At 37.2% G+C, this 144179-nt stretch overlaps 9 protein-coding genes across 21 annotated transcripts; 5 read left to right on the top strand and 4 right to left on the bottom strand.

Annotated features, from left to right (window-relative positions):
• The first annotated feature begins 33410 nt into the window (after positions 1-33410).
• Positions 33411-34860, top strand: LOC129235524 (SAP domain-containing ribonucleoprotein). The gene is made up of 2 exons (XM_054869411.1): positions 33411-33544; positions 33607-34860. Exons 1-2 carry the CDS (start codon positions 33515-33517, stop codon positions 34645-34647), a joined length of 1071 nt encoding a protein of 356 aa, XP_054725386.1. The 5' UTR covers positions 33411-33514; the 3' UTR covers positions 34648-34860.
• A 1014-nt stretch (positions 34861-35874) lies between these two features.
• On the bottom strand, positions 35875-40642 carry LOC129246864 (myelin expression factor 2). 2 transcript variants are annotated; one of them, XM_054885566.1, is made up of 7 exons: positions 40481-40642; positions 39775-40337; positions 38516-38654; positions 37143-37539; positions 36544-36989; positions 36341-36476; positions 35875-36269 (listed from the first exon to the last, which is right to left on the bottom strand). In XM_054885566.1, exons 2-7 carry the CDS (start codon positions 40329-40331, stop codon positions 36214-36216), a joined length of 1731 nt encoding a protein of 576 aa, XP_054741541.1. In that variant the 5' UTR covers positions 40332-40337; positions 40481-40642; the 3' UTR covers positions 35875-36213. The 2 variants fall into 2 exon arrangements, with proteins under 2 accessions (XP_054741541.1, XP_054741530.1); XM_054885555.1 differs by having other exon boundaries at positions 36544-37539; positions 40481-40641.
• A 2118-nt stretch (positions 40643-42760) lies between these two features.
• On the top strand, positions 42761-43928 carry LOC129253007 (39S ribosomal protein L47, mitochondrial). The gene is made up of 5 exons (XM_054891219.1): positions 42761-42933; positions 42991-43291; positions 43347-43483; positions 43540-43680; positions 43738-43928. The coding sequence occupies exons 1-5, from the start codon at positions 42836-42838 to the stop codon at positions 43886-43888; spliced, it is 828 nt and encodes a 275-aa protein (XP_054747194.1). The 5' UTR covers positions 42761-42835; the 3' UTR covers positions 43889-43928.
• On the bottom strand, positions 43920-45802 carry LOC129253006 (uncharacterized). The gene is made up of 3 exons (XM_054891218.1): positions 45670-45802; positions 45445-45606; positions 43920-45385 (listed from the first exon to the last, which is right to left on the bottom strand). Exons 1-3 carry the CDS (start codon positions 45697-45699, stop codon positions 43970-43972), a joined length of 1608 nt encoding a protein of 535 aa, XP_054747193.1. The 5' UTR covers positions 45700-45802; the 3' UTR covers positions 43920-43969.
• A 1756-nt stretch (positions 45803-47558) lies between these two features.
• LOC129247017 (ras-like protein 1) lies at positions 47559-53627 on the top strand. 2 transcript variants are annotated; one of them, XM_054885853.1, is made up of 5 exons: positions 47559-47708; positions 48342-48774; positions 48944-49084; positions 49143-49258; positions 51154-53627. In XM_054885853.1, the coding sequence occupies exons 2-5, from the start codon at positions 48636-48638 to the stop codon at positions 51328-51330; spliced, it is 573 nt and encodes a 190-aa protein (XP_054741828.1). In that variant the 5' UTR covers positions 47559-47708; positions 48342-48635; the 3' UTR covers positions 51331-53627. The 2 variants fall into 2 exon arrangements, with proteins under 2 accessions (XP_054741828.1, XP_054741837.1); XM_054885862.1 differs by lacking the exon at positions 47559-47708 and adding an exon at positions 47855-48033.
• A 2066-nt stretch (positions 53628-55693) lies between these two features.
• On the top strand, positions 55694-95060 carry LOC129246238 (F-BAR domain only protein 2). Of its 11 annotated transcripts, XR_008582453.1 has the most exons (17): positions 55694-55827; positions 76071-76327; positions 76404-76970; positions 77043-77141; positions 77216-77312; positions 77402-78202; positions 84981-85244; positions 89020-89125; positions 89193-89557; positions 89632-89804; positions 89887-90044; positions 90109-90474; positions 90543-90716; positions 90885-91220; positions 91293-91522; positions 93336-93518; positions 93602-95060. XR_008582453.1 is itself a non-coding variant. In XM_054884947.1 (16 exons), exons 2-16 carry the CDS (start codon positions 76298-76300, stop codon positions 93431-93433), a joined length of 3636 nt encoding a protein of 1211 aa, XP_054740922.1. In that variant the 5' UTR covers positions 55694-55827; positions 76071-76297; the 3' UTR covers positions 93434-95060. The 11 variants fall into 11 exon arrangements, 10 of the variants coding, with proteins under 10 accessions (XP_054740922.1, XP_054740865.1, XP_054740944.1 ...); XM_054884947.1 differs by having other exon boundaries at positions 77402-77974; positions 93336-95060; XM_054884890.1 differs by having other exon boundaries at positions 93336-95060.
• On the top strand, positions 56275-68896 carry LOC129243730 (lysine-specific demethylase 3A-A). The gene is made up of 2 exons (XM_054881018.1): positions 56275-56458; positions 64645-68896. Exon 2 carries the CDS (start codon positions 64651-64653, stop codon positions 68746-68748), a length of 4098 nt encoding a protein of 1365 aa, XP_054736993.1. The 5' UTR covers positions 56275-56458; positions 64645-64650; the 3' UTR covers positions 68749-68896.
• A 3311-nt stretch (positions 95061-98371) lies between the features above and the next one.
• LOC129246230 (uncharacterized) lies at positions 98372-100171 on the bottom strand. The gene has a single exon (XM_054884880.1). It carries the CDS (start codon positions 100025-100027, stop codon positions 98828-98830), a length of 1200 nt encoding a protein of 399 aa, XP_054740855.1. The 5' UTR covers positions 100028-100171; the 3' UTR covers positions 98372-98827.
• A 2769-nt stretch (positions 100172-102940) lies between these two features.
• On the bottom strand, positions 102941-105344 carry LOC129246225 (vacuolar protein sorting-associated protein 33B). Its single transcript, XM_054884868.1, has 2 exons — positions 104669-105344; positions 102941-104597 (listed from the first exon to the last, which is right to left on the bottom strand). The coding sequence occupies exons 1-2, from the start codon at positions 105152-105154 to the stop codon at positions 103089-103091; spliced, it is 1995 nt and encodes a 664-aa protein (XP_054740843.1). The 5' UTR covers positions 105155-105344; the 3' UTR covers positions 102941-103088.
• Positions 105345-144179: the final 38835 nt, after the last annotated feature.

Genomic DNA, 144179 nt, shown 5'->3' with positions numbered 1-144179 from the left:
TACCAAGGCACAAGGGAATAGAAATGGGAAATGAGAGAGTTGAAAGCTTGCTAAGGCAGGTACCCTCTTGCCTAGAATGAGTACGGCGAACATATATCCTCACAAATAGTTTTAAGCCATTTGCGCAAAAATTTTACGTAAAAATAATGGATTTCGTTTTCCCCAAACGAATATAATAAAAAGCGTCCTAAGAGGCATGAGGGGTAGACCGATTGAATCAAAACGGCCCTATGGCTATACTATGTTCATACGCGCATCCATCTGTTCTTATACTATACATACCTACATATACATACTTACATTCATTTGCTTGTAAGTGTTTAATTGTTAAATTCCATTTTTTATGGTTGTTATTCAAAGGCAAATTAGAAAGTTGAAAACTTCTGCAATAACAAGTTCCACAAGAATGCCAGTGTTCTTCACTAACGAATTTCGACTGACTTCGACAGCTTCTCTTCCGCAACAGCTTTTCATTGATCGGAAGATGCAATTGTGCATACATATGTATGTATGTATGCAAATATATACGCATACATATGCATGTGTGGAGGTAGCATTGCTCTAGGATATACATACATACATACGTACATGCATACTGACAATTCTTTAGCTATTCAGGAAACATTCGATTTTTTAGTACTGTTCCATTTTTTGAATTTTTTTTTTGCTGAGCATGCAATTTAAACCTCGCGGTAAAATGGATGCCAGTGCATTTGAGACAAACATTTCCGTATTACATTTATTATGTGTATTGTTGTAGGTGAAACATTACGAGTGAGAGCAAGTTGACATGAAACACTCAATTAAGATGCTACACAATTAATGAAGCCGCCACACATGAGCTTGGGAATTAAGTGCACACAGAAACGTTCACACAAATGAGCTGATTTCTCGAATATGTTGGGAATTTTTATATAAATATATATATATACATATATACGTACATGTGCATATGTAAGTTGGTGCAAATGTATGTATGTAGAAATATTTGCATGTAGTTATTTACATTTTTAGGTCTGCACATGGGCAAAGGCAATTTTGTGTGTGAGTTTGTGCAAGTACCTTATGTATGTATATGTGTATGTAGATTAGCGCTCATTTATAACCGCATAGGTGTCCCATTAAGAGCACTTATTTTGAACTTAGCCTCATTTGGTGACTGATGTAGCGTCTTCCAAGCTGAGATCTACGTTATAGGCAAAGCAGCAAAAACGATAAGACCAATGGGTTTACCTTCAGCAAACGTAGTCGCGATCAGCGATCAAGACTCTGACCTCAACGCGCATCAATTCAAGATGTGTTAAAGAATGCAGGAGTTCGCAGTCGCTTATCCAACAACACCACCCCACTCTTTGTTGGGTTCCCGGGCACTCTGGAGCGGTAGGAATTGAAAGGACGGATAAGTGTGCTTGGAAAGGCTCTGAGTTTGACTTTCAGCGAGTGGTAGCCGACATAAGCATTCCTCTAATGAACTATACACTGCGATTGACTTGAGAATATAAAGCGGTCTCTGACTACTAACTGCCGGGTCTCCAAAGCGCTCTGGCCTAAACTGAATCTTAAAAGAACAAAATTTCTGCTTGGATTCAACAGATCAACTATCAACGCCCTCACAGGTGTTATAACGGGTCCACTGCACCATTGAAACTCTCGCCAGTAGAATGGGTGTACCCCACAATGACTTCTACAGGAGCTGTGGAGATAAAGAAGAAAGAAATTGAGTCGGTACAACACCTCCTTTGTGAATGTGCGGCCAAATATCTTAGCGATTATTTTTTTGAAGACCGGAGAAATTGGCAAAATGTCTCACTGGAGGGACTAATTAGCTTGCTACAAAGATTCAAGTGATTTAAGGGGGGGGGGGGGGGGGGGGGGGGTAGGGTCACAAAATCGAAATTTTTTTTCTTCACTCATCTTATAGTAAATCATTTCAAGAATGTTGTGTCAAAATTTTAAGTGGATCGGAGCAGAACTCTCAAAGTTATAGCCTTTGTAGGCACTCTACCTCGAATGCGGAGCATCGATAATTTCTCAGAGTCATTTTTTCAAACGCGTTTTTCCCGAAACGACTTCTTAAAAGTCGGTGCCAATCACAACTCCGAAACTATTCAACCGATTCTTTTCAAATTTGGCACACGTTTTCTAAATCAAAAATACCTCCCCCCTACACTGTTTATTTTTATTTTTTTTTTAAGGTTGTTTTTCACTTACAAATATGGCGAAATTTTTCGCCAAAAATGCTCGTTTTACGTTTTTTTGCCACCAAAACTACAAAAATGAAAAAAAAAAATTTTATTAATGTAGGGGGGAGCATTACGTCATACTTTAACTGAAAAATTCGACTTTTTTAGTTTCAGATGATTCTACGACGAATGCCGATTGGCACCGCAGAGCACCTCTCGAAAAACATATCTCCAAAAAAACTCTGTCATGGGCTTATTTGTCAATATTTTATTATTAATATTTTTTAAAAACTTATTGAAAAGATGTACAATAACATGCAACTGATTTTATTAAAGTATCTTAAGCCATATTTCTGTAAAAAATTCAAAAAAAAAGTGTTTTTTTTTAGCGCTAAACCCTACCCCCCCCCTTAAGCAACTTACTTATGCAAGACAAGCAACCTGGCTAACCTAACCTAATCTAGACTCATTTAGTTTTGTGTCAGCCGAGCAGCGTAGTTGTTTGACAGTTGACATGTTTGGATGTTGAGATTTAATAAGAGATAATTACTTGGGAGCGGCCTCGGTAGTCTAGCGTAAGTGCACTAGCCTGCCATCCCAGAGGTTGTGGGTTCGAATCCCACGTAAAACACGGTCCTCGCACTTTTCCAAATTTACCTACTTTCCCTGGTTCAAATAAACAAAAAACTCATTCCTCAGTTCCTTTCCATCCTTACTCCCGCACAATAGTCAACGCATTATTTGCATTGTGGCTGCTAAAACAAGCAAAAACAAAGAAAAACACACACTTACACATTGCATCAGTGGCGCGAGCAAGAGGAAACGGGCAGCCGCGGTAATAGCGCAGACACACCAAATTTAGCGAAGTCCTCAACCATCTGTGTGATCCTTCTGACAGAAAAATTTGACACACAGATGGCGCTCCAAGCAGTAAGAAGGCGTTGCTCCTAAGCAACGGCAGGCCCTATGCTCCCGAGAGGAGAGAACAAGTAGAAAAAAAAACTTGGATGCACAAAATATAGAAATTCTGAAAATCCACAACCGAAATTGGAAAGGTTTTGCGGGAACGTTTCGAAAATATCTTTATTTCGCGACGTAGCGATTTGCATTGTCCACTAAAATCATACGATTTGACGCACCTGCATTTCTTTCTTTTTCTTTTGAGGTATTTTTATATGGAACTGCATAGTTGAAGAACAACTCCTGAACTAAATGTAAGATTCGGGAAGCTCCTGATAAAATTAAGGCAACGCAATGCAAAAATGTTGTCGAATATTTCGGCAAACACGCCAACGAATGTCATCACTTATTGCACGACCATTTATGGAATAATTCGTGCCATTTACAATTCTCATAACTAAATTATTTTCTATAACGAAGACATCAGAGCCTTTCAAATAAACGCAAATTTTTCTTGTCAAATCTAAATTTTTTCTTCCAGAAATTCCTTTAAGTAAATACGAGGGTTGCATTTTATATTTCCGGTCTTGTGTACTTCTAGTATTGTCTGGCGACATCTGGCGTTGTCCTTGGAAAGTTTGACATATTTTTCCATAAGCGCTTTCAGAACGTTTTGATGTGTGCGCCATATTAGTGTTGTTTACAATGACTTTAAAAATTCATCTCTGCAAAAAAATTCAACTAACCCAAGAACATTTTCATGCATTTATTTTCCACAGTTCTTAAGCAACGTAAAAAAACTGGAATAATGAATTTTCTCGTGGTCGCTGTTCACTCACTGACGAATTCCGGGAAGTTCATCAAAAAATCAGTTGTTGTACCAGAAAATATTGATGCTGTGCGCGAAATAATTGAGCAAGAATCTCATATCACCCAGCGTGAGATTGAGGCATCCTCTGGGCATTGGTATGAGGAGCATTAAAAACTTAAAAAGTTCCACGATTGGATCGAATGCAAAACTGTATTGATCATCATGGAGAATATTTTGAAAAACAACACAACCGTTTTCAAACCATTAATGTTCATTTCTTCATTGTTAGGCCAGAAATAGACAAAACTGCTCCTGCACGTATCGCAATCAGACTGAGAGGATCAGTCTGAAGGCTTCACCTCACTTACGGGCACACAAGCATCCTTAGAAACTTTGGACTCATCCTCTTGAAGACTCATCAATGTAGCCCCTCGCTTAGTCCAAGCATGTTCAGCTCGACTCACATTCCATCAAGGGAAGAGTGGGCGGGGTGCAGTATTTGGAGACAGGACTTGGTGAACCTATTCACGGATGGCTTGAAATTAGATGGAAGGGCTTGTAGGGGAGGGCTTCTGTGAGAAGTAAATCAGACTCAAATTCAGGTTACTGGACCACTGTTCCAAGCAGATATAGCCGTAATCAAAGAATCAGCTGATTGGCTGCTAACTTGTGTAATAACTGTAACGGTGAATATCTAAATAGCTACTCCGACAGTCAAGCGGCAATCAGGACCCAAGGCTCGATGATGCCGCACTCGAAACTGGCCAGAGAATGCTTGACTTCATTTTCGATCGCATTCGAGTTCCTTGAAGTGAAGCTCATCTGGGTACCTGGACATAGCGACATTGCAGGGAACTGCGAGGCGGGTGAGCTGACTAGACAAGGAACCTGTGAAGTGGTTTCCCCGTGAAAGGGATCCCCCTGACTACCTGCTACCTGCTCCTGGAGAGGTGAGCTTCGCGTCAACTCAGCGAGCCCGGATCGAGTACACAAACTTGTAGGTTAGGTTAGGTTATGGTGGTAGTCGGTCTGCACGACCAACTCACCTAGACCCTACAGGTGCGTTGTGATACCACTGTGCTACATGGGAACCTCATTTATCTTCCTTCGTGGAACCATTTCCTGGCTCTTATGAAGCGTAGTATTGATGCCAACCTCACGCCAGACAGTTCTGTAAGAGAATTTAAAAAGTATTTACCTAGACAACCTGCTCTGATTTTAGCTAGGGCTGGACAATTGCAAAGGAAGTGCTCAACTGTTTCTTCCTCTTCCTCATCTCTGCAAAAATTCATGGGAGAAAACTCCTAGTCTCGAGGAATGCCTGCCAAATAGCCAGTGACCGGTTAAGCAAGCCACGACCTTCGAGATATTGTCTCTTGAGAGACTAAGCAATTCCTTTGTTCTTTTCTTGTTTATTTGCGGCCATAGTAGCCTAGCTGTTAGACACGTATCTTCATTTCTCCATGACCTATTGGCCTCTTGGATAAAGTGGTTTTTTATTATTAGTTTACTCGTGGCCATGGGTATTCCAATGGTACTTTTATCACTCAGCAGTTGGAGAGCGGTACCCTTTCTGGCTAGCTCATCTGCTTTACAGTTTCCCTCAATATCTCTATGTCCCGGAACCCAAATAAGGCTGACCTTGAATACGTCACTAATATCATTTAGAGCTGCCCGGCATTCCTGTGCAATCTTCGATCTTAGTAAAGCCGCATTCATTGATTTGATGGCCGCCTGGCTATCCGAGAATAGTTCCAGTCCTAATTCCTTCGAGAAAACTCCGTAGCCAACCTTATCGTCTAGCTTGGAGCCATCTGTATAAAAGTTTAATTCCCCCCTTCTCCATGGCCTTGTAAGATCTTGTAAGATCGCGAAATATTTCTGGTCACGTGTGGAGCGGAGGTGCTCGAGGAATCGTCCGAGGTTAACTAAATCTTAGCTCACGAATTTCCTGGGAGTCCGCGAGATATACATGTTGTGAGACTCGAAATTACGTCGAGCCCTTTTTGCGTCAGCAGTTTGAATGTGGAAACATCTCAGCGCATTTTCCTTAACTGCCCTGCTTTCGCGGGGCTAAAACTTAGGCATCTTGGCTCTAATTTCTTCGCTACACCTGCTGATATAGCAGGTCATAATATAATATTAAAAACCTGATGAACTTCATCAGCAGCCTGAAACGGTTTACACAACTGTAACTGAGTTATCGTTCGGTCGCCATCCACAAATACTCAAAAAATGCCAAGGCATAAAATTATAATAGTTACTATTTCGCAAAAATATGTTCATAGCACAAGCTGAAGCTTTTACATAAGTAGGAAGATTTTTAAATTGCCATTCTTTGTTTTTTTCTATATTTTTTTGTTTTGTTTTATGGTATTCGCAATTTTGGAAGATACTTTAAAATTTCTATACGAAAGAAGCTGTAAATTTGTTACATAAATATGTACGAAAATACATACATATGCCCATGTGCAAATGCGTTTTACACTTTATTCTACATTCCTCATCCATTCGTTCTTTACTTAAATTAAATTTAAGCTTAAATAATTTTCGCATCGCTGGTTTTATTAACGGTCTCGACATTGACTTGCTTACTGTGTTTGACACGCGCCACTTCGCACGAGTTAGAAATGGGCGCTTCCACGCAAATATTTTCGGAACCTGTTTGCCTCTTCAATCCATCGCCACAGCACATTCCGCAATTCAGCTCTTTTTTAGCAGCAAAGGCGCCTACTTTTATTATATTATTTATTTTTAACATATTTATATAAAGGGTGGTTAAATTTTAAGGGCCGTTGTTGAAAGTGAACCACACCTAAAAGTCAAGTTTTTTTCTGCATTTCATTTGCCATTTTTCAATTTCAGACTAACTCAATTTGAACCATTGAAAGATACACAATCAAGTAATGCGTTAAAGTTATTCAACCTTATTATGAAAACGGGCGTTCAAATCAAAAGGCATATCGCGCACTTCGTGAAGAAAATCATCTTCAGTGATGAGGCACATTTACACCTCATTGCACATTTTCACCTCATTGCACATTTCACCACCTGGATTCGTCAATAAGCAGAATTGCCGCATTTAGGCGAATGATAATCCAAGAGTGATTGCCGAAAAACCAAAGCACCCACAAAGAGTGACTGATTGGTGCGGTTTATGGGCTGGCGGCATCATTGGGCCGTATTTTTTCCAAAATGAAGCCGGTCAGGCGGTTACTGTGAATAGTGGTCGCTATCGTGAGATGATAACGATCTTTTTATGGCCCGAATTGGAAGATATGGATGTTGGCGATATGTGGTTTCAACAGGACGGTGCCACTTGTCACACAGCTAACGAAACAATGGCTCTTTTGCGCGAAAAATTTGATGGCCGAATAATCCCACGTCGCGGCGATGTCAATTGGCCGCCAAGATCATGTGATTTGACACCGTTGGACTTCTTTCTTTGGGGTTATTTGAAAGAAAAGTGTACGTCGATAAGCCAGCAACAATTCAAGAGCGAAAAGATGAGATAATTCGGCACATTAACGGCATAGAACCTCAATTATGCCTCAGCGTCATCGAAAACTTGGACCATAGTATAGAGGTGTGCCGGCGAGGCCGCGGCGACCATTTGGCCGATATTTTGTCCCATACGGAATTGAACCATACCAATATTATCATAATAAAGAGAAATGACAATAATTTTCTAAGAAAATTGTATTTTATTTAAAATCTACACCGGCCCTTAAAACTTAACCACCCTTTATTTCACTATTTAAACTAGTTTGCGGAAAACGAAATCCATCATTTTTTACATTATATTTTTGTGTAAAATTTTTTCGCAAATGGCTTAAAATTGTTTAAGGGGGATTTTTAGATCTTGAGCGATGCTACGACTACTAACATGCCGGTCAACTTCGATTAGTAGTAGCAGTAGTATTTATTGCAAATAAAATAAAATTAATCGGGTGGCGCAAAATTAACCATTCAACTTTTTACTAAAAAAAAAAATTATTTTGAATGCGGAAATCTTTATTTTGACCCTTACGTGCTCCATTGCTTGTCTGTTTGTATGCTGCAGTTGTCTAGCTCACAAGTGTCAAATATGATTGCCGTAGGACGATATTTGCAAATATTATAAATCTTTCCATAATTGATTAATTTTGCGCCACCTGTTACAAAATTTGAAATTTACTTATTGTAATAGTAAGAAAAAAAATTATATTTGCAATAATTTAACGACAAAGGCATGAGCCGTCTGTCGAATTATTTTTCGTGGAAAACAATTATTCGGTTTACGGTTTTTAAAACCAGTTAAACTCTTTTAGTAAGTAATCTCTGTATCTAGAGGCATATTTAATGAAACGCAAAAGTTTATCCCAAAGAGAATCTCAATCAGTTGTGAATCATTTAAGGTAAATTTTCCGAAAAAGACTTCTCTATATTCTCTTAATATTGGGCAGCGCGCCAGGAAATGTGCTATGTTTTCAAGCTTGCCTAAATTACACATTGAGCAAGTTTTATTTTCTGTGTCAAATCTGTTATTATTTAAAATTACCATGTCACTTTTAGCTCTCATTATCCACATGCTTGATTCTTCTTCTTCTTAATTGGCGCGATAACCGCTTACGCGATTTTGGCCGAGATTAACAAAGCGCGCCAGTTGTTTCTTTCTCGTGCTAACCGGCGCCAATTGGACACACCAAGTGAAGCCAAGTCCTTCTCCACCTGATCTTTCCAACGCAGAGGAGGCCTTCCTCTTCCTCTACTACCACCAGCTGGTACCGCATCGAATACTTTCAAAGCCGGAGCGTTTGTATCCATTCGGACGACATGACTCAGCCAACGAAGCCGCTGGATCTTTATTCGCTGCGCTATGTCTATGTCGTAAAGCTCATACAGCTCATCATTCCATCGTCTACGATATTCGCCGTTGCCAACGTGCAAAGGTCCAAAAAACTTACGCAGAATCTTTCTCTCGAACACTCTAAGCGTCGCTTCATCGGATGTTGTCATTGTCCAAGCTTCTGCGCCTTACGTTAGGACGGGCATTATGAGAGTCTTGTAGAGTGTTAGTTTTGTTCGACGAGAGAGGACTTTACTGCTCAATTCCAAAGTAGTCCAAAGTAGCACTTGTTGGCAAGAGAGATTCTACGTTGGATTTCAAGGCTGACATTGTTATCGGTGTTAATGCTGGTTCCTAAATACACGAAGTCTTTTACAACCTCAAAATTATAACTGTCAACAGTGACGTGGGTGCCGATACGCGAGTGCGCCGACTGTTTGTTTGAAGAGAGGAGGTGCTTCGTTTTGTCCTCGTTCACCACCAAACCCATTCGCTTTGCCTCTTTATCCAGTTTGGAGAAGGCAGAACTAACAGCGCGGTTGTTAAGGCCGATGATGTCAATATCATCGGCATACGCCAACAATTGTACGCTGTTATAAAAAATTGTGCCTGAGCGATTAAGTTCTGCGGCTCGTACGATGCTCTCCAACATCAGGTTAAAGAAGTCACACGACAGCGAGTCACCCTGTCTGAAACCTCGTTTGGTATCAAACGGCTCGGAGAGGTCCTTCCCAATTCTGACGGCGCTGCTGGTGTTGAGCAACGTCATCTTACATAGCCGTATTAGTTTTGCGGGGATACCAAATTCAGACATAGCGGCATACAGGTAACTCCGTTCCGTACTGTCGAATGCAGCTTTGAAGCCGACGAAAAGATGGTGTATGTCGATTCTCCTTTCATGGGTCTTTTTCAAGATTTGGCGTATTGAATATTTGATCGATGGTAGACTTTCCAGGTCTGAAGCCACACTGATAAGGTCCAATCAGTTGGTTGACGGTGGGCTTCAGCCTTTCACACAATACGCTCGCTAGAACCTTATAGGCGATATTTAGAAGACTAATCCCGCGGTAATTGGCACAAATTGCAGGATCGCCCTTCTTATGGATTGGGCAGAGCACACTTAAATTCCATGCTTGATTCTATATCTTATTTTTTTATAAACCAGACCTGTTAACCAAACTAATTCCTTATAAATAGTACTTAAGGCTTATTTTATGTACATAAGTACACATTCACCCTTGCCTGGCTGTGGTTTGTTAAAAGCAATTTTGCATCTTCTAACCAGCTTTCTAATTGTTGTTTCTTGACTTCGTTTCTACTAAAAAAGTTCTTAGTAAGGGGGTATTCTAGTGTAGAAATTCGAAAAAATCGCTTTTTTTATATTCTCAAAGCCTAACCTTTCAAGAATATGTTCTTAAAAGGATTGGTTAAAATTTTAATTATTTCCAGAGATATAGCTATTTTAGTGTCACGACTTCTAAACTGGCTCGGCTGGAACGCCACAGGGCGTAATTGCGCCCAAAACTTTAAACGCGTTTTTCTCTATATATTTCAAAATATTTACCTTGATTTCTCAGGTTCTACTTAAGGGGTAACACCACTGTAGAAATTCAAAAAATTGATTTTTTTTTTTATAAGCTTAAAAAATTCTTTGAACCTTTTAAAATACAGAACAAAAAGTTTTATACGTTACCGAAGTCTATTTCATAAATATTTTAAGCGTTTAACCAAGCGTTAGTGACTGCTACCTAACGACTTCTCCAAATTTCCAAACTTTAAACGCGTTTTTCTCAAAACACGTTTTCTGAAATTGGCACGCAGCATAACTCAAACAATTTTAAATATTTTTAATCAGGTTTTTCACTACGTCTGTATAATAACCTTCTTAAGAGAAGAGCGTAGGGGATTTTCGATAGATTAATTTAAACGATTGTTATAATTATTTAAGTGCCGTTTTTTTAGTCCAAAATAGAGTTTTTCCTTCAAATGCTTGCTAATTCCACAAAAATAAATATTTTTTAAATCCCCTACGTGTTTCTCTAGCTATTCTTATCTAGATTAAGAAAAAAATGTTTCTTTGTTCCAGATTAAAATTTGCACCCTCTGTGCTGCGTGCCGCGGAGCTCCTTCAAGAGAAACCACATTACAAAAATGTCTCCAATGCCGCCATTTTGTAAACTTTTTCGATCAAACTTTGTAGTTTTGTATTTTAGTATATAAGTAATAACTTCCCAAATCAGAGTGATTGTTTCCCCTTTCCTTCTATACAAAAAAATTCTTTAAAAATCGTGTTTATTTTACGCGTGTACAGTGGTGTTACCCCTTAACCGATTTACTTGAAATTTGGTTTGAGTCTTCTCAGTATACATATATATCTAACGTACTTACTATTATTATAAACAAAATAAATTTTTTACTTTTTTTAATATAAAAAATTCCGAAAAGTAACAAAAAGTATTATAGTAAATAAATTTATAATTTTTTTGGACAGCCGTAATTTGGCCAAAAAAAAATTTGTATCGACTTTTTTATAGTGAGTGCGATAGCAGCATTCATCACGATTAATAGTCTTTTGTATTTTTTTGTTTCAGATTAGAACGCTTGCAATCGTGGTAGGTGAGGCGCGCCATTTTTTGTTAAAACCCCACTTCAACAACTTATAACTTTTTGAGTTTTTCGTTTTTTGAGATTTTTAATTTTTTTATGTATTTTTAAAACATTAAGAAATATCCTATTAAAAAATGGATACTAAAAATATTTTTTTATTTTTTAATCATAGCACCCGAAAAAACACCTCAAATTCATGCCTCTGCACTAGAATACCCTCTTAAATCTATAATCCAGAAGACTTCTTTCTTTATAACAATTTTGGACAGATAATGTGGCAGCCTATTTTCTGAGTACATAAACAAAATTCTGTGCATATACTTAAGGAACAGTTCTAAAGTGAACAAATAATTTTTTTGCTGGCGGCTTCCAAAAAAAAGTATGTATGTAGGCAAAATACTTTTGCAATATATCAACTTCTTCAAACCACCCAAAACCCCACACCTGTGCTGCGTATGATTGTATTGAACGACAAAGTGCAAGAAAAAGTTTCCATTTAGCTTCAATGGAAATTTCTTTCCTTTTTAAAAGACAAGTCCACGAAACATTAATAACAAATATTTGCTACAGCTGTTCTGTTTTCAACATGTTTTTGTTAAATTCATCTGAGGTGTTATTTCAACTCCCAAGTAAGTACATCGAGACACAGTCTGTATATTTTCCTTGCTGTAATGCCACTTCTCCTTAACTTCGATTATTTCTGTGATTTTATCGACATTTACGACATAACCGATCAAAAATCCCTTAACAAAATCGACGAAACCAAAATTGCACCTAATTAGCTGTTACAGTATCGGCACCATAAACACCATTCATAATTTCAGCGGTCTGGCTTGCGTTTTCGGCTTTATCAAAGAAAAACTGTAAAATGCAACGAATTTTCTCTTTGTTGGCTGCCATTCCTAACACCCTGTATTTTAAATATGTGAATATCGATATCCACAAGTGTATGGGTGTGATTGATATTTGATTCACTTTCCATTAAAATCGTCGTCTGTCGTTAAATTAAAAAATATCACTTTCAACAGTTTTGTACAGGATTAGTTGAGGATTCAAAAGTGAAGTCGATCTTAAGATTAGAAGGAGTAGCATTCTTGCCGATAGTACCGAGATTATGTCCAAGTATAATATAATACTATATAATATACATTTACATATGTACATAGTATGAATATGCATAAATACATACACGAAATTATATTTTTTGTTTTCTTTTCTTTTTTCTTCATTATTGTAAAGTGGTACATCGTTAGAGCAAGTTTCATTGCCACCAGTTACATATACGTATGTATGTATATATGTATGTATGATATGTATGGATGGATGTGGTTAGAGTGTTCGGCGTAGGCCATTTTATTTTCATTGTTGTTGTTATTGCAATTCACCAACAAACTCGTTGGTTGGTATGTGCGTACACAGTGCTTCTAGTTTCTATTTTTATTCCTCTTGGGTGTTTTTGTGGCTATTCTTTGCTTCCCACTTCTCTAGCATATTTTTTCTTTTATTATTTCCTTGTTTCCTATTGCTGTATGCTTGATCACTTCTCCTACTTCTGCGCGCCGCTGTGGTTTACACTTGTCTCATCATATTCAATTTGTTATTGTATTGTTATTACTCTTGCCACTGCTATTTTGTGATAGTGTCTTATAATATTTTCTCCTATTTCTATAATTTATCTATTTGTTGGAGCCATTTTGCTGTGTGGCTTTTATGATTGTTGTGCTTATTGTCACTCTTAGTAGGTTTTACTGGCCTATTCCGCACTTGCCTACATCACTGGGCTGCTAATTAAGGTCGTCGCGGCACACTAAGAAAGAGGCTAAGCAGATTGGCCTGCTTGTAGCGTAGACGTTGTTGCTGGCGCTGAGAGTATGACATTTAATGTACCCCTTGTGTCCGTTAATTAAAGGTAAATCTCCGCATCTGGGCATTAATATATGTATATATGTATGTGTGTATATATGCATACTTGCGTAAATGGTTAGATTTCAATGCATATAGATTAAGCTTTCTTGCAATAACTGTCTTCGAATCTTAATTTTTTGTTTATTCTTACTTTTTTGTTGTTAAAAACGACCTTAAAATGGATGTAAATGGAAGTAAATGGATGTTCATACATTCACATAGAAGGCGGAGTTAATACACTTGAATTATTGACGATGCTCGGGCGCAATATTTGACTTATCGGAATTATCAGTTTTTGCGAAATATTAAAGAATTTGGTAAATTCGTATTATGAAACATATTTTACTATTTGTGGACATCTAGCCGATATATAGGGTGTTAAAAATAGAATGTATGATAAAATAAAAATTAAGGAATTAATAGTATGGTATCGCCACCCACGTCTCTGTTAACAGTTATGACAAGACTGCTATTAAGATACTTGGTTTATTCAGGAACCAGAATTAATATCGATAATAATGTCAACTTTGAAATCCTACGGAGAACCGCTCTTGCCAACAAGTAAAGTCCTCTCTTGACGAATAAAACTACCAATTTATAAGTCTCTCCTCATGTCCGTCCGTTGTATGGCGCAGAAGATTGGGCAATGACAACATTCGGTGAGGCATCCCTTGGAGTGGTTGAGAGAAAGATTCTACAGAAGATTTTTGGACCTTTTTATTTTGGTCACAGCGAGTATATAATTGGCGCGTACACCCTTTTTGGGTGTTTAGCCGAGCTCCTCTTCCTATTTGTGGTCTGCTTCTTGATGTTGTTCCACAAACGGAGGAACCTTCAGTTTCAAGCCGACTCCGAGCGGCAGATATTTTTATGAGTAGCTTTTTCATGGCAGAAATACACTCGAAGGTTTGCCATTGCCTGCCGGGGGGGCGACCGCTATTAGAAAAACCTTTTTCTTAATTTTGGTGTTTCACCGAGATTCGAACCTACATTCTCTCTGTGAGTTCCGAATGGTAGTCACGCACGAACCCATTTGGCTACGGCGGCCGTATAGATATAGCGCAGCAAATAAAGATCTAGCGGTTTCGTTGGCCGGGTCATGTCATTCGAATGGAGAGAAACGTTCCGGCTCTGAATGAATTTGATGTGGTACCAGCTGGTAGTGGCAGAGGATGAGGGGCTTCTTTGCATTGAAAAGATCAGGCGGATAAAGACTTGGTTTCACTTGCTATTTATTATAAGATGGTAGATAATTTCATGGTCCATTTAATCAATACAATTTGTAAGGACCGATGACAATGCAATAATTTGATAAAAGTTTTCCATTATCCTTATTGGGATTGCCAGGATTAATATTTTCTTTTTTTATCTGTAGGCAAAAAGTAAGGTGAATTTGAATCTTTGAATCTTTTTTAACACACTTTTATTAGGACGGGTTGTATGTATGTATGTATGTATGTATGTATGTATGTATGTATGTAGGTATGTATGTATGTATGTATGTAACGGAATCTTTGAGCTTAATTTTCACTGGCTTCTAAACATCTGATCGACTTGAAATTTTGCACACCTATCAAGGACCGATGACAATGCAATATTTTGATAAAAATTTTCCATTATCCTTATTGGGATTGCCAGGATTAATATTTTCTTTTTTTACCTGTGGGCAAAAAGTAAGGTGAATTTGGTTGTAAAATGAAAAATCGTCATTTATTCTTGTAAATCAATTTCATCCCCTTCAAAATAATGCCCTTTCGATGAAATACACTTATGCCAACGAGTTTTCCAATCCCCGAAACATGCCAAATAGTCCATTTCCGGTAGTGGTCTCTTGAGTTTTGGGAATAGCCAGAAGTCACATGGAGCCAAATCAGGCGAATACGGTGGTTGCGGAACGATATGCGTGGAATTTTTGGCGAAATAGTCACGAAGAACGAGTGCAGTGTGAGACATGTGAGATAAATTTTCCATTATCCTTATTAGGATTGCCAGGATTAATATTTTATTTTTTTAACACACTTTTATTAGCTCGGGTTGTATGTATGAATGACTGTAACGGAATCTTTGAGCTTAATTTTCACTGGCTTCTAAAAATCTGATCGACTCGGAACACACAACATAGATGACTAGATGGGAAACTCTTTTTCTCGTGAGAGCGCTGAAAAATGTGCATTTTTTATAACATTTGCCAATCTTGCCATACCGGTAGAAACATGAATTGGGTATTTTTTTAAACAAAAATTGGGAATTTTTAGTTTCCACACCACTATTGAGGTTAGTATTTAGTGTGCGGTTGTGTAATAGTATATTACTCGTAAACACCTACATATACTAAAAATAAAAAATACAATAGTTAAAAAAAAACTAAAAAACACGCTTTTTTGCTAATCGAACTAAAAAGTAGAAAATAAAAATAGTTTAAAAAAACTAAAAAACACGCTTTTATTGCTAATGGAACTAAAAAGTAGAAAATAAATTTTAATGACAAAGGGACCTATAATGAAGTAATAGCAAATCGAAGGATCAGTCATAGTCAACTACCTCAGAACAGAATTATAACAAAAATTAAGATACAAATAGAGTAATTCAAATTAGAGTTAAAAGCGTGGGATGCATTTTGCTTCACTTTCATAACCCTCTGTACATGGGTAGTTGCCAATAGAATGATTGTAATATTTACTATATCAAGCATCCCACGCTTTTAACTCTAATTTGAATTACTCTATTTGTATCTCAATTTTTGTTATAATTCTGTTCTGAGGTAGTTGACTATGACTGATCCTTCGATTTGCTATTACTTCATTATAGGTCCCTTTGTCATTAAAATTTATTTTCTACTTTTTAGTTCCATTAGCAATAAAAGCGTGTTTTTTAGTTTTTTTAAACTATTTTTTTTTCTTTAATTCTACACTCACTTATTGAAAATACATCCAAGTTTGAGCGAGTTTTATTAAGTTGCTGTCGAGATGCACGCTCTTACTCAAAAGTGGGTGTGACACCACCCATTTGTCAAAGATTTACTCCCGTCGTTGTGCAAAAGTGCGCTTGGTTTTAAGAAATACTGCTGACATAAACACTGAAAGAGCATTCATTCCTACACTCCCACTCATTCAGGACAAATTGTTTAAAACCGCCCTCGCATTGCGTAAAAATTTACCAAGTTGCATTTTGCATTCATGGTTTTCCAGAAGATTCAGACCAAACAAACGAGAAAAAATGTTTTATTGACCCACAACATACAATTACTTAATTACGCTGTTTTATATAGAAGTAGTAAAACTGAATAATACACAATAAATGATTGCAATTCACTCAAATTAGCATTTATGTATTTTTGGGAATGATTCTGTTGCATTCACATTCGCCACTGAGTTCTTTTCTTCTATTCAATAACACACTAAAGACATTTAATTGAAATTTTTCAATTCTTTTGAAAAGTGGCTTTTACGCAGTATTTGCAATCAAACAATCGTGTTTCTGAAATTAATTATGGGTGAATTAAATCTCCGTTGATTGAATCTTTTTCCAGCTCTGGTGTGCATGCATGTGCATATTTAAGAAGAAGAAAAAATGGTTTAACGGAAACTTGAAGAAAATCGATATAGACCTGGACGTAGGGGTAAATATGTACAGTGGTCACACAATTTATTCGTACACTCACAGTTTATAAACAGATATACCTGATAATTAGCACGATTTATACAAAAGAACAAAATTTGGATATATTCGTACAAAATAACATATTTATTCAATATTTAGTGAACAAAAATGTTCAATTTCATTTCTGGAATTATAGAAATTAAGACAATAACGAAATAAGGCAGAATTTCAACAAGGCAAAAATATTATTCGTACATCTATACTAATATTATAAAGAGGAAAACTTTGTTTGTTTGTTTGGTTGTAAAATTCTTTCACCATTCGAAAGCTACATTATCCACGAGTAACATAGATTATATTTTATTTAAAAAAAAATAGGGTTCCGTAAGATATTTGGATTTTTCGGACACAAACTGAAAAACATCTTATATTATATATAAAATAAAGTCAACTTTTTGTGTGTGTTCGCTAACCGGCCGTGTCTTTGCACCGAATTAAACCAAACTTACGCACATTGTTAAGTAAGTATTGAAAATGGGTTTCGTAAAGTTTGGTTGTAATTCGGAGCACTGGCAATGGGTACAGCGTTCTTTTGAACCAGCCATAATGTCGCTTACTTTTTTAACGCTTGGGGCGGCACTGAACTGTCAAATTGACAGTGTGAGTTACAATGTGTCAATATTTCTTTCTGATTTGGATGCCATAAGGAAAAAACGTAAGCGCAACATGTAAAAATTGTTTGTGAATTTTTTTGGAGTGGATTTTGGAACAGTGAATAACTTCTTACGAAATTTGAGAATTTAATGTGAAATCCGAATGAAATTATGTGTGAATGAAATTTTTTTCGTTTTTTTTTTGAAAAATATAAATGGATAATGGTTAAAAAAGCTCCAATGCTTAATAAAACATATAAATTGAAACGAAAAATTCATGGGTGATCAGGAAAAAAGACAATTGTTTCTTAGTTATTCATATGCGTTGATTTGAAATTTAAAAACAATCTTCTTTTTTCCTGATTTTCACTTTATATTTTATAATAGGTCTATGGATAAGTTCGTGCGGTTTTACAACAGATGGCGTAACTTGATTATTATTCCATCGATCCACATTTCCAAACATTCATTGGAGAGCTACTGTCGTAAGGCACAAACGTCAGTATAAGTTTTTTATTTGAAGCGTAAACAACAATATTTTTACCACACTTGAAAATGTCGAATTTCGTGCCAAATAATGTGTTTTTGCGGGGAATTCTTTAATATGAAGAAAAAAGCAGCCGAAAGTCATCGTATCTTGGTGGAAGTTTATGGTGAGCATGCTCTAGCTGAGCGAACGTGCCAGAAGTGGTTTGCACGCTTTAAAAGTGGTGATTTTGGCCGCGCCGCCAAAGTTCATGGATACCGAATTGGAGGAATTGCTCGATCAAGATCCGGCTCAAACGCAAGAAGAGGTTGCAAAAACTTTGGGAGTTGATCAATCAACCATTTCCAAACGTTTAAAAGCCATGGGAATGATCCGAAATTCAAATTTCGAAAAAAAACCGCACGAACTTATTCATAGACATTTACTCAAAAACAAAAAATATTGTTTATGCCAAAGCGCTTAAATAAAGAATAAAGAAATAAATAATATGAAAATCATATATTTTCTGTTCTAAACCATATCTATTCTATTTTAGTGTACCCAGCGAAGGGGGCCGGGTTTGCTAGTACTCATATAAAGAAGATATTATTAAAAAAATAGTAGAAAAAACGAGTATTTAGTACTTTGTTGAGCCGCCTTTAGCTTTAATAACTGCTTCCAAACGTCGATGCATACTTTTTATCAATACCTTGGTTTCATTATCAGCCATTTTCTTCCACTCAACACTTAAAGCTGTCTTTCACAGGCGTCATATGATGTTATTTTGTGCTTTCTGATTCTCCTTTCTAAGAGCTCCCAGACATGCTCAATTGAGTTCAGATCCGGTGATTGAGGTGGAGTTTTAAGCTGTTTACTGTGGTAAATAAGTCATTCTTGCACGAGATAAGATGAGAGTTTTGGGTCATTGTCTGATAGAAACAAGAACCCTTTAGCATCCATTCCAAATTTAACGACACTATCATGCAAGTTATTCTTCAAAATATTTAAATAGAGATGTTAGTTCATTTTATCATCAATAAAAACCATTTTTCCTTCTCCAAATGCAACTATGCACCCCCAAACCACTGCATTTCTTCCTCCATGCCTAACGGTGGGAATACGATTTTTTCATTCAATTCTGTATTTTCTTTTCGCCAAACTTTTGGAGGGTCATCTGATCCGAAAACATTCAATTTCGACTTATCGTTAAATATGACGTTTTTCTAAAAACAATATGCCTCATTTATGTGCCGTTTGGCGAACTCCAATCTCTTCTTTCTGTTAATATCTGAAATGTAGAGCTTGCGGCGTGCCACTCTACTACATCAGCGTTGTACAGACAATTACCGACTGTTTATGGGCTTACTTTTATATGCAAAGACTCTAGAATATTTCGGCATAGTATCGTGAAGGATGTTTTTGGATTTTGCGCGACTGATGCGCCTTCCGGCTTGATGGTGATTAGCTTCCAATTTACCAGTATTAACGTAATTAGCAATAACACTTTACACCGTAGAATGCGATTTGCCAATTTCTTTGCAATTCATTAGGAATGTAACATTCTTACAATGACCCAAAAGTAATATTTTGTCACAGCAAATATCATATTTCGTGCAAAGCTAAAGTTTTTTACTTACTACGCAGGGTGTACGAATAAATTGTGTGACCACTGTATGTTTGTCGTAGAGAATGCAGTACGCACGAGTGGCGAAAGCAGCCCTGTGTACTGAAAGCAGATTTGCTAAATGATGGCCTTTCGAACAAAGCAAAAAATGTGATTCCGATGTGACGCAAAATGTAAAAAGGCAAGCCAAAAAAAATCGAAACTGCAAAAATACTTTAGACTCAGGGTGAACTTTTTCTCTTGTAAGGTGGTACGGTTTATACGTATATGTATGTATGTACGTACAAAATTTTTGACGTGATAACGTCTTATAATTCGATTTAGCCGGCTGCACGCACGAAAAAATGTGTCGTTACCTTGCTCATTAGTGTTACCTTGCTCATTTGTCGTTACCTTGCTCATTTGTCGTTACCTTGCTCATTGCATTGAATGAACTGCAAGCGAAAGCGCGGAACGAACAAAGCACACGAACGGCAACGTTCGACATCTTGCTCTCTCCTACTTAAGTGAGCGTATATATGTATGTATATGCGCATATGTACATACATATATAAATTCACGTATTTGTATTTGCATATGCCTTCTTATTGATTATTATTAATTTGATTTACTTGAAGAATTTAAAATAAAACCAAGTTTGTTAATAATACCTGTTGTTTTAATGTTATTATTATTTTTTGACGTGATAACGTCTAATAATTCTATGTAGCCGGCTGCACGCACCAAAAAATGCGTCGTTACCTTGCTTCAACAGCATGTTATGTTATGTTATGTTATGTTATGTTATGTTATGTTAATGTTACCTCATTCTCTATATCCATACAAAATATCTATCAAACAAATAAAATTAAAATTTTCTTTTGAAAAATGCAACCATTCAATCAGTATTTTCTTATGACGTTATCACGTTAAACTATCGTCAGTAAACCGACTTTACAGACAACCTCTTTTTATTTTTTATCAATCTGTCTAACAGCATCTTGGTGCATTAAATCTCGGGTGTTTATTATATGACGGAAATGCAAAAGACCGCCATTGACAAAACAAAATCAATTTCAAAAATCAACGCGTTTTTTGTGTCACTTGAAATCTGCGCTTTATTGTACCAAAATTCAATAGACTATACAACTGCAAACTCAATTTTTTTTTTAAGTTTGAAATTTTGTTGCAAATGAAAATTTGTTGAACTTTTTTTTTTAACTTCCAGGAAAATTAACTACGACTATATTTAAAAAACAAAAAATTAAAATGAAATGTGAAACAAATAAATTACACAGGCCGACAAAATTTAACCAACATTCAGACCCAGAAACCAGACTATATATTTCCGAAGGTTTATGATGCGCTGAATCCAAATCTGGCCTCAGAATTGCTCTATCAGCTCTGGTTTTCGAGATATCCAAAAAACCCCATTTTTGCCCATATTTGAGGTTATGTAGCCTTGCAGATGTTTTCTTTCACCAAAATTAAAGGATGGCATCTTTAAATACAATCCTTCTTTTTTCAAATGGCGTTTTGTTTGCTCAAATATCATTTTTTTTCGCAGAGATATCGCATTTTGAAATTTTCATGTTTTTTTTTGCACTTTTAGGTTAGGATATCTCGAAAACCAGGGCTGATAGAGCAATTCTGAGGCCAGATTTGGATTCAGCGCATCATAAACCTTCGGAAATATATAGTCTGGTTTCTGGGTCTGAATGTTGGTTAAATTTTGTCGGCCTAGTTCCATTAAACACGAAAGATACGATTATCGTAAAAACTCAAACTAATAAATTAATTTTAGTTATCAATCCGAATTTTGCATGGACAGAGAAGCAGATATTAGTTTAAATTATTTCGGATACTTTTCCTTGTAGACTAGTGTTATCAAAACTGATCAGTAAGTCCTTTTATTTAACGCAGTATACGAGTCCGATCAACATAGAATCCGTGGTTTTAGCCATGATTCTGCGCCAGCCTACTACAGCAGAATACGTGACGATTGGCCTGGCTAGAGCTATGTGTATCCAGAATACCATAACAGATCTCAGACACATATATCCCCTGAATATCAGGAAAGATTCTAATTGTGGAGTCACTTATGTCCAGACCCACTTTGATCTTTGTTTATGATTAGCAGGACTTAACGTTTTGGTATGCATGTTGTAGATTTTTCTCATGTTTAAGCTCGTCCGCCGCAATTTCGAGATTTAATAACGCTTTTTCAAAAGTTTTGCAAGAAAGAAATTTGATTTATAAATATAAATTATTTTCCAGATGCAAAGTATATAATTCGTACAAATTTTCATTATTGTAACTTAAAAATGTCTTAAGTTCATATCTTCGCTGAAAAATAATATTTTATCAGGATTTTCACCAACGTCGTTCTCCTAGAATTTTGTCTGACCCAGAAAATAACGTTCACTATGTAGTTGCAGAGCTACCGAATGAGTAGCCGAATGAGTTGTGCGTGACTACCATTCGGGACTGCGTAGGCTCAAATATCCGTGTATGAAATAGCAAAATTATAGAAAAAGTTTTTTCTAAAACGGTCGCCCCTCGACTTGCAATGGCCTTCGAGTGTATTACTGCCATAAAAAAAGTTTTCTTAAAAACCATTTACCGTTCGGAGGCGGAATACAACTGTAGGTCTCTCCATTTTGTGAAATAACATCAAGTCGTGCCCTACAAATAGGAGGCGGAGCGCGACTAAACAACTAACGGAAGTGTACACGCCAAATATTTATTTATTTTAGAGCAGAGCTAACTGGTATGTTTAAAATTTTCCGTGGAAAGCTCCCTGGCAAATCGTTGATTTTCTACGAAAAATCTTAAATTTTCCCCAAAAAAATACTCATAATGCTGCAGATTCATTTATGGGGTTCAGAATTTTCAAAGACATGGATTTTTTTGGCATTTTCTTGAAGTATATTATCTTAAAAATATTGTGTGAAAATTTGAAGTGAATCCGACAAATACTTTCCGAGGTAATCAACAATTAACAAAGGGCGCTCGGGCGCTCTGGAGCGGAGCGAAGGATTTTTTTCAAAAATTTCGATTTTTTTTTAAACAATTAATTGTCGATTGTTTTCTCGAAAATCTTAAAAAAAATTCCTGAGGCAGCCATATTGTTAATTTTGAAAAAAAAAGCTTCGATCAAACACAAGATTATCTAAGGGTTTTCCAATAACAGGTGTTATCTATCGCTATCAGGAGATGATTAATGATTTTTTATGGCTGGAATTGGATGGTATTGATCAATACAACGTTTATTTTCAACAAGACGATTGATCTTTTACGGGAAAAGTTTCCGGACCGTGGTATCTCTCGAAGAGGTGATCACAATTGGCCACCGAGATCATGTGATTTAACACCTTGTGACTTTTTTCTTTGGGGCCACGTGAAAGAGAAGGTCTACGCCAACAGCCCAGGGTCGATTCAAAGGGGCACAGGGCAGCCACTTTGCAATTCGGTTATGGAAAATTTCATGAAAAGGATATTGTCCTGTAAACGTGCTTGTGGTAGTCACTTGCCTGATGTTATTTTTCACTATTAAGGGGGGGGGGTAGGGTTTAGCGCTAAAAAAAAAACACTTTTTTTTTGAATTTTTTACAGAAATATGGCTTAAGATACTTTAATAAAATCAGTTGCATGTTATTGTACATCTTTTCAATAAGTTTTTAAAAAATATTAATAATAAAATATTGACAAATAAGCCCATGACAGAGTTTTTTTGGAGATATGTTTTTCGAGAGGTGCTCTGCGGTGCCAATCGGCATTCGTCGTAGAATCATCTGAAACTAAAAAAGTCGAATTTTTCAGTTAAAGTATGACGTAATGCTCCCCCCTACATTAATAAATTTTTTTTTTCATTTTTGTAGTTTTGGTGGCAAAAAAACGTAAAACGAGCATTTTTGGCGAAAAATTTTGCCATATTTGTAAGTGAAAAACAACCTTAAAAAAAAAAAATAAAAAAAACAGTGTAGGGGGGAGGTATTTTTGATTTAGAAAACGTGTGCCAAATTTGAAAAGAATCGGTTGAATAGTTTCGGAGTTGTGATTGGCACCGACTTTTAAGAAGTCGTTTCGGGAAAAACGCGTTTGAAAAAATGACTCTGAGAAATTATCGATGCTCCGCATTCGAGGTAGAGTGCCTACAAAGGCTATAACTTTGAGAGTTCTGCTCCGATCCACTTAAAATTTTGACACAACATTCTTGAAATGATTTACTATAAGATGAGTGAAGAAAAAAAATTTCGATTTTGTGACCCTACCCCCCCCTTAACGGCATACCTTCCTCTTTATAATGAAATAAACATCCGATCATTTATATTAAAAAATAGCATTTTTCTTTGAATATCAAAATAACTCCTCTGTTTGGAAAACCCTCTATTAATGCTATGTTTTATTTTTGTAAAATAAAGCAATTGACTAGCAAAAAAAATTATTAAAAACTATAATTTTTTCGGCCCTCTGACTACCTCTAATTCCTTATATCTTTGAATGCACTGAAAGTTGCTTGATTATTTGCCCACATCACAGATAGCTTTTTTCATTATTCGGTGCAACGAACTTGTAGCGTGGATTTACAGTGTTTTTTTTTTTTGTTCAAGTAATTCTTGATTTCAAAATTTCTTTAACTCATAATTACTTACTGAAATCAAGACATTTTTATTTTCTTTAAAGTAATGCCGTAAAATTTACGATTTGGCAGACTGTTCCGCGTTGAATATGAAGCGAATCGAAATTCGCCAAAGTGCAGTGGGATGAATAGGACAACAATTTTATTTTGCCGCTGGGAATGCAAATTTATATGAAATGCTGAGCACTTAGGGTTTTGAACATTTAAAGCCGCCTTTTTTCTATGTAAATGAAATACATTTTTTGGATGAAAAATAGTTGATTTCATATGTAACTTAATATGGTCTATGGATAAGTTCGTGCGGTTTTACAACAGATGGCGTAACTTGATTATTATTCCATCGATCCACATTTCCAAACATTCATTGGAGAGCTACTGTCGTAAGGCACAAACGTCAGTATAAGTTTTTTATTTGAAGCGTAAACAACAATATTTTTACCACACTTGAAAATGTCGAATTTCGTGCCAAATAATGTGTTTTTGCGGGGAATTCTTTAATATGAAGAAAAAAGCAGCCGAAAGTCATCGTATCTTGGTGGAAGTTTATGGTGAGCATGCTCTAGCTGAGCGAACGTGCCAGAAGTGGTTTGCACGCTTTAAAAGTGGTGATTTTGGCTTGGAAGACGAAGAACGCGAGGGTGCGCCGCCAAAGTTCATGGATACCGAATTGGAGGAATTGCTCGATCAAGATCCGGCTCAAACGCAAGAAAAGGTTGCAAAAACTTTGGGAGTTGATCAATCAACCATTTCCAAACGTTTAAAAGCCATGGGAATGATCCGAAATTCAAATTTCGAAAAAAAACCGCACGAACTTATTTTTACGCGGCATCCTTACTTATTTTACTACCAAAACACACCTGCCGCAACGTAAAAATGGTACGAAATTATCTTTATGTACTTTTAAATTGACCTATTCATCTACAGGGTCCGGCACTCGAAGTGTAACCAACTTCAGGCCGCTCGCACAGCTGATGTACGGGCATCAGCTGCCTGTTAATTGGCTAAGTGACAGTCCAGAGCATTGATTACAAGCGCGCGAAAGCATTTTGTCGAGAGTAAACGAGAAAAGCGAAAATCAGTTATGGATTGCAAACAGAATAGTGTGATTGCATTATATTTGGCTGGAAAATCACAACCAGCGATTATTCGTGAGCTCGAGCACCTTAAAGTAAATAAAATTTTTATTTAGCGCACCATTATGGTCATCAAAAGACTGCAACGTCACGTGAAATGGTTCAAAAAGTGAAGAAGCGACGAGAGCGAAATCCCCGCCGAGGTGCCAATCAAATGGCGAAAGAATTGAAAATATCTGACCGTAGCATCCGCCGCATACTGAACAATGATCTCAAAGTCAAGCCTCACAAGATCCAAAAGGCGCATGAACTCACACCAAAGCAACAACAAGTCAGACTTGAGAGAGCGAAGGAGTTGCTTCGTTTAGCCGAAAGCGGTCAATTTCCGAAGATTGTGTTTTCTGACGAGAAGATTTTTCAAATTGAGTAATTCGTAAACTCCCAAAACGATAGGGCTTATTTGACCGACCGTTCATACGAGAATTTGAGTTATCGATTGGTCACCAGGAGGCAGCATCCGCCACAGGTAATAGTTTGGGTCGCTGTAACCGCAGATGGGCGCTCTCCAATCGTTTTCATCGAGCCTGGCGTCAAGGTAAATGTGCAATTTTATCGGAAAAGTATTCTGCAGGCTGCTTTGAAACCGTGGGCAGATAAACATTTCCATGGACAGACCATGGACGTTTCAACAGGACACGGCACCGTCTCACAAACCTCGAGTGAACCAAGAATGGTTAAAAAATAACGTTCGGAACTTCATAACATCCACACAATGACTCTCAAATTCACCAGACGCGAATCCGATAGATTATTCTTCTTGAGCCACTTTGGAGAGCAAGGTACGAACTAAAAGATTCACCATTCTCGAGGCGCTGAAAAAAGCCATTGCCCGCGAGTGGGCCAAAATACCTGCAAGTCACAATAGAGGAGTTTGCGATTCGTTTCTGGAGGCCATAGTCAAGGCATAGGCAAGGCAAAAGGTGGTCATATCGAGTAAAAGTAAATTGATTCTTAATTTTGTATTACTTTCACACATTTCTTACTTTTAATTGAATAAAAGTAATTTTCCCAACTAAATTTATGTCCTATTTAATTGGTTACACATCGAGTGGCGGACCCTGTATTTTCCTTTGCTCCGCTTCATTCTTTTTGCAGTGTTGCATCGTCCACAAACGGTACTCAATGAGTTACACATTTTTCTCTAAATCTAAGTTTGGCTACTACTCAGCCTTTTCGCCATTGCGGCAAAAATTCGCAGATTCCAGCATTGCGTGTATGGTAGTAATTGTGTTCATTGTATGCACACATGTACAAACATTAATTGGATTTTGGTGGTACGATTTCATTAGCGCATGAGACGATTGCCACTAAAGCCCTCGCCTCACAACCAGGCAACCAGCCAAACAACCACTAGCCAGCCAGCATGTAACGACTGCTCTGGTGTGGTTTAGTTAGGCCAGCAAACACCTGTTCTTAATCGCTCCTTGATGGAGCTGCATATGAACAAACATACATAACTGCTGCTGATGATCGCCGTGGCCTGTTCAACAAAGCATTTTAATCTTGTTTCATTCCAAAGGCAATTGTGGATCGCTGATTATGGCCGGTTGTTGCATGCAATACGATTATTTGATTGCAGTTGATTACTGACATCGCCACCGCCGCCACCGCCTTTCCTAAAACTACTTTTAATCTAAGTTAGTACGTACGAGTATTATTAGTCATTGTTTGCTCTGCACTCGCTTGTCAACCCACCTATCCACATTTCTCAAGCATAAATCAATTATGAAGAAATGGCTCGGAGAATGTAAAGTTAATTCTAATTAATGTGAGCACACTTATACATATATACTCGCATATACATATGTACGTGCATATGCGTGTATATTAGCATTAGAAATTAGTTGAAATGTAGTAGACACCGCTAACTGTAGTTTACCACAATTTCTTAATCATCTCAAATGAGCAACGGCTTCATCGCCGGCAAAGCTGTAAATACATATATACGAGAATGTATGCGTGTATCATATTTAAATCGCAGAGATCTTTTCTTTCAGCGCCACCATTCGCTTTTTTAGCTTTTTTCGCGTATTCAATTCATGTTCGATGCCGATCTTATTCGATGCCTATATACAGATGTACTCAGATATTGCGTATACTCGTATGCAGATAAAACCTACGATTACAGATATGCGCATATTTACACTTATATATGTATGTATATACTCTGCCTTAAAGAAAAGTTAGGATTTTCTCATCTTTTTCTCAAAACAAAAATGTTGCAAAACTACAAAATCCACGCTGTGAATGACTTTGGTGTTAGCGCTATTGCGCTTTGGTTAACTTAGTTGTTGCTGCAGGTTTCTGTTGCACTATGTCAAGAAATCAATTTCGTTCCGTTCTCACATATATTAAGTTTCATTAATGCGTTTCTTCTGCTTTTTTTTGTTTTTTTTTTTTTTGTTTAATTTGTTTTTCCTACACTTTGATTTAAATTTGTTTGCTGCATACTCTGACTCAGTGAAAGTCTCACAGTACTCGTATACACTTATCACTTCACTTCATATTTTCATGTCATATTTTCCCTATGGATGTACTAAACGAAACATACATATACAAACATATGTATTTAAGAACATATTATCTACGGTGTATGCATGTGTGTGCATGTGAGTTTATCCGCTTTTCCAATTGCGCTTGCGGGCGCGTTAAGATGTTCCTTTGCCGTTTGAGTACGTGCGCTTACACTCGAAGGTTGGTTGCGACTGCGCTCACCCAATTTCCGTTGCGGCCACCTTGGTATTTGGCCACAAAGCAGTCTGTCGTTTCTCACCAAACCTGGCTTAAAAGAAGCCAGTGTTGTTTCTTTATTTTTAAGCCAAGAAGCTATGGCTAAATGTCAACAAACGTAAAAATATTCTTTTAAAAAATTTTGCATGAGGAAATAGGCTCTCAAAGACATTCATTTTTATAAGAGAAAAAAAATTTATTGATCATACTTAATTAATTTATTTGCTTTTTATTATTATTTATAAATTATCTAATGCCAATGAGTGCTGGGAGAAACTCGTGTTTTACATTAAATATACCTATAAATATAGAGAATTACTCATTATAGAATTGAAATTGTGAAGAATGGCAAGATTCTACCTAACTGTGATACACCAACAGACGGCGTAAGCCAATGTCGAACATTTATTGTATACATAGGTATACCCAACTCTCCTTTTACACGATTTTGAAATAACACGGTTCACTAATCAATTGTTTTACACGAAATTTTCGTTCTTGCACGAATCTCAAAATAAAAATTTTTTTTGACGTGATAACGTCTTATAATTCGATTTAGCCGGCTGCACGCACGAAAAAATGTGTCGTTACCTTGCTCATTTGTCGTTACCTTGCTCATTTGTTGTTACCTTGCTCATTTGTCGTTACTTTGCTCATTGTCGTTACCTTGCATGAACTGCAAGCGAAAGCGCGGAACGAACGACAAAGCAAACAAAGCAAACGAACGGCAACGTTCGACATCTTGCTCTCTCCTACTTAAGTGAGCGTATATATGTATGTATATGCGCATATGTAAAGGGTGTTTTTTTAGAGGTTAGATTTTCAAGTTGGCACTACTTTTTTCGTAGATGGTCTTTTTGACAGCTGTCACTTGATTTATGCTCAGTTTGGTTTGCCATTTCATAATGAATAGACTTACACCTGGACAACGCTTGCAAATCGTGCAAATTTATTACGAAAATAATGGTTCGGTTCGCGCGACGCATCGAAGAAAATTTTGTTCAGCGATGAAGCTCACTTTTGGTTGAATGGATATGTCAATAAGCAAAATTGTCGCATTTGGAGTGAACATAATCCACAAGCCATTGCTGAGACGCCGTTACATCCTCAAAAAGTCACTGTTTGGTGTGCTCTATGGGCAGAGGGAATCATTGGTCCATATTTCTTTAAAAATGAAGCCGGCCATAATGTTACAGTCAATGGAGAGCGCTATAGAGAAATGATTAATGACTTTTTCGTGCCTGAATTGGACGATGTTGATGTGGACGACCTTTGGTTCCAACAAGACGGCGCTACATGCCATACAGCCAACGCAACAATCGATTTATTGAAGGAAACTTTTGGTGAGCGCATTATCTCGCGCCGTGGACCTGTGGCGTGGCCTCCAAGATCGTGCGATATAACACCGCTGGACTATTTCTTGTGGGGCTATGTGAAGTCGCTTGTCTACGCAGATAAGCCCGAGACGATTGACGTCTTGGAAGAGAATATTTGGCGCGTTATTGCTGACATACGGCCCCAATTGCTGCAAAAAGTGGTCGAAAATTGGGCCTCTCGGCTGGAATTTATTCGAGCCAGCCGCGGCGGCCACTTGCCCGAAATCATTTTTAAAACATAATGGCAAACCCTTATCTGTATAATAAAGCTAAATTCTTGGCCATAACATTAAATTATATACGTTTTATTTCATCTTGAAAACCTAACCTCTAAACAAAACACCCTTTACATATATAAATTCACGTATTTGTATTTGCATATGCCTTCTTATTGATTATTATTAATTTGATTTACTTGAAGAATTTAAAATAAAACCAAGTTTGTTAATGATACCTGTTGTTTTAATGTTATTATTATTAATTTTTTTATTTTATATGAAGAAAAAAATGTGTGGTAATATTTACCATATACCTTATAAGATATGTTGTATACTAATATATGTATATAAACATGCATATACATATATAATTTCGCGCAATTTTCAAAAAGAACAAATCTATATGTAAAGATGCATACAAATCATATGGACATATCAAATATACGAATCTATTCCGTACGCAAGCAAATGTAAGCTAATGTGCTTGAACTGCAAGCGAGAGCGCGGAACGAACGACAAAGAGCACAATCGGCCCCCGCGTTCGGCAACGTTCGACATCTTGCTCTCTCCTACTTAAGTGAGCATATATATGTATGTATATGCGCATTTGTATATAAATTCACATACTTGTATTTGCATATGCCTTCTTCCTGTGTGCATGGTAATGAACCATTTCTCTGTTGAGAATAGGACGATGAGAGAAAAAGTAGGAAAAGAAAGGGAGTGTTTCGAGTGTAAAGTGTCTTGAAAAAGGCAAATCGATGATGGTGCCTCTTAGTGTTGTTGACTTATTAACGCCTGATGCACAATCGAAATTGAAGATATCTTTCATGAATTTGATAAATGTTTCGTCATTTTCCACCTTTGTGTAAATGTAACTTGACCTATTCCATTGCAATTCCATTTACCTCCTCCTCTATATCCATACAAAATATCTATCAAACAAATAAAATTAAAATTTTGTTTTGAAAATTACAACCATTCCATCAATATTTTCTTATGACGTTGTCACGTTAAACTATCGTCAGTAAAACGACTTTACAGACAACCTCTTTTGACGTGATAACGTCTTATAATTCGATTTAACAGGCTGCACGCACGAAAAAATGTGTCGTTACCTTGCACATTAGTGTTACCTTGCTCTTTAGTGTTACCTTGCTCTTTAGTGTTACCTTGCTCATATGTAGTTACCTTGCTCATTGCATTGAATGAACTGCAAGCGAAAGCGCGGAAGGAACGACAAAGCAAACAAAGCAAACGAACGGCAACGTTCGACATCTTGCTCTCCCCTACTTAAGTGAGCGTATATATGTATGTATATGCGCATATGTACATATATAAATTCACGTATTTGTATTGGCATATGCCTTCTTATTGATTATTATTAATTTGATTTACTTGAAGAATTTAAAATAAAACCAAGTTTGTTAATAATACCTGTTGTTTTAATGTTATTATTATTATTTTTTTATTATATATGAAGGAAAAAATGTATGGTAATATTTACCATATCTATACTAATATTATAAAGAGGAAAACTTTGTTTGTTTGGTTGTAATGAATAGGCTCAAAAACTACTGGACCGATTTTAAAAATTCTTTCACCATTCGAAAGCTACATCACGAGTAACATGGATTATATTTTATTTTGGAAATAGGGCTCGAGATATAGGTCAAAACGTGGACCCGGGTAACCTTCGGATGTGTATGTACAATATGGGTATCAAATGAAAGCTGTTGGTGAATGTTTTAGTTCAGAGTATTTCCATCCGCTCCGTGACTAGGATCTCGAGATATAGGTCAAAACGTGGACCCGGGTAACCTTCGGATGTGTATGTACAATATGGGTATCAAATGGAAGCTGTTGGTGAATGCTTTAGTTCAGAGAATTTCCATCCGCTCCGTGACTAGGATCTCGAGATATAGGTCAAAACGTGGACCCGGGTAACCTTCGGATGTGTATGTACAATATGGGTATCAAATGGAAGCTGTTGATAAGTGCTTTAATACGGGGTAATTTGTTATGTTATGTTATGTTATGTTATGTTATGTTATGTTATGTTATGTTATGTTAAAGTATATTATGTTATGTTAATGTTAACTCATTCTCTATATCCATACAAAATATCTACCACACAAATAAAATTAAAATTTTCTTTTGAAAAATGCAACCATTCAATCAGTATTTTCTTAAGACGTTATCACGTTAAACTATCGTCAGTAAACCGACTTCACAGACAACCTCTTTTTACCCAAATAACGTCTCTATTACTCCTCTGGTTTCGATCACTGGATTATTAAATAAAAGTCTCAACACAACTTGTTTGAATTATTTTCAGCACTTCATCGTCTACTTCTACACGCTGAATAATTGTTACGTTTTTACCCAAATAACGTTTCTCAATAATTCCTCTGCTTGCTCTCGATGGTTACTTGCCAACAACTAAGTCTAACTGACCGCCTTGCTTGCTTGCCAACAACCATGTGTTTCTACCTGCGCCACTGTGTATTTCTGGCTGTATCTGACCGTGTGTATCCTTTGATTGCAGTCGCGTGTTTGTAGTCCGGCTGCCAGACAAACGGGGATGTACCTCGGCTAAAACAAAAAAAAAATAGTACCTGATTTGGGTCGATTTCCCCAAGGGCGAACTTAACCCTGTGTAACCTTTTTCTTTGTTTGTTTATGTATTCTTTGAAGGACTATCCATTATCCTTTCTAAATTACTACGATACTAAGTAACAAAAACTTTAACTTGAGAGAGGCGAAATATACACGAATATTGCCCGGAATGAAATTAAAAGAATTAAAACCGAACTCGTCCGATGTAACAATTAAAGTGCTTATTTTTATTATTTTCTATCCTTATACTAGTACTTGAAACAAGGATTAGAAAAATAGCGACAACGAAAGAACAGTAACTGGAAAGTTAGAGTGAATATCGGTAAGTAAATAGAAATATAGTCAGCGAACGAAAGTAAATAGCAAAAGGTAACTAAAAGGAGAAATATATATGTATATATATCGGCAGGCAATGGCAAACCTCCGAGGGTATTTCTGCCATGAAAAAACTCCTCCATAAAAAATATCTGCCGTTCGAAGTCTGTTTGAAACATCATTATGGAACAACATCAAGACGCACGCCACAAATAAGAGGAGGAGCTCGACCAAACACCCAGAAAGGGTGTACGCATCATATATATACATACATATATAGCAGAAATACATTCGGAGGTTTCCCATTGCCTGCCAAGGGGCCGCTATTAGAAAAAAACGTTTTTTTTTTGGTGCTTCACCGAGACTCGAACCTACGTTCTCTCTGAATTCCGAATGGTAGTCACGCACCAAGCCATTCGGCTACGGCGGCCACCGTATTTTATATACATATATATATATATATATAATATATACATATATATATATAACTTAATATTACGCTTAAGTATAATTTACATATTTATTTATTTAATTTTAAGTTTTTAAAGGTGCTAATATAATTTTTATTAGTTACTTAATGTATTATACAATTTTTTAAATTCAATTTTAAGTTAATTTTGTATTATTGACAAACGTTACAACACGACCGTTCAACTCAGTGTACAACGTGTTGGTACAACAGTTAGAGCGTGTGTACTCTACATAACAATATGTTAAGAAATATATAAGCATACAACTTAACTCATGTGTTCATTTTTATTCCTCACACAACGGCAACTTACGCTGCTGCGCTTGCACTGAACGTACTTAAAGAGGAAACTGTCAAATCGATGATACTTATATGTATTTGTGAGATTGAAGGAAAAACAAATAGGAGGCTATAGTCGCGGATTTATATTTATAAAAATTAATAATACACAGAACCATGCCTGAGTCGGACGTCACGAAAATGAAGGCAAGTTCAGTAAACATATATTTAAGCAATGTATTTTTTAATATGGATTTTATTTTTACCAGGTAGCCGATTTGAAACGTGAGCTGAAGCTGCGTGGCCTCGCTATTACGGGCAACAAAACGGAACTTCAAGACCGCCTACAGACAGCGCTACTTGATGGTGACATTTCATTGGAAGATTCAGCTATAACGAATGAAGATGCACTTCTTGATGAAGATGCTGTATTGACCGATGAAGAGGAGTCGCCGATCGCTGCAGATGAAAACGAGCTGCTTAAAAGCCCAACCAGTACTCCAACAGCTTCCGAGCTAGCTTCGCCTTTAAACGAAAAGAAGCCAAGCACTGAGACCGCAAATACGCCAATTAATCCTAAAAAAATCATATTGAAGCGCAAAGCAAGTGACGGCGATAACACTACGACAGGTCCGGAAGGTATTGCTGTCTCAACCACATCAAAGGAGAATACAGAACCATCGAAGGAAAAAGTGTTGAAAATGAGTGAACGTAATCCAATTACAGTAACTGACCTCAATTCTACAGAACCACCTAATGCCAAAACAAACAATGGTACGAACGCCAAAGAAGCAGCGCATGGCAAAAAGGTTGTAGAGTTGAGTCAAATGGAGCGTTTAGAACTACGTGCCAAAAAATTCGGTCTGGGCACAAACTCCAGCGCAGCACCAGATAAAGTAGTAACTAAACTGACAGGAAATACACAAGTAAGTAGTGGCACTGGAGGACCCGTTGTAAATGATGCCAAACAAATTGAGATGCTTAAGAAACGAGCGGAACGCTTTGGTTGTGTGGTATCTTCAAAAATGGCTCAAATCGATGCGGCCGAAAAGTTGCAGAAACGAAAAGAACGTTTTGGAGCGGGGAGTGCAGCTACCGCTGGTGCTGTCGCTGGATCCGCAAAAACAAATGACGTATGGGCAGAGAAGGCGCGAGCTCGTTTAGAACGTTTTAAAAACACGACATCGGCAGGTGGCAAGAAAGTTGCTCTGGAGGCGACCAGCGAAAGTATGGAAGGAGCCGACGGAAAAAAAGAACCCGCACCAATAGTCACACCACCAACTCCACAAACTACAGCTGTCGGCAATTAAGATCAACCATCAATGAACTATAATAATTCATAGCAACACCGACAAAGTACTACCGTACACTATCCAGTTCAACAGCCGAACTCGCATGAAATATGCGAGTTATATTTTGTATCCATAAACACTAAATTGCAATCGGCAAATGTAAGCATAACACTTTATATTCAAGTGAAAATGTAATCTTGTTTGAAATAAAAATGTATTGTTTCAAAAACATGCCTTTCTTATTAACCATTCAATAATACTTTGAATAAATCAATAAATGAAATCACAAAATTTTTTAATACTGCCTGAGTACACGGATGTAGATTATCAGATCCAAGATCGTTCCCCCGACAGTCGGTAACTACAGCAGTACTCCCCGAAAATGTTTGGGGAATATTTTCGCTGCTACAACAACATCAGATCCAAGATATATCAGACCAAGAGCATTCATTTCAGCAGCTTGCCCACATTTGTTTCCGCTGCTTGGGCAAAATTATAAGCAGGGAAATATAATTTCGGCCATGTATTCAAACTATTTATTCCAAAAGTTAAGAAATCTACATTTGAAGAAGCATTTATTGTTGTTGGCGTGCCAATATGAAACATGGTCTGGCGAACACTGGTGAAGCGCAATTCGTCGATTGGTTGCATATAAATCCACAACTTCCCGTAACGTAAAACCGATTGTCGAGGGAGTGAAATATTCCATTTCATTCAACGACTCTATAAGCCCCGTTCAAAATTTTTCCCCGAATATACATATAATTTTGCTCACATAATTAACCCTCCATTGGACACCTTTCTTAAAACATGGGCACTCGGGTCCGGCCTTTTTTCGTCAGGTTCGAGGATCCTTTTTAAAAGGTTATATCCACAAATCGATAGAAAATTAAATTTTAGGAAGCTACCTGAAAGCTCAAGTCGTTAGCAACAATGAAAGCTTGCTAAATTCATGTCCAAAGTCTGGCCGGATCCAGGTGCTCTACGGAGGGTTAATCACTTTGTCTATTTACACTCTTCCCAATATTTTTATGCTAATTTAAGCGATTTAGATAAGCAGTAGCTACCTACAATAAACCTCCTCACGAGTCGGTTCTACGTGACCGGAACCGACCCTCATTTATATCCGGCCAAGGACTGCCACTCTAGCAACATCCCCCGTATATATATGGGGAATGTTTATGTCGCCACAACAACGACAACAACCTGTAATTATATGATTTTACAAAGAAAGAAAGAAAAACATACCCATTATTTTCTACTTTTATTCAGAGTCATAAAGCATATAATTTTAATCATGGTTTTCAGTTTAAACGACAATGGAAATACATTTTCAATCATCAGGAAGTAAAATTTCTCAATCTCTATTACCATGTTTTGTCGTTCCTACAATATTTTCAGAAAGGTTTTCTTATTTTATAAAAAAAATATAAATAATACAAGTACACCCACAAACGTCTATTAACGTCATCAAAAAAGTATCAGGGATTGTTGCGATGTTAGTGATTTATAATAATGAAATCTACGGGCTAGAATTCGTCTTATCTTCCTATGATGCTTTAAAGGGAATAACATTCCCCCAGCTTAGAAATATGTAACTTTAATCGTTCTACCATCCATGCGAGAACCATCCATCAATGCTGAAATGGAAAGAGAGAATACCATTTATAAATTTTCCTCATTGAAATGTAATTTATATGCGCATATTTACCAATAGCCAGCTCAGCGTCTCGCTCCTTGAAAAATCGTACGACACCCAAGTCGTTTCCTCGAATCTCAGCAAATTTTACTTCACCGACGTCGCGGAATTTGTCGCGCAAAGTCTGCCAAGTGCAGCTTAGTGGGATCTAAAATTATAAATTCTTACTATGTATCTCAATATATCTTAAATGGATATGAAATCAAGCATCTTACATTCTTAATAATAATGGTATCTGACTTGCGTGGATTATTTCCTACGTTGCCTGCATTACCACCGCCGCTGCCTCCGCCAACATACATGTCCATGCTACCACCACCACCACTGTAGTCGTTGCCATCCATAGCGCCTCCACCACCACCACTGTTACCACTACCGGTGTTGTATGCGTTGAAGCCACCACCTCCACCAGTGTTACCGCCACTACCCGAATTAAAACCCGAAGATCCAAATCCTGAAGGGTAGTTATTGCCGCCAGTGCTGTAGTTGTTGGACAATGCTGCATTGGCTGACGACATGGAATCATCATTCCCGCCTGATGACTGTCCCAAATTCAAGCCAAGATTGCTCAGTGACGTGGTAAGCAATGGATTGGAAAGTGCAGCACCGAGACCGCCAACTACATTAGACAAAGCCGCCAAATTCGTTGAAGACAGATTACCTAAATTGAGTCCGGCTGAATTATTGCTCAGTGACTTTGCTGCAGCCTGCACAACTGGTGCAACCGGTGATGGCTGCACGGGTTGATTGTTGAACATTCCGCTATTACCACCACCGCCGGCCCCACCACCGCTCAAATTAGCCACCATATTACCCAGAATATTAGAGCCTCCACCACCTTGCGAGGACATCGGCGCTTGTGTCGGTTGATTCTGCTGTTGTTGAATAATGCTCGGCAAGTTCCGCGCAACATCCTTTAATGGTTCACCATTCGGACCGAGCCCAATACCAACACCGCCCAAACCTTCGGGTAATTTTAATCCTTCACCCTTGTCTGGAATGCGATCCAAGCGCACTGTCATGCGACGATCGAAGAGCATTTGCCGGTCCAGCATGGATATGGCCTGTACTGCTTCTACCGGATGGTCGTACTCTACAACTGCGAAGCCGCGACTATTGCCCTCTTTGTCAACAGATAAATCCACGCTCTGTACTTTTCCAGCCAATTTGAAAACTTGTTTAAGTTTCTTGGTATCGACTTTATAATCCAGCTGTTGAAATGTTTTTTAGAAGTCAATTAGTTAGTAATCATGTAAATAGAAATAAAATTTAAAAACATTTGCTATAACGACGCAGTGAAAAGCCAGTGAGACGCATGGGTTGAGTGCCAACATTAGGAGACCCCAAAAGAGTTTTCGGATATCATAATAAAGAACTTGGTCAAGTTTTTTGGGCAACTTCTGTAATTTATCGCCGAGTGAATTTCAACATAAATTTTCTGCAAATTATATTAAAAAATCAATCGGTAGTGAATTACAGAACTTGCCCCATTCTTAGACATCCGCAAAAATTGTAACCCACAAAATATGCTAGGCGATGTTGCGATTCCGATTTCAAAATTATAACAAGAAGTAAATACAACGTCTTAATTAGAACTGTGCAAGTTGAAAATAGTTACCATTTTGCGTCATAAGCTACAATACAATTAATTAGTAGACGTGTTTCTTATAAAGAAAAAAATAACTGATACTTGTATACGAAGATTGAACTACACTATTTGCCAGAAATGGAACGACGACGCCGCTGTAAGTGATAGATCAAGGACAAAACATTCAAGCAAGATAAAAGATGATCCGACAAACCGTTGGAAAGAAATAGAGGCATTCAAACAAACGAAAAATGTTCTTTAAGATTGGTCAACTTACCACCTGATTGGTGAATGGCACAGTAGTTAGGAAGATTTTATTAAAAGAGTTGTCCTTTTGGGAAATAAACACAAGAAACTTGTTCAACAAGATTGGCATTGCCATAACTTACAACGGTATAAAACTGATCAAACCAGAAATTACAAAGATAATTTTCGGATGCGCTCGTACGGCTCAGAAGGTAACATCACACGCATTTGCTATTTCTTGGCACAACTTCGTGGAAAAACGCTGCAATGATTTATTCACGTCTACTGAACTTTTTACAAATCCCTGCTCATTTTTTTGTTATTCTTTATTTACTTAAAAATTGTATACTCACATTAGCAACAAAGACCTTATTATGCAAAGGTCCACTTATGCCCAGACTCTCCAAAAACGAAGCAGAAAGACCATACAAATTGTAATTCGATGAATTATTAAAATCATTGGACATCATGTTAAAATTATTACGTCCAGATCTAGAAAAAGAACACGTTATCGGAAAAAGTCAACGGTAAACACATCATCCAGTGACACAAAGACGAAGATCAGCAGATAAAAAAAACTAAAACAACTGCCGCGCCGTCGTGTTTTTTGGTAGCGTGCGAATAGAGGGTTACAATGTAAATATCATAGATATACTCTTGTGTGACGCCCATGCTATAAAAATTTTATGAATGAATGAAGAAATTCTATTTCGACATAAGAATCGTCCTGTGAAGGCTAAATAAGAACTGATCAAAAAAGTTGTACCTACCATAAGACATGCATTGAGAGCCATCAATTATTCCTGTATAACTTATAATCATATATCGATTTCAAAATCTGAATAAAATACATACTACACCCTACAAATCAAAACTATGCCTTACACAAAATCTCCATTTCATAAATTTGCACAAAACAAAACACAAATCTCAATACGTAAATATAAGAAAAATTACCATACATTTTCTGGGCATCTTCTGTATGAAAACCCTTTACAAAATTCAACTTGTGATATCTCTGGAAAAATTAATTCTGCTACTAAGCTAGATTTTTGTAGTCAAAGATTTCATTCTAGCACTAAGAATATAAAAGGCGGTCTCATTTAGTGGAACTTTTTTAATTGAGCTCAAAAACTTCAGAACATTTCCAGGACATTTTGAGATTTATATGATGACTCCATATTGCATAGAAAAAAAGCCTACAAAAATATTACTAGCACCACATATAACCGCCGCACCATAGCAAATTCATCGCAGTAAATCTTCTAAGCACTCATTAGTTTTCCGAAGCATGCAATTTTAGATAAATAACTAATTTCTTTATAATTTTGATATTTCGAATGGAATATACTGTAACTCGACCTAATACCATAGAAGCGCTATTAAAATTGCCATTATATTCACCTATGATCAATAAACTGTATAAAATACAAATAAACCGCGTTGAAAATGTTATCGAAACCATCCCTAATACAACGAAATTCCTATTTAACGAGTCTAGCAACAAATATTCGAAAGAAAATGTCCATTTCCCAATATTGTACCTATTTCCACACTCTCTTCATGGTGGAATGTATAAAAATGTATCATATTTATATTTTTAATTATATACCTGTCATCATCTCGGCGAGAAAATCCTCTATCCCGGTCACCCATGTCCCCACCGACCATACCGCCGCCACCACCACCTCCACGTACAGATCCACCTCCATCTCGCACAATACGACCATACTGATCGCGCTGCTCACCATGATCTTCTTTCACCACAAGTTCACGTCCATTTATCTCGTAGCGATTCATCTTTTCCAAAGCTTTCTCTACATTATCTGGATCTTTAAATTCAACAATACCACATCCACGAGCCTTGCCATTTTCATCGTGGAATAATTCAACGTATTCTACAGATCCAACAATACGCCGGAATAAGTCCTTCAGATCTTGCCAACGATAGTCGTAGGGTATATTGGAAATATAAACTCGGCAATTGCGGCGCTCACGACTACGATCACGGTTAGCGTTTCCACCAGAGTTGCTACTGCCACCAGCGCCTCCGCTTCCACCACCACTGGCATCGGCGTCGGAAAACCTTGACGCACGTGCTCCACGTCCACGACGATCGCGTTCTTTCTCGCGGCTATCGTTAGAATTCTCATTGCCTTCGCTTTTCATCTTGACCTATTTTCGGTGATAAAAATATCAAAGATTAAATATGTAACGTCTTATTCAATGAGATATAACGATGCCGGTATCGATTTTTGCAAAAATAAAATGGCGGGCATTATTCACCTTTAAATTAAAACATAGGGCATTTCACTTACCAAAATATCAAATTTACGTGATCACTTTTTTTGCAGACACTTATTTTTATTTTCACCAATATATATAATTATTTTTATCTACAAATCTTATAACTTCTCGCCAGAAAACTTTTTTATTAAATGCTTACAAAGCCCAACGCCGACAGATACAGAAATAATAAAAATGGCGGACTATTGAATGCCACCCGAAGAGATTTAGTGTTGATAATCGGCCAAAACTTACCGTGAATAGCATCATGTCTGTATTGTTCACGCTATGATACTCATAAGTCTGTTTCACATGATTCAACTTTTTATTTCAAGGCTGCTTATATGAAAATGGGCGAAATTTATCATTAGTAACCATTTGTACATACTAAATTTGGCTAAACACCGACATTTGTAACAAGAAACAGACAGGAAGTTCTTTATGTGACAATAACAGACTGGCATCCTCCGAGCACTCCCTTTCAGACCACAGGATCACCTAGTTTGAGTTAGGAACAGAAGTCACTACCACATCTTGTTGAAATAAGATGTCATACAGAGCAGGAAGATACGGACACTACGCTGTATCACTTATCTACGGAGGTCCATAATGTATTTGACTGCGACGAAACAATACTCTGTGCCATCTTTGACATCGAGAGAGCTATCGACAATGCTTCTCACTCAGGAGTATATCGGCTTTCAGAAAAAAGAAACGTGCAAATGGATAAAGTTCCTGCTACAAATAAGGAAAGCCAACCTCAACGGTGGGCAGTACCATTTAACTTCAAACAAGTAAAGGGTGCCTGACAGGACCAACTGCGGAACTTAGTTAGACGGGATTGCTAATGGAATGGTCGGCGAAGTTAATTATACTGGCCTTGGAAAAGACCTGCTGGCGCAAAGAAACTAAAGCTCTCATGGTATGAAAACCTTTAGTAGGAAAATCCTGGAGATGGATCTAAATCACGATAAAAGGACAACGATAACATATGGGATTGATGCGCATCTGTTCTACAGCTGCAATGAAGATGATGCTCGAGCTGGCAACGCTCGTTCAAGTTGTATTCCCTATTCTTTAACTTTTTTTTGTCAAAAATTTTCAGATTTAGAGGCCAGTTAGCCAAATATTGGACTTGACTTAGTTTTCATAAAAACTTTTATTCTGTTAACCAGAACACCAGCGTTATTTTTCATTGTCCATGATTACAATGTTTTGTATGTATATAGTATATTCGGAGGAATATTATTCAAAATAAGTGAAAAAATTATAGGGCAATATGATTCTATCGCGGCTCTCAATTTACATAAAATGCATAACCTAAAAATCTAAAGCCTAAGGTAAGTGGAGTTTAGGCTAACCAGAAACACGAGCCGGAAAATTATGTCTAAGTTTTACTAACAGGATTTTTACGGTAGCACCATAGCACGAACTACTTTCTGGGTATAATATTATATTATGTTCCTCGACTGTACAGATTTTGTATCGGGTACATCCGGAGGCATCCCGCCACCGCCCTGATTGCAGTATTTTAGCAGGTGTGTAGCTTGAGTCACTACGTCTCCCTAGATTCAGATCAGATGGGTGCTACATAATTTAGAACCGGTCGACCAATTGCCTTAAATGTCGTAAGCAACGTAACGTTTCTTTGTCCTTATCCCAAGTGCTACTGGCTAGCGACGATAGAACTTTGTTGCGGTTTTTGATCTTAGTGGCGATAGCGGTTTTATGCGCATTATCGAAGGTTACCTCCAAAAACTTGGGATTATTTACTATCAATATTGATGTATCATTTGTTTCGACTTCCAGTAATAGTTTGACCTCGTCCAGGTTGTCAATATGGTCGACGTGAATTTAGTGAGAAAGAGTCCTTGCGAGAAAAAAGTCATTGAAGACACTATCGGAGAGGAGAAAGAGCTTTAGCTGCCTCGTGATTACTTTCGGAACTATTTATCGAGTGTCGACCCTAACATGCTCAACATACGCCTAGCATGTGGAGATACCACGAACGACGCTCAACACCTATTCACATCTCCTCTTAATCCCACTGTAGAACAGAGCAGCAGGTTTCCATCGATACCATTAGATGAGACAGACAACGACGACCAAAGACTTCACTCCGCTTAACTGTGAACTGTACGACAACATTTCGTTCACATATAAAAAAAGTTTACGGAGTTTTCGAATACGCATACAACTTTAACAAATTCGGTGTGCGCTACCCCTTATTACCTTTTTTATTTTTTAGAGGTGAAGCGAAGTTAACAGCACTATCTTTCGAAATGAATGCAAAGTATTATTGTGAATTAATTGGTTCTTAACTAGAGTCACAGCTGATTGCTGTTCTTGTTGTTGTAAGTCCCTTTATAATCTTTGTAAAAATAAGGATGTCCTCCCTTATAAAAATATTAAATGTAGTGAGAAATGCGAAAACCATTTTGAATTGTGTCGCAACCAAATCCATATCTAGTTCAGGCTTAAGCCGGTAAGAAAATGTGGGACATTTTTTTTAGAGATTTACTTTTACATAACCTGTACGCAGAATACAATGCACACAACAAAACGAGCATAATGCCATTATGGGTGCGATGGTGGCGCGGTCATTCCATTCAACAAGCCCTTGCCGAAATTTAATGGAATTCTTCGATGACCCCAAAAATTGGCCAGAAAATGAAGTAAAAGTCGGACGCGCATGGAAATTGGAAGAGCTGCGTATTAAGTCCAACAAAGAGCTACATCAATTGTGGTACGTCCTGCTCAAAGAGCGAAACATGTTACTTACCATGGAACATGAATGCAATGACAAAATGGAATTATTTCCCAGTCCGGAACGTTTGGACAAGGTGAGGTGTGTCTTATTTAAATGATGTGAAACCTAAAAATTTGTTTTTCTAATAGGTAAAGATATCGATGGCAAATCTAGAAACTGTCGTACGTGAAAGAAATAAGGCCTATCATCTACTGGAAACTGGCGAAACCGGTGAACGACCAACTCGTATGGTATACAGTGCTCTTGGTATAAGGCATTTGTACAGGTACAATCCTTAAAATCCGACTTTAAGAAAGCAATCTAAATCAGTGAATATTTCAGATCCTGTGAGCATGTATTACCACCTTATATGAACGTCAAATGGATAAAATCCCGAAATATTGGCTTTGGTGGACGAGCAGTGCGCAAATTCCTGTTACTGTACCGCGAAAAGCTCTACAATATGAAACGCAAGGCTAAGAAGTATGTTTTAAAAAGTACTATTTGTTATATTTATTCTAAAAATTAATTTCTTATTAGTCGATCTCGCAATGAAGTTATGATGATGTTACGACGCAATCCCAACATAGATGTACATGCGTTACGACGCAAATATCCAGATGTGGACGTTAACAAGATACTAAAGGATGATAAAACACGTGGACACTTTGTGCCAAAAATCGGCGCCTGAAAAGTTTTCAACGGATAAATAAAAGTTCAAAAATATGTAACTTTTTTTTTATTTTCTATAAAACAAAAACTAATGTAGGGCCTAATCACCGTCTTCGAAAGTGATTTTTTTACCCTGAAATGCGGTGATGGAACATTTCTGCTTCTTTTTTGCTTCCCAAGAAGGATGAACTGCATCGGTTGTATTCGATTTTCCAACAGTTTTCGTTGGTGCAACTATTTTTGTCGTTTCTTCAGGCTTGCTTCTTTTTTCGTCTTCGTCAAAAATTATTTTCTTTCCCTTGAAATCCGTAATGGCCGTTTTAAATTTTTGTTTAGCCGCCCAGGAAGGATGCAAGTCTTTATCATCACTGTTAGATTTTATCTTTTTTGCCGTTAACTGCTTTTTATATTGACTTTCTTTACCAACGGAGTCATTATTATTATTTTGGTAGGTTACTTCAATGTCATTATTAGCTCCATCCTCGAATTTTATTTTCTTCCCTTGGAAACTTCCTATCACTGCTTTAAATTTCTTTTTTGCTTCCCAAGAAGGATGAAAACCTTCTAAATGATTTTCTTTCACGCTTCTGTGAACATTCTTTGCCTGAATTGGTTTATAATCCGCTTTAAAATGAGTGGAATTTTCACGTTTATTGTAATTATTTCTAGGCCTCTTTTGTGCATTTCCATCGGCTTTACTTTTTTCGTTGTTTTCATTTGCTTGCAAATCCAAAACATTTCCATTTCTGATAACAACCGCAGAAGACCTATAATTTTCACCAGAGTTTGTAATAAAGAATGGATCGACTACGTGTGTTATGTCTTCTTTTGTTTTCTCCGGAGAATTACGGCTTTCTAAATTAATATTAAAATCTGAAGCTGCTATTCCAACAGAATCGTCATATTTTGATATCGCTTCATTTTCAGCGTTACTAAATGTATTTCTCTCTGCCTGGTGCAAAACAGTTTGTGTGTTTTTTGAAACATTACCGCTTTTTGAGCTGGGACTAGAACCCCTCACTACTGTGCGGTTCACCTTAGAAATGCTCGTTTTGTCCTTTATTTGTGTTTTTGATTTTTTGCTAGATTCGTCTTCGATGGACTCAATCTTCCAATAGCCTAGTGTAGAAATGTTAGCCCCCTCATCGGACAGATCTTTCCCCTTATTTTTATCTTCAATTATTTGTGTACCACTTTGATTCTGCAACCATTCCGTGCGTTTACGCGCTAAAATTTTTTGGGCTTTTAAATCTTGTCGACTTTTGCGTTTCTGTTCTGTCCGTAGAATTTTGATCCGTCGTCTACTAGTTTGCATTAGCTCTTTTTTCCATGCTTGGTTTCCATCATCGAGTCCTAATTTCTCCCGAAAAATGCTTACAAGCTCGTGTATGATCTTATTGACAGCAAGCATTGCAAAAGCCATCTCATCTGGTGAACATAGTCCATTCGTTAAAATTGCAGAAGGAGATTTCTCTAATACCAGTACATGTTTCATCAAATCGACGCACTTCAATTTCTATTGGGAGATTTGAAACTTTGTTTATTTAATTTAACCGATGTTTTCTCTTTACCTACCTTCAATTCCTCGAAACTTAACGTCGCCTTGCGGTAGCGTTCCTTATTTTTGACATGGTCTGGCTTTTTATCCAATAAATATTTAAGTTTCTTTATTTTTTGTACCAATTTCTGGATAGTCTGAGTCTTTGCACGTTGTATTTTTCTCTTGTTGCTGATCACCTGTAGATATAATTATAATAATTAGAAAACTTACTTTATTCCATTGACTGTAAGATCATTTACTAGGTTATTGAATTCCAATTTATTAAACATCTTTTGGTTTTCTAAAACATTCCCTCAGAACAAGTAATCTTTGGCAGTTGTTTCTATTATCGACTTTCGCACGCTGTTGCGATTTGAGATTTGTTATTTGTTGCTATTTTGTATGGCCGTGTTCATTGCAAAGTTCAGCGGTAGATGGCGTTCTGACCATAATGAACTAGTAGTGCTACCAGAGATTTGTTTTAAATAATTTTTATGGAAGGTGCTTGGCGAACTTCCCATTTTTGTTTAAGTCCCCGAAAAATCGCGTATTGTTCTCTTACCATTGTGATACTGTCAGGCATGTGCTACTGTCGTACATTTAAAACTCCGATTTGACGGTAACTAGTCTGCATTATGTGTTTGGACTCAGAAATCTAAGGGAGATACTTTAAGTATGGTTTGCGAATGTGCAGGTTTCACGGCTTTTGCTGAAACCAGTGACCGACGTACGTAATCCCTTACCGCAGCCCCTAACGAGCACAAAACTGAGCAAAACTCATCCCGTAGAGAACAACTGCGTTCTTTGTATGTTTGTGTTTGGTTGTATCTACACAATGTTGCCACTGCTATTTTTGCTTACACACTTTTTCACACATCCGCGTTATCAGTTACAATTTTTCATTGTTTAATAAACCAAAGCCAAAAACCAACAAATGCAAATAGTTCATTTATCTATAATTAACATTATTCAACAGTGTTTTTAAGTTATTTTAATAAGATTTATAGTTTTTCTAAGTTTATTTTGTAAATGATTTCGAAATGTACTGCTTGGCAACACTGCGTGGTGAGAGAGTAATCAGCTGACAGTGTTCTACGGCAATTTTCAAAAATCCTGAAATGAATTCATCTTATGCATCATATTTGATACTCGTGACCTAAACAGGCTGCTCTATCGAAACGGCCCAGATTTATATCCGGCCATTGACAAAATGAATTCAATCACTCAAAATCATTTTTAAAAAGTAAAGAAATTATTCAAAAACAAAATTGTAGACACATATAAAGTGTTTTTATAAATGAAGGAAATAAACATTTCGATTTGCGAAGTTAACGAAAATTCTGTAACAATCTTGGAAGTCGTGGATTATTACGAAAGCGCTCAAAATGTTGTTCGAATTAATCAATTTTTCGAAGATAACAGAGTTGCTTTCAGCATTTATATTTTTTGTGGTTGTGGTTATTTTTACATTTTGTGCAGAACGATTTATTTATTTATGAATGAGTGTTTCTCTTTTCATATGCAGATATTAATTTGGTTTAATGATATGAAATTTGCCTAATTTATTTTTATCAATTGACTTTTATCAAATTAACTACTATACATTGTTTTGGATTGAAAATATTTTATTATTGTTTTTAATTTTATTGAGCAAAGAGCAAATGAAATATGTAATAATCAATTATGTGAACAAAGAGATACAATAAAATTATACATAACATAAAATATAAGCGTACATTTTATTTCCTCTTTAACCTTATTATTTTTTATCTCTTGTTGTTAAATTATGGTAAAAATTTAACAAAAAATAATGAAACGGGCCAGGACTGAAGCTAGAGAAAGTTGATTTAATAGTGAAGAATTTAATAGAGACAGAGTCCTAATTTCACAACAATACAGGTAAAATCCTTATACACACTAGCTTTATACCTGCGTGTTTGAAGGATGACACACGAGGATTTTCAGATTACTTGAAGCATATCATTTTTAACTTCAATCGAATTCCTATTTCATTTGATTAGAAGTCTGTACTATTCAAATATCTATTACAGTAATTCTACAATACAATTTCCTGACATGAATGCACCTATTATCTTATTCGTGTGGTTTAGTGCACAGTTAATGCAGCCCTGTAAAGGCAAAATGGCGACGAAGTTGTGTTAAAAGCTAAAACGAAAAAAACGGGGCGGAAAGTGTCTTGTTGATTTTTTGAAAACGAATATCTTGCTGTGAAATTGTGGAAAAACATAAACAAATTAGTTTTATAACTTAGTGCGGCTGGTGCAGTAAGGGAACGATAGTGAGTTTACATTCTATTACGAAATATTAGCTAATATAAGGACAAATGATGTGAATAAAAAGTCGAAAGAAGAACAAGAACAGATAGAAAGATTAACAATAGAAACATGATTTTTTGCGATTTATAGCAAAAAAAAAATCTAAAGGTGCGGGTAGTATTAGTGCAGCAAATGGTGATGAAGATTACGCGTCAAAGTGCAGAAGTTTTAAAGTTGCTGCAACTACTGTTTTCCCGACCGATAAAAAAAACTCTAGTACATACTTTACAAAACCCCACATCAGAAATCGGCGCGCCTTAGATGAGAAATAGTTGAGTGGGATAACGGGTGCGTTTCATCTTCGTATATACTTTTCGCTGCACTGACATATCTTATGGGCGTATGTGCAGTTGATGGAAGTGCAATACACTATATTGTATGTAGCACTGTTTTTATTTCATATAAATTTGGGACTTAATTGACTCAACATGAGTCACTCGTAGCGCCGAACAATTCAATAAGAAGACAACAACAAACAAGCGGCTACCACCCAATCGTAGTATTAGCCTTGTTGTACCTTATTTTATTTATTTTAAAAGAACTCTTTTTATACTTATTCCTTACAAACTTTTTCAATTAATTTATTTTTCTTTTAGCTTTTGCTGCTAAGGAAAACAAGAAACGACGAAGTTCAGAAAGAGCACTGGCTGCTGGATTCCAAAGCACAAATATTGTAAAGCATTTAAGGGGGAACAAATTAATAAAGCAACGAAAATCGACAAAGGCAAGTACTGCCAGTTACTTGCAAGAATCAGCAAGGTAGTAAACGGAATTCCCCGTACACACTTAAATAAACATTAAGCCGCCCTAAGTAAATAAGTAAATAAGACAGCAATACAAAGCACAAGGATCACTGATTTATTAGGAGCAGAAAATATACACAAAGTATAATGACAGAGTACAAATTGGTTGTCGTGGGTGCCGGAGGTGTTGGTAAATCTGCACTCACTATCCAATTAATACAAAATCATTTCGTAGACGAATACGACCCTACGATCGAAGATTCCTACAGGAAGCAAGTAGTTATCGGTGAGTAAGCAAATACAATTTTGTTGTTATCATTTCGAAACTACACATAATCTAAAGAACGTTTGTGAACAATGAAGAATAAAATCCTGAAACTGTATTAAGTTGATGTCAAACTATTATGCTATACATTTTGTTAAAGCCAACCAAACAAACCATTTTTACTTTGCAGATGGCGAAACGTGTCTATTGGATATTTTGGACACAGCTGGCCAAGAAGAATACTCGGCTATGCGTGACCAATATATGCGTACTGGTGAGGGCTTCCTGCTCGTATTTGCCGTGAACAGTGCAAAATCCTTTGAAGATATTGGTGAGTTTTAAACATTCCAAAAATCTGCGAATTATTGTTTTTATTTGTTTTATGAAAGGCACATACCGAGAGCAAATAAAGCGAGTGAAAGACGCCGAGGAGGTACCAATGGTGCTGGTGGGCAACAAGTGTGATCTGCAAGCCTGGGCGGTGAATATGGGCCAAGCTAGAGAGGTAAGTGTACAATTGAATAAGGAGTCCGCAAATGATTTGAGATTTATTTTTCAAAAGTACCAACAGAAAAAATTTCGTGAACTTACACCTTATCTATCCCTTCTTCTTTCGGGTAAATAAATTGCAATCTATCGTTTGTATATACATACATATATGTATGCATGTAAGCAACTAAAAAAAAATGTTAATGTTTGTTCGTTTACACCTCTATACCGTTCAACCGATTGCGTTGAAATTTTGGTGTATTGTTGGCAGCTATGCCAGGGATGGCTTACAAGTCTAAACAAAGACGAACTCATATTAGGTGTAGAAGTAGTATAGATCAAACAAATTCAATAATCTGTTCTAGTAACACTACTTTGTTTTGCATAAAATGAAAAAAGAACGTCCAAAAGCAGCAAGCGTGCTTCGTTGACATACCGATGAATATATGCATGTATGTACCAATGGAAAGCGGTCTATCGTTCCTTCAGCAACGCGCATACATTCTTGCATGCATACGAGTGCCTCCCTACACACCTACTGTTTCTACACACATGCACTCATTTTTCGTTTATGCTTTGTGTTCCTTTTTGCCGCTACAGAAAAAAAGTTTGGGTATATTCTTTTCTCGCAATAATTTTGCATTTATTCCACCCTGCGCTAGAGCTGTCAAATTTGCGTTTTGGTTTCTCCAACTGTTGTACTCTGACCAGGCGAATGTGTTTTTTTGTTTACTTGTGAACACAAGTTCGTTAAAATATTTGTATGAAAGATTTAATTAAAAAAAATGGATATACATCGTTATATTTCTTTATATTCAATGTAAATGTGTATATTATATTATTTAAAAAATATAATTTGTGTAAGCGAATTCAAATTAGCTCCATCCAAAAAGCGAATTAAAAAAAAAGAGGTTGTCTGTAAAGTCGGTTTACTGACGATAGTTTAACGTGATAACGTCATAAGGAAATACTGATTGAATGGTTGCATTTTTCAAAAGAAAATTTTAATTTTATTTGTTTGATAGATATTTTGTATGGATATAGAGAATGAGTTAACATTAACATAACATAATATACTTTAACATAACATAACATAACATAACATAACATATCATAGCATAACATAACATGCTGTTCAAGCAAGGTAACGACGCATGAGCAAGATAACGACGCATTTTTTGGTGCGTGCAGCCGGCTACATAGAATTATAAGACCTTATCACGTCAAAAAATAATAATAACATTAAAACAACAGTTATTATTAACAAACTTGGTTTTATTTTAAATTCTTCAAGTAAATCAAATTAATAATAATCAATAAGAAGGCATATGCAAATACAAATACGTGAATTTATATATGTATGTACATATGCGCATATACATACATATATACGCTCACTTAAGTAGGAGAGAGCAAGATGTCGAACGTTGCCGTTCGTTTGCTTTGTTTGCTTTGTCGTTCGTTCCGCGCTTTCGCTTGCAGTTCATTCAAGGTAACGGCAATGAGCAAGGTAACGACAAATGAGCAAGGTAACGACACATTTTTTCGTGCGTGCAGCCTGTTAAATCGAATTATAAGACGTTATCATGTAAAAATCAAATGAAAATAAGATGATGGGCAAGTAATGTACGAGATGTGTTCAAAGAGTGGTTTCGATCTTATTTATGTTAGGGATGTATTTCGAAAAGTATTCTAAAAAGCAAAAAGTGGTTCTCTACAAATTTTTTTTCTAATTTACAAGAAAATTTCCTGTAAGAGTTTTGTGGAACCCCATATAAAAGCTGAATCCATTGTCTCATAGGCATGGAGTAGTGTGACGAAATTGGTTATTTGGTCAAAAGTTCACTGATACATACATGTGCAAATATATATTGTACAAACTGCATTTTATCTAAACACTTTCTTTTTCAGGTTGCTAAACAATACGGCATTCCATTTGTTGAGACTTCTGCCAAGACAAGAATGGGTGTAGATGACGCATTTTATACATTGGTGCGTGAGATTCGCAAAGACAAGGAGCATAGAGGGAAAAAGGGTCGCAAACATCACAAGCTGCCCCATCATAAATTTAAATGCGACTTACTTTAAATGATCCTGTAGGAACGCAAAAAGAGATTGAATAACCTACACATTCGGACAACCGGACTATTACAACAAACCAAACGGCACAACGAAAAAAAAAACCATACAGACATTCAATCAGTGAGATAGCCTGTGATGAGGAGGCTGTAATAGGAAGCCAATAAATAAAAACAGTGGTTATTCCGAGAACTGGAAATTAATCAACACATAAAGTACATATTTTTTCAACTATAAACCAGCATAACACATAATATACGTACACGCATAAAAAACGCAAACTTTACGTACACAGACGAACTATTATGCGCACAGAAACATAAAAAGGAAAACATAGAAACTGTGTATAAAAGTGAAAGAAAGTTTAACAAATTCAAGTATAATCAATTAAAGAAAGAAACCTTTGCCAGGCATAAAACAAGTAAAATGGGAAACATTTACTAATTTTGATAAAAAAGAAATCAATTTATTGATCATAACACGTACGATTTTATTAAGAAATTGTGTTAAGTGCTGTCCGGCTAAAGGAAATGAATGCAAAAAGAAAGTTATAAGATATCGAAAGTAAAAAAGAAAAAATATTAAGTATTTATGTGTACTATCTTTTCACTATGGTACTGCGCACGTTGCTTTTTAATACGTTTTCATTTACTCATTTAAAATTGTCACCAATGGCTTAAAAATAATTTTTAATTTTACCTAGTATGATCAATTGTTTATTCTATTTACTATTTTTATTGCGGACTATTTGTGATTTCTATATGTTGTGTGCACGTATAGATTGCTATAGGATATTAAAAAAATGGTAATTACGCCTATAACTATGCAATGTCATGTACTAAATATTGTGCCGCTTTATGTATTGAGTAATTGTATATTTTTTAAGAATTTTTTCGGTAATGTGGACGAAACTTTGTCGCTGCAGTGATATTTGCCTCAAACGATTAATCAAAACAAAACAAAAAAACCTCCCATCATTTAGTATCTGATTATAGTTATAAAACTTAAAATCATGGTCGTGCAAGTTATCGCGTTTCAATTGTATTTAATATAGTAAATCAATTTTTTATATGAAAAATGTCACTTGCCCCACATTCAATATTTTTTATGTGTCGTTTGTGTATACGTGCCTGCTTTTTATCTATTGTTCGTTGACACATAGATAAAACATATGGTTAATTATGAAATAAATTCGTTTAAGTACATATATTATAAAGTAAATAACTAAAACAAAATAAAAGGGTATGAAGATAAGTGGACCAACTGTAACGCACAAAAGGCAAACACTATGTAACTTTGTTCTCAACATATTTTGTGTTTGAAATTGAATTTTAAAGGCGGTTTTCTACTTTTTGGTGCTGAAGTGAAAATTAGTGTGCATTTTTTATAATCATAAAAAATTACTCATATTTACTTTTAATCAATATTTTCATGGGAACATGAATTTTTATCAATGAATAAGTAATTACGGCAGAAGAGGGTGTAAAGTTGCCATAAGCGATTACCCACTCAATGTGTGTTCTAAACTTTTTATATAGTTGCAGTTTCCATGTCTAAGAAGTAATGTATTTGAGTTTCACTGCATATTATATTTTTTATAATTTATTCATATGTAGGCGCACATGTGCTTATGTACATTTTTCCATATATATCAAATTATCCACATAAGTTAAAAAAATTAAACGGTTGGTTTTGCCATGTGCATGAAAACAGTTCAATTAAATAATTTAATAGTATAAACATTTTTCCGAATTTTGTCAGTCAAAGAAACAATAGTCGATAAATCATACTTTATTTGATTAATTTAAATGTTGTATTATAAAAGGAGCTAAAATCGCCGATTCTTATGAGATTGTAACTACGTAGCTCTTTAAAAAAAATGAAGAATGCGAACTTCGCTAATTCTATAACTCTAAGCTAAATTAATAAAGCGATTTGATTTTGCCAGCAATGAGTATTCAATTAGAATTCTTTAGCGCATATTCATATTGGAAAAAGTCGGTTTTAAAAATAGTTTCGTGCCTTGACAGATTCGTTCTATGGAAATCAGTCATAAAGCGTATTTATATTCACCGTCTATTTGCTTTGACTATTCATATTGTGTATTTAGTTCCAATAAATCCATTTTGTTGGACATCAGAGAGTAATGTTTGGTTCATTTAACCAAATACATACATACATATTTGGCTTAATATTATTATCATTTCTAATATACGTATTTGTTTACAAATCGCAAGTCTGAAACTAATCCAGATATGTATTTCACTTCGAGTATAATAAATGTAATGTTGAAGTAAAACAAAACTTCATATAATATCTGTTTTAAGGAACAAAAAAATGTGCTAAATTTTCTGTATCGTTGTGCATTGTATCTTTGCAAAAAAAAATTTTTTTTTTAATATTACATTTAAATAAATTTGAATTATTCTGTGAAAATGCGCGCCGGATGTAAGTTAACTTTTTTGTCAAGAAGTTTTTGGATTGCTTTTTATTTTTTGAGTATTGGGGATACAAAAAACTTTTGTAATCGATATTATTTAATTATTATTATTAAAATTAATCCATAAATATGGTATGCAAAAATAAAAAAACAATTGATTTCAAAATATGTTTCGATATATGATAACAAGAAATGTAAATTAAAGGATAATTATAAATAAATAAAATAACACATACAGTATAAGATGCTGTTTTTCATATTTGAGATAAGTTAAGTAGATTTGGCCGCCGTAGCCGAATGGATTGGTGCGTGATTACCATTCGGAGTTCACAGAGAGAACGTTGGTTCGAATCTCGGTGAATCACCAAAATTAAGAAAAACATTTTTCTAATAGCGGTCGCCCCTCGGCAGGCAATGGCAAACCTCTGAGTGTATTTCTGCCATGAAAAAGCTCCTCATAAAAATATCTGCCGTTCGGAGTCGGCTTGAAACTGTAGGTCCCTCCATTTGTGGAACAACATCAAGACGCACACCACAAATAGGAGGAGGAGCTCGGCCAAACACCCAAAAAAGTGTGTAAGCGCCAATTATATATAAAGGGTTTTTCAATTGGCGTGGGTCGATTTTGGCGCCCTGTGGCAGCCATTTTGTTTTGGTGACATCTGTCAAATCTTTTGTTTATTATTCAATTGTTTATGCCAAATCATCATGGCAAGTTACACGATTGAACAGCACGTTCAAATGATAAAACTTTATTATCAAAATGAGTGTTCATTAACGCAGATAAAACTTTATTATCAAAATGAGTGTTCATTAACGCAAACGTTGGGCGCATTGCGCCCATTTTTCGGTAGATGTGGTGGCCCTTCCAATTTCTTATGGCCCATATTGAACCATATGGACCTAGACGACATGTGGTTCCAGCAGGACGGCGCTACGTGCCACACAGCAAACGCCATTTTATTCCATTTCAACATCTACCCGCTCTTATTGAAAAACCCTATATACATAAGTAGATTTGGTGTTAACTATATCTTTTATTACAAATTTATGAAAAATAAAATACTTGATATTACGATTTTCTACCGCCGCGACCGCCGTAGACGAATGGTTGGTGCCTGATTACCATTCGAGAGCGCGTAGCTTCGAATCTCCGTGCATGAAATAGCAAAATGATAGAACAAGTTTTTTCTAATAGCGATCGCCCTGGCTCGGCAATGGCAAACCTCCGAGTGGATTTCTGCCATGAAAAAAGCTCCTCGTAAAAACCATTTGCCATAGCTGAAAGCTGTAACAACAATACAAATAGGAGGAAGAGCTGGGCCAAAAACCTAACTAAAGGGTACGCGTCAATTATTTATTTTTTATTTTCCACGAGATGCTAAAATTAAAATCTTTGCAAGCTCAATCGGTTAAAAGATCTATGCCCACGTTTGGGATGATAGAAGAGAATCTGCTATAATTTTAGAGAATAAACTTGGAATCACAAGTACATGGATTTTAATAACCATTGAATCAAATTCAACCATAAATACACGTACATATTTCATTCGATCTGATATGAGGTCAGCAACATTCCCTACAGGAAGTATTTTTATTATTCCTAGGACCATTGGCCTTCGCAATCAGCCGGAGCTATGCCTGAAATTTGAGGAGTGTTTCTTGCTGATACAGCAGCCACAACATCACGTTTTTGGAAATTAATGAAATTGGATTCTCCTTTCCCACACAAAAACATTTTGAAAAGGGAAACAACACACGACATATTAACGGATTCAAAAGTGAGTAAAGTTTATTTCCAACAGTTCAAAAATAAAATGGCACAAAGCCCTCTATTCGTATTAATTGGCCACCATTGCATAAACATTGTGGAGTGATGGCAACTCTGTGCACGTATATGAAAACGATGAAAACGGCAAGGAACGAAAGAAGATTAAAAGCGATAAGCGGAATGAATACTAGTGCTTAATTTAAACGCCTTTGAAATGTGGTAAAATCGTTTTAAAATTTACAAAAGGAGCTTGTAAAGTCAAAAGAACTTGTTTACTATTAGCGGATAATAAAATGTAAGTAAAAGGCATTCGGTAAAAGGCATAGTTATTGAGTTTAGTCAAGCACATCTGCTGACACTCGCACCGTTCTTATTTTTTCTGTGGTAATGACAAATGTATTCACATCCGAAAGTCACAAGTAAAATGTTTGTATTCAATGAGTGCAAAGTGTAATTTAAACAAATTTGTATTGATTGGAAACTATAATATTGCTAAGAGAAAGAGAAATAATTGAAAGAAGGCACGCAAATTGAAAAAACATGAAAAGAAGCCTTTAACCAGAGTTGCCTCGTGCTCCAATAAGTTTTAAATTTTATCTTCTGCCTTTGGAAGAATTGTATGGGTATTGTGTGCATTTCAGATAAATTTTATTAGCTTCGATTTTTAAGTTCTCGTAATTCAAGAACATTTATTTGATTTAGTACATTAAATCTCGTTTAAAATAAATTTTTAATAAAATTTGCTAACGAAGTAATTTGAAAATTTTGATTTTGTCCCTTAATGACCGATTTTCTACATTCATTTCGGACGTATCGTTTTTCCCTCGGTTATTCAATGTTATCGTATAAAGTGTTTTTTTCCATTCAGCGCTACAGCACAAAAATGTGTGTACGCTCAATGATGCAGTTTGCTGTTGAAAACCGTAGTACGTGTTTGTGCCACAAAAAGTAATCAAAAATTAAGCAAAAGGGTGGGGAAGAAATTGATTAAATTCAAAGGCCACGGGTTTTGCAAAAGTGACAATTTGTGAATTCTTGAAGGTATTTGCTTAATGTATGCTGGTTTTCAAATTAGTGCTTCTGTAGCTGAATTGCAAATCACTTTCTTCCTTCGTAAAATAGCGTAAGTGTGATGGGAAAAGTGCCTAAGCGAAACCACAAAATTACATAAAAAAGGACAGCAAATCCAAAGCTTTAAAACGCCTGGGAGTTTTATTTCAGTTTGTGTGTGTATAAGTGTTTGTCTAATGGGGTGAGCCGGGAAAACTTGGAAATAAGTAAATAAATTTATTTATATGCTAGTGCTTTAAAACGAACAGTTTAATAGCATGGCAACGGTAACCAATTACAGCAATAACATTTGGTCATTGAAAGGTACTTGTAATTTTTAAACCCCTTACTCAGTTAATTTCTGGAACAAAGTTATTTTGCTGATTGAACCGATTTACATATTTAAACTTTCTTCTTAACTTAATTTATAAACCACCAGTAATAGTAAATAGTTGTACGCTCTCTCTAATTAAATTTTGTAGGTATATTCATACATATATGTACGAGGTATTACGTTCCTGTAATAATAAAATAACATAAATAAATGATACTAAAAGAAATATGTAATAAATATTTATAAATAATACTTAGAGGACTAAAAACACGAGTTGTATTATAAAACCACTTGTTAGAACTTTAACATGCTTGCGTTGTAGATTCAATTATATGTATTTTCATATCTATGCTTATATGTATATATGTATATATGTGTATACATATATGTATGTACGAAATTGTAATTTGAGGGCGTTCACATTGGTCGCATATTTGTCATACTCTTTTTTTTGTAGCTTTTACATACATACATACATACATACATACATACTACATACTCGTACTTATGTAGGTAAGTTGAAGTAGTGCTGATTAGCATAGATCAACGGCAAGGCACTCTCGGCTTATTTGGATATGCAAGTTTTTCGTCTTATAATCTGTTTCTTTCTTTTTGGGGGAAAAAAAACACACAACAAAAAATCAAGTTAGTTAACAGCTCGCTTTCTCAATCGGTATTCTTTGGGCAATATTACTTAATTCTGCCAAAATAGGATGTTCTTCTAAAACGCGTATTAGAGCTGTCAAGTGTGTAGTCTGTCATCTACAAGATTTGTGAGAGTATTTTTGGTTGTGACGTAACAATTCTGCAAACAAAAGAGAGAAGGGCGTAGTACAATTATTTCGCCCAGTAATGCCTTTCCTCAGCAATCATTTTATTTGAGTACGCTACAGTAAAGAATTGCCTGTAAGCAATAAATTAAAATGCCTAATTATTATGTCAGAAACTCAGCTGATTCTTTCAAATTAACTGTGAGCGGGATAGCGTTTGGCGGATGTCATAATGAAAATAGCTCAGAAATTCTAAGATTGTGTTGGTGATATACGAAAAAAATTAACTCAGCCATTACTCCTGTTACTTCGTCCTACCGTCTGAACAACGACTGATTGGACGACTGTGTGAATACGTGCGAAATGAGCGGCCATACTTCTCCTGCTGAATCCCTGGTGATATGCAGCAGAAGCTACTCTCACAATTTTGCTTCGGAGGTCCAAACTTTGTAAACTATTATCCCTGGCGGATGTCAGGGATGTCATGCTACATATCAAGAAAGATAGGCTACAATATTTGGCCATCGGAAGTAAAATTGTTATAGTAACCTTGGCTGCCACGTTACGGGTACTCGGCAACTACACACACTCGTCGAATCATTCGTTGTGCAGATCACGGTGTGTACAATGGAGAGATGTGACCGTTAATCGGCTCTCAGCGATTTTGAAGAAGTCAGTTGATTGGCTGACATAACCGGGATTGTGTTGGTGAAAAAAAAAATCAACATAGTCATGTTACTTCGTTGTCGTTATATACAATAATTAAATATGTACATATATTCTAAAAATGCACTGAGTTGAAAGCTTTACGACAATATCATTTATATTCTATCATGGCATGGGATTACGGGAATTTTTCCCACTTTTTTTATTTATTTTTCTTATTCTTATATTTCTTGTTTTTTTGTGATTTTCTTGTTTACATGCAAATCTTTTTTAAAATAGCTTCATGCAATAATATTTAATATGTAACAAATGTATGTATATAATTTTATTTTTTAATTTACTTTCGCTGCGGCATTCTGGTTATCGCATACTGGTAATAGCTTTCGCAATATACCCAAGCGGGAAACGCGAATCGTCAAAAATCAAAACAAAACAATCAAAGAACGCCAAATAAAAACAACGTACACACATACAAGAATTTCACATACGAGTGTATACCTTATAATAGCTGCTAATTGTCATTTTCCCCACATTCAGCTGTTATTGACAGCAGTTATTTACTAAATACAATCAATTTTGGTTTGCGAAATTGTGGGTAGCGAACAACTAATTGTACGTCTCTTTCTCGCTCCGACCACAAGAACCAACGCCTTACGGAGTGGCTCAACACTTTGACTTTACACTTAGCTCAATCAGACTAATGTATTTAACATACAATAAGGTCATTTGGCATTTGAACTTTTTCAATTTGTATCAATTTGTCATGGGGTGTACTCGAAAATAAAATTATCAGCAGCTCGATTAAAATGTTGACCGTTGTTGCTGCTGATGACATGTTGCGAAGTAGGGAGAACAGACTTTAGCTTAGTAGATATGTACATATTTGGATGTGTAGGACGCTAACTGAACGAACATAAGGGTTTCTTCCATCAAAGGTAATTGTAATGCAAATAGGAAGCCACCATTTAATCGCCATTGCTGGAAGACTGGACATCCGATTGAAATTTTGCGCAGCACAATCGTATTTTTGGACTAGAATTTTTTTGAATTGGATGCCATTGCTGGTTTGTTTTGTTCATTTGCGTTGACGTCAGATGAAGGTCATTACGAATAGTTAGCTTTTTCGTCAAATACTGTTGTTTGCTGAAGAGGAATCACACCATTAACAACAGCACTTTTTTCTACAGAATTTAGATGTTGCAAATTTACGTTGCTAATAATGAAAACTTAATTAAGCACTTTTAATAAGTTTGTAAAGTTGCGCTCATATTAATAGCAGCACTTTCCACAGAAAGGAAGACGTAATAAATTTAAAAAATCCTGGTTTGATTCAGATTTATTTTTTAACTGACTTAATGTTGACTAAATCTATACTATAAAGGTGAATCTCTGTACGTTGTCCGCGCATCACTACGAAACGAAAACACCAAATGACGTAAACATTTTTATACATTCATATTTTCACCCAATGAAGGTTATAGGCATGTTTTTATGATGGAACTCCCTTCCCACAGCTCCCAGGCCGCGCTTCCACTCTCATTCGTCACTAATAATCGAATATTTGCTTAAATTTAATCTAAAAAGTCTTAGTTTTTCCTATTTCCCACTATTTATAGCACACTCTAGACTTCATCATCCGCATAAGCTGTTCAACTATGACCCAAATGCAAAGTTCAAAAACGGTTTGAGATAGAAAATTAATAAAAATTATTTTGCTTGATATTTTTCTGATTGGTTGTTTTGAATTTATTCAACGAGGCATAGCAATGGATGCCGGGTATTGTAATATTATGGTTATTAATAAAAAATTATTTTCTATGAAATTATTGTTTGTAATTCTTTTATATAATACATATCCTAAATCCCTCAAAACTACTCCTACGCGAGCGGGGCCGCGGATTAAAGCTAGTAATTTATATTATTATATTCATAAAATAGGTGTGTGATATGTTGGCTAGTTTTGGCTATTTATACTACTTTTGTTTATTTAGTGTATTATTTTTTATAAAAGTTTAATTCATTGTATAACAAAAACCATATAATTGTTTCATCAAACTTTGTGTAAAAGTTATAAAAAATTTGGAAATTTTGATTAAAACTTCAAACTTTTTTATCAGGATAATTTTTGGTATAAAGTTTTACTCTAGTCCATCCTATTTTGTACAACAAAGTCCGCAAGTTGCAAGTGGGTGCAAATTACCGTTGATTTTTGAAAATTTTTATTATTCACGCATTTTCTTAGGATATGTATACAAAACACAATTTTTCACACAATCTTCCACATTTTTTTTATATACATTAAACGTTTAGCTTTTAAATTAAAATTAAAAGAATATATTAAATTTCATTTCTTTCACAAAAAGGTATATTTTAAGATTTATATTTATTGGAGGTTTGCACCTCGAACTCAGTGTCTTTTGTGCCATCTACTCATTACAGTACCTCATCCAGACCCAGTTTCCTTATGAGCTGGGTTGGACTGAGCGTATGTGTCTTTCTTCTGGTTGCAAATTATCGAGATGTCTCAAATATCCCTGCGCTATAGCTCTGCTGAGAAGTTGCGTTCGCAGGCTGCAAAGGTCTGTGAGAATGCCCGTGAGCATTCTCAGTTTATCCTTGGTGGGAGTTTTGAGCTCCTCGACGCAAACCCTTCATTTCGAAGGTAAATAAGAAAAAGAGGCTAGGCTTTTCTAAACAGCATTTCAATAAGCCCAACGCTTTTTGGAACACCACCATATTTAGTGATGAATCAAAATTCATTTTATTTAGGTCAGATGGAGCACAAAAGATTTGGCAAAAGCCAAATAAAGAGCTTCAAGAGAACAACCTGCTCAAAACAGTTAAACACGGTGGAGTAAATGTGATGGTTTGGGGGTGTTTCGCGGCATCTGGTGTCGGAAAGCTCGTGTTCATACATGAGACAATGGATAAGCATAAGAAAATTTAAGTCAAAGTGTCGAAAAACTGGACCTTAAAGGGACAATTTGGCAATTTCAACCAGATAATGACCCAAAATATTCGTCTTATCTTGTGGAGGAGTACCATTGCAAACAGCTTAAAACACCCCCCCAATCGCTGGACTTAAATCCTATTGAGCATGTGTGGCATCTTCTGGAACGGGAGATACGAGCTCACCACATAACGTCAAAGGATTCTCTAAAAGAGGCAATAATTGCTGAATGGAATAAAATAGCACCTTCCGAAACTTCAAATCTGATAAATAGTATGAACAGACGTTTGCACGCCGTTATTCAGTCTAAAGGAGGACCCACAAAGTATTAACGCGTTACAGCTGCAATTGAGCAAGCTGATTACGCTACCTGTGCCAATACTGTTTTGATGTGAATTTGTGCCTTATTTTACCTTTCAAGGTTGAGCTTGTAAACCTAAGCCGAAACTAATTTTTTTTTGTTGAGATACGTAATAAATAAATACATTTAGAACATACAGTTTTCTATTTTTTTATACTTTCATAAGAAGAAAAGTTTTAGTACTGAGAACTTTGATTTTTCAAGTGTGCCAATACTTTTTTGACTCACGGTACATATGATGCCTCAAAAAAAGTATCACTGTCGCAATTATTCTAGTTCGAACACACTCACTGTTGTTTTTTGTTTCTAAATAATTTAGCACACTTAGCGATACACTAATATCGCTAAAATCTTTAGTTTTTTGTGTTAAAAAAGTTTCACGTAGCGAGGTTTCAGTGTAGTTCGCAACTTACACCACAATCTCATGCTATTTCAGGCGAATGCTTTTCCTAAACCTTTCTGTCTACTTCTTCTTGTTTTATGATGCTCATTTGTTTGTATAAAATTATCGTTTACGTAATAAAGCAGAATCCAAATAAGCCCTATCTGTAGCCAAAAGAAAGAATGAGTTTTTATCTTTATATTCAGTAACTGCCGCTATGTTGATTGTGTCTTCTTATGTATAGACACAAACTTTTACTATTTGTACAAGATATGGGTGCGGTAGGTGCGGTAAAAAATATGCGACACTGACCCCAATCGAAATATTTTTTTTTTTTCGTTTTCTAATCCGTCTATAAATATCGTTACGGCTAACAGTTTGTTCTGGGTTTAAAACGTCAATATAATTGAAAAGTGTTTTTTTATTGCTTATGAGAATAAGTTTCCGTCCTTTCTTAGCCAAAGTTACGAATTACTTAAACAATGAAACAATATATGATATTATGTGAAGTATGTGCCATTGGAAGCTACAACTTTACTCCATCTTTCATGCAGCATACGGATTCCTCTGACGAAAAATTCGAGTTCTTTTGATTTGATCCATTCATTGAGCCATTTTGCGATGCTTTCTTTCGTAAGAAGTGAACCACTCTCCAATAAGGGCTGACTGCATTGATCGGAACAGATGGTAATGCGAAGGTGCAATGTCTGGGGAATACGGCGGGTGCGGCGAGATTTCCTAATTCAGACCCTCTAAATATGTCTGGACCGATTTAGCAACGTGTGGCCTGACGCTGTATGCGGCAAAATCAGTTTGTCATGTCTACCGTCTCATTCCGGCCGCTTTTCTTAAAGAGCTCGATTCAAACTTATTAGCTGCAGTCGGTAACGATCGCCAGTGATGGTTTAAGATGATTTAAGGATTTCATAATAGATGACACCCTTCTGATCCCACCAGATGCACAACATAACCTTTGAAGCATGAATATTTTTTTTTCACTGTCGATGGACCTGGTTCACCTGGTAGGCTCCCAACATTTTCGACGCATAGGGTTATCATAAGATATCCATTTTTCATCGCCAGTGACTGTGCGATGCAGAAAACCTTTTCTTTTCTCTCGTTCAAGAAGCATCTCCCACGCCACCAAACGTCTCTCAGTATCCCTCTCCTTCAATTGATGTAGCACCCAGTTACTTGCTTTCTGGACCATTCCAAATTGCCACTTTGGAAGCGTCAAAACTACTCTTTACAAGTTGATTACCGTAATACCAAGCGTGATTACCGTAAATATTGATCAATATACGACACGTTTCAGCTGCTCTTTTCCTTAAAAGTTAATAGTGAAGCATGACTTCCCGCAAATGCGGTTTTTTTTCGGGACGAACGTAGACATTTGTGATGTCAGATAAAAAAGGATATTTACACCTCAAACGAATGTCAATTACTACGATCGAGACTTCACATATACACCTTCAAATCACCAGTATATTATTAGAGCGAACACAAAAATAGTATCAACAGCGCCACTTCTTTTACGAGGGCGGAAACTTATTCCCATACCTAACAATAATGGTTATCCCTCTAGAGTGTATTTCTGCCTTGAAAATTTTACTTATAAAAATTATCTGTCGGTCTGAGACGGCATAAAATCGCATTAGTATCAAAAATATCTCTAACGCTACAATTTAGCTGATTGAAATTTGGCAAATATTTTCCCCGAATCAATTTTTTTATCTTTGGCCTTATACGTCGGTGCCAAGTCTCGTTCAAAAGTTGATCGCTTCGATCGAAGTTGCAGCGATGCATTTCTTTTCGCATACATTTTTTACGTTTATTTTCATTTATTTGCGTTATGGTTTTCATAGATTTAGACACCTGTTGATTTTAGAATAATTTTAAAGTAAATACGGTAAGTGCAGGTAATGTGGTGGTAGTGAGTGGGCAAAGCCCGTTTATGTCCAGAAATTGAAACTTAAAATCGTTTAATACTTTTAGCAATCACTTTTTATGTATAAACATATATTTTGCTTTATGACTATGTAGATTCTTTTGTTGTGCCCTTCTATATTCGCAAAAACCATCTTGGTCAAAGCCGATAAGAATCCGCAGTAGATTTTTTACCGTCTGGTATGAGAGAGTCCATCCTTTACATCCAATATACATTTTTCAACATTTCTTGCCGTTTCGTTGTCAAAGATAAGATTCCTATATACGAAAAACTGACTTGCAAGATTTCGCAATAAATTACAGTTAGTAGGTAATATTTAAAGATACGGTTTAACTGCCAGCCACATTACCTTTCATGCGTTTCGTATTTCAAATTGGCACAATATTTATGTTACAAAAAATATTAATTTACACTTTAGCATAAGAATAAGAAAGAAATATAGTTGTGAAAACTGCGTTAAAAACAATTTACAAAGATGGCACCGATTACTGAGTACTCACTTCCGCCCAAGCATTACCCGCATACGACCGCATTTGATACATAGCGATATGTGCACGTTTGAGCAGTGGAGATTAACATGGCTATTTTCTCTTCATTTTTCTTTATCTTTTTTCGCTTCCTCACTGGCCGAACCACAAACCATGTACGTAGAAAAAAATGTCTGAAGAAAATGACAAAGATGTGGAAGCAGAGGTTACTTGCCGCAGTTTGGCTGAGGAGCTGCTGCGTGAAATGCCTGATATGAAAGACGAGATCGAACAGGAATTAAAAGATGCATTGTCGAAAAGTAATGATAACATCGAAGAAAATAAAGAGGAAGACGATGCGAAAGCACTAGCAGCCAAAGAAAGTCCTGACACTGATTCAGCAATACAAGAAGAACCATCTAAAATGTCAGAAAATGTGGATGCTGTAGAAGAAAGTAAAAACCCAGCTGATGTAGAACTGGACTTAAAAAATTCGTGTCCGAGCATATTTATTGACATGCCTGGCGATGTGAAAGCAATGGAATCGACAGATATGCTGGAGGTTAAGGAAGTAAAAATTAGCTCAACAGAGTGTGAGAACGAGGAGAAGGAGAAAAAGGTGGAGAAGCAGGAGGTTAATGAAACATGCACTGAGCAAATTAAAATAGAAACTACAATTTGTGAGAACAAAAGTTCCGAAGATGTTAAGCTGAATACAGACGACTGCCCGATCGCTGCTAAGAAGCCAAAGTTGGAAATTCCCACCGAACGAAAGTCGATTATTGAAATTCATATCGCCAATAAGGTGGTCGACGATAAAGAAGCACTAGCAGAGTTAGAGCGTATACGCAAGCTTAAGGAGCAAACGATTATCGAATTAAATCGATTGAAATGTCAGGAAGATAAGCTGCTCAGAATCGAGACTATAAATAAGCAATTGCAAAGAAATATAGAGCACAAATGCGATGTTACGACTAATGAGAACGAGGAAATTATTGAAAAGAAGAAAGTATGCGATGTTTCGACTAATGAAAGCGAGGAAATTATTGAAAAGAAGAAAGTATGCGATGTTACGACTAATGAGAACGAGGAAATTATTGAAAAGAAGAAAGTATGCGATGTTTCGACTAATGAAAACGAGGAAATTATTGAAAAGAAGAAAATATGCGATGTTTCGACTAATGAAAACGAGGAAATAATTGAAAAGAAGAAAGTAGTTGTGGAAGAGAAAAGGGAAGAAGAAAATGAAAAGAAATATGAAACAAAAAAAAAAGTTGACGAAGGGAGTGCAGAAGAGACAGTAACCGTGGTAACTACGGCGTCGACGCCAGCGTACGCTGAATCTTTACCATCCATCGAGAATATTAATAGTGAAGATCCGACGAATTTAACCACCGACGTCGAAATGAGTACCATCACTGCTACGGAGATTGCAACAGCATCTGAGAATGTGGTCCGTGAAGAAGAATTGCAGAATTCAAATAACGCCGTCGAAATACTGAAGGCAAACACTGATGCGGAAACGGAAGTGAATATAGGAGCGGCAGCCTGCGCAGTACCAGTGCCGTCTGCACCAGCTAGCCTTAAATCTGTACCATCCACTGAATCTGATAACCATAAAGAATCTACCAATTCAAACACTGGCGACGAAAATAAGAATGTCACCGCTACTGACATATCTCCTGGCGTTAGAACTGACGCAATGCCAACCCCATCAATAGAAGTAGCAGCAACATCGGCAGCAGTTACCACCACTTCAACAACTGCACCATCTACTTCAATACCGCCCGATGAGAGCAGTAATCATTCCATCACAGGCGAGCCTGATCATAATTTGCCGCCAGAAGAACTCACTGCCGAAGAGGAAGAACGCGATCGTGAATTGCGAGCTTCACGTGCGACATTTTTGCAACATTTACCTTGCTTCAAGTTGCAGCGAAACTCAGTCAGCGCTAACAGCAGCGAGGTAGACTCCAATGGCATTGCTGCAAGAAGCCAACCCATACCCAGGTGCCGCGAGTGCCGACGGCGCAATACCCAGGGAGTTTCAGATGTCTACTGTCGTTTTTATGAATTTCGCCGTTTACAGTATAATGAGGCGGGTGAATTGCTTGTGGCCGGTTTCCCCAACCCCTATAAGGATCCCACGCCTGATGACTTGCGGATTTGGCAACCGGACAAGCTGAGTGAACCTACTGCAGGTTGGATGGACATTCAAGTAGCCCGCTATATTCTGTTGCATGCAGGCGATCAGTTCTGTTACTTATGGCAGCAGGAAGCCGAAGCTTTGCGTTTACATGAAAATCCCAATACAGTTATCGCTTGGAAAAAGGTGGTGCAGGGTTTGCGAGAAATTTGTGATGTCTGCGACACAACACTTTTTAATTTTCACTGGACATGCGATAAGTGTGGATTTGGTGTGTGCCTCGATTGTTTCAAAGATCGCAAAGAACAGCGTAGCTGTCGCAAGAGGCGTACGGGCGATAAAACGCAACGTGGCCACGACGAGTTTCACTGGATGCTGTGTACCGCCACCACACCCTCCCATCAAAAACACGAGCTGCGTGAGCTCATGCTGACGCAGATTATTGCTGGCGACGCACTGAATGTGTTGGGTCGACTGTTGCACGATATACGCGCTATGTGGCAAGTGCCGCAGATGTGCGGCTGCTTGTTAAGTAAACAGGATCTACCGCCGGACACGGAATTAGGAACTTTAATACAAGACATGATCAAGGAGTCACAATTAAAACAGCAAACGAGCGCTTCATCACTGGCTACTGAAGAGACTTTGCGCAAACAGGCACGCATGGAGGAGCTGCACGCCAAGAAGTTGGAATTCGCGCGCGCCAGGGGTATTGATTATGTGCCCGGGCGCGTATGGACCAAGGAGACACTGGGAAAGGATCCAATCACAACAGCTTTTGACAATTTCAAACACATTAACTTTTTACGCAAAGGTTTGGCCGGTCTGCGTCGCTTTTTACCGCCGCGCGCAATGACACTAACATATTCGACCTTGTTGGCTCCCGGTGTACCACACGAATGGCTATGTGATGGCAAGTTGTTACGACTCACTAACGCAATGCATCCTGACAATCGCATACTCTTTCAGGAGGTATGGAAATGCGGACAACCAGTAGTGATCTCGGAGGTGGCTCGTTCGCTGAACCTCGATTTGTGGCGCCCAGAAGCTTTCTGCAATGATTTTGGTGACAAGCCGAACGACTTGATAAACTGCTTGAATGGTAATTTAGTGCCAAATCAACCGATGCGCTATTTTTGGGAGGGATTTCAATGCATTAAGAAGCGACTGCTTGACGCATATGGCAAACCGATGTTGTTGAAGTTAAAGGATTGGCCGCCAGGCGATGATTTTGCTGAAATCTTACCAACGCGTTTTGCTGATCTTATGGCCGGTTTGCCCATGCCAGAGTACACGTTGCGTACAGGTAATCTAAATATTGCCAGCTGTTTGCCGAAGATGTTTGTGCCACCTGACTTGGGTCCAAAAATGTACAACGCCTATGGCTCTGCACTACATCCTGACAAGGGCACCACAAATCTACACTTGGACATCTCGGATGCTGTCAATATTATGGTTTATGTGGGCGTACCACAAGATGCAGACAGCAAACCACAATTAGTGGCCACACAAAGAGCAATCGCCTTGGGTGGTTGCGATTATCTGACACGCGCACGCTGTCAATCGCCTGACGTTCTCCCAGGCGCCTTGTGGCACATCTTTCCTGCACGTGACGCTGATAAAATCCGCGACTTGCTTAATCGTGTAACTATCGAAAAGGGCTTTCGTTTGGAACCCGATCACGATCCCATACACGATCAGAATTGGTATTTGGATGATAAATTGCGTGCACGGCTCTTCAAGGAATACGGTGTCGAGGGTTATCCCATTGTACAGTGTCTTGGTGATGCAGTTTTCATTCCCGCAGGTGCGCCACATCAAGTACAAAATCTACATAACTGCATCAAAGTGGCAGAGGACTTCGTCTCACCGGAGAATATAACCCATTGCTATCATTTGACGCATGAGTTTCGGCATTTGTCGCACTCCCACACAAATCACGAAGACAAATTGCAGATTAAGAACATAATTTATCATGCCATCAAAGATTGTTGCCATATACTGGTGAGCGAGCTGGACCAGCGGCTGGACGAAGAGTTAGCTAAAGTAGAGGAACAGAATGCAAAGGCGCAAATGAGTCTCATTGAAGCAACAGAACTTGCAGCTAAACTTACCGGCGGAGGTGTAATTAATGACAAGTAAAGTAATTTTATCACGGCACCCATTTTTTTCAATAACATTTTTTATTCCACATATTTACCATCTCAAAATTTATGAAAGTGCATTATAATATCGTAGTTTGGTAAGTTTATGTAACTTCGTAATAAAAATATAATTATCTGTAATTTTTGTGAAATGTGTTTTTCTTTATTGGCTGGGCTCTGATGGGGCGAAAAAGCGGTTATTGTACTCGGAATGAATACCTAGTATTGTTAAGGAATTTGATGGTTAAGTTCCTGGCCCTAAGTAAGCGTCAATTTAAATAAATATTGGGTTGTTCGGAAAGTAATTTCGTTTTTTGTTTTGAAAATGAAAGACGATCTTCGTATAATGAATAAATATTTAATTAAATTATATTTTGGCCATTCTGATCCAACACCTTTTGCCATCTTTCTGGTAGTAGCATGATTCGACGCTAATGAAATATTTGGTCTTTGCTGGCAAAAAACTGATCCAGGTGATTTTTGACGTGTTCATTTGAGGTAAAGGTCCAAAAAATTTTGCAGTGACTAGAAAAAATAAATATTCGTAGGGGCCAGGTCTGGATAATATGGTGGGTGTGGCAGTACATCCCATCAAAGCTGTAAATTTTTGGCGAGTGACCAAAGTTGTATGAGGTCTCGCATTATCTTGGTGGAACACTACACCTTTTCTGTTTATTAATTCTGACCTTTTCTGTTGATGTGCACCGTTCAGTTTGTCTAGCTGATGACAGTAGATTTCCGAATTAATTGTTGTGTTATCCGGTAAAAGTTCAAAAAAGTGACTCCTTTAAAACCCCACCAAACAGACAGCATCACCTTTTTTTGATGGATATAGGCTTTTGAAACGCTTTGAGCCGGTTCATCTTTCTGCTCCATGATCTCTTGCGTTTGACATTGTTATATACAACCCATTTTTCGTCCCCAGTAATGATGCGCTTCAAAAATGGATAATTTTTGTGACGTTTGAGGAGTGAAGCACAGACGTCAACGCGATGACACAAATTTTTCTCCGTCAGGACATGGGTAACCCATATACCGAGCTTCGATGTTAAACCCAGGCCTTTCAGGTGGTCATAAACAGCTGAATTCGGTAAATTTAACCTCTCACCGATCTAACGTGTTGTTATTCGCCGGTTTGCATCAACTAATGCCTTTATCGCGTCTTTAGCAGCGTTAACCGGATTTCCAGAACGTGGTGCATCTTCGACATCAAAATTGCCGGATCAAAATTTTGCAAACCAGTTCTGGCACTGGCGTATTGTCAACACATCTTCTCCATACACATCGATTAATTTATTTCTGGCTTGAACAGCATTTTTACCTTTTCTATAGTAAAGAAGTAAAATATGACGAAAATGCTGCTTATTGCTCTCCATATTATTAAAAGGGCACCAACCAAAAATTACTGCGTAGAGTCAATTGAACTTATTCACACACAAGCTTTGCTATATCAGCTGTCAAAACATAAAATGGCAATGGGACTTAAGTGAGAAGTTAGCTGTGAAAAAATACAATAAAATCCTCTGTCGGGAAAAAACGAAATTACTTTCCGAACAACCCAATAGTATTAACAAAATAAATAGTACTTAATTATCATTAAATATAAAATCTCCGCTCTACCAAAAAATGCACCAAACAAATGTTTACGCCTCTCGGAGCGTTTTTTTTTAACAAAAAATATAGCAATGTATCGAACTATCCTGCCCTCTTTGTTGTATCATGCGCAGAGAGAGTGCCGTTGCAAGGGATACTGCTGATACCGTGATAGTGTCAGAGTCAATTGCCAGAAACCTGAAATCTGGAGGCAGAAAAAAGAATTACTCAGATGGGAGCCCATGTACCAGGCTGATCATCCATTCTCTTAATTAAGACTAAATAGTTTTTTGAAGAGCCATTTACGAAATATTTGGTATAGATAGGCGAAGGTGAATCATGATGATCATCATCATAGCAAGACAGTCTTGTGCAGACAATTGCTTCTGCAACTACAGTTCTCCACTTCGATTAATCCTCAACTACGTCTTTCCAGTTTGTGATTCGCAATTGCTACCAATATGCCAGTATTATTACCGATACATAGGCCTAGCTATTTAAACTTGCCAACTCTCTCTCTCTATGTACTCTCCGTCGATTTCAAATGAGCATTAAAATATTTCATCTAACTGTATTTCGCAGTAGTAAAAATTCAGCAGCAGTGATACAGTGCTTGATTTATTGGTTCACTTGAATAGAGGCTGTTTCCCATCATTTTGTAGTCTACAATTTTCAATTCGAACGGGTCATAGTACCGTAACATATCATATATCATAACATTGAAAGATGTAGATTGTCAGGTTTGCTATTTAGCTATGGTGAAAAAAAATTGTGAGGGGAACTTTGGCTGCACGCCACTTGAGGGATTCTGCAGCCAAATTCGGCACAATCATTTCACATGCATTCACACATTCGTTCAATCAGCCGTTGTTCAGAGGGCAACGAAGTGTTGGCATTGGTTGATTCGTATAACACTAACACAATCTCAGTTCTTTCGTAACAAACCGCTTCGTGGCTCAAGTGACATCAACCCCATCAAATTCGCTCAGAGCCGAATAACGGTTTGCTACACAGCACACCTCTAAAAATCTTTTCATCATGCATAACACCACCTTCGCGGCTGCGATGTCGACTCAAGTACCCTTCCTCGTTTCTTAAATCATGGAATGTCATCCAGATTGAACTTCTTTTCGTCACTAAATAATACTTTTTTCCATTCATTGGAATCGTTATTTGTACCAGAACTTCAAACCATGTTGTCCCTTGCAAAAACGAGGCGCCGTTCTTAGCGAAATTTATTCAAAGATGATTTTTTTTTGTAATTTTTAATGCTTCAGATGTGGCGCTCTCAGAATAGCCCTTTGAATAATGGATTTGCAGGCTGCAATGTTTGCTATTTCTTTAATTTTTGCTGTTCGAAGGGTGAAATTTGATGCAATTCTAAGGATTTTGCTGGTTTCCTTCGGTGGCAAAGTCATCGCAGATCTGCCTTTGTAGTTCTTACCATATGAGGCACAGTTGCGAACATGAAAATAGCATTACCAAAAAATGAATACAAAAATCTAAAAATGGTTAATCTATGATCTGATTACTTTTATTTTAAAATGTTTTGAAATATCCTATTCTTTAACTGAATACATTATAAATCAATTCTATAACGTCAAATAAAATTTTGTATTTTCCAAAGATAGAAATTCATGGTTCACATTAAAAATGGCAGTGGCCATATAAGTAACGCATTCCGAGCAGGTTTATAAAAAAATTAAAAAAAAAACTACAATGAGTTTTAATTAATATTAAGTTGGGTTTTTTAATTTTGTGTATGGGATCTGTGTCATAATATGAGAAACATCCCCATACCACTATTCTTGACCCCCACCGTTAATGGTTTTTAGAGCGTATTGTGGCTGATTTTCGGTACCAGGTGGACATCTAACATATTGTCGTGAACGCGTGACGTCATACAAAACTATTATATACTCGTCAGTCCATAAAATATCTCGCCACATGTCAGCTGGACTAGCATGTTTTCTCACAAATTCAAAGCTTTTTCCCTTATGTTTTGGTTTCAGGAGTAGCTTTTTCCGTGGGCTGCGAGCTGCTAATCCAGCTTTCCGTAGTCTTCTACGTGTATCCATGTCAGAAACATTTAAGTTTTTTTTTTTAATTTGTTTCGCTGACTTCATGGGATTATCTTTGGGGGACCTTACAATTCTGCGATCGTCTTGTAGGAAGCTTTTTCGATTTCCTCCTCTTTTTTCCGTGCTTTTTCACAAATTTGATTACATTTGAAATTATTTTTGCTGAAAATGAAATAATATTTTGGATTTCTGTGTAGGATCTTCCATTTTTCATCAATTTCAGAATCTGCTTCGGTTGTTCTGTAGTGCTTCGCTCGACCTAATATAGTCAAAACATAAGAAATGTATGCATGGCAGTCGCTAAAATTAAAAAAAATGTAAATAAATAACAAAAAAACGAACTTTCGTCTAAATCCATGGTGAAAAGATTTTTAGAGGTGTACTACAGATTGATTTATAGGCTTCACAGTAGACCGTTATTCGCTTCTGAGCGAATTTGACAGATATTCCGACGTCATTCATTTTGTGTTTAACAAAATTTAGCTTTAGCTTAGTGAAACACAAAACGAATGACATAGAATCCAAAGTTCGCCTAAAAATTTTTTTTCGCCACATCTAACGAGCAAACCTGGTATCTATCATCCATGGTCTAAATCTGTGCAAAATTTGATCAATATTCTTTGTATAACCTTAAAAAATTCAAGGTACTGCCATTTCAATGTTTCACTTAAAACGACGCCAATAAAGAACGGTTATTTACGGAGTCGCCAGATTTATTCAAATAAACTCTACACATCTCGAATCCCTTACCGTTCATAGATATTTGGTAATGAAATTTTCTTTTGTATGATTTATAGGCTTCACAGCTGTATATATTTAGGGTCAATTTTTCGACGCAATATTTTTAACCCAGCTTTAGTGTTTAAGGGGTTACATACGTCCAGCAGCGCCAAAAATGCGCTGAAATAAAAAATGTTTTTAAAAGGGATAAAAATAGAAATAAATATAAAAAAATTTATACGTTGTTTATTAGTACTTAAACTTTATAAAAAGATTTATTTTAATTTTTCTTTATAAAAATTGGTACCTATATAAAAGTACAATGGAAAGAAAGTTGCTCCACGGTCTGCATTATTTCTCAAATCTCGTAAAATAAAGTTGTAGTCGAAAAATTTTGCAATTTACGGTATTTAAAAAAAAAATATGCGTTTTACGTCATAAATGTCACATTTTAATTATGTTTACAAAATTTTTTTATAAAAATATCAAAAAGCCGGCTCGACAGACTATAGAGAAAATACTTTCGAATATTTTAAAAAAAAACCACATAAAAAATTTAAAAAACTGTATGAGTGCCGGAAAAGTAGTTTCGAGAAAAACGAGTTTAAATATGCAAAAGTTCAAGTGCCACAAACGAAGGTCAGCTACCTGTGCGCATCAAACTCTCGTTGGGCAGTTACATTTTCTACCATAACTTCGTATCTATGGGGAATTTTTATAATCGACTAACACAGAAATACGCCTAAAACTATAAATAATAATAATCTGTAAAAAAATCGATTTTTTGAAAATTCTGGACGTATGAAACCCCTTAAACTTACTAATGTGTGAATAGGTATATGTACATACATACATATTTATTTTAGTTCAGTTTATTAACCCTTTGGGGACGAGTGTCGGCATATAGCCGCCTAAGCCGCTTTACCGTACCAGACGCGTGTCGGCATTTAGCCGCCCAAATTAGTTCGTAGCTGTAGGGCTCGCGACGTCTGTCGTTCTGAGCGATAAGATACGCATAGGTATAGTACAAGAGTCACGTTTTTATTGAAAGAAGGGCCATTAGCGATTAAGTCTTATCTTTCTTGTAATGTAAACTGACGATGTGAGACGATGTCTGACTCTACCGAACGAATTTCAGTTCTTCAATTCAGTCTCTCAGGGTCACTGCCAGAAGAACCAGTAGGCTTTTTATATATTATATTTCATATTTTATCCTAAGCACGATGCCTAAGCGATCTACAAGGTGAACGATATGAAGTGTTACTTATTCAAAACACCATAACTTTTTTGTGTGAAATTAATTTTTATTGATTTCAAAGACAAAATTGATCAAAAATGATTACAATTTTAACATATATTCACTTTAGCTCGATATGACCACCTTTGCCTTGACTGTAGTCTTCAAACGGTCAAAAAATGAGTTGCATGCTGCACGAATGTGATCTTGAGGTATTTTGGCCCATTCTCGTATAATCGCTCCTTTCAGCGCATCCATACTGGCATATTTTTTAGTCCTCACCTTGCTCCCCAAAATGGACCAGATGGAATAGGTCATCGGATTTGCGTCTGGCGAATTGGAAAGCCATTGTGTGGACGAAATGAAGTGTGAAACATGATTTTTTAGCCATTCTTGGTTCACACGAGCTTTATGAGACGGTGCCGAGTCCTGTTGGAACGTCCTGGTCTACGACCGAAATGTTTGCGTGTGCACGGCTCTAAAGCAGCTTCTAAAACATTTTCCCGATAATAAGTCGCATTCACTTTGACACCAGACTCGATAAAAACGATTGAAGAGCGTCCATCAGCGGTCACTGCGGCCCAAACCATTACTTGCGATGGGAAATTGCTTCGAGTGGCCACACGTAAACATAATCGTTTTGAGTGTTTATGAATTGCTCAATTAGGAAATTTTTTTCATTAGAAAACACAATGTTAGGAAATTCGCCACGTTCGTGCAAGCGCAACAACTCCTTTGCTCTTTCGCTCCAAACTTTTTTTGCTGGGGTGAAAGATCGTGTGCTTTTTGGAACTTGTAAGCCTTGACCTTGAGCTCATTTTTCAATATGCGTCGAATGCTGTCTTGCGATATTTTCAGTTCTTTGGCCATTTTTCTTCCACTTCGACGTGAATTTCGTTCAAGTCGAGCCTTCACTTTCCGAACCATTTCTGGCGTTGTTGCGGTGTTTTTTGGTCCACCTCCATAGCGTTTTGCAATGCTACCACTATCATTTTAACGTCTTATAGTGCGATACACAAACATTTTATTCACTTTGAGGTGACTGAGCTCACGAACAATGGCTGGTTGTGATTTTCCAGCCAAATATAACGCAATCACATTATTACATTTGAATTCCATCACAGAAAAAAAAATTCAACACAACTGAGACGCAAATGCTTTTGATGGCTTATAAACAATATATTGAACTGTCATTAGAACAATTTTGACGTTGATGTCATGAGCTGTTTTACAGATTAAAGCAGTGTGAAGTTGGTAACACTTCATATCGTTCAGCCTGTAGAGCATGATACGTTAGATAGTGACAGTTCTGACGAATATTACTTTGAATCTGATAAGACGGAAGATGCCGGCATTACTTCGTCAATGTGAACCATACCACCCAATGCCGGAATATAAAATGTTTACATAAATACAACCAAACTTCTTTTTGTTTTTTTTCTTTTTTTTTCAATTTGTTTGTTTATAATTTTATGAAATTTTTTTCTTGTGTTAAATAAAGTCTTAGTTTTTTTAACGTTCAACATATTTATTTTCTTGACTGCGCACTCCAATACATCTCGTCCTCAGCGACGCTCGCCCGTCGAGCGGCTCCGTCCCCAAAGGGTTAATACGGGTGCAGGTTTTGTTTAGAAATATATATCATATCTTTGTGTATACTTAAACAGAATTTTTTATTCCATTTTACAGAAGAACTGCCGCAAACGTCCGGGCAATATTTGTGTCTCCAGAAAGATCGATTTATCGGAAGAAAATGAACGAACGAATTTGGTACTTAAAATGATGATAGCAAAGCCAGCTACAAGAGGTCAATTAATGAAAAGCAACTACATAAATGGTTAATGGTCTTTAATAAAAAAATATATAGTCTAAAAAATAACTTTTGATACATTAGCGAAAAGGAGAACGACGACAAAATGACGGTCGATTTCAACGATTATTTTTGGGTATATACCAATTGCAGATTTCTATTTTAATTTTGTTTAATATTTTGCATATTTTTTCCTTTTCTGTGTCGTACAGGGGGAGAAGAACAATGGTTTCGATGTACTCTATCATAATATGAAATTTGGCTGGGTAGCGAGCAAAGAACTCTCGGAGTTCTTTCGCGAAAAGTCCAATATCGAAGAACAAAACTCCAAACTAATGGCCAAGCTAGCACACAAAGCCAGCACTGGCACATTAAACAGCACCTTTGCGCCCGTCTGGACCATACTGCGCACTTCGGCAGAGAAGCTCTCTACGCTGCATCTACAAATGGTGCAAAAGCTCACCGAGCTGGTGAAGGATGTCGCCAAGTATGCCGATGAGTTACATAAAAAACATAAAACGGTTAAGGAAGAGGAATCACACACCCTGGAATGCGTACAAGCTATGCAAGCATCAACGGCGGCCGTGCAAAAGCTACGCGATCTCTACAACAGCAAAGTATTAGAATTGGAGAAGGTGCGCAAGGACAATGCATCACAAAAGGACATCGAAAAAATCGAAACGAAATTGCGCAAGTTGCAAGAAGAGTACAAAACGCTGCTTGACAAGCATAATCCGATCAAAAACGATTTCGAGCGGCGCATGACGCAGACGTGTAAGGTGTGACAAATAAAACTTGTGTGAAATTTAATGCTCTCAACGTTTGTTTATACACATGAAATTATTTTGCAGCGTTTTCAAGAAATTGAAGAGGTCCACTTGCGGCAAATGAAGGAATTTTTGTCTACATTCTTAGAGATGCTTCAAAATAATCATGACATGGTTGGACAGGTGCGTTTATCAAGTATTAATAAAAAGCTTCATGCTTACGGCAAGCAGCATCATTTTGTGTTTTTCGCCAACAGGTGCATTCAGATTTTAAGCGTCAATTTAATGACATGACGGTGGACAAGCTTTTGGAGCAATTTGTGCTCAACAAGTACACTGGCTTAGAGAAACCAAGTTCGTTTGGCTTAAACTCGATATAAAATATATTTTAATAAATAATAAATCTTTTTTCATACTCTTCCCATTCGCCGCTGGAATTGCAGAAGTGCCCGAACTCGAAATCACTCCACTTTCTATACAACAACAACAGCAACAGTCCGTCTCAGCCACACGCTTGAATCAATCGGGCGGCTCTGCTGCGGCTGCTTCCAATTCCAACTCAGCAACAAGCATACAAGGTGCCATATCACGAATTACCAGCGGTAGTGTGTCAATAGATCAACGTGGCAATGTTGAGGCCGGTTCACTGGGTAGTGGCGGTGGCGGTATCGGCGCGGCCGGTGGCAGTGGCAGTGGCAGCAATAGCCTACTAAACGCCGACGATACCATACTCGGTATACAGGCATCACCACGTGCAACATCACCAATTCTTGTAAATGCTACAACGACATACGCTACCACCACTACTAGCAGCATCAGCACTACGCCGGCAGGAGTATCATCGTCAAGCACGTCGACTGCTACCTCTACGGTGCGCAGCAATTTCTTGAATTGGTTTTCATCCAGCATTCCAAGCAATAAGCAGCCAACAAATGCCACAACAGGAGCAAACGCTGCAGCAGCGGCAACAGCGACAACAACAACAACAACCGCTAATAGTGGTGGTGGGAATTTCGGTACGGATAGTAATGGTTCTACCCACACCGGCACAGCCATCATCAAAAATTCCCTTAATTCAGAGCTTCAGTCACTGCAGGACAATAATAATCAAGGTTCATTTATGTCGTCTGCTTTAACACAATTACTGTCCGAACAAAATGCCACTACTACTACCGCTAGCCCTCCTATTCTTTCTACTACTACCAACAATACCACTACATCATCCACATCCTCCTCTTTAACAAGTAGGTTTTTCATTTATTTTTGTTCTTTTTCAATTTATTTTTATTATATTTCGTTTTTGAATTTTTAATTTTCAGTTTTCACCATGATAAAAAGGCTATAAAGCAAAACCGGTGAACGGTTGAGTTTTTTTTTGTTTTTGTTTGACATTTGTTTACCCTAAAAGTAGAGCGAAACAAATGTCGTATAATTAGAAAAAAAATTAAAAAGTGGAAATTGGCTATATTTTAGGAGTGCAGAGCAAGCCAATTATTACAAAGCCACAGAAGCTCAAAATATTCATGCCAACTTTCAGCAGCCTCACCTTATAGTCCTTTTATCATGGCTTCCCTTTTATTTGCTTAAATTTGATTTGCGTTCTTTATCGTCTTTGCTACTACTTTCGAATTTAATTTTTTGTTTGTTAATTGCGTTTATTTTAGCATTTGGTTTCTATTTATAATTTATCTTGTTTGATGCCGCATTTTATTTGTGTATGTGCCGTGATGAAAGCAGATCGGTCGTTCGTCACTCGTTTCGTTTTACTTGTAAATACATAGTAGCACACTTTTATGTATATTTGCGAAGCATTTTAGATAGTCTTCATTTAGAAAAATACTTTGTTAAGAAAAAGTTGCGATAGCGAGTCCAGAATATTTGGTTTCTTATAATTTAACGCACTAAGTAATAAAAATCAAGATTCGATAATTCCATGAAGTAGATATGGTAATTATTTTAAGTTATTTTAAGTTAAAAAAGAAAAATCACAACCAGGCATTATTTTGTTTTAGACCTTTTTCCGATCAATATATTAATTAGTTCTTATATTATATTTATCATTAAAAATAGCACTAGTCGATTTTAATTTTTTGTTCAGTACAAGAAAAAGTAATGCACAAGAACAAGTAATCATTGTTAATTTTAATAATTTTTGTTAAAAACAAAATATTCCTTTTCTTAACACTAAGCTTTCAGCAAACGGCCGACATACCGAAAGATACATACAGAAAGTACCGGGAATGTTTAAATAAAACTGAACAGAGTTAAATTTCAGACAAATCTATTTTATCTCCTTCAAAATATGACCCGTCTGAAGCAACACACATGTGCCAACGTTTAACCCAGTCCTTCATGCACTCCTGGTAGGCTGATGAAGGGATGGTTTCAGCTCCTTCGTCGCATTCTCTTTGATCACCGTTATCGACTGAAATCTCCTTCTACGAAGTGAGTGGTAACTCCAACTTGGGAAACAAAAAGAAGTCGCACGGGGCCATATCAGGTGAATACGATGCCTGCACGATGGTATTTGCTTGGTGTTTGGTCAAATAATGCAGCACAATTTGAGCTCGCTGCGATGGCGCGTTATCATCATGAAAAATCCAAGAAAAGAATCCACATTTCCGGCCGTTTGCGACGAACAGCATCGCTCAAACACTTCAAAACGGATAAATAATATTCTTCATTGACTGTCTGGTCTACCAGCATAAGAAAAAAATATGTACCGGTTCCCACGTGCGCGGTTTGTTTAAATTAAACATTCCTGGTACTTTCTGATCTGATTGGGTATATCTCGCTGTTTGATGTCCCATGTTTAATGTTGAGAATATAAAAAAATAGGAAATGATCATTATTCTTCCGCAAAGAAGAAGAAAAATTAAAATCGAAAAATATTACCATTGGCAAATCCCAAAATTACATAAAAACCAAATAATAATTATTTTGTAACAAAAAATTTATATACAGTCTGTCTAATGGAAGCGTGACCGGCATAATTCAGACGTGGAGTTCCGTTACAAAAAAATTTAAATGCTGCTAAATAGGCGTATCCTTCTCGCAATACGCATTGTGCAATTTGTTAGTTTTCTGAGAAATTTAGAAAGCGTAAATTTTTCTACAAAATGAATGAACAACTTTTTGGCAGCAGTGTTCTTGTGTACAGCACCTAAAGATCCATAAATGTCACGTGCATCTACAGCAAAATATTTTAAAACTAAACGTACCATGACGGATCAAATGACCCATTTTAAACTTTTTGTCAGAAGTTCTTTGAAATAACATTGTTAAATCGCCGTTTGCCTTAACGATTTTTATTAAAAAGTACATCGAATGTATTTTTCAAGATTTACGCCTCTCTTGCTAACTCTTTTACAGAGAAATATATTATATATGTATGATCTGCTCTAACATTTTAAAGACGTCTTTGGTGGGAATAGGAATACATAAAGTATAGGTTGGTTTAGTGTTAAGAACTCGAAAAAGTTCATAAATAAATGCGTGCAATGGTATACCGAAGTTAACCGCGTGTTGGGCGCCTGCGACTGGACATGACTTTTTCGACTTTGGTCGTGAATTTAACATATTTCTTTTATAGCTAACGACTTAAGCTTTCAAAAATTTTATTTTTTATCGATTTATAGATATAAACTTTAAAAGCGGATCCTCGAACAGGACGAAAAACGGCCAGACCCGGTTGCCCAACCGAAGATTTTAAAAAAGGTGTCCAACGGAGGGTTAAAAACGTTGACGACTTCCCCAGAGGAGCTCTAAGAAAAAACACCTTTGCAAAGCAAAATCAGAAAATTTAATTTAATTTTTTTTTTTTTTTTTTTTTTTTGTGATGAAGTCGAGGTTAACACGTTCCCTGTCCCAATACAAAAATGCAAAATTGACCGTCAAGTCCAACAAGGTTTTTTGAAAACTTTGTTTTTTTGTAGTCATGGGATAGCTTTAGTAATAATAATAACTAAAAAAAAAACGGATGTAGGGTATTTCTACCTGAAACACATATGGTCCATGAGCGTAGAGGGATATTTTTGCTTCTGCATGTTCATGAAACACATGTGGTTCAGGGAACTTTTTCTATGCTGACACACATATGGCTCAGGAACGTATCAGTGCTTATCAGTCGCACGTTTCCTGAACCATATATGGCTCAGCGGACAGGGAACGTGTTAACGTTGCGTAAAGCTGAAACAGTTTTAAGGAAAAGTCGTGTTAATGCATACAAAGACACGATTTGAGCAGGTTTACGTAAAGAAGACCTAAAATTACGGAGCACATTGAAAAAAAAGCTTGAATGGGCTAAGGCAAATTCAGAACGGAATTGGAGAAATTTAATATTAATATATAATTTAATATATTGAACTAAAAGAGATGTAAACTCTTGAACACCCTCTATGTTCTTGCCCTGCATTAACTAGAACCCGAATGAAATGTTTAGGAGCTCTGCAATATGAGAGGTTAGAATGTCTCTCGGGGTTTGAGTTTCATAGCTTACTTAGATTCGCAAAAGATGCAGGCTTATTACAAGAAGCCTACCAAAAGGAAACGTAAGGGTCAAGCTCCATCTGGTACCATTAAGGTCTATGTGATGGCTTTCAGCCAGCCAGGTCAACCTAACCTAACCTAATATTCCCGGGTGAATATTCCTTTTCAGCGTTTAGTTGCATACGTCAGTCCTGGTGTACTGCTTATAAACGAAAACTTCAACGAATTGTTAAGCATCCAGCTAAGGTTCATATTTGGGGTTTGGTCGTTTATTTGTGTTTAGCGCCAATTTGAATGCAGCTTTCATGTATACAACTTACCAAAAATCATGATTAGTATCAGCTGCGAAGATGTTTGGAAGAACTAGCCAACCTTGGATTTTAGAAGAAGCCAATAATTCCAACTATTCGTTCGAAGCCGAAGTTGTGTGAATGGAAACAGCAAAATGGGCATGAAAATTGGATTGACTTCCACAGTCGCCTGATGGCAGCCCTGTTGAAAATTTATGGGCAATTAGTTAAGCAAAAACTCAAAGGAAAACAAATGTGGACGGTCAAAAAGTTATCGAGACAAATTCGGCTCATTTGTAGCCAATTACTTCCACAATTTGCGCGTGCGCAGAAATTAACACCTAATAAGACTCGAAGATTTGAAGCCATTATAGCTAATGTTGGTGACTATTATTGGATTTTTTGCGCATAAGAAATATTAGAAGAAAAGAAATATTATTATATAATGCAGTTTGTTAGAATCGGATTGTTCAAATAGTTTCGACGTCACGGGGGTCACGCTTCCATTAGACGGGCTGATGCATATAAGTATAAATGGCGCTTGCCCCTTTTGTGGGGTATTTGGCCCAGTGCTGCTCCTATTTGTAGTGCGCGTCTTGATGTTGCTCCACAAATGGAGGGACCCACAGTTTTATGCCGACTCCGAACGGCAGATGGTTTTTTATGAGCAGTTTTTTATGGCACAAATATACTGTGAGGTTTGGCATTGCCTGACCTTTTATATTATTTGGCTTTGCATACCCGGAAAAAATATATCTAAATAAATAAGTAATTATAGTTTTTATTCATATCGCTCAAATTCGAAATGCTTTACGGCAGCTGGAAGATGCTGATTTTTATTGGCCATATTTTTTTTTGTTTTAATTTTTTTTTATAATAACGTTGCGCTTTCTTTGTGTGATCGACAAAGACGTACAAAAATTTTAATAGTAATACTTATGAAAAAATTTAAAATATCCCATAAGGGTTTAAAGGAATCTTGACGCGAAAAACACACAAATAACTTCCCCACAAGCCTTTAATTTATTCTTTACAACTTTAACTCTTTTGCATCACCAGCCGAAGTGCGAGTTGTACTCAAAATACCTTGCAACGGTACCTTGAAACTTCCCTCAAACAAAAAAATAATTTATTTCGGATTATTCTATTCTTGGTGATAAGAGAGAGTTTTTCTTTGCGGATTATTCTGCCGAATGATGCAAAAGGGTTAAAGCAGTGTAATACCTTCAAAAACTCAATACTAACAGTATATTATTTTCCATGATTATTCGTTAGGGATGCCAATATTTTTGGGATATTTTAATGTAATCCCGGAATCTTGGTATTACTTCCAATACAATGAGCCAATGTTTTATAAAAAAGAGCATCATTTTAACTTATCTCTCATGTTGTGCTCTTTTACAAGGTGGCGCCAAATTAATCATCCAATTTTGTTTTTGAATAACTTTTTTTTACTAAATAAACAAATAATTTTTAGACAATTCATATCTTGTAAGAGATAATGATTTAATTGAAAATGCTTTGAATTTTGTCGCACTTTATTGCCAAAAGTTTGATGCAGTGATAAGGAAGCTGCATTAACGGTTCAGTGTTGTACGTAATCTTGTAGATACTTCGTCATTTGCAAAAAGCATAAATCTTCCTATATATATATATATATATATAATTGGCGCGTACACCCTTTTTGGGTGTTTGGCCGAGCTCCTCCTCCTATTTGTGGCGTGCATTGTTCCACAAATGGAGGGATCTACAGTTCCAAGCCGACTCCGAACCGCAGATATTTTTATGAGGTATTTTGTTTTTTCTTTTCTCGGTGAAACACCCAAAATTAAGAAAAACATTTTTCTAATAGCGGTCGCCCCTTGGCAGGCAATGGCAAACCTCCGACTGTATTTCTGCCATGAAAAAACTCCTCATAAATCTTCCTACAGGATGATTAATTTTGCGCCACCTTGTATTAACCTTTCCGAATAGGTAAAAAGGTTTTGAATATTATTTATTTAGTTTATTTAGTTTAGGAACTATTGTAGTTCGTCAATTCAAATTAGTTAAAAAATTTAATACTATTTATTTAAGTTTAGTTTGGCTAAGTTTAATTACAAAAGTACTTTTTAAAGTATTTATTTAAATTAAGTACGATACGAAAAATAATGAACTTAACACCTGCAAAAACATAAATAGCTTGCACACATATTTACTGTACTCCGTTAAACAAATCGAGCAAATTGTATGTACATATATGCCCAAAAATTCATGTTTTAGTAAAAAAATTTAATAAATAATTTAGTTACAAAAAGAAACAGAGAAACGCAGTTTATCACGACTAAATTTTTAGTAAAAAAAAAATATTTAAAAAATTATGAAAATACTAATAACGAGTTTAAAACAACCAGAAATACTCAGTTTATCACAACTAAAAAGTATTTTTAGTCAAAAAGAATATTTAAAAAATATTTAAAGAATTACTAAAATACTAATAACGAGCTTAAAATAACTAGAAATACTCATTTTTTCATAACTAAAAAGTATTTTTAGTCAAAAAAAAAAATATTTAAAAAATTATGAAAATATTAATAACGAGTTTAAAATAACCAGAAATACTCAGTTTATCACAAAAAAAAAGTATTTTTAGTCAAAAAAAAATATTTAAAAAATTACTAAAATACTAATAACGAGCTTAAAATAACTAGAAATACTCATTTTTTCATAACTAAAAAGTATTTTTAGTCAAAAAAAAAAAATATTTAAAAAATTATTAAAACACTGAAAACGAGTTTAAAACAACCAGTGAGATTCAGTTTATCACAATTAAAAGGTTTTTTAACTGTATTCTTAACAAATTGCGTATAAAACTTGTTGACAAAGCCACCGCCCTGAAAGCAAGCGTTACATATATTTTCGATTTAGTAGTGATGCACACTCTTACTGGTCTTTCATTTCAAATCTTAGAAAAAATTACTAAACTTCCCCTACATTTTCGATATTTAAAAAAAAGACTTAGGTTTGGCATCCCTATTATGCACAATAGTCTATAACATATTTATTTTGTCTTGCAACAGAAGCTCTGCCTCAGCTGGCCATTTACCACGGACTGCTATTGTATATACATATATTTTACCCTTATACTGTTTTTATTTTTACTAAATATTTAAAAATTTCTGATTTGCTGTGCCTGTTTTTATGTGATTAACCAACTCCCCATTAACTTTCTATCAAAACAAAAACAACCTGTGCTTATATCTAGATCAAGCTGCTATCGAACAGCACCTACAAAAACGCACGTCATCGCCAACACCAACCGCCACTAAGCCCGCATCGAGTCGGAAATACACTGAACCAATTTCTACATCACTTAACGAACGTTCAAATCATCTACATCATCATCATCCACATCAAACGTCTGCTAGTGGCGGCGCTTCTGTTGTCTCAGCATCGAGTGCGGGTGCGGCTGCGGGAAATTCACGCCGCACAACATCACTATTGAATATTTTCACATCAAATTCTCAGGGTGAGGAGGAAATCCAAACAAAAGAAATAATGCAAAATACACAAATTAAGTGTTTTATATTTTGTAAATTACCAACACTACTGAAGTTGTGCGCTGGAATGCGGAAATTTATATGCATACATACATATTTTCTTCTAACACTGAGTTTTTTTTGTATACTTTTACCTACAAACTTAAACTTAATGCGGATGCATAATATTTTTTGGTGGTACAGTTTTTTTTTCTCTCATAACTCTTCTCATAATTTCTGCACTGGAATATTTTGTCGGTGATTTGCTTCTGTATTAGCCTCTCGGGCACAATAAGAATTTGTTCTCTTATATATTGGGCTTGATTGGTATTATTCTGTATATTAATTTGGTTTTTTTATATTTGCTTATTTAAAGTATTTTATGCAAATAATTCAATTATAAACTCTTGGGGAAATTATCGAAAAGCTAAAACTACTCGCTATTTATTTTTAGTTAGTTATTTAGCTTTTTAGTGCGAGATTACTTATTTAGCTTAACTTAATCCAAACGTCCACTTTTGCAGGGTGACACTTTTGTAGTATTTCAGAAATTCACTACACTTGAAAATTCACATACACTCATAAATAAGTATTTAATTTTATGATATTTTCTATATAATTTAGAAAAATAATTATCCATGTTTTTTTATTATTCATTTTATTTCATGTTAGGGTGAAAGGAGTACGTGTACATATCTGCTACTTTTTGTCTCGTTGCTCGTTTATAGTACTTGTAGGTTTCTGCATTTTGCTCTTATTGTCGTCTCACATCCCTTTTCTATAAACTTATTTATTTTAACGCATGCGATTTTGCCAACTACATACATACATACATATGTTTATAATCTTCATTATGCCATCGGTCATATATTGACTAATTTTTCTTCTGCGAATACTAACCCCCTAACGTCTATCAAATTTGTTATTTTATCGTATAATGGGATATACACAAATTTACTTACAAATATTGAGTGCAAGTAAAAATTAAACGACGTTGAAAGCCACATAAAGGCGAAGGAAATTGAAATAGAAAATATTTTCTGTTCTATGTACAATGTGGCGCAAAATTAATCATACAATTTGGTTTTTGATTAAGTTTTTTTACTCAACAAAAAAAAAAAGATTTTGAGTGATAGAAATCTTTATTTTGATCTTTTCGCGCTCTACTATAACCAGATACCAGTCGTTTAGTTCACAAGTGTCAAATATGATTGACGTACGACGCCATCTTCCTATGGAGTCATTAATTTTGCGCCACCTTGCACAAGTATATAACTGTATATAGTATACTCAAAATTCATCAAACCGAATTTTAATGTTTGTAACGGGTGGCGCAAAATTAATCGGGTGGCGCAAAATTAACCATTCAACTTTTTACCAAAAAAAAAAAAAATATTTTGAATGACGGAAATCTTTATTTTGACCCTTACGTGCTCCATTGCTTGTCTGTTTGTACTGTTTAGCTCACAAGTGTCAAATATGATTGCCGTAGGACGATATTTGCGAATATTATAAATCTTTCCATAATTGATTAATTTTGCGCCACCTGTTATATTAATATCTGAAAATTATCCTGTAACTTGCGAGTAAGTTAATTTCTAAGAAATCGCTCTCAAAGAGAAAAATATCAAAAAAGTACATGAACGCAAAACCAATAACAATTTGCAAGTTTTAAGAACAGCTGATTAAATTGTTGGCGGAAAAAATCACTAAAATTAAACATTTTTTCAGCTGAACTCGTAAATTATATTATTATTAACTCGTATTAAATTATAAAACAAAAGCAAATAGAATGCAAATTAACGAGGTTAGCACCTCTTGATTTTATTTTGTCCACAATAATTTTTTCCGTTTCATCATCGCTGTCAGATGCAGAACATTGCATTAGCAATTGTATTGTTGTGGCAATCACAGCTTTCTTCATATTTTCATTGCTTCCTATTGCCGAATTAGTTAATAATCAAGAAGCACAAGCGTTTCGTTTTGTATTTCGGAAACTGCAGCAACCGTGACTGGAGGCTGTTGTGCAGAAATGCAGAAGTACTTATGAACCTCTATTTCATTGTCATTCAAATAGGTTAGGTTAGGTTGACCTGGCTGGCTGAAAGCCATCACATAGACCTATTGATCCTTAGTGTTACCAGATGGAGCTTGACCCCTACGTTTCGTTGTGGTAGACATCTTGTAATATGTATGCGTCTTTTGCGAATCTAAGTAAACTCTGAAGCTCTATCCCCGAGAGGCATTCTAACTTCTCATATTGTAAAGCTCCTAAACATTTCATTCGGGTTCTAGTTAATGCAGGGCAGGAACATAGAAGGTGTTCAAGAGTATCCCTCTCTTCCAGTTCCTTGCAAAATCTGCTATCGTTGTTTGTAATTTCTATCTTGTATGCGTGCGCCGCTAGCAAATTGTGGCCTGTCAGTATACCTACCATAGTTCTGCTTTCCTTTCTTGACAGGGCTAGTACGAATCTGGCGTATTTATTCGCATTCTGGGTACACATGATTTTCCACCTCCTTTAAATACGGTGTGCAATGTCATCGCTGCGGACATGAAAACTCGGATAGGCATGATTTTCCACATCCTGTCTATCCGTATTTTCATGTCCGCAGCGATGTGATTGCATACCGTATTTAAAGGTTTCAGTATGTCGTTTTCTTGTTCGAATTGTCTGTAAACAGCGCTTTTGGCAATCTCATCTACAATTTCGTTTCCTGTAATGCCTTTATGTCCGGGTACCCAATAGATATGCAACCGTCTGTCTGTGGCTAATCTCTCCAATGGTTCCCTGCTTTTTAAAACATTTTTAGATGAAATTCCATATGAGTTTATTGCTTTTATCGCCGCTTGACTGTCAACGTATATATTTATTTTGGCGTTGCTTGATGTCTTTGCGAATGCAATTTTCGCAGCCTTACCTACAGCAAAAAAATACTTCTGCTTGAAAGATTATGCAGCGGTCAGGAAGCTTAAATGGCTGCCTGATGTCTAGCTCTGCGCAATAGATCCTTGCCCCTACTCCGTCTAACATTTTTGAGCCATCAGTAAATATATTAAGAGTATTTGGATTAGGTTTCATTCCTTTTTTCCATCCCTCCTATGTCCGAATGCTCTACAGGCGCTGAGTCTTACGGCGGATTTAGCTGCTAGACACTCCGCCGCAATTGTCATTCAAATAAACTTTATACATTTTTTCTGAAATATATTTACTTACGTTTTCCATTTTGGCCACCACTTTTATTTAAATTTAGAACTTTGAGTCAATTCGTAAATTTTAATTCGTGTTTATTTTTACTTTGCGGTTAGCTGTTTCTCACTTGCAAATTCTTTCAAGTAAAAATTTATCCAATAAAAACGTGCAACTTCCCCTCAAAATGAAATGACATTTTGCTCTCTCCCTTTCCCCTACTTTGCAATACATGAACACCAAAACTTGATAGTTTGTAATTTGTTACAAATTATTTGCTTCATCAACAGATCTATTATCTGAATGGAAGCCTCCTATCGTAGAGTTGATAAAGATGAAGAGCGAGCAGATTAACTTACTTTATAGAAAATTTAAGTACAATTAAAAAAAATAAAACGGTGATATATCCAAAGTACAGATTTTCTTTCGGGCTGCCACTATTCGGTTTGATGCATAATAATTAAATAATTTGCATACGTAAATTTTCGTGTATATCCCAATAAATTTTGAAACAAAATGCTAGGCACTGAAAATCAATTACAATTTCCAACCGTTCATCTCTTCCCCTTGCACAGTGTCTGGCATTTTGCGTAGCCGTCGTGACAAAGCGAAAACTAAAAAATCTAAAAAGAAGAAAGATGGCGAAGCTGCCGACAATATCCAAGAGGAGCGACTCGGAAGGTAGTTTCCTTTAAAATTTGCTTAATTCGTTTATTGATTCCTCCTTTTTTTTCGCCCCCGTGTTTAGTGTGGATCGCTCCAACAATTCCTACGATAATGACGAAAACAATAAAATGAAGGCGCAGAATTCCAGCGGCAGCAGCGCCGGTGGCCTAGGCATATCTTCTGCTTCAGCGCCGGGTAGTGTGGACTCGTCAGGCGGTGGCGCCGGTGTACTGGGTATTAACGCTTCTGGCAATAGTGCAGGTGGCTTAACAAGCAGCGCTGCTAATGCGGCGGGCAATGCGAATGCCAGCAGCAGCGCAACTGGAAATGGCACGGCTGCAGGTGGTGCAGCCACCACTAAAGCATATGGCGCAAATGAGGTTGATGAAGATGGTTACAGCATGCAGCCACCGAAAGATAATGCTTGGAATGAAAATCACGATAAAGGTATGTGAAAAAATATCAAAAATAAAGTTTTTAATTTTTTTTTTTGCTAAATACCTACTTTTCCATTTTTTTAGCTGGCAGTTTCTACTCTGACTCAGACTCAGACTCAGATAACGATAAGCCGGAACGGCGCATTCACGTGAAAATCAAGCCACTGAATAATGGCCAAGCGCCAATGTCTGCAAGTGTGGATGAGTTGCGCGCTACGGTGGAGAATATCTCACTATCACCCACCAGCGTCTTTTCGGTAAACATAGAACATATTGCCCATCAATTATGCTCATTTCAATAAGCTTTCTTATATGCTTGCGTTTTGCATTTACATTTAGACTTTCAACCAACAGCACAGCAATCAGCAGCTGCAACAATCTCGCATCGCTTCACGTCAGCAATCGCCTGAGATATCCAACGCATCCACACCAACGGCCACGGTGCATCCATATGCGCCACTGCAGAGCCCCACACTCTCCATGTCGAACAATTCTAGGTGATTTGCATTCGATTCGATTTATATTTTAACATATTTTGAAAACATTTTCACTTTTGCGCAGATACGCCGACTTAGGAGATATTTTCTCTGAGTTGGGCGATGTAAGTGCCTCGGCGCCCGCCTCCGCCACACTATCAAAATCCAACAGTCGTCAGATACCGACACCTACATCAACTAGTAGTATTGCAATACCGCGACCACCTTCGCGCCGTTCTGAGATGGGCATGGCGCCCACAGTGGTGGCGGCTCGTGGGCGTATAAGTCCATCACCGGCGATGAACCGTGCAGACAGTATTGGTAGTTTAGAGTTTCGTACTGCTATCGGTGGTATTGGGTCATCGCGTGGCCCATCGCCGCTCACCATTGGCATTTCGGATACGATCCCAATAGCAGTAGCATTCCATGAGATCATACACGCCTACTTTAGGTGCGTCAAAGCGTGATGCAAATGCTATCAACTCTTGTGATATTTTGTTTTTATATTGTTTCCAACAGAGGTAGCGACGAGTCGCGCTGTCAGGTGAAAATTTCTGGCGATATGATGTTATCATTCCCTGCCGGCATTGTTGGCCTTCTAGCAAATAATCCGAATCCAGCGAAACTTGGTTTTCGCATCAAAAATGTGCAAAACTTGGAAAATTTGATACCGAATTCGAAATTAGTTCAAATGTAAGTACCAAACCCACTTGGAAAGATATACAGACAACAGTTATGTTTGTTAAACTGACACTTTGTGTAATAATATATATAAACAAAGCTAATGTGACACTTGAGTTAAATATCAAATTTCTTGCTATCGATTTATATAAATTAACCAAATGTCGTATACCCCGCCAGCGATCGCAATCAATCGAGTTCCTTCAGTACAATGTTGGAATTCAATATGCCCGCTTTGACCGCTTTGCTGCGCCACCAAGCGGAACACAGTCCCAACGCGTCGTATTTCAATGTGGACATACTCAAGTATCAAGTGCGTTCCAAACCAGGCGCCTCGTCATGTCCCTTCCAGCTGGTATCGTATTGGAAGTGTGAGTCCACATTTACGGCACTCAAAATCGATTACAAGTACAATAATCACGCAATGGCAAGCGCCTCACCGTTGCTGAATGTCACGCTGTCGGTGCCGGTAAACGGTTCGGTGCGCAACGTGCAGTCGAAACCACATTCCGCTTGGTGGGTCCTATTGCACTTTGCCTACTCATTTTACTTAGTTGACAGAAAAATTAAAATGTTTCGTTTTTATAGGCTCGGTGAGTCGAATCGCTTGGTTTGGAATTTCACTGACATCTCACAAAATTCCCAAGATGGAGGCGTCGGTACGTTACGTGCGCGTCTCGAACTGAACGAAGGTCCATCCATACCGGCCCTATTGACTACGCAATTCAATTGTGAGGGCACTACACTATCGGGCATTGAGTTTGAGCTGCAGGGTAGTGGTTATCGGCTATCGTTGGTGAAGCGTCGTTTTGTGTCGGGTAAGTGGTGAAGGATTTCTTAAAATCAAAAAAAATTACAATTTAACCTTTCTTAATAATTCGATGGCGATGATTATTCAAAACAAAAATCTCGATTCGAATCATTGAGCTGCTACATCAGCTTGTAAAGGGTGACCAATTTAGAGGTATCGGATTTTAAAATGAAACGACGACGCAGAAAATCCATTGTTTCTCGGGCTGTATGACAAGTAGCGCCGTCCGCCGTCCTGTTTGAACGATCTCCATTCACTGTTAATTGGCGCCAGCCCCTACTTTGAAGAAATATGGGCCGATGCTTGCTCTAGCCCGTAGGCCGCACCAAACGCTTGTTGCTCTTCAGCCCAAATACGGCAATTGGCCTCGTCGGTTACGTACACCATAAGACACAGAGCGTCGATTTTCATAATACAATTGTACGATTTGTAAACGTTGTTGAGGCGTAAAGCTTTCCATTATGAAATGCCAATGAATACTGAAAAATATGTGGCCGTCGTAGCCGAACGGGTTGGTGCGTGACTATCATTCGGAATTCAGAGAGAACGTAGGTTCGAATCTCGGTGGAAGATCAAAATGAAAAATAAGTTGTTTCTAACAACGGTCGCCCCTCGGCAGGCAATGGCAAACCTCCGAGTGTATTTCTGCCATGAAAAAGCTCTTCTTAAAAAAAAATATCTGCCGTTCGGAGTCGGCTTGAAACTGTAGGTCCCTCCATTTGTGGAACAACATCAAGACGCATGCCAATAACAGGTGTTATTTTCAATAGCCCGCTATTTCCGTTGATGTCACTTTTGAAGCCGTCATTTTTTGATATTTGACAAGTAAAAACTACACCAAAATAATAAAAATGGAACGATACACGCCTAAACAACGCATTGAAATTATTAAAATGCACTATAAAAATGGTGAAAATTTGGCAGAGACGGTTCGTAAAACTCGAACATTTTTGGGTCATCGTGAAGCACCTTGTCGGACCGCAATACAGAAATTGGTGAAAAAATTCGAGCTGTTGGGATAAGTTAGTGATGTGAAGAATAAAACCCGTGCACGTCGCTCGAGAACAACTGAAAATGTTGCTGTTGTAGCAGAAAGTGTTGAAGAAAACCCAAGTTTTTCCATTCCTCGTAGTTCTTTGGAATTAGGCATTCTACAAATCTGTATTTTGCATAAAGATTTGGATCTTCAGGCTTATAAAGTCCAGTTAACACAAGAACTCAAGCCGGCCGATCATCAACAACGTGGTGTCTTTGCTGATTGGGGCGTTGAAATGCATGAAAATTTTCCGGAATTCCATCGAAAAATCAACTTGAGTGATGTGGCCCATTTCCACCTCGGTGGCTTCGTCAACAAGCAAAATTGTCGGATCTGGGGCTCAGAAAATCCAAAAGTTATTGTTGAAAAGCCTCTATCCTCAGCGTGTGACTGTTTGGAGCGGTTTATGGTAAGGCGGAGTCATTGTACCTTACTTTTTCGGAAATGAAACTGGAGCAACAGTTACGGTGAATGGATTGCGCTATCGAGGGATAATTAACGATTTTTTATAGCCTTAATTGGATGGTATTGATCTGGACAACGTTTACTTTCAACAAGACGGCGCTAAGTGTCACAGAAGCAACGAAACCATCGATCTATTACGGGAATAACACCTTTTATTGGAAAACCCTTTATATACTTAAAAAATATGTTTTTAGTTTGACAGCAGTTAGGCGGCGTGATCTGTCAAAAAAATCCTATTGTGGAAAAAATACCTCCAATCTGATCACCCTTTACAATATGCGCATCACACATGTATATTAATTTTATTTGCTGTTTTCAGGCAAATATGTTTGCGAGGGGGATGGCGTGCGCAGTGGCGCCACACCAACACCACCGTCTGTGGGGTCGTCTAGTCCATTTTCAGCAAAGTCGAATTAGTTGAAAACTATTTAAAATTAATAAGAAACAAGAACAACAACAAACTATATAAACTAGCAACAGCAAATGTGTTACACGATTTTTCGTAAGTGTACCCGATACTACCGCAGAGTCTAAGTAGCCAAAAATAAAAATGATTCAATTTAATTATCTTCAATAATTCAACAGCATAAAAGCAACGACATTTTTGAAAATCAACACAAATATGCATACCTACACACACACACACACAGCTAAACAACCGAATAAACATTTGAAAACGCGCTAAACATTTGCTACATAATGTGAAGTAGAAAAATAGGCTCGTGAATTAGTAAAAATTTATTTAACAAAAAAAAACAAAAAAAAAAACTCAATGAGGGCACCTGAATATGCCACTTGAAGAACACTATAATGTGCTAAGAAAATTTTGTAACAGTTGTATTTGTTGCTTAGCTTTATTTGTTTTAAATGCTGATGCTGAATAGACGAACGGAGCAACTACAATTGCTTGTGGGGGAATGCCGAATTTAAGCGAGAAGTTTGTGCGCGCTACATTCTTTTTATTTTCTCTTTTGTATTATAAATATGAACTTGTTTTGTTTCTTTATATGGCTACGCCTAAGTTTTTGTGTATAGCGTTGCGAAAAAACGAGCCAAATTATTGAATTGTCTACCGTTTTTTGTATTCCATTAAAATTTGGAGCGATTATGAATATTTAGCGCGAGAGGATTGCACTTTTACGTATTGTATTGTTAAACTCTTTATTATTACTGTAAACATAACTATATTAAAGAGTATGTGTGTATGTAGATTTTTATATATACATATGTATTTGTATATGCTAATATACCTGTAGAACACTAAGTGTTGATTTTATGTTTATTTTTTAAATGATATAAAGCAAATAAAAAGGAGAGTCCACTTTTCGAAGCCGAAGTTGTATGTGAATGTAATGGTACGTACATACATACATGCCGACATACCTACATTCATGAAACCTACTATTTACATGCATACGCGATAACGCCAATAGAAATTTATTATATTCGCAAAAATACACATGACATCAATATGTAAAAATATGCATTTTCCAAAGTAATTTTAAAATAAATTCTGTAAGATAGTGAGTGAGAATTATTTCAAATAATTTCTTTAGTCTAACTTTGTTGTTGAGCTTGCAGCTATTTTCCAGTAATTTAAAACTAGTTTTAGTTGCAATGTATTCATCCATTTGCTTTGCTCATTACCGCTTTAATAACGGCGCATGTAAACATGCATAAATACACACACATATAAACAAATAATTCGCTTTTATTTAGAATTCTTATGTAGTTCAAAGAGAGATTGTCTTGATGTTTAATGTGAAGTTGTGTTTTTTTTTTTTTTGTTCTTGTTTTGGAAAGCCAATGAAATTATCTATCCTAATTTTTACCCATATATTTAATTAAATTGAATTGTAATTGAGCTTTAACTGTAACCGGTGTAAAATATGTACAATATAAGATGTGCTCGAGCTGCAATAATTGCGGGCGTGTTATATTTTATGAGACAACATCACTTCTAAACTCTTCACTGCAAAATTGAGATGCAGCACGAAAAGTAAGTAAATTTAGTAATAAAGCTAAATTAATATGCTATGATAAACAGTGTTTGCTCACCATTTTTTATCTAAAAATTAAGCTCGTCTGGAACGAATTTATTAGTCAGGTCGGAAAACCATGCTTTGAGCCAAAGTACTGAGGGTTACAGTACGTGTCCATTGAATTATGACCGATTGCATTTTTCCTAAAAACTTCAAATATTAGGTAAAATGTTTAATCTAATTTAGGCTTTTCCAAATAAAAATGGGTATTAGGGGGTTTTTAACCTGTTCTTAGATGTTTTTAAGAATTTCCCGTCAATTGGCCTGCTATGATTACTGATCCTTTTCTAATCATTTTTTTTTTTTTTGCTTATAAGTGAAAAGTTAAGTATGCAAGTGCCAGTGCGAATTAATTCGATCTTGTGTAAAGAGCATAAAGAAACTAATTGAGATCGTCTGAAAAGTGAAAGAATTGAATCGTGAATATTCATATATCTAAAATATAACAACAGAAAGTACAAAATATACATATCATATGAATTTGTCACGTGGATTATCCTTTTTTTTTCAATTTAACCATTTTTTTTTAGGAAATGGGTCAAAAGTCGGATTTGAAATCGGGACAAAAGCAACAAATTGCAGTTCTTTTGTAAGCCAAGAACCTACACTATGCAGACATAGCACGAACCGATGGAATATCCAAGGCGTCTGCCGTAAATGTTGCCAAAAAGTGGAAAAATACCAACAACGTTTTAGCGGTAACTTCAAACAATTGCTAAAATTGTCGCCGAGAACGCAACACCTCAACCAGGCAGGATCGCAAAATCGTCCAAACAGTTCTCTGGAACAGAAATGCTTCAAGTCGGATGATTTTAAGAGAGGTTCAGAAATCTTGAGTAAATATTTCGGAAAGTCATTAGTAGGTCAGGTCGGAAAACGATGCTTTGAGCCAAAGTACTGAGGGTTACATGAAAGCTGCTCTAGATCTTAACCATAGTAACAACCTATAAAGAAATTTTTTTGCGTGTTTGCTTTTCTAGATTATCTCTTCAGCTGTTAAATACTTAGTCTTACCATAAATTCTGAAGTGATAGACAGAAAAAGAAGTGGTTCGTACCAGTGCAGCCAAGCCGTTCGAGAAAAAATTCTCAGAAATCACCTTAGAAAGCAGAAAATCATTTCCAGGGAAATGAATGTATCGATCAGTTGCATGTCAAGACTAATTAGAGATGATCTTCAGATGAAAGCCTTCAAGCGCTCAACTGGTCATCTTTTAACAACGCGCTTGCAGAAAATTAGACTCGTCAAATGCAAGCAACTTCTTCGGTGGCACGCGGCCAACGGCTATGAAAATATTCTTTTCACAGATGAGAAAATTTTCACTGTTGAAGAAGTTTTTTGACAAGCAAAACGACAAAATCTATGCTAAAACTTTTATAGACGCAAAAAATGTTGTTCCAAGGGTTCAGGGTGGCCACCATCCAGCCCTAATAGAGTGTAACAATGCTCTCAACAAACTGACCCCAGGTCTCACTGATTTGAGTACGAGGACATGAGCGACATGAGCGACACTAGGGAAACGAGAAGGCAGACTTATGCCAAAAAAGGGGCAAGAAGCTTTTGAACTTCAATACCAACAGAGCAATATCTGCTCTAACCTTAAATAAAAAGGGCCTCACTTTACTGTGTGGTAAAGTTTGATAAGGTATCATTAATCCTTTAACGGCAGCACAACGCTTCCAAGTGAACTTTACTTTGAAAACAAAAAAAAATTGGGTTCGGAAAGTAATTCCGATTTTTTCTAGACAGAGGATTTGATTGTAGGTATATTTTCACAGCTAACTTCACATTTAAGTCGCATTGGTATTATATGTTTTGACAGCTGATATAGCAAGGATTGTGTGTGAATAAGTTCAATTGACTTTACGCAGTAGTTTTTTAGAATAGGTAAAAATGCTGTTCAAGCCAGAAAGAAATTAACCGATGCGTATGGAGAAGATGTGTTGACAATACGTCAGTGCCAGAACTGGTTTGCAAAATTTCGATCCGACAAGATCGAGGTCAAGATGCACCACGTTCTGGAAGGCCAGTTAAAGCTAAAAAAGACGCAATAAAGGCATAAGTTGATGCGAACCGGCGAATATCAACACGTGAGAGCGGTGAGAGGTTAAATTTACCGAATTCAACTGTTTATGACCACATGAAAGGGCTGGGTTTAAACTCGAAGCTCGATATATTCACAAAAAAAAAAAAAAAAAACGAAATTACTTTCCGAACAAACCAATAAATAAATAATAAAAAAAACAACATTTCTTTCGAAATGAGGAAGGACCTGCCGGTGAAAGGCGAGCACAATCGAGCCAAATTGACTGAATATTTGTATCCAAAGTTAATCAGTTAAACATCGACGGTTTTTGGTTCCAACAAGACGACGCGACTTGCCATACAGAGCACCTAACAATCGATTTATTGCAATATTCAAGCCACCCTTGACGTCATACAGCCAGATTTATTGGAAAAATTAGCAAAAATTGCATTGGTCGAATGGGCCATGTATTTAACTGGTAGCCGAGGCGGACATATGCCGGATATCATATTACAAAAAATTCTATGAAAGTTAGATTATAATAAAATAAAATTCATTCCAAGAATATTTCTGTTTTGTTTTATCATTTTAAGTGCTCCAGCTCTTAAAAAACCCACCACATATACTTCAACTCGAAATCAATTCAATATGTCACATTGACTCAAACATTGCTTGAAGGTTAAACCAGTAACAGGATTGCAATATGGCCAAAATTATGGCATAGCTTGAATACATCCATATGCTTCAAGTGATCATGCCAAATTGAGAATAAGCGAACAGGCCGAACCGAACTTCGGTCGAGGTGGCCTCGAACATTTTTAAGATTCCAAACAAGCTTTGGCTTTAAAAATCATATTTTTTTGAATAAAAAAAACAACAATGAACATATGTAAGTTTCAATCACATAAATTTTGTATGCATGTAAAAACAAAAAAAATTATTTTTATATTAAGTTTATATTGTAATTTAAAAAGCAATAGCTTTTTAGCACTTTCACCTTGAAAGTGGTATCTTCTATTTGAATAGAGCGGTCCGGTAGTACTCAACAATTGTTCACAAGCCACTCAATGTAGAAGCAAATAGATATTTGTACCCATAATTATCAAAGTGGTCTAAGTCATATATTTCTTCTTTAGTGATATTTAATGAATTGCGTTTGAATGAGTTAAAAAATATTTTCATATTATGCGACATTTTAATTTATAATTTTCTTAGTCTTGATGAATGGCAATTTATTATCAATATGAAATTTTGTATGAATTTCATACGAAAATGTTGTTTTTTTCTAGTTTTTATGATTCTTAAAATGTTTATGATAAACTGGAGGGATATCTGGTAGTAAACAAATAATATCTTGTATGTTTTTCTTCCGTTACTGGTTTAGGGTTGGTATATATCGAAAGTAATTTAATATTTTCGTATATTTTTAACCGTTTCATGTTTAGAGATCGAATATTTTACATTATTGAAACAAATTCTTCCATGAATGTTTATTAAGGCACATACGTCAAGTGTTGACGTACATAAGTAAATTTCGTTGCCTGTAATTTATTGCGTTACTCTCGTAGCACGGAGATATGTATGATAAGCCGAGTAATGTAACGATACACTTTTTAAAACTATCTATTTATATTTTCCTTCAAACAGTGATTTGAACATAAATTTACAGTAAAATTATTTAACTCTTATATATTTAACTACAAAGCTTTTAAATGTTTAGTTTTGCACCACGATGAAGCCAGTCTATTTCTTATTTCCTATCATTCCCGGCACTCGGTAGAGAAATTCTCCATCATCATCATAGTACACATCCTCGACTCGATAGGTTGCTCCTTTGCGCCATACTTTGCGTGGAATATGTATGCGATCTTTGACGCGCGTTATTTCGAATCGTTTTTGATCCTCAGCGCTAATAACAATTTCGCTGCTTTCATATTTCTCCAGCAGATTTAGATTAGCTAATGTGTTGTCGTGCTCGCTCGTGGAAATTATGCCAGTACCACTCGGATTTTGTAGTTTAGCTACTGCTTGCTGCTCTACACTGTGTGTTCCTGTTGAGTGATGGACTTCGTTATTCGCAGCAGTTAAATCAGTTGTGGTAGAAGACAAGTCCGATTCAGTTGGTGGTAGTTTGTATTTTTTTAGCTCTTGTAGACGCATTCTCCTTTTATCGTGAACTTTTTCCAACAAATACGTCTCATCCTCAGCCGCCGCTTCCGGTGCTGGCATAACATTGGTTGATTTTCCTGCCGACAGCAGCGGCGCCTCTTTTTTTTCTGCATACTTATCGCAACTTGTAATAATGGATAAGAATTCATCTTTTTTCGGGCGGCGCAATGTCGGTATCTCACTCGACTTTGCGGACAACACACGCAAGTCTTCCGCGCGTCTTGTGGCAAATTTTTGCACATGTGCCTGCAAATCCGGTGGCAATTGCAACAGTTTTGGATTTGTTCGCAATGTTTCCCAATTTCGTATGACTACCTCATCGTGTTTATGAATACGCTTAGTGCTACGAGCCTGCCACTTGGCTGATATTATTTTCTGCACAATTTCGATAGTAGCGGGAAAACTTTCCGCCAAACGCTCTGCAGTCCATTCATCAGGATCACTCAAATGCAACGTACGTATTTGCTCCTTCTCAGCATAGGTGAGTAAGTTTGGTAGTTTGGGTTCCCGGAAGTATTTGTGCTTAATCATATGGTGCCGAATGCGCTCACGTTGTTGAATCATTTCACGTTCATGCTCACGATGTGCCTGGCTGGCTGTCATAAAGTCTGATTCCAAGTCACCAAATCCCTCGGGATCCTGTACGAGACGTTCGTCGACCGTTTCTGAGATAGTGAGTTGATGGCCGATGCCGGGGTTAGAACGTCGCCCAACACCACGCGCCCAACGCGATACGGCAGTGTGAAAGCAACGAATTTGAGATGTGGACAACATTTTTTAATAATTTAATAATTTTAGATACCAATTAAATATCAAGAAACTAACTAATTATTTCCGATTAAGATTCATCGTGCAATGAAAAACTAAACTCAATTCCCCTTTAAGTAGACAGATGATCAACAGCTGGTTTTATTTAACCCATGTTGATTTCAGCACTAATCATAGCTCTGTTTCTTTACATAGTTTTGTACAAGTACGCGATAGTTCGTAACGGTTCAAGGCGAATCGCTTAAAGCTGGTATCGGTAAATCAGTTAATTTGTTTTTTTTCTGTTTGTCAGCGCAGAATGAAACATGGCGAATTGATTCTTTGTTTTCTAATTTGCCAATATTTTGCCGTTACAATCAAACGTATAAAACATTATTGTTGGTCTATTGCCACCAGCTTTAATGCAGGCGCCTTATGACAGTTGTTACAAACTATCAAGGCGAATAGAATACAGAAGAATATTTTTCGCGATATTGACATCATCACCCTCATAAAAATTCAAAACAATATAAACAAAAAGAAGAGAAGTTAGTTGTTTGCAAATATTCAGTGAATGGCTGGTAATATTTTGATTTCAAGATTTGTGACTTTTAAATTATACAAACTAATTAAGTTTTTTTGTTTGTTTTTTTTTTTTTGTCGATAATGCGATGGCAAGAATTGCTTACCCTTCCTCTTCACAAACAAGAAATAGCCTTTCTTTTGTTTGTTTATTTGTATTCTATCAATTTTGCTATAAAACCAAGGCAAATTCATTAAAGGTGGTGTCTCTAAGTCAATAATAACATTTTGTAAATTAATATGCTACGTCAAAACAAATAATTTATTGTAGTATTTTAATTTACAATGAACCATGAATAGCTGACATGCAGTTGGATCTAGAAGCTTACGACAATGGTGTGAATGGAACTGTTTTTCGTCATTTCATTTTATGCTGGGATTCTAATGTACAGTGCGAAGGAAAAATAATATAATAAAGAAATCAGCTGGTCTACTGCTATCAACTTAAACAAATTCTGTGGATGATAGATTACCAGGTTTGCTATTTAGCAATACTGAGGGAACTTTGGCTTGCACATCATTTGGGGATTCGGCAGCCGAATTTTACATGATAATTTCACATCTATTCACACACTCGTCCAATCAGTCTTTGTTCAATAGCAATGAAGCAGCATGAGCAAATATTGTGTTATTTTTTTCGTATTTCACCAACACAATATCAGTTTTTTTGTAAACACACCTCGAGTGATGTCGGCCCGTCAGCTAATTCTGTCAAATTCGTTCAGAGCCAAGGCGAACCTATTACAGGTGGTGTTGGTAAATCAGCTGAGTTGTTTTTTTTTTTCTTTCGTCGTGTCCATGTGGCTGTCAGCTCATAATGAAACAAGGCGAATTCGCAATTGATTTGACAATCAATTGTACAGGACAGTGTTGTTGGTCTAGTGCCACCACCTTTAATGAATGCGCTTTGTCAGAGCCCAAAAACGTCCTGTTAAAGAGAAATCTTTTCATCTATACTAATATTATAAAGAGGAAAACTTTGTTTGTTTGGTTGTAATGAATAGGCTCAAAAACTACTGGACCGATTTTAAAAATTCTTTCACCATTCGAAAGCTACATCATCCACGAGTAACATGGATTATATTTTATTTTGGAAATAGGGCTCGAGATATAGGTCAAAACGTGGACCCGGGTAACCTTCGGATGTGTATGTACAATATGGGTATCGAATGGAAGCTGTTGGGGAATGCTTTAGTCCAGAGTATTTTTCATGCCGCTCCGTGACTAGGGTCTCGAGATAGAGACCAAAAAGTGGAGCCTAGAATGTGTTTGTACAATATGGATATCAGATGGAAGCTGTTGGTGAATGCTTTAGTACAGAGTATTTTTCATGCCGCTCCGGGACTGGGGTCTCGAGATATAGGTCAAAACGTGGACCCGGGTAACCTTTGGTTGTGTATGTACAATATGGATATCAAATGAAAGCTGTTGATAAGTGCTTTAATACGGGGTAATTTTCATACCTATTGATGACTAGGGTCTCGAAATATATGCCAAAACGTGGACCCGCCGTGTCTTTGCACCGAATTAAACCAAACTTACGCACATTGTTAAGTAAGTATTGAAAATGGGTTTCGTAAAGTTTGGTTGTAATTCGGAGCACTGGCAACGGGTACAGCATTCTTTTGAACCAGTCATAATGTCGCTTACTTTTTTAACGCTTGGGGCGGAACTGAACTGTCAAATTGACAGTGTGAGTTACAATGTGTCAATATTTCTTTCTGATTTGGATGCCATAAGGAAAAAACGTAAGTGCGACATGTAAAAATTGTTTGTGAATTTTTTTGGAGTGGATTTTGGAACAGTGAATAATTTCTTACGAAATTTGAGAATTTAATGTGAAATCCGAATGAAATTATGTGTTCGTGGAAAAAAAATTTTTTTTCGTTTTTTTTTTTTTGAAAAATATTAATGGATAATGGTTAAAAAAGCTCCAATGCTTAATAAAACATATAAATTGAAACGAAAAATTCATGGATGATCAGGAAAAAAGACGATTGTTTCTTAGTTATTCATATGCGTTGATTTGAAATTTAAAAACAATCTTCTTTTTTCCTGATTTTCAATTTATATTTTATATTTACTCAAAAACAAATAGAAAAACAAAAAATATTGTTTATGCCAAAGCGCTTGAATAAAGAATAAAGAAATAAATAATATGAAAATCATATATTTTCTGTTCTAAACCATATCTATTCTATTTTAGTGTGCCCAGCGAAGGGGCCGGGTTTGCTAGTTATGAATAAATTCGACTTGTTCAAAACTGAGGGTGAAGTGCGCGATTAATCGATTCAAGAATTTTACCGTTACAGTTGTTCTTTGAATTCGCTTTGTTAACGTCAAGTTAGTCCACAACTATTTTCTTAAATGTGCACGTTATTTTAATAAGTGTATAATTTTATTATCATAAAAAAAATTGTAAATGTTTTATACAAATTTGTAAAATAAACTTAAAATGTAAGTGGTTTGTCTTTTGAGTGAGATTTTTAGAAATATTCGAGTTGTGTCAGAAAGCTCCTGCAATGAGATCGCCACCGGTAATAATAGTGTCTGAGGCCACAATAATTTGAGACCCATTAATACGCGAAACTAATTCGCAGGCACCAATCTCTGCATATGTAACTCCTCCAAGTACGAAAACAAAGATATTTTGCTTACGCATCGGGAAGATATCCCTTAAATCGTTTAGTTTGACGGAGTTGGCGTAAGACTTTGCATTGAGTGCTGTGCCATCTGCTAAGTGCATCGTTAACTTGTCTACCATACCCAATTTTGTGGCGAAATCTTCTGCGGATTGCGCCTTTAGCAAGTAGGAACACAGTTGTGCTGTAATGGGGATATATAGATTGTTGAACACATAACTAGGGCAGCCGCTAGCTCCATTCGCTGTAGTACCACTACCACTACTACTTCCTGCTCCCAAGCTCGCGGGCGACTGCTCAGCACCAGCAGATGATACCATTAATCTGAGCCGGTTAGCATTTGCTTGAAATTCGGTTTGTTGGAATTTTGGTATTGGTAGATTTGACAGCAATTTGGCCGGCGTGTTTGCTCGCTCCTCCTCCCAAGCAACCGGTAATAATCCAGCCATTGCCAATTGTTGGAAAGCGGCTAGGTGCTCTTGCCCAAAGTAGTTGCAATAGTTTCGCGCAAATTGTATCACCTCATCACTACTTATACCAGCACAGATGTGTAAGAGGCAAAGTAAGCGCAGAGTATTGTATTTTTGGCCATCGGATGTGAGCAGCTCATCGATTTCACTGAGTATACGTTTGCGCGCCACATTGTTGAGTATGTCTTCCTCAAGTGACTGTATGCGTCGAAAGTTGCCGCCTAGCATCTCTATTACTTGTTCGCTGGCGTTTAAATGGTGCATTACCTTCGTTTTTAACTCGGTAATTTTGGGTAGCTTACGCGCTACATAGTCGTGCATCTCATCAAGCTTCATATCGTTGAGTTTTTGCACCTCCAAGCCAATGGTTTTCGCTTGTGCGCGTACTTGACTGCTGGCCTGTGCAAAGTGTTTGTAACGATTTTCGCCATATATTTGATCGCTTAGCACGTTCATGCGTATACTAGGCGGTTTGGCAGACCTCAACTTGTCGATTGGTGGATTTGCAGTTTGTTTTTGTTGCTCAATTCGAGGTAGTTGGAAAATTGCCAATTTCTGCAGTGAAATTTTATTTGAAGTCGTTTGTAATTCTATTTCAGTTGCACGACGACCAAACACTTCTAGTAGTAATCCAGCATAAATAGCGGGCGTAAGTAAACTTGAAGCGTAATCTTTGTCACGATCAATAATGAGCATAGTGCTGAACTCTGACGGCACTTCTTTGTTGCTGCTGTCATTACCAAGTTTGCCAAGTTTGTGTAACATTTTCACTAAATTTGCTGAATGTTCACCGAAGGTGAGCACTAATTCAGGTCGTCCGCACACAGCTTGCAACAGGCGTAACGATTGTGCTATTGCTGGTAACAAGGATGTGTCCTTACGTAAAAAGAGCGTGGCGAATACCTACATATGTACATGATTCTCTTTATTGTTAAATTTCAAGCTAATTCAAAACTAATCTGGCAGGTACTCACATTTGGGATTTCCATGCTGAGCACACCTTGGTCTAGACAGATGAAATCCCAATTGTAACGATGTAGCTGTACCAATCCGTATAGTCCTTCTTCTTCTAGCAAATTGTGGAAGTGACTAAAACAGCTGGGCACACAAATAATATGAAAATTCTTTACAGCTGCATCCATGTCGGTGGGCTCTTGTCGTTCTAATTGGTGTATGTGCCGCAGTACATGTTGAAATATTTGCAATTTGCTATGTATTATGTACACAAGTACTTGATGTTCAGCTGTACGCGGAATAATATGCTCTGCATCAAATTTGAAAATACGTTGTATACCTTTTAGTTTTAGCCAGGAGGCAGCACAAACATGTTCCAAAGGCTTAATGAGTGTCTGCTCGATAATTAGGTCTTTTTTGCCTGGTATCGAACAAATTATAGCCTGCAATTTTTCTTGTGCAATAAGTTGGAACCCCTGCAATCTTTTATCCAGGGTGAACTCCATTATGCTTATAGTTGATGCTGTGGCAATTGCTTTAAAACACGTCTCTAGCAAAATAATTTGTTCGCTGATTACTTGGCCATAACTATAGTTAGATGCGATTTCTACAAGTTTTCCGAATTATGACTCAATATAGAGTAATAATAAAAACATTGTAGACGTGTTGTTTTCAGATGATACAAGCGATGTCAGAAACAGCTGTTTTGTCAATACGACACACAAAGAAAACAAAAAAAAACATTTTGAGAGAGAGAGAGAGAGAGAGAGGTGACCGAATAAGTGTTGCATTGCAAATGGTATCAGTATTGTTCAAGCAATAATTAATATCTGTGCGTTGTTCTGAATAGTTCACTCAGTTATTTTCGAACCAAAAAAAAAGGCATTTTGAGAGATTTCATTCCCAGTCGTCAGTTGGTTCTACGTTATCGAAACGACGAGGATTTATATCCGGCCAAGAACTGCCACTCCAGCAGCATTTCTCGTACATTTACGGGGAATGCTTCTGCTGCTACAACAACAACAGAGGTTTTCACTTGCAAAATTGTTACTTCCATGGATTTCGGATTAAGAACAATATCCTAATGAAATAAACAAATTAAATGTTTAATATTTAGAAAGCTGTGATAAAAGGTAGTTTAGAAGAAAGTTCTCTATTTTCTAGCTTAAATGAATATATCGCCAAAGAACACGTAAAGAATCTAAACTGATTCAAATTAGTTCCAATTGGATTTTGGGTGCTTCAGTCGAGTTTTGTTAGTGAAACGGATCGACAACTGCGCCTTCTTGTATTTGGACGTTTGTTGATTGCTCCTACAAGTTTTCCAAGTCGTGCATTCTCGTGATCAATGTGAATTCAGTAAAGGAGATAGACCAAAAGTCATTAGATCAGCATAAAGTTTTCTACATTAGAATTTAACGACAAAATAAGGCAGGGAAGCAAAAGAACAGGACGAACTACGTTCAACAGCCGACTTGCTGTTGCAGCTAGAACCATACGATGATTGTGCGTAAGTAACGGCTTTTTATCAATTCATTTTGTGCTGACATCCTAATGTAGCCTACGAAAGCACAAAAGAAAAACAAATGAACTGGTGTAATTTTTTATTTATTTTTTTTTTTTGAATGCCTGCAAATTCTTGGAAATTTTGTCACTGGCTAATTTTTACTGGAGGAAAAACGTAACCGAGTTAACTGGAGTAATCTATGAAATGTATGCAGTACATCTGCTGTTGTCATTTGTCAAATCATTACAATGACCTTGCAATTGGGCTTGGTGTTGAAGAATAGCATGAAATGAATATTATTTGTAACGGATTAGAATGGAAATCTTTATCAACCCGTCCGTTTTTATGGGAATAAGTAGCATAGGTATATTTTTAAAAACTCTTGACGTGTACCCTGAAGAATCTCTATTACAATTTACTCTCTACAAGAAGGCAAATATATTACCAACTCGGTCGGTATTGCGAAAAACTTCTTCGAGTCATCTAATACTAAAAGGGTTTTCTTGAATGTGACTTTGAGAAACATTTTTCGAACTCTGCAAGAAATATAGAGAACTTGAGAACCAGCAATAAGACTTAATAATATTTCAAAAAAAGAATGGGCTTTCCAATAATTGATACTTTTAACTAAATCGGAAATTGAGAAATAAAATCCCTTTTTAATCATATCCTATTGGTTATGCGAAGAAACCTCAAACAAATTACGCCGTATAATGACAATAACAACAAAGTCATGTTATTTAGATTGTGTGAAGGAAATAAAGTGTTAAATGCAGTAACTGCTGCTGATGGGAAGAAAGGTTCAAGCTGGAAAATAAAGGGTGTTTTTTTAGAGGTTAGGTTTTCAAGATGAAATAAAACGTATATAATTTAATGTTATGACCAAGAATTTAGCCTTATTATAAAGATAAGGGTTTGCCATTATGTTTTAAAAATGATTTCGAGCAAGTGGCCGCCGCGGCTGGCTCGAATAAATTCCAGCCGAGAGGCCCAATTTTCGACCACTTTTTGCAGCAATTGGGACCGTATGTCAGCAATAACGCGCCGAATATTCTCTTCCAAGACGTCAATCGTCTCGGGCTTATCTGCGTAGACAAGCGACTTCATATAGCCCCACAAGAAATAGTCCAGCGGTGTTATATCGCACGATCTTGGAGGCCACGCCACAGGTCCACGGCGCGAGATAATGCGCTCACCAAAAGTTTCCTTCAATAAATCGATTGTTGCGTTGGCTGTATGGCATGTAGCGCCGTCTTGTTGGAACCAAAGGTCGTCCACATCAACATCGTCCAATTCAGGCACGAAAAAGTCATTAATCATGGCTCTATAGCGCTCTCCATTGACTGTAACATTATGGCCGGCTTCATTTTTAAAGAAATATGGACCAATGATTCCCTCTGCCCATAGAGCACACCAAACAGTGACTTTTTGAGGATGTAACGGCGTCTCAGCAATGGCTTGTGGATTATGTTCACTCCAAATGCGACAATTTTGCTTATTGACATACCCATTCAACCAAAAGTGAGTTTCATCGCTGAACAAAACGCATTATTTTCGAACAGCGCGAACCGAACCATTATTTTCGTAATAAATTTGTACGATTTGCAAACGTTATTCAGGTGTAAGTCTATTCATTATGACATGGCAAAGCAAACTGAGCATAAATCAAGTGACAGCTGTCAAAAAGACCATCTACGAAAAAAGTAGTGCCAACTTGAAAACCTAACCTCTAAAAAAACACCCTTTACTTGGCTTCACTTTGCTGGATTGGGTCAAAATCGCTCAGGCGGTTGCGGCGTCAATTAAGTAGAAGTTAAGCATATTTGAGGAAACTTATACTGTTTTCTAGGGCCACATAAAAAGAAAGTTGAACTTAATTCAAACAACTGAAAAATGTATGATATATTTTGAATATATTCTCCATTGCTTCAATTGCGCTTGCTAAGTCAAGAATAATGGAATATAAGATTGCGCTCTCCGAATTCGCTGTGACGTTAACGCTGCGAACATACAAACAAAAGGAAGAGAAATTACTAATTTGTGAAGAGGAAAAGTAAGGGAAAACAATAGAAACAGTCAAAGAAAAGAAATAATACACACTTTCTCAATTCAGTCTCATCGGCAAAAAAAAAACGCGAAAAAAATCCACTTGCTTTCACAATTTAACACGCGGCACTTAATTATTTTAGTTTGTTTTATTTAAAAATCACAATATTCCCAATTTATGGTGACGTCAACTGGTTGTCAAAATCGCGAAAAATAAAGTAGCGGTTTTTGGAAGGCTTTCTGTATTATAAAATACCCTCAAAATACAACCGTGCGCATTTGTTTTTGTTACAATTCCAATTGTCATATGTTAAGGCGAATTCAGCTGCGCTCATGTTATTTGCAAAAACATTTCAGAACTCTGTTACCTTGTCGCGCCCCCTCAAAAGTGCTCCAACGACGTAACCAACACATGGCGAAAAACACGAATTGCACATATTCAAACGAACATAAATGTACAGCTGCTAGCGGCGCAGCACTGTATAAAAACCAACAAGAATAAACAGCGTAAAGGCAGCATAACAGCAGAGTTTGAGACATCGCGAAACAAGTGAGGTAAAACAAGTTTTCGATGGAGAAATGTATGTCAAAATTACAGTCAGTCGCTCTGTAAACGCCATCGTGCTCGCATATTCAGGCACATGTTTAAGGTGTACGAAATTTTCAACGCGTTGCTGTGATTTTCTCGCTCTACACACACGTTCAATTTGAGTTTGATTTTATTAATTAATTGCATTGAGTGAGTGTGAGCCTCTTGCAAATTGTTAAAGCAGCAGTGGGTGAAATTGTGATTGAAATCAAGCAACAACATATAACGAGAAGTAAATACAAAGTAATTTCTTATTGATGGTTGTTGCTTGTTAAATTCGAAAATTCGATGTATGAAAAATTTGTGAAGAAATATTAATAAAGAATACGGGAGTGTATTAACATAATAGTGTCATTGGAGGTAAATTTTTAGAGGTATTAGTTTAAAGTGTGTGTTCACAATTGATAAAGTAGATACCATTAAATAAATTTCATAAATAATTGCAAACGGCGATATAGTGAAGTGGTTAGTGAGTGAAATTCGCTAAAGAAGAGCGAAGTAAAGAGAATAGAAAAAAATATAACAACGAGCCTGTGAGCCGAGCATCGTACAACTCGCAGCAGAAAATAAACAAAACAAAGTGTATTGATATTCAGAAAGAGGCGAAAATACGATTCCTAAAAATTATTCTAAGGTAAATACTCCTGGAAGCGCATCATCACTTCTTGAGGAATTTAATCATGCACATAAGGACTAACAAATTACCACTAAAGACCCACATACACACAATGCCACAAAATAAGACAAATTGAGAAGTAACACGTTTAAACAGCAGACGCAAAAAACTATTAGAAAAATAATGTGCAAAAGAAGCAAAATGACGTTTGTGGTAGATGTTGGCGCCGCAGTCAACATTAAAGTGGCCTTAGTTGTTATATCCCCTATTCACCTTTTCGTCACAATTGTGCGCTTATTCGCTCACCACATTTTTAGTAACAGCGGCTAGCGCTTCTGTCCGGCTCGTCTCGTGTCTTCTGGTCAGCAAGATAATAGCGATGGTGACAGCGACGGCGACAGCGGCAGCGGCAGAAGCAATGACAGTCGATGTAACAACATACTGCTCGAAGTCTGTTAGCAAAGATGAGGGCAGTTGGCGGAGGTGGAGTGTTGTCAAATGTTTTGGATTTTCTTACTTCTGGTATTTCGTTTACCGCTCACACCGAAATATGCCCGCTCTCTCCAAATCTCATGCTCGTTGGTTGTCGAAAATGCCGTTTTAAACTCTCATCAATGAGAGTTCTGGAAAATTATGAAGCATTTGTTGTTTATTTGGGCAAATCAAAAATTAAATGTTTTTTTTTTATTTTTTCTAGAAGCTAATAATAAATGTACAGATGAAAAAAAATAGTTCACATGTGCACTTCTCGCTTCCTTTGGAGGCTGTCTGCAGCTGAATTATTAAGGCGCCAGACAACTGGCCTGAGACCAGTAATAAAACCGATTGCCTAATCGGCAAAAGATGATTAAAATTAAATTTTGCTATTGTGTTGTAGTTTAGAATTGTTGAGATGTTAAAGCGAAGGTGAAAGAAAGTGAAAAGGTGTGTTAGGTATTAAAATACATACAAATGGACGTATATGAAGAAGGATATCCTTGCCACTAGATTATATGGGAAAGTCAGAAGACTTATTTATTCAACACAATACTATTATACTTCAAGTGTTTGTTAGACTAGTAATTAGGAATCATACTATTATAGGTAGTGCTTTGCTTTATGTTAGAATCAATTATCTTTTACTGATGACTTTATTCACTGTAAAACTTAATTGTTGTAAAGATATATATACGCTTTTCTCAGTTAGCTATTATTTAATAGCATGTAATTACTGAAGTTTTAATATGCCTGTAAGTATGTTGAACTCTAATAAGTTAACTCAACTGCATGCAAGAAACATAATCCTGCATACTTAAGAATGCATTTTATAAATATTGAGTTCACTCATAATTCATGCCACTGAAATACATTACGAAATTTCCATTTAAGATGTGAAGAAATTACTTATTACTCAATCTCTAATTACTTGCTGAGTTATTAATATTTCTGAAAATGTGCTGAAAATCCAAATGTACTCGCAGCAAAATGCTTTCATTTACATTATTTGGCAACCTTCCAAAAAAAAAAAAATTGCCGCTGCTCCTACTACACTTCCACAACATACGGCAAGAAGAAAGAAAGAAAAAATACATGGTTATCTAAACAACGTTTGCTCTCAAGTGCAATGGTACACAAATTTACGTACAGATGTAGAAAACTAAATAGAGTCAATATTAAATTTTATAACTTTTTTTATATAATTTTTTCTCTTGTAAAGAGTTGTACTTTCCTGTTTTAATGCGAATTAAAATTAGTAATATCTTAGGTGTATTTTTGTGGACATAAATATCTTGCTAATGCAAATTTTGGTAGACAAGTGAACATACTTGAATTGTGCAGTCTATTTAAAGAACACCAATTACTGGGTTCAGTAAAGCTGAACATTTTCAAGGAAAATTGCTACCTGCTGTGATTGTTGCACAAAAAACATCAGTATTCACGTATCGAGTTGTGTGCGGATGTCAAAGTTGATCCACGTTATAAGTTGATCGACTGCTATAAGTCGAATGAAATATTAAATAAAGTTGTAGTTTCAATATCAAGCGCACTTTTAAGGAAGAGAAAAAGTGGTGTTTAACGACTACAGAGTAAGAAGGAAGCGTGTTGACTTGGCGCGTCCTGACAGATAACCGGCGAATATGTGGAAATTTTGCGCCTCAAGTGTTCAAAGTAAACTCTAATAGCACCAAATCCACATTATGAAGTTTTGTTTCTGTTTAGTTGCCCACTTCTGTATGTATGGGAGCAGAAATATCTTAAAATTGTTGTTTTAATAGTATGCAGCAGCGCGAAGGGAAATTATTCACGTTTTTATGGCAATACAAAAAATTAGATTGGAATTTGTATTTGTATAGGCACTGTTACGAAAAGAAAAACCTGCGGAGAAAATGTGGTTAATCAAGTCGACTAAATGTATTTATAATTGTGTATATGTATGTGCGTATGCATCCAGTAGACATGCGAAAAATTTATTTTTTGCTCTTGCAGTGTAAATAAACATTTATTTTATTTAACTTTTAGCAAACAATTATGTATTTAAAATGTTCGCTTAGAAATTGCAAAAGTTCGAAATAACAAAGTTTAAAGAAGGAGAGGGAAAGGTGAGGAAAGTAAGCAATATAGCGTTGACTTACAAGGTACTGGTTAGCTGATTTCCATTGTGTTAAGTAGTGCTATCATTGCGTATTATATGGTCTATGTACGACCAACAAAAATACTTCGTGGAATTGAACATTTAAATTATTTGTTTGTAGTTATTCTATAAACGAAATGTTCTTATAGACTATCAGAAAGTGAAAAAAGTAGCATTTTAACGGCATAAATTAAGAAATTTTGAATTTGGATTATTCACAAAAATGACTTCGACAGAAAAGTGGAAAATCGAGATTGATCGAATTAGTGATTTAGAAAAACGCTCGAAATGTAATTTGTTTCATCATTGCCACCCAAAAAGGTATAACAAAATCAAAGGGCTTTTTTAGGAATATTACAATTCCAAAATGTAAAGACAATCAACGGTTCCTTGAAAAATTCCAAGTGCGAAAACAAAGGAAAGGAATGAAGTGATCTCTTCTATGAAGATCAGATCAACCGGAATCGGCTCAAAGAACTATAACTAGCGTAAAGCGTATTTAAGGGGGAACGCCACTGTGGGGGATCAAAAAATAGTCGATTTTTGGGAAGTTTTTTGTAAGTAGGAATGATTATTCGAGGATCGGACAAAAGCAATTTATTACATATGTATTATATTAAACTATGTTGATGTAATTTTTGATTAAGAAATATTGAAAATTGACAAATTTATTTAAATAAACGTAACGAGTTAAAAACAAACTGACGTTATCTGGTGGCAGCGATACAGCAATGAAATCAAAAACCCAAAACTTTTATTAATCTACTCTATAGTGGCTAACGTTGTACGTAGTCGTTTTTTTGTTTTGACAAAATGGTGGTGATTTGAATTTCGAGATGTGTTTTTCACTATTTTTTTGATTTTCAACAGGCCCAAAATTTTGAAAATCGGCTTCGTACAACGATAGCCAATGCGATAACAAAAATTTTGAAAAAAAGTAAATTAAAATCGGTTAATTAGTCTTCGAGAAATCGTTTGCACCGTATCAAAAAAAGTCGTTTCGAGAAAAACGCGTTTGAAATAAAGCATCGTATCGTAAGCGCTACGGGGCCGAACCGACGGCCGCTCACTTAAGTGCACAAAAAATCGGGAATAAAGCTAATTTCGCTTTAAAATTTTTACCACATTTTCTTGAGTAGTTATGCTAACAATTTATGCAAAAAAAAAATGTTTTTTGTTTTTAATTTTCTCCTTAACTTACAAGTATCACACGAATGCAAAAAAAAAATAATATTTATCGTTAGGTTTTTGAGAAACAAGGTGGTCACCACCAGTAACCACCATGACTGAAGGGTACAAAAATTTATTAAAACTAATGCACTCAATTACTTCACTTTTTTATTTATTTTTAGAAAAAAGACAATACAAAATTTGGTAATAAATTTACAAATAATTATTTCTTGTGAAAATCTGAAAAACATGTCTTTCCTTTTCGGAGGCAAAGTGGGACGTGGCATGTTCTGTATTGCCATACTGTGCGGACAGGGACGCTTTTGGTACTGCAAAAGGCGCATCTTCTAGGTGTGCCTCTAAGCGGTTGGTGTCGATTACTCTCATGGCGGATTTCAGCAGGCACGCTAGGCTTATACCGTTTTATAGCAACTGGTACAGGAGATCTTGGGCTTGAACCATTGCTGATCGCGGAATTTGTTTACGCTCGCTTGTTTACGTAGCAAGCTGCTAACAGCCCCTGATAAATTGAGCGGCGAAAGTCCTTCAATGTCATCTCATCCAAATGAGGTCTGTTAATCTGAAGCTCTTTGTTAGCTATATAGCTATTGATAACGCAGCAATCCAAGAAATGAAAAAAAATTCGGTGCCACCACTTTTGGGATTTTCCGTCGATGGAGTAACACGCTTTTAATTGATCGAATTTATCAACGAAGTTCATATTGCTATTGTATTTCTTTACAGCGGATGGTTTATAATTATTTCTGAAGTTGCGGCGAAGAATTTCAAGCATAGGACGGACTTTACATAACTTATCATAGTCTAGATGCTTTCTAGCAGACATGAGATTATTGTCATTCAGATGCAAGCATCCAAGAAGTCAGCTGAAGCGATTTAGGGGCATACAAGAGGAAATGTAGGAGTCACGTAAATCAGGAGCAGAAGACCAGTAATCTTTGTCGGTAGCTTTTTATACCTATCACCATATTTATGGCCAAGAAAGTTTGTATTTCAGAAGAACTGGTAGGAGAAAAAGGTTTACCTTCTTGTGTTGCGTATAGGTTAGTTTGAAAGCTTATGACCTCAACCAAGTTCTCTGTTCAAAACATGCGAAACAATCGGAATGGTGTTACATCTTCCAAGCTGATTATATGATCAGCTAAGCCCACACTCTCAACAAACTCGCCAGGTATATCCATAGAGAAGGTTCTTTCCATTTAGGAGGCTGCAAGATAGTAGAGCTAACATTATTATTCTGACTTACAAAGTTTGATAATGGTATGATATGAATAGCTCTTCATGGATATTCTGTACATCTGCCCCACACACATCCAATATCGATTTTGACACTGGCCACTCAGGCGTGTCTAAATTTTCATCCTCATCGGAACTGGCTTCACAATCAGGTCCTGAATCAGGTCGTATAAAAAAGCAAATTCTAGGTACACTTACGTCACGGTGGTTATTGTTGCTAACCACCACTGATTATAAGAAATATTCGTAAAATAATCGAAATTTAAGCGAGAAAGCAACCACTGTGTATCAAACACACCACAAGAACTAAATTTGCACAAAAATCAAACCATAAATTGCGTTATTGAATTTATTATGAATTTTTACTTCTAGCTTTCACAAAAACGCGCGGCCACGGATTTTTACTTTAAATTTTCTCAACACGTGGTGGGTGTATTTCTAGCTATTAGCGTCCTCTTCACTTAAAAGGAAGCAATAATCAATATTCGTGCAAAATTAAAAACATAAATGTCCCCAACCGTCGTAAAAAAAATAACAAAAAGGTGGTTAGCAACGCTAACCACCGAGACGGAAAGAGTTAAAACATTTTCAAGGCGTCCCATCCTATCTATCTTAAATTGATGAAACGGATGGCAAATAAAAAGGAGCGTCCTAAGAAAGTGTAAAGTGTACAATTTGAGGGACTAAGAACTAGAAAACTCAGCACTATTTCTTCTGACGAAGCCAAGCACAGCGTATGATTTTAAGACTATAAAACCAACATGGCTACTAAATGGTTAAACATAAATCTTGGTTGGTTGGTTGGTTTAAGTGGTTATTCGTCTAGAATCCAACTAGCGCCACATCCTCGTTACCAACTTGTTAATCAGTTATTTACAGCATGACTACATCCAGTCTGTGCAGTACAGGAACCTTATCAGGTTGTTGACATCTAGGCCAGACAGTTGTTCAAGACTCTCGAACAGCGGTGCTTGCCCAGGGTTAACATTCTGTCCTTCCATAGGGTAGGACATTCGCAGAGGAAACGGAAGATTGTTTCCTTCTTCTCCGGTTGTTTGCAACTGTGACAGTATGTGTTGTGAGGGATGCTCATTTTGGCTGCTTGTTCTCCCACAGACCTAAAGCCAGTTATGCCGTCCCATAAAAAAAAAAAAAATAAATAATTGGCGCGTACACTTCTGTTAGGTGTTTGGTCGAGCTCCTCCTCCTATTTGTGGTGTGCGTCTTGATGTTGTTCCACAAATGGAGGGACCTACAGTTTCAAGCCGACTACGAACGGCAGATATTTTTATGAGGAGCTTTTTCATGGCAGAAGTACACTCGGAGGTTTGCCATTGCCTGCCGAGGGGTGACCGCTATTAGAAAAATGTTTTTATTAATTTTGCTTTCACCGAGATTCGAACCAACGACCTCTCTGTAAATTTCGAATGGTAATCACGCACCAACCAATTCTGACCACTCATTACACACGTATTCACACACTCGTTTAATCAGTCATTCAGCCCGCAACGAAGCAACATGAGTAAAGACTGTTAACTTTTTTTCGTATATCATCAACAAGATCTCAGTTTTTTTTAAACAAACTGCTCTCATGACGCCTGTTACGACAGCCCATCAGCTGATTCTTTCGAATTCGCTGAGAGCTGTTTAACGGTCTGATATTCGCCACACCTTCGAAATATTTTTCAAAATGGTAAACGTCATTAAAGTAACATGAAAACATTTGTTGACATTGAGAGAGAGAGAGACCCGATTTAGGTTCTAGGAGCGCGGATTACCAACCTAAATTTAAATTATAATCGTGTCAGCGATTTTCGTTAGCTTCGACAATAGTTTTATTTCATCGGTGTATAACAAAATGTTGGAAAAAGGGAAGCATAAACTAATGTCGTTTATAAAGAAACAAAAAGTAGTGGCTAGCGAATACTCCATTGGGAAACGCCTGAAGCGGCAGTATTAAGTATTAAACGAAAACTGTTGTAAAATAACAACGCACCGCCTGCGACACAAATATGACTTAGAAAATCAAAATGGAAGTATATCAAGTCAAAAGCTTTCGAAAAGACAAGAATCCTCCATAAGTCTGCAAAGATCCTATACTAAAATATGCAAGATAACGAGAGCACCCGTTTTGCAGAATTCTAGCATTCTTAAAAGAAACAACAATAAACAGCTAGCACAGAGTCGCATTTTTTTACCTACGCTTTGTTGTAAGGAAATATGCACGGACTTATGTACGAGTAGCAATTTTTGCATGTATTGGACTTTTTTCTTGTATGTGTTTTGTTGGTGTATCATTGCACGTCTTGAAAACATTGTGATTTTCTGGCACTTTACAAGAGTTTTGCACCACATAGAGAATCCACCTACTGTGGAGAAACACTACCAGGGATCCAAAAGAAAAAGTAGACATACAATATTCGCTAAGAACTGTCAGATTCGAGACCGGTGCCCAGGTATAAAACCCTGCCGGTTTGGACAATTCGAAAGCATAACATTTTATTTTCAACGATGCGTTAACAATTTTTGGAAACCGCGCATAGTTTAGAAATTGGATCACAATTTATATTACAATGCGATAGAAAATAGCACCGATATTGAACGCGAAAAGATTAGTGATTGCAATATACGATTTCACAAATTTAACAGCTCGACAAAGCTCAGAACAGCAAAAAGGCTTTACAAACGCTACGCGGTACTACAGTTAACGGCAGAGTTACTGATGCGCTACAAATTAAGTTACCTTCACCGGCACAGTGAATGCCAATGTTCTGGTATGTAGTTTTGTATATTTTCGTTGTGGTGTCCATTCGTAAAACTCACTGCAACTTGCCCTTGTGCACAATTTGTAATTGAAATACTATGCCACCATTTTCGTGGGTGTTTAATTTTGTCCGCTGCGTCTATGACGCCTACGAAGGTCAAGACTTGACAAACTACAAAAACAAAAGGTTTATTGAAATAAAGAAATCTGTAAATTCACTTGTTTGCTGATATTTCAATTAGAAAGAAAAGGCTACTTGCTAGTGAAATGAGTTCCCCGGATTTGTAGTCGTTTTTTAGACTCCTTTTAGCGTGTCCACGTAGAATGAAAAATTATAGATTAAGGGTTCAAAAAAGAGCTCATTTATGAAAAAGAAATTTCCGATATAAGAAAGTTTATAGCTCATAGAAGAGTTTTTGAGAACTTTTTAATTAGGCGGCTTGTTTATTCCGCATAAAAATTTGCGAATGGCTCGAGCGATCTTAATCGCATGGTCAAATATTTAATGAGGATGAAAGACTCGTCCGCAGAGTGGATTATCCATTTTACTGTAAAACTGTCTATCCCATTGTGACCAAGCCCTTAGCTTAAATGACACCAGCTGACAGATGGCGATAATGCACGATTTCATCACACGTACATCCTTTCCCGGGGTACTCCTCCACATTTTGGTGTGCTCCTTGATGTTGCTCCACAAATTAGGGACAGTTTAATGCCACCTCTAAATGGCAGTTGATTTTTTATGAGAATTTTTTTTGTCACAGAAATACACTCGAAGTTATGCCATTGTCTGTCGAGGGTGGTCACTTTTAAGAAAAACCTTGTCAATCATTTGGTGCTCAATGCCATGCACATTAAATTATTATTACACAAGAATTTTTTTTTTTTTAAGTTAAATTCAGGTAGAGTTATATTTATTGGAGTATTACCACCGTAGTTCCGGTTAAAACCAAGTTCATAATTACGTAAATTCTTGCATGGCTCACTAAATCTATTCGCTGAAGAAATAGAGGGCATTCAATCTTGCCGAAAACGATGTCAAAACTAATGGAAACAGACAAGAGAGCTCTCCTATCTGTTTATGATAATAAACTAATTAATCAGCACCATAATTTGTGGAACGGAGTCGGGTCAGAAAAGTTAAGAGAACGCAGAGCGAAACGGAGAAAGATCTTCTAGACTCTCCAATCGATCCATGTGAATTGCATGAATGCCGCTCCATACAAACTGTCTATTCAAGCTTGGAACGAACAAGAACGGCGTCCAGGAAGTAGACCAGTTCTGTTCACCCACTCACGTTTCAGTCCACCATAGTTGTAGCCAGCTTCATGCTATGGGCTCGTCTTCTTATGTTTCTATCTGTGCCGCGTTTGTGTCCATTGACCAAAATTGGTTTCTGCGTGCAGGGTTCTCTGCTTTTCACACATGGAGGATTTATCGATAATCTCCATTGCTCCGCTTTTTGAAGCAAAAGAAAGAAAGGAAGCGATATCAAATTTGTTGGTATCGACTTGTTTCCGTCTGATATCGTCGAGAGCGTCATTTCAGGCGTTCGTGAATGTTGTTTGTCAGTCAAACAGTTAGTGCCTCCTCACTCAAGAGTTCCTACTCTTCAGCCACCCACCCCGCATATCGGAGGCTCTGCATTATTTTAGCTGGATATGCTTTAACACCATTCCAGTTATTGTTTAATGCTCACATGGTTGGTTTCAGATTTTTCACCTGCAAAGGGGGTTCAAGTAGCACCTCCAGTGTTTCACACTCGTCTCGAAAACGATCACATTGGGAAATAATATACTCTGCATCTTCGCTCATGTTGGAGGTCGTCTGCCAACTTAAAACGGTAGAGATACGACCGAAAGCATCCGTGCCGCTGATAAGCTGCGTTAGATAAAAATCAATGTCGCCGTGTTTCCTTCCAGGTCATCCATGCTGCGATTTCAGGTATACACCTATGGGTCCAACGCCCGTTGACTGATAGATTCCATCTACGTTGGCATTCTTCTATGGATTGAAGACGTTCTGTAGGTTTTTTCTCCTGTGATGGGCTTGTATATCCATAGGGAGTTTTCCGGCGACAATGCAAATCGCGTTGTGGGAGACGGTCTTGAATGCGCAAGCGGCTCTTGGTGCATTCCGTCGAAACACCTGTACTACATGTCGTATGTATGTATGATATCCGTTATCTAAAGAGTAAATATGCTTTTGTACTGACTACTTTTGATCGCCACCAATTTCCGCGCAATATAAGTGATGCAAGATACTCTTCGGTATTACCGTAACCTTCATTTAAGCATTCAAAGGGAGCTTAGCATTGTCTCTCGCGAATCTTTGTATACATACATACATATTTATTTATATATACAAATGTATATATATGAACTCGCTATATGAATGAATAGTTTTGCTCACTCTACTACACTCGTTGAGCGCCCAACCGCAGCTTTTTATGTGATTTCCGCTTTACGCTTAATGCGTTGATGAACATTTTGTCGACGTCATACACAACTTTTTCCAGTCATTATTCTAATTATCTTTTAAGTTCATATACGACAACATAAATGCATTTTCATTATACAGATGAGTACATCGGCACATACATTTATAACAAAAGCATAATGGTAACAATAATTAAAAAAAAAAAATCATGTTACCAAGGAAAAATTAAAAAAAATTTCAATTTAGGGCGAAACCCGAATGGCGAAAGATCAAGTGACAGCAAAAAGAATACTAAAATAAATGAAATGCCAACTCATATCCATTGGCGCTTTTACAAGTATTCAGGCAACAACAACAACAAGGTAGGCATACATAAGTATGTAGCTTTGCGGGTTAACCCGTTTTCTGTTGACTACCAGAGTGTCATTATGGCAGGTTATTATGCTTGGTACTTCAGTTCTTCGTTTTTTAATGTTGTTTTTTTTTTTTTAATTTTGCTTGTTTATTACTACTGTATCACTTTTTGTGCTGCCCACTCATAATACACAGCATAGCATTTTATAGCTTTTACTTCTCCAGCATAGAAGATGAGTCAAAACAAAAGAAAAAGATAAAAGTGTGATGCTTTTGGTCATTTGAAGAAAGTAAGAATCCCGTAAATTTGCCTTACAGATAATGTCTGTGGCTACCTTAGAATCGACTTGATCTCTCTGTGGCTGCTGAATATTGCAGCTTGCAGCAACTTCCTTGCTTTGCCTTCAAAGAAACTACTATAAAGTAAACGCAAAGCGTTCAGCACACAAGGCTTTTTCCATTGAATAACTTAAGAGTGCATCATAAACATACATAAATAGAGAAAAGTGTAAAACGTCTCTCTCCGCCGTCCGCCCTATAAACTGCCAAGCAATACTCGACTTTACGGCAGACTCTTGCTGCGTGTGCATACTCGTAAATTTGTATCCAAATACATATATATTCTGTCAAAAAAGTACCGGTAATTGTTCAATAAAACGCAAAATAATTGCTTAATCATCAAAATTTATTTTGTCGCCTTCAAAATAGGCTCCATTGGTAGCAATACACATACGCTATGATCAAAAAGTACCGGGAATGTTTCAAAAAAACAAAACAGTGTTCAATTTATTTTATCTTCTTCAAAAGATTACCCGTCTGAAGCAACACACATGTGCCAACGTTTAATCCAGTCCTCTATGCACCCCTGGTAGGCCGACGAAGGGATGACCTTCAGCTCCTTCGCCGCATTCTCTTTGATCTCCTCTATCGACTGAAATTCCCTTCCCCGAAGTGGTAACTTCAAAAAGAAGTCGCAAAGAGAAGAGATCTTCTTCAGCGAGTTCGTCTTAATGGCCTTTATCGACTCAAAGCTGCGTACGCGGAGTGACTATTTAAGTTTCGGGAAAAGCGAAAAGTCACAGGGGCTAAATCCGGTGAATACGGTGGTTATTCGTTGATATTTGTCGAGTTTTTCGTTAAAAAAGTGTTCTCAATATGCGCCTTGTGAGACGGTGCGTTGTCATGCTGCAAGATCCATGAGTTTTCTTTCCACAAATTGGGCCGTTTTCTACGCACATTCTCTCTCAAACTTTGCATCACTATCAAATAATATTCTTTATTTACCGCAGATCCATTTGAAACGAATTCCAAGTGCACAACACCAGGGTAATCAGGGAAAACGAGTAGCATGACTTTCATGTTTGACCGACTTTGACGTGGTTCTTTGGGTTTCGGCTCATGTGGATATAGTCTAAGAGCTCATGACCAAAAAACCCAACATATTTTATACTTCTTGAAATTTTGTGTGAGGTTAGTTTTTTAATACTAGAATCGATATCCGGCGGGCTGGCTGCTCAATAGCGGTCTTAATTATGCGTTTTTATTTTTTAAAATTGTTAATAAAAAACATTTACTCAACATATTTTATACCACTTGAAATTTTAACAGAATTTCATTTACGGTCTGTATAAAATGAAACGATGGTTGCCAGCCCATTCTCATGGTCCCAAAGTACTGCCAGCCCATGTTGAAAGTGCGTTGATGGAAGCACAAGTCAACATATTTTATACCGGCTGTCTTTTTTACACGACATTGGCAATACAATAAATTGATGAAATGTGTAGAGCCAGCCCATTCTGATGGTCCCATCACATGGAAAATTTGGAAAATTACATTCCTGTGAGTGCGAGCGAGACCGACTTACGTGAATGTGGGCGCGCGAGAGAGAGCGTATATTGTTCATATTCTGTCTCTCCGTACAGTCTTGCAAAAATTGGAAGGATGAAAGGTTTGTTCATTAAAAAATTAGAGAATGGGATTTTTTTTTCTTTTTCTTAAAAAAGTTTTTATTTCTAATTTTTTACTCTTTTATTTGTTTATTTAATTTATTAAATGAATAGAAAAAAAAACAAAATTAAATTTTTAATTTTCTATGTCAGAAATAGATTCCGAGTCTGAACTGAAATAGTAATTTTCTATTTCTTCAGAGTCTCGCTTTTTTTGTGTACGGTGTAAGTTCTGTGGAGATTGCATCAAATGTGCGTCGTCTTTTTGATGGACCTGCAGCAGTTGTGTCACGTTGACATTCATCATCAGCAGCATTGCGATAGATAGATAGATATATTGATAGATGATACCAACCGTATCATGTAGGGTATCTTTCCCGCTGGTTGTTTCGACAAATCTGTCGAAATTATCGGAAGCCACCCCAGTATTTAAATTTGATGCCAACGTAATACCTTCCGGACATTCCTGAGTCCTTTCTATAGGAGAAAATGCAGCTTCGGTTTCCAGTTCTTCGAGAACATGATAGCTGCAGCAGTGACCGTATTTGTTGAGAATATCGATAACTTTACGGCTGCTGGTTAAACTTTTCATAGCCATTCCCAAGGTAATATGCTTTCCAGGCTTCATATTTCCATTCGTAACCGCGTAGATTGTGTCGGCCGCAATTGAATTGACTTTTCTATATAAGTCTGGGGTATTCTTACGTCGATTTCGGGCACCGCTCAACAACATCACGTAAAAATGTATCAAATCACGGTCGATCATACATTCTCCAGCCAGCAATTCATTCAACTTTACATTCGATGATAAATACTTCTTTTCAATATTTAAAATTCTTCTTCGTAAAAGGAATGCTGCTTTTTGAAGTATTTCATCTTCTTGTAACAGCGAAAAAAGGCCATCATATATTAATTTATTTTTCGGTAAAATTACGTTTTTATTTCTGAAAGCTGAGACTTTAATTTCATCACTGAATTTATCAAGAATGTTATTCAGCAATTGTTGAAGGTTGCATAAACCATCATAACTATAGCCACGGTCTTCGTACAATTTCTTCAATATATCATCGTATATTTCACCCAGAGATATTAAAAAGAAGCAACTGCCACGAGCAATGATGTTTTTTTGGATGAACTGATCAATTTCATTATCAGCTTCCTTGTGTAGTTTTCGATTCAGATTAAATTTTGTGTCAGCAGTTGGATTGCTTTTAAATTTATTAAAATATTTAACCGGACAGATTTTGTGATAAAATAAGTGCGGAGGCTCGTTAGAAAGTGACTTAAATAATTCACTATCTCTCACAACATCCAAATATTCTGCCAAGGCTTCAATGAGAATTTTTTTTTCTCCTCTGACAAGTGGTGCCTGACGTCCTTTGGATTTTTTATATTTTTTATTACAAAATGCACAAATATTCTGCTCCACACTTAATGCTGCCTCGGTTAATTTTTCACCTGAAGGTTCTTGTATGGCAGATTGACCTTCCTGATGTGTTTGTTCTATTTCGTGAGCAGAGGAAGTGCTTGGTGTCGGTTCATCTGTGAAAATATATTTGAATACAAAAAAAATTATAATCGGAACTAGTATTATATTCCTTCCCTTATTACAGTAAAATAAATATTTTCATACCTGTTTGAACTGAAATATCCGATGATGTAAGTGCCTTTTTTTCATAATACTTTTTCATGACTGATAAGAACATTTTATGGAATTTTATATTGTATGATAGCCGTCATCACATTCTGATGCTAGTAAAATAACATCTTTATATTTTAAATTAAATTTTTTCCGAATGTCCAACACTTCCCGGCACTTTTTTAAAGTATGCACGGTAAAAGTAACGAGTTTATCATTTGTACTTTTACTGTTACAAAAAACGCACTTGATGGAAGATTCCATTTTAAATAACAAGTAAGAAAATCGAACGAAAAGTTAAAATTTACGTCTTTACTAGCCAACACTGTGGAAAGAACTAACTATACATGACGTCGTACTTTGGGTCCGGAAACTGTTGTCCTTGAATACCGCCCCTATTGTATTGCAGGCAGATGGCGACTTATGAATCACCATTCAAAATTCCTAGCGAAAAAGTAGAGCCAGCGCGTGCGAGAGAGACATAATATGAACAATATACGCTCTCTCTCGCGCGCCCACATTCACGTAAGTCGGTCTCGCTCGCACTCACAGGAATGTAATTTTCCAAATTTTCCATGTGATGGGACCATCAGAATGGGCTGGCTCTACACATTTCATCAATTTATTGTATTGCCAATGTCGTGTAAAAAAGACAGCCGGTATAAAATATGTTGACTTGTGCTTCCATCAACGCACTTTCAACATGGGCTGGCAGTACTTTGGGACCATGAGAATGGGCTGGCAACCATCGTTTCATTTTATACAGACCGTAAATGAAATTCTGTTAAAATTTCAAGTGGTATAAAATATGTTGAGTAAATGTTTTTTATTAACAATTTTAAAAAATAAAAACGCATAATTAACCCTCCGATGTTCATATGGGTCTGGCCAGACCCATTCGATCTTTAAATGTATGTAGATCTTTTATTTTTAATATCTGAGGCTTCTTAGTCCATGACTTCCTAAAATGTAGTGTGCTGAACACAATGAAGTAGCAAAATTAAGATTTTTGCTATATTTGTTGTAAAAATAATAATTTTAAACTAATTCCGTCAATTAAGCTCACATGGGTCTGTGCAGACCCATATAAGCTTCTCATGTAAATTGGTTAACCGTTAGGTGTAAACAACTAAACTGTTAGCGGAGGCAGCGGCAGAGATACTTTTTTAGTTGACATTTGAAAATTAAAGTGAACATGTGTTTTTTAATTAGTGGGAAGTGTTTTTTTAAATAAAATGGAACAAGTAAATATGGATGAAATTGATGTGATGACGCGTTTGCTTCGTAAGCTAAGTGCAGCAAATGTGAGTCCGGAAGAACGTCAGCGACTTGAGGCACAAATTGAAGAAATTATGGGACAGGAGTCCGATCCATTTGAAACAAGTGGCGACGTAGAAGATGATGAATATTTTCCAGATAAAGATGACTTCGGTGAAGTATCAGATATAGAACAGGAAATCGAGTTAGAGGCTTTTCTGGATGAAAACCATGATGATATTGAGGATTTGTATAGAGAAGCTATCGCCCTTCAGGCTTCAACCACAATGGAATCATGCAGCACATCTATTACCCAGGGCCTTATATACAGGTCGAAAGATGGTAAGATGTGGAATTCAAATCCTCCACCACCTGGAAGGCCTCGTTGTCACAATGTTACAACTTTTACTTGTAAAGGGCCACTACGAGGAGCGACACTTAGTCATAAAGCTCTTTTCAAGCTATTGCTGTCTCCTGAAATCGTAAGTCTCATTGTGTGGGAAACTAACAGAAAAGCCGTTGAAGAGTTTCGTCTATGGAATGAAAAGCATCCCAGTAATAAACAGCGTTCTTGGGTAATGACTAACGAAGACGAAATGTATGCTTTTTTGGGATGCTACTTATTGCATTCCACTCGAATTCTGAGCCAGCGAAAGAATTGTGGGCCAGTTACAATATGCCAATTTATAAGGCCACTATGTCATTGAATCGGTTCAAGAGCTTAACTACTTTCATCCGTTTCGATAACAGTGGTACTCGTGCTGAAAGGTTGAAGCAAAGCAAATCTGCTGCCCTGGACGATGTATGACTCATGCTGATGGCCAATTTAGAGAAAGCATACACTCCGGATTGTCATGTAACCGTCGATGAACAGTTATTTCCATATCGTGGGCGCACTCGATTCACCCAATATATTCCGAGTAAGTCGGCAAAATACGGCATGAAAGTGTGGTGGATTTGTGACTCTGTTTCAAACTCCCCTTTGAAAGGTATAATTTATACCGGAAAACCACCAGGTGGTCAGCGAGAAACGAATCAAGGTGAACGGGTCATCATGAAATTGATGGAAAATTATATGAACAGCGGTAGGACTGTTTATGCTGACAATTTTTTTTCAACATACAACTTGGCAGAAATGTTGATGGATCGTAAGTAGCTTTCGTCGGTACCGTAAGAAAAAATAAGACCTTCATTCCGCATGAATTGCTTAGCCCGAAGCGTGATGTTAAAAACACTTTATTTTGTTATCACAATAATAATATCGCTCTGTGCTCGTATATGGCAAAGCCGAAAAACCCAGTAATTATTATATGTTATCCACTGTCCATTACCGTCAAAGCACCGATCCATTGAAAGGATTCAAGAAAGATCAAATTTTGGACTACAATAAATTTAAAGCGGGGGTAGATACAATGGATCAAATGTTGACTGGCTATTCGTGCAAACGCTCGACAAACCGTTGGCCACTGGCAATGTTTTATCATATGCTTGATATTGCCGGTTTGGCCTCATTCAACATATATGACGAGCTGAATCCGGCAATGCAGAGTGATAAGAGACGCTCATTTATCATTGAATTGGCACGGCAGCTAGTTATCCCACATATGACGAAACGGGCGACTAACCCATCAGTATGGAGGTTTGCTCATATAAGACAAGCAATGAATCTTTTCAATATCAAGGTGAGTATGAATTAAATACATTATTTCGCTACTTTTAGGTACCGGAGTCTTGTCCATCGACATCAGATGCAGCACAGCAACAATCATATGCTCAAGTTGCTTCAACACGGTCATCGTGCTACCATTGTGCTGCTTCTTCTCCGAAAAAGCGACGTAAAACTCGTTATAACTGCAGCAAATGTGATCGTCCCATATGTCTTAATGAACATTCCATGCATCTATATAGTTGTAAACCCAATTGCTCTTCGTAATTAATACTAATCCGTTCAAATAAATAAATAAAATTATTTTTAAAACCGTATTTCTTACATTATTTGTATGGGTCTGGGCAGACCCTTATGATGCACTTACCGCATCATAAGGCACCGAACATCGGAGGGTTAAGACCGCTATTGAGCAGCCAGCCCGCCGGATATCGATTCTAGTATTAAAAAACTAACCTCACACAAAATTTCAAGAAGTATAAAATATGTTGGGTTTTTTGGTCATGAGCTCTCCGTCTAATAGCGCCATTCAGCCGCATGTTGACTGGTTTGCAAGTCAAACTCATATACCCACGTCTCATCACTTGTTATTATGCGCTGGATAAACGTTGGGTCCGAATTCACTTGCTCAAGCATGTATTCAGCCATCTTCTTCCGATGAATTTTTTGAAAGAAATTCTACACTCTTGGAACAAGTCGAGTAGCAACGCGTTTTATACCCCATTTGATGGTGTAAAATGTTGCGAATTGATTCGTGAGACACGCTAAGGTCACGAACTATCTCCCTCAAACTTAAATGGTGGCTTTGTAGCACCATTTCCTTGACTTGTCGACGTTTTCATCCGTTGAAGACGTTCATGGGCGACCAGATCGGCCCGTGTTTTTGATAAAGCACACGTCAGAGGCTTTCTGCGACATTTTCAGTGATTCGGCATACGAAATCCCGTTCAAAACACAAAATTTAAGACAAATTCTTTGTTCAATATTTTTATCCATAGTGAAAATCGCAGAGCACACCTGCCGTTGACTAACACTATAGAGGACTGTGGTACCAACATTACAGCAAAAAAAAAATTTAGACACATTGTAACGCGCGTTTTTTAAATGCTCAATTCCCGATATTTTTTTGACAGAATGTCTTTTGTATGTCTGTACATTCGCTATCTGTTGCGATGGGCACTTGTGTATGGGCTGGTCATCATCTGTCTTTCAAATACTGTATATTTGTGCTACAACTGGCTGCGCCGACAAAGCAAACATAAAGGCCAAAGAGCTTACTGCTTAAAGAGAAACCTCAAAAAGAGGGTAATGTTTTAATATTGTGGGTATGCATACGTACATACATACATATGCACACATAATTTTAGACATACCTCGATGGAGCTTCCACTGCAGTAAGGACCAAAAACCGAATCTATGAGCCTGGAAAATATTTAAGAAAGTCGACGCTGGTTAAGTTGCATCACCTACTTATTGCCTTTCGCTCTGCGTCGGCTTAGTGGTGAAGTGAATTTCTTTATGCAGTTTGCAAACATGCTTTTTTTTTCTTGCGGTATAAAGCACTAGCAAGCAGTTGGCGTGGGCAGCAAGATGGCATAAGTTCGAGACTTCAAAAGGAGAATCAGAGAGGGCTATGAGCTGTACAAGAAAACATCAATGCTAGCAAATACTCGCATATGCACGCTCGAGTTCATCAAGCGTCTTATTGAAATGGAAAGTTTTATATACCGACGAAAATAAAGCTCATAGGGAGAAGCCGAGAAGTGTCTGCGTCATGCGTCCTGTATTGCAAAAGCAAGTTCGCTCACGTCCTTTTCCATTTCGTTCGATTCCCTTGCCGCAAGTATTTCTGTTGCACGCGTTTATTCGCTATCTCAGTATCTTGAGAACCTCATCAACTTTAATTAGATTCTATATCGCTAAATCTACAGCTACGTGTAATGTACCAACTAGCGGCATTTGAATGTATAAATGAAAAGTGGGCAAGTAAAAGAATTCACGTAAGCAGAAAGGAAAAAAGCGAATAATGAAACCCGTCCTGTAAAAAACAAAAATGTATAAAAGCATCAGGTCAAATTAAATAAAAAAATGCGCGCAAATAAAGTAATAAGAAGTAAAAAATGCTGAACGGCTGCTCTTGTTTCTAACTAACCTTTCGTAATGCATCAATCCACTCATCTCTGTTCGCAGTGGCCGGCGGCTCATCTAATTTGTACGCTTTGCTTGACTATATTGACAATTAGAGCTGTGCTAGCCAAGTCCTGTATTTAACTTAGTTTTCATGGAAACATAGAGATCGTTACTCAGCACGTCATCACGGCCATATTACAGGATCCAGCACTCGAAGTGTAACCCATCAAAAAAGGCTATAAATTTAGTTTGGAAAATTACTTTTATTAAATTCAAAGTAAAAAATGTGTGAAAATAATACAAAATTAAGAATTAATTTACTTTTGCTCGATAAGACTACCTTTTGCTTTGACTATGGCCTTGAGATGGTCCAGAAACGAATCGCAAGTTGCCCGAATGTGACTTGCAGGTATTTTGGCCCACTAACAGACAATGACGTTTTTCAGCGTCTCGAGAAGTTCAGAACAATGTTTTTTAGCCATTCTTGGTTCACTCGAGCTTTGTGAGACGGTTCCGAGTCCCGAAAAAACGTCCATGGTCTGTCACCGAAATGTTTGTCTGCCCACAGCTTCAAAGCAACTTTCAGAATACTTTTCCTATAATATTTCGCATTTACCTTGACGTCAGACTCGATGAAAACGATTGGAGAGCGTCCATCTGCGGTTACAGCGGCCCAAACCTTTACCTGTTTGCCGAGTGCTGGCTCCTGGAAGCCAATCGATGACTCACATTCTCGTATGAACGTTCGGTAAAATAAACCCTATCGTATTGGGAGTTTACAAATTGCTCAATTTGAAAATTTATCTCGTCAGAAAACACAATATTCGGAAACTGATCGCAACTCCTTCACTCTCTCAAGTCTGACTTGTTGCTGCTTTGGTGTGAGATCATGCTTCTTTTAGGATCTTGTACGGCTTGTCTTTGAGATCATTTCTCAGTAGCAACCACCGCAGCTACGGTCAGATATTTTCAGTTCTTTCGCGATTTGATTGGCACTTTGTCGGGGACTTCGCTCAAGTCGCTTCTTCATTTCTTGAACCATTTCGCGTGACGTAGCAGTCTTTTGATGACCACCTCCATGACGTTTCGCGATGATACCAGTGGCATTGTAACGAGTAATGGTGCGATAAACAAAAACTTCATTTAATATAGGGTGCTCGAGCTCACGAATAATCGCTGGTTGTGATTTTCCAGCCAAATAAAATGCAATCAAACTATTACGTTTGAAATCCATTACTGATTTTCCGTTTTTGCGTTTACTCTCGGCAAAATGCTTCCGCGCGCTTGTAAATAATAGTCTGGCCTGTCATTTAGCCAACTAACAGAACGCTGATGCCCGTGCATCAGCTGCACAAGCGGTCTGAAATTGGTTACACTTCGAGTGCCGGACCCTGTAGTTTTATTGCTTGTGTTTACTTTGTTTGTTTTGTCTTTCTATTCGACAGTTCGGTGTGACGCCTTGCCACATGTTTTACATTTCTATGAAAAATCTATTTGGTATATTTAGAGGCACTATCTTCTCAATAGGTGGAAAAATCAAATGACAGCATGACTACAACTCTTTATGCTACAGCTTTTTTGGATAATGAGGGGTTGGTAAATAGGTACATTTACACTAACACATTTTTAAGTCTTGGCTAGCACAGGTTTTGCAGGCTGCGGAGGTTTACATGCCGCCAACAACAGTTCTTCTTCTTCTTCTATGATTGGTGCGACAACCGCTTACGCTATTTTGGCCGAGTTTAACAAAGCGCGGCAACCGTTTCTTGCTCATGCTAATCGGCACCTGTTGGACACGCCAAACGAAACCAAGTCCTTCTCCACCTAATCTTTCCAACACAGATGAGGCCTTCCTCTTCCTCTGCTAGCATCAGCTGGTACCGCATCGAATATTTTCAGAGCTGGAGCGTTGGTTTCCATTGGGACGAATGTACAGAATTTTGACATTTCATATTTTAGTGGCAGCACCACATCTCCTTAGTTTCGCCGGCGAAATTAGAAATACATTTAATCTGGCGACGTCGACAATTTATGCCATGCAGCCTAATTGCGGGCTGAGGTCTTAATAAATGCGTTCATAAGGTGGTGTGTATTTCAATATTTAACGATGCTACCTGTCGTTTGCCGTCGTTAATTAGTTTATGCTATGAGATTCCACGAAAAATCCCCTCGCTCTTGCGGAACGAGCTGTGAGACCTTTACAACAACATATACTCGTATATACACAGAAAAACACAGATGTTTGGCCGAGTTCCTCCGCCAATTTGCCGTGTGCATCGTGGCGTTGTTCTGACGACTCCGAACGGCAGATGGCAGAAATGCACTCGGAGGTTTGACATTGTCTGCCGAATGGCGACTGTTATTATTTATTTATTTCACGTAAAAATTACGCAACGAAAACAAAATATCTTGCAGGTTATTTTTGGAAAAATAATCTGAATGAGTTCTAGCAGGAATCATACCAAGGAGAAAGGGCAATCCACAACCCGACAAATGATATCAAATACGAAGGATACAGACAAAATCGATCATCTATAATGCAAAGATTTTAAATTAATAAAAAGGTATCTTGAATAGCATAAGAAAGTGATGCAATAAAAACTAAAGGGTCGCAGAGCAAATCCATGGAAAACTTTTTGTACGCGTTCAAAACGTTTAAAACGACAGCCATGAGCGGGAGATCTTAGATGAGAGATGCGTATTAAAGTTTAGCGAGTTCAAAGCCTTGAAAATGCTCTACTATTACGCCTAACAAATGCTAACATAGCATAAGATTTTTAATAATTAATAACGCCCTAAAGAAATGAAAATGACTACCCATCTTCGATTCGAAAGATCGGATTCCAATTAAGCGAGAAATGTGGATTGTAAACCCAGGTGTTTGTTATTTTCACAGTGGGTTTCGAACCCGCGCCGCATTCGAAGCTGCTTCCGAGCTCGAATTTGTGGAAACTGAATTCTGTAAATATTTTTAGATAGCGAAAGAGGATCTTAGTTAAAGTAACGTAAAAATGTGAGTATAATCAGAAGTGGTTTCTAAGGGACCAAAGCAGGTATGATAATGGCAGAAGAAATGGAAAGCCATGCTTACCTTCAAAAATAAAATGTAAACGTACAAAGTATAAAAAAAAACATACAGTCTATGTCAGAAGAAAAGAACCGGTTTTTTTCTTTTAACTTCAAGATATATTTCGTTCTGCTTTTTACTGCATAATAGTCCCACTCAAAGGCTACGACGCCAGTGCTAACTCAGGTTAGTGTCGTTCGAAACTTTCGCGTAAACGCAACCAAACAAAAATGAGAGTGAGAAGTACGCGAAGCGTTTTGAGGCGGTATTTTTATGCACACATCCGAAAGGGCCGAAATTATCTTACGCCGTGGCTGCAAAAGTAAGTAAAAAATCAAAAAAATTTGTTGTGATGAGGAATCAGCGGTATATATATACATATATATATATATATAATTGGCGCGTACACCCTTTTTGGGTGTTTGGCCGAGCTCCTCCTCCTATTTGTGGTGTGCGTCTTGATGTTGTTCCACAAATGGAGGGACCTACAGTTTTAAGCCGACTCCGAACGGCAGATATTTTTATGAGGAGCTTTTTCAAGGCAGAAGTACACTCGGAGGTTTGCCATTGCCTGCCGAGGGGCGACCGCTATTAGAAAAATGTTTTTCTTTTTAATTTTGGTGTTTCACCGAGATTCGAACCTACATTCTCTCTGTGAATTCCGAATGGTAGTCACGCACCAACCATTCGGCTACGGCGGTATAAGCTGTACAAAAATGTTGTTGACTTTTCCCAGCGCGGCTTGAAGCGAGTGACGGCAAAAAAGCAGGATAAAGTGATCGTGCAACTTTTTAAGCAGAACCCTTCTTCGTGACTACGCCAAGCACCATCAGTTCTTGCTAAAAAGGGAATAGATGTGAGTATCAACACTATCGAACGTCGACTTAAGGAGGCGAACATATCCTACCGTCCGACATCATCAAAACCACTGCTATCAGGAAAACATATTAGGAAACAACAAAACAAGAAAATGGCGTCACAGTATTGGGCTGACCTTCCCAGTCCCCAGACGCCAACCCCATTGTAAATGTGTGGGGAACTATGAAAACGCGTCTTGCCGGAAGTCCAGTCATTGATTTAAAGCAACTCGTGCGTCAAGTTCGCAAAATCGAGTGCTGTTTGTCGATGAGCTACGCAGAAAAGCTGGTTCAAAGCATGCCGAGAAGATGCCAGGCTATACTCGACAATGAAGACTACACGGCTTATTGAGTAATTGCGACTCGTAGTTTTGTACATACTTTCATGTAAAAAAATTTTAAATATATATCTTTTACACTTCATGAATAATCGCGGTTTCTTTTTTTTTGACACAGACTGTAAATAAATAATTGGCACGTATACTTCTCTTAGGTGTTTGGCCGAGCTATTCCTCCTATTTGAAGCGTGCGTCTTGATGTTGTCCCACAATTGGAGGGACCTACAATTTTAAGCCGATCCGAACGGCGGATATTTTTTATGGAGGAGGAGTTTTTTATGCAGAGAAGCTTTTCCATGGCAAAGTATAGCTGTCCAAAAAATGAGTCAGGAGGTTATAAATTAATATCACAACAGTATTGTGGAGGATACTTGGGAGGTGACACTCCTTGAAGGGAATACTATTGCCCCCACCACTAATTATATTCATTCTAAGACTATGCCCGAAATGCTAAAGCCCAACTTCCAAAGCTTCCCTCAATGCGTACGCCACGTAATCAATCTTCAATTTCATGTTACCATAAATCTGTGCTCAGTGCAATAAACTATAGACGACGACGTTGTTATGTTTTTATATTACCTGTTTGGCTAGCGTGATACAGTATCCCCTTCCTTGTATGAATGTATACTTGTACAGGGTGATGCAATTGTTATATTTTTAAAAATTAAATAAAATTACTAGAACTCTTTATTTTTAATAATTTATGGATTTATGAAGCAGAGCAATCTTCATGCAGCTGTCTACGCTGGATTTACCGTAGCGCATTCTGTCTACCCCATTTGGTAAAGTTTTGTTGATGGCTTCTGGTTTTATCTCTCGAATGACTCAGCTGGTATTCGCCTAAATAATAATCTTGTGCGTTGATGGATTATCCGTTTGAGAACAATTTTTAAGGATACTCTGGGCCAAATGGCGGCAAGTCGACATCGCCAAGACTGCTTATAATATAATATATTTACAGAAAATATCGGTTCTTTGATGGACAGAGTGACGTACCGCGCCCTTCTGCTGCAGCCAAAATTCTCCGTGAAAAGTTAAGTCTCTTCAATCGCACTGGTGTTTCGCGCAGCATAACAGATGAAAAAATGCAGTTTTGTTCTCCAAAAATCCATCGAACTCAAAATGTGAATTACTCAAACATTTTGGTTTTTTTGGGAAAGACAAGCTCACCTTTAAAAGTAAGCTAGCGATATTTGGCAACGCTCTTCAAGCGTAAAACGTCTAATTTTATCCTGTGGGATACATATTTACATATGATATTGACTGGCAGTCAAGATTTTGTGTGGAAAAAGGCTGGAAGCAAGGCGCATTCATTAAAGGTGGTAGCACTAGACCAACAACAATATTTTGTATCTTTCATTGTCAAAGCAAAGTATTGGAAAAGTAGAAAACAAAAAATGAATTCGCCTTGCTTCATTCTGGGCTGACAGCCACATGGACACGGCGAAAGAAAAAAAAACAAATCAGCTGATTTGCCGATACCACCTTTAATAGATAAGCCTTGGCTGGAATTGAGCAAATAACGTATGAACTTAATCACCCCATTGGAAAATTAGTAATTTTTGCAAATGGCAAATGGTACGTCAATCACATTTGACACCTGTAAAATAGACAGCTGCGGCATGCAAACCGACAAGCAATGGAGTGCGTAAAGGCCATACAAAAGTTGTCCATCACTCAAAATAATTGTTTTTTATATATTCAAAATCAAAATTGGTTGATTAATTTTGCGCCTCCTTGTACAAAGTGTTACTTGTGTTTGCGCCACCCTGTGCATGAGTGGTATGATGTCTTCCAACTGTGTGCTTAATGATGCCGAATGAGTTTCAACGATTTAGTCGCCGCGCCATCAATCAAACGTTCGCAAAAGCAGCAGTTTCAACTGAAAAATACTAGCCAAGCAAGAATAGCAAGAAAAGAAGTGGAAAAAACTGAGCCACACGATTGTTGGTCCAAACAATAACAAGAGTAGAAAACGAGCAAAAAAGTAACTAAAAGCTAAGAGTAGCCGTGCCTGTCAGTAAACACACACATACATACATACATACACCACTTACAGAAATGCGCAAGCTCGCTATGATAAGGGTTTCCACTTATATGGGTCTCTCATGGTTCTCTCAATAATAACATGAATTTCATCGCATTTCGTGGTAATAACATTTAAAGGCCAACAACAGCGCCAGCCGGGCCAAGAGGAGATCTAAGTTACATTTCTGGTATGTTTATTGGTCGAAGCTACCAACCGTCGAATCAACTAACTACGTCCAGACACCCGTCATTAAGTGATCAACATTCAATACTCTGCGTTTTCTACCCTCTTTACCATTCGCAAAATTCGTAAGAAAACGATTTAGTACAGACCTGTTTCGCAAGATGGTAACGTGACGTGAGGCAGCAACGTGAAGTGATCGACCGGACACCAATGAATGGTGAATGGTGGATGGTCTTTGAATTAACCAATCTCCCTTTTCTTTCTATGCTGCTACAAAGCGTATAGTCAGGGTAATCATGGCTATCATCAGTAGCATTGGCACTCAGCGTAAGAAGCAACAACAAGACAACAACGGCTGCGGCTGCGGCTGCGGCTTTACATCTCTGCTTTGTTTGGTTTCTCAAGTTCAGACGCGTTCGCCGTTCATCGGCTATATTTTTCTGTTCACTCTATTCTTATTGCTTTTGCTTTGTCCATTGCGTTGATTATAGCGTGAGATTAAATAAATTTCTGTTTGTTATTCTACTGGATTGTAAAATTGTTTACTTTTATGTATGTTTGATTTTTTCTTTGCACGCGTTTATTGTGTCGTTTGTTAGCATCGCGGCGGCGCTGAAAGCTTAAAACGCCCGGAACAGTTTACATACAGCGGCGTTGGCTAAGGACATCGGCCGTTGTGTCAGCAGATGAAGTCAAGTTTAAAAACACTTTCCGATTGCGAGCACGACTGTTTGTCTCATGTTGCCTTTATTGCTCATGAATTGTAATCAAAATGAGCAACTACTACATAGCCGGAAAGTAGTGACACCGTTGCCTTGAGTCGTGACGCAATGCCGGTGCTTTGTAACTAAAAATGAAAACGTTGAAGCCGATGTGTTGTGATATTTTATAGATACAACCTGACTTATGAGGTACTAATTTTATAGTTACAATTGGGCTTTGGCGGGTCGATGGTGTCTCATAAAGGATGATCAGATTGGAGGTACTTTTTCCAATAGGGGGTTTTTTTGACAGATCGCGCGTGACTACTGTCAAACTAAATACATTTTTTTTTTTCAGTATTCATTGACATATCATCTTGGAAAGACTTACGCCTCAACAACGTTTACAAATCGTACAAATGTATTACGAAAATCGACGCTCTCTGAAAAGTGTTCATAACGCGCTCAGGCCAACTTATGGCGATCAGTGATGATGCCCATTTTTCGTTTTTGTTTTGTCGGGACAACTAGCAAGTGCAGCATTCAGACACAAGTCCAACAATTAAGTCCATTGTACTTGACTTGGATTCCCTTTTAATTTTCTTTCAATCTACCCGTTTTCCGAAGAAGTCTGAGTAGAACTTGTGGTGTCAAGAAGCCAAGATGGTTGCTTCTTAGCACATCAGTGCCAAAGACCTCAAACCTGATTCGAGCGAAGGCGGGGCAGAGAGCAAAGAGCAACGCGAAGTCATTCAAGTACAGCCATTACAACAATTCAAAACAACCGTTTGGTATGACCTATGGGCTGGAGAAATCATCGGCCCATATTTCTTCAAAGACGAGGATAGTGCCAATGTAACAGTAAATGCCGAAAGCTATCGCGTCATGATAAACAACTTTTTGATGCCGGAAACTGAAGCTCGTGATCTCCACAACATTTGGTTCCAACGAATCGGCGCTACTCGCCATACAGCCATCAAAACTGTGCTTAATATGAAATAATGGGTTTACTGCCTCGTTGTTTTGGTGGGCAATTTGTCGCTTGTCGCGTACCAGTGGATTGGCCACCAAGGTCGTGCGATATCACACCTGTGGACTTTTATTTGTGGCGGTGTGTGAAGACTAAATGGTTTGTGGGTAAACCAGCTTCGATTGAGGAATAGGAAGCCAACATTGCCTGAGCTGCTCCATCTATTTTTGGCGTGCGTCTTGATGTGGCTCCACAAATGGAAAGACTTACAATTATACGCCGCCTCCGAATGACAGATGGGTTTTTACGAGGAGCTTTTTAATGGCATAAATACACACAGAAGTTTGCCTTTGCTTGCGGAGGTGCGAGCGCTTTAAAAAAAACGTTTTCTATCATATGGTGTTTCATGTACGGAGATTCGAACCCGTGTACTTCCGAATGGTAGTCACGCATCAATTCATTCGGCTACGGCGGTCGCCGATGAAAGGTTCTTACCTTCTAAAAAAAACGAGTAAAGAAGGTGGAGCCGGATCCGGTGATATGAAAAAGGGTATTTAGCTTTTTAAATATTCTTCTTCTCAATTGCTGTCGTCCTCGGTGGGACATAGAACCTCTGTTTAAACGAATAGTATACTTATTTCATTCGCTCACCCTTGCAGACACCTACTTGAGCTAGATCCGCCTCCCAGGCACGTCAGAAGACACCTCCTCAATTATGCGGACGAGATCCAGGACAAAACTAACAGACATTTACTGGACCAGACAGTGTTTAGACAGGCAATAAAGGACATTCTTGGGGAGACCGTCTCCACCTTCCTAAACTCCTGACCACGAAATGCCGTAATCGGAGTCCAACCACCACCTATAGCAGATGAAGAGCTCCAGCTTCCCCGTGGGACCTGCGTAACACCGCTCTCTCTCTGGACCCAACCTGTCGAAACAGCATGTTTCCTGGCCCTACCTTTAGATGAGATACACTGGCAGGGCTTGTATTACTGCTACAACAACAACAACCTAGTGGCAAAATGCTCCACGGCAGCAGAAGCTCTAAATCCGAGTTCACATTTTTTGCAGAAAGAGTCTCTAGTCCACCAGGCGTTAACGTTTCATTGGCCCTTGCAAAAAGTTGCTTTGCTGATTGCTTACTTAGCATCTGACTCATCTCTGACCTGCATACGTATAAGACTTCCAACCATGCGGAGGTCATAAATTGGGTTTTTGTGGAAACATCATAAAACATATTCCATACATTTTTGGGGATAGTTGCTGAATGGACGGCCTTTGGTCGGATGTAAATCCAGTTCGTTCCGGTAACGTAGAGTTGACTGTAATGGGAACGTCTCGTTCAAAAATGCCAGTTCTTATGCCACACTCTCTGTCAGTTGGGGCAAGTTTAAAACTTCTGCTTTTGGTTGAAAAAATAGGGCTGCTGCTCAGTGAATGCTCAACTAATTTTTCTATACTATATTTTACGAGGGGTGCCTTTTATATTTCGGGATTTGGCAACCCTGGTGTTGCAATCTGGCAACTGACAGCTGTATCGCAAAGTTTGACATTTTTTGGCTTTTACGTACTCAGAACGTTTTGAAATACCAGCGCTATTTGTGTTGTTTACAGTAACTTAAAAGATTCATCTCGGTCCAAAAATATAATTAAATCGTGAACATTTTCGTGCGATAATTTTTTATAACTTTCGACGTGGATTAACTCAGCAACATTGCATGGATGAACTTAATTCATTTTTTGGCGATGAAGCTCCATCAAGGAGCAGTGTTTATCGATGGTATGGTGAATTCAATCGTGGTCGTAGTTCACTCCAAGACGAATTTCGTGAAGGTCGTCCAAAATCAGTTGTTGTTCCGAAAACCATTGATGCTGTGCACGAACTGATATTGCAAGATCGTCATGTAACCTATCGTGAGATTGAGACAATCTTAGGCATTAGTGGGACCAGCACACATTCAATACTGCATAAACATTTGACTGTCAAAAAAATTTGTTCGCGTTGGATCCCACACAATTTGTCAATCGCTCAAAAAAAGGCTCGTGTCCATTGGTCGAAGGAAATGCTCAAAAAATACGATCGCGGGGCTTCGAACCACGTCTATGACATCGTGACAGGTGAGGAATCATGGATTTACGCGTATGAGCCCGAAAGTAAACAGCAGTCGACTGTATGGGTGTTTCAAGATGAGCCAAATCCAACAAAAGTTGTTCGCGCACGAAGCACTTCCAAGCAAATGGTCGCCTGTTTTTTCGGAAAAACTGGACATGTCGCAACCGTACCACTAGAACAACGCAGAACAGTAAATTCTGAGTGGTAAACAACCATTTGTTTGCCAGTTGTCTTCCAAGAAATTAGGAAAACCAATCGCCAAAGACGGATCACTCTTCACCAGGACAATGCGAGCTCGCACACATCGGCTCAAACAACTGCATTTTTGAGCACCCAAAACATCGAATTAATGGGTCATCCGCCGTATAGTCCTGACTTGGCAGCGAATGATTTATTTTTATTCCCGTACGTAAAAAACAAACTGAGAGGTCAACGTTTTTCGACACCTGAAGGGGGTAGTGTGGTTAATTCGGTGTAAAACAAGCATATTTTTCGAAATTTTTTTTGTCGACACAGTTGATTTATTCAAAATTTTAAGATTACTTCATTATAAAGTCATATTTAAAGAATATTGTGTGAAATTTTCATTGATTTTTATGAAGAAATGAGTTGGTGGCAGCGAATCTTCGCGGACGTCTCATAAAAAAGTTTTATTGCGGTGTCCCTCAGAACTCATTACTGGATCAACTAAAATCAAAAAACCAAATTGATTTCATCAGCTAATAAAGTTTCGCAGGTAACAACGTCGAATTTTTTTTTTTTTTTTTTTTTTTTTTTTTTTTTTTTAATTTTTTAAAGCGCTTTGAAGTCACAACACCGATTTTTCATAAAAAAAACTTGAAAACTTTGTTGTTTTAAAATATGACAAAATTTAAAAAAAAAAAACTCGACGTCATTACCTCGTGAATAAAGTAAAGAAACAAAAAAACCAAATTTGAAAAGAATCGGTGCAGTAGATATGAATCTACAGTGAACACCGACCGTAAAAAAGGCAAGTGTGAGAAAAACACGTTTAAAGTTCGCCGACCGCTCAAACCAGTCCAGCTGTCGCGTCACTAAAATAGTTGTAGCTTCGAAAATAATTCGAATTTCGAAAAATCCTTTTAGGGAGATATTTTTGAATAGTTAAACTATCAAATTTTGAAAAAAAAAAAATTTTCGATTTTTTCAAATTTTTAGACTAGAATACCCCCTGAAGAAGCGGTTGCGGTATTCAGAATGCATGTTTTGGAGGTACCTCATTCGGAGTGGCAAAAGTGCTTCGACAATTGGTTCAAACGCATGCAAAAGTGTATAGATCTTCATGGAGAATATTTTGAAAAACAATAAAGTGATTTTCGATGATAAAAATTTGTTTTTGTTCTCTAATCCCGAAATATAAAAGGCACCCTTCGTATGATTATTTCACATTAAATTGACGACAAAAAAAGAATAAATAAAATGTTGAATTCTTCTTAAAGTTCTTTTCTAAGCAAAGTCAGACCTTCATTCTACCGTAAACTTGAGTTTGAACCAGTTATTTGGATTTCGAAGTCAAGGCTTCCAGCTGAAAATTCAATTTCAGCAATTTTTATGTGTTCATGTTTGTATGCACACTTAGATATTTGCAGATATTAAAGTAATGGGAGGCAATAAAGATCTTAAACTGAAACAAATATTGCATACAAATTACGATCACGATCCGCCCACAACTTCCATGCTCCAGACAATGCTCGAATTTCATATACAGCTTCATGCTTCAGTTTCTACGTGTACACTTTCAACTCATACACTCACACTCACACACACTTCCAACTCCATTTACACACATTCACATTGCATAGCGACGATGTGTTCGATGTCGTTGTAGCCGGTTGCGGCGTCATGGTAGATGGCGCTGATCGGGAATTGGGTCCTTTTATTTGTTTTTAAATTGTTCCTTTATTTATTTACATTGTCTACTTGTTGTTGTTGTTGCTGTTGTACTATGGTTACGCTCATTGCTGTCATTGTTACTGCATTGTGTGTGTTGACGCTTAAGTTTGTATTTCTCTTTTGTTGTTGCTGCATTGCTGCTGCACCCAAAACATCCGAAAGACCGCATGGAAATCAAGTTGCATTGTCTTATGGCAGTGGTGGTTGGTCGAACGGTCGAATGGTAGAAAATCAGCATTGAAAGTGGCTGCGGGGTTTTGACGATGGCGTCGGTGTCTCCACAGCGCCCTGAGCATTCCACTCCATCACATTGTTCTTGTTCAGGCGGTTGTTGCTATTTTTGTTTTGTGCGGTTTGTTGTTTGAATCTGTTGAATACCAGATTTTTTCCGCTTTATGCGTTGTTGTTGGTTTGCCACTAGCAATTGTAGGTATTTCTTATTACCTTCCGTCTTCTTGTCGCGCACCCCCCACTGCAAATTTTCGCTAGTTATGCTGCGGATTGCAGTATTTAGTTGTATATGTATGTATGTATGCACTTATATACAGCTCTGTTCAACTAATTAGCAACGCACGATAGTAGACACCTATGCAGTTCTCTTCACAAACTGTGCGCTGTTCATTAGAGTTTATTTTTATTTCATTAAATTCATTCACTTCATACTTTTTAACTTTCTTTTAGGAGGAGGAAAACGTGGAAAGCCTAGATGGCAATTGTAGCCGTCAGTGCGGGACTTTAAGGGGGTATTCTAGTCTAGAGGCCCGAATTTCGAGCATTTTTGACGATGAATAAAAAAAAGCTATTGATATTTTTACGATACATTTTTTTATCATTTATTTATTCATATATTAGGAGCACACAAAATAAATTTGAAAAAAAAATGAATTTTCATGGAGTTATGCGTCCTTGAAGTGGAAGGGGGAAAAAAAAGGCAGTGCCCCCGTCGTCACAATTTCTACCCTTGTGGTCATCTGAAAAAAAAATACAAATTCTTAATTAATATGAATGTCATTATCGTATGAACCAGAAAAAACAGGGAAAAAAAATTTTTCCATAAAATGGCGGCTACTCAAAAAATTGAGGTCGATTTTTCTCTTATTTTTAAGCTTTCTCGAATTGTTTACACATATTAAAAAATTTAAATTTCCAGTTTTTCGAGCTTCATACGATAGAGATATATTTAAGGAATATTCATGACAAATTTCAAACAAATCGGTTGATTAGAACTTGAGATATCGTGCCGACCGTATCGAACGAAGTAGTTTCGAGAAAAACACTTTTGAAGTTCGGCGTCCGCTCAAACCAGTCAAGCTGTCGCGTCACTAAAATAGTTGTAGCTTCGAAAATAATTCGAATTTTGAAAAATCCTTTTAGGGAGATATTTTTGAATAGTTAAACTATCAAATTTTGAAAAAAAATTTGTTTCGATTTTTTCAAATTTCTAGACTAGAATACCCCCTTAAGCCGTACTAAAATCTCCTCTGGTCTGAACGGTTGCTTTATTTTACCACTGTTGGTAAATCCGAGGATTAAATAGGGTTTCTTTTTAACTCGTGGTCCTATGCAGGTATAGTAATTGCAGGCTTTGAATTAGACAACAAAAACTCTTAATGCTTCAATTTTTTTAGAAAACTCGTAGTCTCTTTTGAAACAACACCCAAAACTCACCTTTTGCTTTTTTTCCTTGTTCACTCCGTTCGGGTGCACAGGGCCTCTTCAAGCCTCTTCCATTGCGCACGGTTCCAAGCTGTTGGTTTGTGCCTTCCAAGCATTCGTTGGCCGACCGCGATCTCTGCTACTTTGTGGGTCCCAGTCAAGTGCCATTCTCGTGATGTTATCTGGTTGGTTTCTAAGCGTGTGATTTATTCATCGCCACTTTGTGCGTTAGATTTGCCATAGGATGGGTTCCTCACTCGCTGATCTCCACAGCGCGCCGTTGCTGATTGTTTTTGACCAGAATATTCTACAAATGATGCGGAGGCATTTGTTGACGAAAGATATTAGAGACCAGCCATGTTTCACTTGTAGATTTGCGAACTCGCCCATACGCCCCTTGCTTTGTTCAGCCTGCAGTTGACATCTTCATCTGCTCCGCCGTCTGCCATAATAGTGCAGCTAAGGCAGCAGAAGCTTTCGACAAATTCCACCGGGCACCCGTCAACCACTCAATTTTTTGCCCTATTGTGGTTGATTTTCGTAGCTTTGGTCTTGGCGATGTTGACGTCCAGTCCGACAGTCCGTGCCAAGGTGTCTAGTCTGTCCGCTTTCGCTTGCGTGCCAGTGAGTTTATAGTATATAAATTATAGATGGCGCAAGATCTTTATTTTTTGCAAATGACGTCGTATGGATGTCATATTTGACACTTGTAAATGAAACAGCTGTAGGGTAAATAAAGATTTCCATCTCTCAAAATCATTTATTTTATTGAATAAAGAAGTTATGAAAAAGTAAATTGGATTATAAATTTTACGCCACCATCTGCAAATGGCGCGTAGAAGGCCGAGGTCCTTCTACTGAATTAATATAATTTTGTATATTGTCTGCGTAAGAAAAGCGTTCTAATCTCTTTTTTATTTTTTGTTTACAGTGTGAAATCTTTGCCGAAGGAACCATACCTCTAAAACGAATTCTGATGCCCCCCAATTTGGGTCGAACTTTTATTGCCTTTTGTGGGGAGACAAAAAATCGTCCATTGCTCTGTGAAAATCATATTCTAGGGATCAAAATAAGAAACTTTGCCGAAGGAACCATACCCCTAAAACGAATTCTGATGTCCCCCAATTTGGGTCGAACTTTTTAGTTTTTTTTCTCTTGTAAAGGCCAAAAATGGTGATACTTTGAAATGATTGTATAGGGAACCCCCTAGGGGAGTTCCAGGGGGTGTGCCACTGGCATGGGTGGATCGGCCGTCCAAAGTTAGTGCGGGTCGGTCATACATTTGGACTCGATTGGAGCACCCTAAATGGGTCAAAGTGGGATTTTTCGTTCGACCCAAATTGGGGTATATCAGAATTCGTTTTAGAGGTATGGTTCCTTCGGCAAAGTTTCTTATTTTGATCCCTAGAATACGATTTTCACAGAGCAATGAGCGATTTTTAAATCGACCCGCCCTAATGTATAAGTATTTCGATTCACCCGTCTTCAACGCAAGGCGATGATTGTATGATTTTCGAAAATCGAAAGTTTGTTAATTTTCATTTGTATTGAAAAACCCTTTGCCATTTTGGAAATTTTTTGCTATGGTAAATGAACTTCTGCGGAGTGGATTCTCGCATTATTACTTCCTCATCTGCTTTTCTTTTTATGTCGCTCTACAATAAATGGTCGGATTGAGCCGACATCAAAAAGCTTAGTCAGTGGTTCGCTTC

This window comes from Anastrepha obliqua, chromosome 1, assembly GCF_027943255.1.
Source record: "Anastrepha obliqua isolate idAnaObli1 chromosome 1, idAnaObli1_1.0, whole genome shotgun sequence".
In the NCBI taxonomy this organism is placed as follows: domain Eukaryota; kingdom Metazoa; phylum Arthropoda; class Insecta; order Diptera; family Tephritidae; genus Anastrepha; species Anastrepha obliqua.
The sequence above is the reverse complement of the archived record's forward strand: the minus strand, read 5'-3'. Positions and strand labels throughout refer to the sequence as shown.

Coding starts and splice junctions, on each gene's coding strand:
- LOC129235524 (XM_054869411.1), top strand. CDS start 33,515: ATGCCTGAGTCGGACGTCACGAAAATGAAG. Junction 33,545..33,606: donor CGGACGTCACGAAAATGAAG/GCAAGTTCAGTA, acceptor TATTTTTACCAG/GTAGCCGATTTGAAACGTGA.
- LOC129246864 (XM_054885555.1), bottom strand. CDS start 40,331: ATGAAAAGCGAAGGCAATGAGAATTCTAACGATAGCCGCGAGAAAGAA. Junction 37,540..38,515: donor ATAAGGTCTTTGTTGCTAAT/GTGAGTATACAA, acceptor ACATTTCAACAG/CTGGATTATAAAGTCGATAC. Junction 36,477..36,543: donor ATACCATTATTATTAAGAAT/GTAAGATGCTTG, acceptor TTATAATTTTAG/ATCCCACTAAGCTGCACTTG.
- LOC129253007 (XM_054891219.1), top strand. CDS start 42,836: ATGTCCTCCCTTATAAAAATATTAAATGTAGTGAGAAATGCGAAAACC. Junction 42,934..42,990: donor TCTAGTTCAGGCTTAAGCCG/GTAAGAAAATGT, acceptor ACCTGTACGCAG/AATACAATGCACACAACAAA. Junction 43,681..43,737: donor ATGAAACGCAAGGCTAAGAA/GTATGTTTTAAA, acceptor ATTTCTTATTAG/TCGATCTCGCAATGAAGTTA.
- LOC129253006 (XM_054891218.1), bottom strand. CDS start 45,699: ATGTTTAATAAATTGGAATTCAATAACCTA. Junction 45,607..45,669: donor AATTGGAATTCAATAACCTA/GTAAATGATCTT, acceptor TTATATCTACAG/GTGATCAGCAACAAGAGAAA. Junction 45,386..45,444: donor TAAGTTTCGAGGAATTGAAG/GTAGGTAAAGAG, acceptor ATCTCCCAATAG/AAATTGAAGTGCGTCGATTT.
- LOC129247017 (XM_054885853.1), top strand. CDS start 48,636: ATGACAGAGTACAAATTGGTTGTCGTGGGTGCCGGAGGTGTTGGTAAA. Junction 48,775..48,943: donor CAGGAAGCAAGTAGTTATCG/GTGAGTAAGCAA, acceptor TTTACTTTGCAG/ATGGCGAAACGTGTCTATTG. Junction 49,259..51,153: donor ATATGGGCCAAGCTAGAGAG/GTAAGTGTACAA, acceptor TTTCTTTTTCAG/GTTGCTAAACAATACGGCAT.
- LOC129243730 (XM_054881018.1), top strand. CDS start 64,651: ATGTCTGAAGAAAATGACAAAGATGTGGAAGCAGAGGTTACTTGCCGC.
- LOC129246238 (XM_054884890.1), top strand. CDS start 76,298: ATGACGGTCGATTTCAACGATTATTTTTGG. Junction 78,203..84,980: donor CACATCCTCCTCTTTAACAA/GTAGGTTTTTCA, acceptor GCTTATATCTAG/ATCAAGCTGCTATCGAACAG. Junction 90,475..90,542: donor ATCATACACGCCTACTTTAG/GTGCGTCAAAGC, acceptor TGTTTCCAACAG/AGGTAGCGACGAGTCGCGCT.
- LOC129246230 (XM_054884880.1), bottom strand. CDS start 100,027: ATGTTGTCCACATCTCAAATTCGTTGCTTTCACACTGCCGTATCGCGT.
- LOC129246225 (XM_054884868.1), bottom strand. CDS start 105,154: ATGGAGTTCACCCTGGATAAAAGATTGCAGGGGTTCCAACTTATTGCA. Junction 104,598..104,668: donor TCAGCATGGAAATCCCAAAT/GTGAGTACCTGC, acceptor GTACATATGTAG/GTATTCGCCACGCTCTTTTT.